Source organism: Myxocyprinus asiaticus, chromosome 41 (genome assembly GCF_019703515.2).
Source record: "Myxocyprinus asiaticus isolate MX2 ecotype Aquarium Trade chromosome 41, UBuf_Myxa_2, whole genome shotgun sequence".
Taxonomy (NCBI): Eukaryota; Metazoa; Chordata; class Actinopteri; order Cypriniformes; family Catostomidae; genus Myxocyprinus; species Myxocyprinus asiaticus.
Window position 1 is genome coordinate 14573860 of NC_059384.1, and position 144179 is coordinate 14718038.

General features: G+C 38.7%; 1 protein-coding gene and 1 pseudogene across 1 annotated transcript; one reads left to right on the forward strand and one right to left on the reverse strand.

Annotated features, from left to right (window-relative positions):
* Positions 1 to 7885: 7885 nt before the first annotated feature.
* On the forward strand, positions 7886 to 94774 carry LOC127432077 (zinc finger homeobox protein 4-like). The gene is made up of 10 exons (XM_051682869.1): positions 7886 to 8269; positions 24410 to 27015; positions 28165 to 28667; positions 50403 to 50634; positions 73065 to 73181; positions 83457 to 83590; positions 84161 to 84361; positions 84590 to 84710; positions 84857 to 90058; positions 90491 to 94774. The coding sequence occupies exons 2-10, from the start codon at positions 24456 to 24458 to the stop codon at positions 91939 to 91941; spliced, it is 10521 nt and encodes a 3506-aa protein (XP_051538829.1). The 5' UTR covers positions 7886 to 8269; positions 24410 to 24455; the 3' UTR covers positions 91942 to 94774.
* A 17201-nt stretch (positions 94775 to 111975) lies between these two features.
* On the reverse strand, positions 111976 to 112914 carry LOC127431704 (peroxisome biogenesis factor 2-like; annotated as a pseudogene).
* Between the last annotated feature and the right edge of the window lie 31265 nt (positions 112915 to 144179).

Below are 144179 nucleotides of genomic sequence, written 5' to 3' on the forward strand. Positions count from 1 at the left end.
GCTCGCTGGATGTTTTTTGTTTTTGGCACCATTCGGAGTAAACTTTGTGTATTCTAGAGACTGTTGTGTGTGAAAATCCCAGGAGATCAGCAGTTACAGAAATACTCAAACCAGCCCATCTGGCACCAACAATCATGCAACTGTCCAAATCACTGTGATCAAATTTTTTCCCCTTTCTAATGGTTGATGTGAACATTAACTGAAGCTCCTGATCCATATCTGCATGATTTTATGCACTGCACTGCTGCCACACGTTTAGCTGATTAGACAAACGCATGGATTATTGTTGGTGCCAGATGGGCTGGTTTGAGTATTTCTGTAACTGCTGATCTCCTGGGATTTTCACACACAACAGTCTCTAGAATTCACTCCGAATGGTGCCAAAAACAAAACACATCAAGCGAGTGGCAGTTCTGTGGACGGAAACGCATTGTTGATGAGAGAGGTCAACAGAGAATGGCCAGACTCGAACTGACAAAATCTACGGTAACTCAGATAACCGCTCTGTACAACTGTGTTGAGAAGAATATCATCTCAGAATGCTATTCTGAGATGTGGGTTGGCGCTGTTTTAGCGGCTCGAGGGGGACCTACACAATATTAGACAGGTAGTTTTAATGTTGTGGCTGATCGGTGTATGTACATTTTTTTTTTTTTATAACTCTGACTATATTATAGATATTTTCTCCTTTCACTGACCTGTTGTGATTTTTGACTTTGGGATTGAATCATCAGTCTCGCTTTTGCATAGTATTTTGCTTTTTATTTTAGGCATATTTTAGTTACCGTTTCCATGGGAATTCAGAAAATTGTGGTCAAAGAGTTCCTTGTTGTGGATACAGCTTCACCATTTAGCAGCTCATGCGTAATGTGTCCTGACATTGTTTTTGACTGAGTGCATTTAATTGAGGGTGTCATATGGGTGTTACACAACAAGGATAAACATTGGATTTAAATGTGCATGCCTCTGACTATTCAAATGAGTCAGTGTTTAGACAGATTAGTTTATTTGTTGGCTAATTGGAATGTAATTCACTTAAGTATGTTTTGTTTATTGGATTAATAATGCAAATTTACTCTAAACATTCAACACACACACACACACATACTTTCACTTGTCTCTCCAGAGCATGTACCATATACATACATATGCATTTATGAATTCACAAATATGAATAATTGTTTTATGTGATTTTACATGTTAATTATTTTGTGTTTACATGTTAATTATTTATGTTGTGCTTTCTGACTTTTGTCATCACGATTTGTATTTCATTTTATAATACAAGGATTAAAAATAGCTTTATATCACATTCATTCACCAATATATACAGTAACTGATAAAACTGTAGAAAAGGCAGTAGGATTTAATAGTGATATTTTATTTACACCTGTAATCCCAATAATATATATATATATATATATATATATATATATATATATATATATATATATATATATTTTTTTTTTTCTGGTGATGAAACAAATAGACAAAATTCAAGCCGCTTGACCAAGTTAGCTGTGTTATCATCCAGTTTGGCTGATGGGTTTAGAATCTGTCATGTTGCCATGGTTTTGCTCTCTTGCCTTTTTCTATACTGACCAATGATAACCAGGTAATCAGCTAAATAGAATGCACCACTGTGTATGGGGGAGAGGGCAGATGCAGAAGAAAACATCTTGCCATGTTAAAGACTCATTTGGACTGGGAAAGCTGGAAATGTAATTATCTAGCACACAAAAAGACAAATAATTGAATAAAGTTCATAAGAAGAAAAGCACAGTTTCTTCTCTGGTTTAGAGCATTAGCCATAACCCAGTGAAATATACAATCTCCTGAACAGGGGCGATGGCTCTAACTGATATGTGTTCTGAATGATTCTGGTTTAGTGTGTTTAAGTGCAGACTGCTCAGTAGGTGCTCTGGTCTCGAGGGCTTAAACCCTGTCATATCGAGGGTGGCTTTTCAGAAGTAACATTAATCACAAACAGCAGGGCCACTTGTATTTCTTCAAATTAATTAGCTCATTATTGATCATTTTATTGATTAGATAATTAGTATTTGGCTATAATGATTTTGCATGTAAAACAATAACAATTATAGTTTTAAAAATATTATAATAACATAGTAATTATAGTACAATATAATAGTAATAATAATAATTAACTAAATTGTTGCTATTATCATCATTGTTATTATTATTATTATTATTATTATTATTATTATTATTATATTTATATAATAATAATAATAATCATATAATAAACGCATTAAAGCTCTTTTGTGTCCATCCTATCAAAAGAACAAAGAATGCAGGTGCATCCTTAAATTACATCTAAAGCGTGCCTTACATAACGCTCTTTTTACACCCCAAAATTAGCCTACCAAAACTCTTTACCTCGTATTCAAATAATATGGTAATATCCATTAAACAATGTAGGTGGCTGTACATTAATGGGCTCAGTGGATGGAAATCTGTGGCTAACGCTATAGGATAGATGGCCGGAGATGCAACTCCTGCCCGTTTGTCTATTAAAGAGGGATCAACAATGAAAACCTCCGCACCACGAGGAGCAAAGAGCCAAGTGGGAGGGGGCAGTGGGGGTGAATGGACTCAAAGAGAGGACCAAGTGTGTTTCTGAGAGTGTAGTTTAGTGTATATTTCTCGATGAGATCGACCAGCCAACTGAAGTCACTTTTCAACTAGCCATTTTCCCCTCTCAAACGTCTCGCTAAATAGTGCACAGTCACTCTCATTGATTTTCTTTATCAAATGAACAGAATGGCACCGCGTGCCTGGCCGCCTCCTTCATCCTTGATCCCGGGACCCATCAGCTAGGAGCTCATGTGAATTTACCACTTTTTAACAATCCCTACTACACAAACATCAGAATGAATACAGTGGTGCCCGTCATTAAAAATCTGGAGTTTCAGCGTAGTACGTCAACAACCATGTCATGATGCAATGTTGTGATTTGCCTTATTTTTTTGTCTTTAAAGTAAGCCTTGTTTTTATTTTGAATGCACAAGCTTTTTAGTAGGCTAGCTAAGTTTTGCTGCTAGTGTGCATTTTATACTATAATTTTGCACCAGGAAGTGCTTTTGATAATACATGTAATTTAATCGCTTATTTCTCGCTGCTGTCTGCCACTTCATTCTGTTTCTCATGAAAGGTGAAAGCCGTGCTGATACCGGTCTCATGTTGTATATGGATTTTCATTTATATAATCGATCGAAACGTCCCAATACATTGATCGAAAGTCCACAGTTTTACAAACAAGCATTTGTGAATCTCGATTTTACGTTGAAAGTGATTTCACCGTGACGCTGTTTACTGGTCTTTTGGCAAAACGATAAAGAAAAGGGAATGAAATATTAACAATGAACGCGCAAAGCATTGTGCTCCCCAGTTCTTATTCTGTTAGAAAATACGTTCTAATTGTTGAAATCTTTCTGGATTGCCATCTGAAGATGATTGCGGTATATGAAATTAAAGTTAGATAAATCGTATTGAGGGAGGCAGCACCCAATCCCCAACTTATTTCCCATTTTCTGTTCCAGCATCACCGCGCGCCGCTCTTTTCAATGACAATGTGCCAAATCTAGGCATTTTCAAGAGTTTCCATATGCTATAAGCGGAGCATCAGAGAGACAGAGGACACTGGGATGCCCTTTTATACCAAAGGTAGAAGCTTTTATTTGATTTCCAGCTGGGTTTATAATCAAGAGGTTAGAATGCAGGGTACAGATGATAAAAAAATATATAAAATGGTGTTTATTATTTAATACATGTATTAAATAATTTGAATGCACATGTAATGTGTCGCTTTATTTTAACTGCATTTTTAAAGACAAAAGAAACCTGATCGGATTTCAATTTATGGTAGATTTTAAGCAGTTTCTTTTTCTTGTTTTGTGAGATTTTTTATTTTTTATTTTTATTATTATTCCACCGTGGGACAGCTATGGAACAAATTGGGTTTGAAATGTATTTGTCGCACAGTTCTTTGTGATAAATCAATCGGGATATTTGGCATTTGAAATATTTATAAACATATAATATCTCGTTATATGGATGATAGCTTTGTGGCTACTTTGTTGTTGTTTACTCAATCAGCGTGTGATTGATTTTATGAATACTTTTCAATGGACGTTATTTATCAAATAATCTCATTTAAAGTGATTTTTATAGCTGATCAGTTGTGTTTTCAATGCGTGTGCATGAGAGTGTTTGGCTGTATTTTCATTATATAGAGATTGGATTTTACTGTTTTCCAGAAAAAGTGAAAACTTTCAAAGTTTTTCTTTATGCGTGTGTGAGAGATGACATTTTTGTTGTTGTTGTTGTTGTTGTTGTTGTGTTTTGTGTTGAAGTGGAGCTTAGATGACTGGTGGTGAAGTATTTTTGGACTGTGTTTTGTGCGGCTATAAAGGGTCAGTTACTGTCAAAACGTGACCTCTCAGACCCCAGAGGGCGCCAGGCGGTTTGGCCAAAGCTTTCGTTTCTGGGGCAGGACAGTCATTCACTCATTCAACTCGCTCAAACAGCCGAAAAAGAAACGTATACCCTCTAGTCATTGTTTGACATAATACGTTTTATAAAGACAGTTATAAGAAATCACAGGTCACGAATTGTACGATGCTTGCTTTATTGACATTCCACTGAAATCAATATTCATGCGGTTTTTGATACGTCCCATAGACAACACTTCAAAATGTCATAACAGCACTTGATATTGTTTGTATATCCGTATTGCTGAAAGTGAGGTAATTACACTGAAATAAGATAGAGAAAAAACAAAACAAATAATCACCAATGATACATGCTTATCATCGTACACGTTGGGTTTTAGGATAAAATACAAGACATTTTTTTTTCTTTCAAAAACACATGGCAAGAAAGTGTTCAGTTTTAATTAATTTAGAATTAAATGATATGTAAATAAGACACCAGAGAAAGAGAGAAAGAACAGCAGAAAGTATGAAGGTGGAGACGAGCAGATCTGAAAATGCTAGAGACTAAGAGAAGCACTTTCAGCTTTGTAGCTCCGGCTTTTACATTTTTACAGTGCAAAACAGTTCAAACGAGAGCAAAACTCTGCTGTATCTACGTTAATGTGGCATACAAATGCATCCGTCAAAGTATATACTTGCAGAAGAAGTGAGACCTTTAAATCAATAGTGTTAAAGTCCTCCGCGGTGCAGCAGCAGAAATACAGTCATCGGTGACAAATCTGTGAATCAACCTTTACTCCGGCGCATTTGCTTTGCGTTTATATATGAAGGTAAAATCTGAAGCTCGCCGTGTCCTGCTGCACGCTCGTCTGGTTATTTCTTCTGTTCACTCGTTCATACTGCCGAAACACCACTTGGGTCTCTGGCAGGCACGAGTCCACCGAGGACTAGAAACAGTGGACCAGGGTTGAAGAAGTAACGCCTCTGTTGACCACCTCTCGCCCATCCTCAGAGTTACTTTATCCAAGACATCCCAATCCAGGGGCTTTTGTTTTATTGCAAACACAGCTCTGGTATAGCATCCTTATCGTGCGATCCGGAAACAGAGCCTCGTTCAATTCAACCCCTTCGATTTTTTTCATATAGAAGAGACGATCTCCTGATTTTCTTGTCTGGTCTTCTTCTTTCAATGGCGACATCTTAGGAAACAGCACCAAACTAGCAGGTCAATCGGATTATTTGCATGAGGGTTTGAATATTAACTAAATGCTCGATGAGTGCAATTTAAAGGTGTACATTTAAAAGCCATCTGTTACTTTTTTTTTTTTTTTTTGGTTTTTAGATGTATATATACAGTGGGGTACTCTGGGCTTTAATTCCGAGGCCCATTTACTGTCTTGACATTCATGCCCAAATTGTGAAGCCTGTTTATCCTGCGAGTCATTATTTCATTTAAATTTACACTAGTATAAAATTGGTGTATGCTACACAAAATGTAATGTTACAGAATATAGGTGTCATCAGTTATATCTCTTGTAAAAGCAAAACTATGTTCGCAAGCTGTACGTTCTTTTACAAATGCAACGAAATAATAAATACATAACAGTGAGAGGTTTTGTGCCTAAAATCTGCTCAACTATTTTACATTTTTAATGTGTCACGGGGATTAGAGTTTTATTAGGCGACACCTGAACTCCTGTTTTTCTCATGTTGTGGCTTTACGTCAACTGAAAGACTAGCAATCGGGTTGTTTAGTCACGAAATTAAAATTTTTATAACATAATTTTGTTAAATAGTATTTGATATTTACACTATAGAATATTCACTACACTGCTTACGGATGTTATTGTAATAACGCTGTCAAAATACTTATTTTAATTGTTTCAGATCTGTACATTTTATACATAGATGCATCTGTGCAGATTGCTTATTTCTATCTCTCAAGAACGTCTTTTCTCAAGGAAATTTTAAAGTATGATATTAAGGCCAACTGCATCAAAAACAGAATCAAACTGATGTTGTCCTGTAATAACAGCAGCATAACGTCCTTAAAATCTAATCATAAAAAAAATCGCATATTTTATTTTATAGGAATAAACAGCTTTGATCACAAGTATGACTATTTGAAAATAAAGTTTAAAAATAATTATATATATATATATATATATATATATATATATATATATATATATATATATATATATATATATATATTTAAAAAATAATAATAAAAAAATCTTATTGTCCCTCCAAATGTTCCAGGCCTGTAACAGGACGTCTTGCCCTCCGAAAAAGATTTTCCTCCTATTAGATCATTTTAAGAATCTGGCCCGTACAGCCCTTCGGCTCTCCAAGTTGAAACAGCGCGTCATTTGCAATGTGGAGACTGTTGATCACCTCACTAATTACGCCTCTCTCTTTCTGCCTCGCGCGCTCTCTCTCTCCCTCCCTCACGCACTCACTCCCCCTGTCTCTCCCTCTCTCTCTCTCTCTCTCTCTCTCTCTCTCTCTCTCTCTCTCTCTCATTCCCAGAGTGCATATCGAGAATAGACACACAAAGACATGCGCACTCAACTTAATCAGCCATTTTTTTTAAACAGGGCTAAAACGATAATAATTAGCAGAATAAAGACATATCGGATTTTCATTTCCTTTCCTCTTTCCCTTACCCCTCCACAACCGAAACTGCTAGGCAGTCGTCGACACATCTTTTACACAACCGGACCCAAAGGATCGACTCATACTCTTTCCCCACTATAGTATTTACGTTTTCTTTTTCCCAATAAAGTTGGAGGATTATTGTAAAAAAAAAATTTTTTTTCTTTTTATACTTTTTTGTTACCTACTTTCGCAATCATTGGATGTGATTTTCTTCAAAAACGCAAATATCGAGAGAACGAGCGGAGGGAACTGCGAGGAAAGAAAGTAAGTTTTTTTTTCTTCAACTTTTATTGAGTAGGCTAGTTGGATTAAGGTCGAGTATTGATTTTCTTTCGCGACTAGACCTGCCGAATCTGCGATATTCCACTCTCGGATAACGGCTTTATGTGATATCATTTCGGCAAATGGCAGCGTAAATATTTTCCTCTCAGTTTGTAAAAGAGTCGTTTTGCTGGATAGCCGCGAACTGTCAGGCGATACACCGTAACAGGCGTATCCCCTTTAAAGCCTTATTCTCATCTTTTGGAAGTAACCCGTCCTAGACGTGAAGTTCCGATCATTTCTACGGAGTTATTCGCTGATACTGAGGAAAAGTGGTCAGATTTTTACGTTCGCAGCTGTTGGACTCGCCTTTTCACAGCAAACGCTTAACAGCAGGGTTTCTTACATTTGACCAAGTAGCCTATATTATAACTAAAACAAGAAACCATTCATTAAATAATAACCAAGGTTCAATAATGTAATGTATTCGATAAGGTAAACACATCCTTTAAGAAACGAGAAGGGTATGCTACATTTTATACGCGACGTCGGCGACTATAGAGAGCACCTCGCTCGGGACCGGTGTGTTTTAGTGATGTATCTTAAAATATACACGAGAAGGCGTACAGTCCACCTCATTTAACTAAAAGATGCGTCCTCGTTCATTTTACGGTTACCTGCAACGTGTACGAGTCTCTCCACGCTGCGGCTCGGATGATAACGATAGGAGGGACTGAACTGTAAAAGCAGCCGAGGGTCTCTTCTGCCATATCCCGGGCTCCTTCATGTCTGTGGCTGACGTAAAAACACGGAATAAAAAGGACCGAGACGATTCATATTTTCATCAAAAAACCAATTCCACGTTCAAACTACTTCTGTCTTCTGTCTTGCCCGTAAGTTGCCTTCTCTTCTCCCTTCGTTCCCTTTACATTTTTTCCCCCTGAGTGAATTGTCTCCGAGTTTATAGTAGGATACTGTGGGATGTCGGTTGATTCTTAAAGTTCAGAGTTTTCTTTTTTTGTGAAACGGTAACATTGGCATCGAAGAGCGTGGCATGTGTGGTGAGCGCTTGGCTTTTGGGTTGATGGTGAGTGTGAGACAGAGTCTTGGCTCCGATTGGAACGCGACAGTGACAAGGGCATCGATCGCTTCTATTGAGAGCACAGAAAAAACACTGGCAGTGGGGAGGCAGAGCACAGAGCCGCGGTGTGTATCGCAGTGTGTCTGCGCTCTCAGCTCTCTATTCCAACAAAATCAACAGATTTCTCTCCCTGGATCACCATATTTGTAGGATTTCAGTTTATTTTTGGGCTTACTCTTTACTGTTGACATAATGCGCCCTTGTTTTTAAAATGAGCTGCTTTTGATTTTTTTCTTCATTAGACAATGTGGATTTGTTCGCTTTTTGTAGTAATGCGATCCTTTGTGGATACCTGGATTTGTTTGCAAATTGGAATAGGACTGGGCATCTGTGCAGCTTTTCTCTTTAAGGACGACGATTTTGTGCAAATATTACATATAGGCTATATATATATATATATATATATATATATATATATATATATATATATATATATGTTTCCACTGTATTTTTATTATTATTAGTTTATGTACCTTGCATGTAAACAAAGGTGCTGCTTTCTGTATTTTCATATTAAACTCAAAATTTTCTAATCAAATTATTTGTATTTTCATTAGTGCATAAATGGTCGTGTGTTGTGTTATGTGGCAACAACAGTTATCTGCAAGAATCATATTTTAAGAATAAATACAAATTTAAGGATAAGATCTACAGTCATAGAGAAAAACAACAGACTAAGGATGATAAAATGTGGTACGTTGCATTTAGTAATATGCTCATTTAAATGCAGTCTAAACTTGTGTTTTTATGCAACGCATTTTTTCATGATCTATTAAGTGTTATGCTCTGTTTTAATATCAGAGTGTTATTCATTTGTTTAGTCTTTTTGAATCCACATAATTTCATAGTACAGATTGATTCTAGGCGGCTTGGAATATTGTGAAGCCAACGAGAGAAGCCCTTAATAACTCTTGAGACTCAGACATGTTCTGCAGTAAGATTGGCTGAGGCTTCTCCTAGGGTCGACAATGTGTCATTTCCATGAAGCCAAATTGCCCACTGCCTTTATGATATTAATGTGCAAATCAATATTTCAGGGATTAAATTTCCCTTCTTCATTTTTTATGGTTTCTACCTCAATAAGTCTCAAGTCTAATAGTAGAGGCTGGATGATTTAAAATCCGCCTCTGTGGAGTGGCTAGCTGCAAGCCTATCACAGCGTTTTGCTGATCACTACTGAAACTTCTATGGCAATGCGCAGGGGTTGACTGCCATTGCTTTGTGACATTAATGCACCCAATTTGGCTAAAAGGCTGAGAGATGACTGCGTGTTTGGTTGAATGCTAATACGTAGTTATCCCAGTATTAATAGTTGTAAAAGAGAAGCCCCATTCAAATACACATACATACACTCACACACACACATTGGTAATCCGATGTTTGCATACACACACGCACAGACACACACATAATATATGCACATATTTTGACAGCGTCCATCATTAAAAATCCAAAGACAACCATCACTGCTCAGTTTCACCTCAAAAGACTGCAATAGAACATCTTATTCCTGAAAGGCCTTGTTCAGGGGCAGACAAGGAAATACAGTTTCTATTTTAGAATGTGGCGATATAAACCATTTAGAGCACCAAGAGCTTCAATCCACAGGAGCATGGCTTGTTATTACGTTGCAGTCATGGAAATGTATTGTTGGTCAGCAAAACTGAAAAGGAGTAGGGATGGTTTTTCTGTTTTCTTTAACCCTGACATTATCATAGTCCTCCATGCTGTCTTCTGTCTATCATTAGGTGTTTGTTCTTTTATTCATCTCACACCATCTGGACTACGATTTGCAGAGTGGCTTGAATTTCATATGTGAAAGAAATTGTTTTCCATTTGGTCTCATCTTAAACCCTTGAACAGACCAATTTAATTTCGCCTGCACAGAATAAAATAATGTACATGGTGCAGGACAAAGGCCTTTTTAATCTGTCTGCGACTGTATGATTTCCTTTAAGATTCCCTGTCTATTATGATTTCAAAAGCTCAAGGGTCGTTGGGGTGTGATATTGTCAATCTTTAAAAAAAATAAAAAAAATTCTTGTTTAAGGTTTGTTGTACTCAGAATTTTGAATCTTACCACAAGAATGATTTATTTTAACACAAAAAGTCAGCACTGCCTGCTAGCATGTTGCGAAACAGATTATTATGCTCCAAGTTGCTAGTGCTTTTTGTGGTTTCCCAAGCACATTAAGTGTTTAATAACCTCCCGTGCATGTGTTTGAGTGTACTCATGATTGCTATCGACAGCATTGAGAAAATTGTCACATTGTTCTAAGAGGAACTTAGGAATTTTGTTGTGGTCCCAATTGAATTTGGTTCGGAGGATGCAGTACTGGCCCAGGTCCGTAGAGCAGTGGGTGGAAAACTGAGAAGTTAGGAGCTGGCTTAATGTATTAAGGGGGGCCTTTTTGTGTCAGCCCTGAGGCATTTCTGAGGCAGCAAGAGCCTCCCCCTGCTTAGAGGCTTTTTGAAGGGTTAAACACTTGGATGGGGTTCAAGCTCCACCGTACCAAGGGAAAGTGCATTTGAATATGTACAAGTTTCATGTAATTAGGACTTAATTTTATTAACATATGCAAATTGTTAGCTCAGAGGTTTGTTCAGCTGGTAGACATCAGCTGAGCACAAACGGCTCATTGTTCCTGGGGCAAATAATGGATTTGAGTCGGATGGTGGAAGCGCATAACCAGCTATCTAATTTAAGTCGTACCATGGCAAAATTTCATTAGTAGCCATGGAGATGGGTTTAATTGTGCTGACTAATGGCCCTGACTATGGTGGTGGCCCCCAACACAGAAAAAAATCATGCCGATTTGCTTAATCTGCCTCACAATAACACTTGTTTAGACACGTTTCCCTTATGTGGGAATTTGCATATGCAAAACTGGGGTCTTCCTGATCTCGTTCGTCATGTCGGGCTGTCAAACATGCAGAAAGACAACGAAAGGGAAAGCAAAGGCTGTTGCTGATTTTACCGCAGAATAGACAGCATTATTCAGACTGACAACATTCTTTCATAATTTGTTTCTGATTAATAGACCATACTGAGGCTTTTTCTTTTCAGGCTTTTAGCAATGAGAAGGTCAGGTCAGAGAAGAGTTTCCACAGCAACTAAAGATCTGTTCTTTTCCCTTTGGCTAATTAAATCACATTCTTATAGGCTCTCCACTTTTTTTTTTTTTTTTTTTTTGTGGAAAGCAGAAGAGGAAAAAAAAAAAGAATACTGTCTCAGATAATCTCTAGTTTCCTTCAGCTATAGATGGGGAAAGCCTTGTGCAGTGCTAGTTCTCCTGCAGTAATCCTGTTTTTTGACAGAAATGTAAACTGATATAATTGCTTTTCAGGAAAGGGAATGCAGGGTTTGTACAAGTGTAAAAAGCATTGGAAAAGGATTAGCATTTTTTTGCATAATGCACAGCGGCTTTGAATGGGGTACTGAATGGTTGACTGAGTGACTTAGATGAAAGCGAGATGGAAACGGTGCCTTCTCTCCCTTTATTTCTAGGCCTGGTTGTCCCTAAAGATGTTTGTCGATGACTTGAGACAACAGGCACAGGCTTCATATTCCTGAAGCCTCCCAAGATGCCTGCAGATTTTGTCATCATGTGAAGTAATATGTATGATAATGGTCTCTCTCTCAACTGGTAAATTGCAGCCCCTATGCTTTATTCAGCGGCATTCAGGCACAATAGGAGAGCTAGGGAGTGAATTCTGCTAAGATGGGATGCTTTTTTTCCCTCAATTTAACCAGAAAAAGGTCTTGATTTTATATATACAGTGTGTGTGTGTGTATATATATATATATATATATATATATATATATATATATATATATATATATATATATATATATATATAATATTCTTTTGTTGTTTCTAGCAAAACATTTAAACTAGAATTTTTGTGTGTTTGTAAAAAATTAAACACTAAATACAGCAATCATATATTATGGATGAGATGTTTTGGAGGATGGTCTGACTCTTTTTAGTTTTTGTTTTGGGGCCGATATGACTTTTATAGAGATTATAACTATCTTAGCGTATGCAAATGTTTAAGGAAACTGAATTGTAGCTGGGATAAATGCTCACAGGTTATCATGAACAAAATTCTTCTTTTCTTTTCTGTGTCTTTTTCTAACGGTTCCAAGGGTGAAAAGGAAGTGTAGCTGTGAGTCAATTGTGAAAGGTGGCAATGTCACTATTTTTAAGTCCGTCGCTAAAGAAAAGGATACAGCCTGGATGACGGTTCATGTCTGTGCATTTCAAAAAGGACTCACAGTCTGACAAGTCATGCTTTAGTGTCTGGTTGGATCAAGCGTGTACTGACAAGTTCAACCAGATGTTGATGTGGGCCCGGTTGCCATGTGAAACTTGTATGCAGTGGATTGTCCATTACACCCCCCGTCCACCCCCACCGGCCCTTTGAGATGTGCTCCCTTCACTCCCCAGCTTGGATGTAGTTAAAAAGTCTCTTCCTTTGTAAGGATGCGAGTTACACATGATTCCCCCGGTGTGTGAGAACACATGACTGATGAGGACACGGACATTTCAAACAATCGTAAGGGTTGTTATGGGAAGTACTTGTTATCATGAGGAAATTTAATTTTTGTCCTCATTGAGAACTTTCATTTTTGTGCGTGATTATCTAAATGTTTTTGTTGCTCTTGGTCCTCTGCCAGTCAGGATTACATTACTTTTACTGTCAGCTTGTGTCTCATCGGAGAAAGGGATTTTCCCCCTTCTTATTCTCAGGCCTTCTTTGGTTTTGTGACGCCTTCTCTACAGGATATTAAAAAGGGCAACAAAAAAAAAGAAAAAAAGAAAATGGAAATCCAACTAAAGCAACCTTTATGCATTTGTTTGAAAAATGCAGTGATGTTTGGAAATCAACAGGATGGACTGCATGTGTTAAAACATCGGTCTGGTGTTGTGTACAAAATATCAGAGAATCTCTTTTTTTAACCAACAACTCAGGATGAAGAAAAGGAGCAGGACATCATTATTATGCAAACGCAGCTGTGTTCATTTAATCTGGCAGAATTGTATACCCGCTCTTGGGTCAGCGAGTATGGCGGGCATGTTTTAATGAAGCAGGCTTTGCGATCCAAGCAAAACTTGTGTTGTGATATTTTTGGGTACATGTTTAGTCACAATGCTGCTAAAGATCATAAGTCGTAAGATCGGTCCCTGTTAAATAATATTTTTCAGCCATGTCTGTGTGTTTACATGCAAAGGGCATGTAAAAATTCATCTTTTACTGGAGTTTTGAGGAAAAATATTTTCATTTACGACACACATTTGACATTAAGTCTGTCTTTTAAACCTCCAGGAAGCTGAGATTTTCATACCGTGAGATAATCTCACGTGAAGAATTGTTTCTCTATAGATTACAGCATCGCTGAAGTAACAGTTGCTTAAAGTACCCAGGGTTACTTCCTCCTTCACAAATGATCATACCAAGATTTAAAAAGGTAGGGTTTCAGAAGTGCCTGCTCTTGTGAAGTGCCTTGCTTCATGGATGTTATAGTCCAAGTACAGTTATACCTTCTCATCTCTTAAGAGCGAGCAACCGTCGACCTCAACAATGGCATTTTCTTCCTGTTTCTCCCCCTATGTGATTGAAATAAAACCCTATACTGTAGATGCTCCATTCAGACAGATGTACACTCAGAGAAATAATACACACTCTTGTTGCCAATCTCAGCTGGATAACAAGCCCATTATTAGTTGTCAAGAGAGGGATGAGACCATAATTGAATATGTATGACCGGTAGTGCCTTATGTAAACAGATAAATGAGAGCTTGCCCTCATGAATATTCATGCACTCATCTGATCCTGTCATGGTGATATTAACATGGCTGTTCCACCTGTGTGTGTGTGTGCGTGTGTGTGTGTGTCTATGTGAAGAAAATAGCAGTTTTCCAGACATGACACTGACCCTCTGTTTGTGTTAGTCTAGAGGCTGAGCAAAGCTGCAACAGTCCCCAGAGAAGTATTTGGTTAATTCTAGACTTCTCATATCCTGTCTCGCTCTGGTCTGGCATCTTCATTGGAATCATCTTTAATTATTTGCTTTAAAGGGGGTTAGACTTTCCATCAGTGCAGATGAGCGGCTGGGACTGAAGGCTGGTTTTGTGTGGGTGCTCAAGGTCCTGGTGTGGGTCGTCTTCTCTTTAGTTTTAATGATGTGTAGAAGGAGAGATTAAATTTGTGGCCCGCAGAACTCGCGTCAATGAATCGTGGCCATAAAATGAAAAGAACAAGGTATTGCATTGAACTGAGAAAGTAAAAGTGGAGGGGACAAGAGATAACTGTTGTTCACATTTGTATAGTCAAATTTCAACAGAATTTTTGGCTTTTGAAAAAAAAAAAAAAAAATGTATTTGTCCTCTTTAGAAATGTATTTTAGTTTTTGGAGACATGAGGGTGCTCAGCTTGCCATACCCTTAACAATTTAAGTTATGGGTAATCAAAAAAAGTATTGAGAGCATAATAAAAAAGACCAATAGAAACGATATGGGAAAAAAACAAAAAAACATTAAGGACAATTGAGGTACTTTGGGTTTTTTCATATAAAATCAAATCAGAGGCCTTTGCAAAGACCAAGTGATGCATGCATTCGGTGCAATGGAGAGCTGTTAAATCTGACGAAGGATGGAGAGACAGGCTTTAAGTTTATTTTGAAAAAGCAAAGATTATTTTCCATTTAATGCCAGAGTCTGTGAGGTTTGTTGAAACAAATGTATATGTGCCATTTCATGCACTTGCATCTGGGCTTTGCATTTCAAAACACTCCCATACCACAGCTTTATGCTTATTACTGCATGGCATTTGATAGCAAAACAAATCATTCTTTCAGCTGACTATTACCATTCAGAGCTGTAGGTATAATGTGTTTTCTTTGCTTTAATTAGTTGGCAGTTATGCTGATCTAGAGCTTGTTTTCTCTTCTAGGTTGTCATTGACCTTAAAATACCCCCAGTGTCTTTTTTAAGCCTAAGCAATCTGAAAAGCATAACACAATGTGGCCTTCCCAACTGCAGTGAACTGATAATGTTATAGCCGGGCCAAAATTTATGCTTTCAAATGGCACAAGTGGCAATAACCACAGACTCTTTTAATGTTTCTTTTCAATAGTCCTGCTTACAGATACTTTTCGGTCTCTTGCCCTTTTCATCTTAGAAGAAATCATTTTTGGCTCTCTTATATCATGCAATTAAATTAATGATTTTTGAGTTAAAAAAAGGATTATTAATTTTAGTATGAGAATCATTTTGTCTGGTGATTGCAGGGAGCGCTGCCAGATTGCCAGATTCGTTAAAATTAACTTTGAAAATTGAATCGGTAGTTTGCTTGACATTTCGTTTATTTGATAATGGAATTTTGCAGCCCTAATTTCGACTCATTCTTATTACATCTGACAGTTGTTTGTTTGGAGTGAAATCCAATTAAAGTATACACTTTTCAAGCGGAATACTCTGGTTCCTTTCTTAAAGAAATAATGACCCCATGATGGCACTGAAAACAAATGTTTTTTTGTGGTCAGAGAGGGATAAACTCACAACAGCTGTCAGAACAGAGTTTGTTTAAAAAGCAAATGCCTTTGGTCTAAAGTTCATTTGGAGAGCTCTCTAATTAAATATAGGCTCAAACCTTAAGTTAATTAGTAATTCTCTGGCTCTAGAAATTAGGTATATCTGAAGCAGAGATCTCTTGCACTGCCATATAAGGACATTAGTTCTGCATGGAAGAACTTTAGTTAGCAGTAATTCATGCTTTAATAGATTGTTTGACATGTTTTGTGAAATTCCTGCATGAAGAACACTTAGGTTAGCACATAGCTAACGGCACTGGAATGCATGCAGGGATACCTGGCCTGTGATTATGTTTATAATACTAGATAATTACAGGACCGGGAAGCTGGATCCATCGTCTTTACTGAGCAGCTTGAACTTTAAACTTTTATTGTTCCTCAGGAAAGAAATGACAGCACTGAAAGGTCAAGATCTGCAAACAAAAAACGTGCCCTTGTTGGAAATGTCGTCTGCTTACCACTCCTGGCCTACACGGTTGAGTGTCAAAATGTTCATCAGGTTAAAGTTAGTTAAGCATAGAAATATAACACCTGTCCAACAGGCTTAACAGGGTATATTTTTAGGTAGGTTGTTAAACAGTGAATTCATAGGGTCTCTGTAATGGTCCCCATCTTGGCTAAATAGGCTACGTTCATACAGGCATTGTTTACAAATATGGCAAACAAACAAATCATGGGGGGGGTGGCAGCTCAGCGAGTAAAGATGCTGACTACCACCCCTGGAGTCGCGAGTTCAAGTGACTCCAGCCAGGTCTCCTATGCAACCAAATTGGCCCGATTTCTAGGAAGGGTAGAGTCACATGGGGTAACCTCCTCGTGGTCGCTATAATGTGGTTCTCATTCTCTGTGGGGCGCGTGGTGAGTTGTGCGTGGATGCTGTGGAGAATAGCGTGAAGCCTTCACACACGCTATGTCTCCGCGGTAATGCGCTCAACAAGCCACGTGATAAAATGCGCAGATTGGCGGTCTCAGATGCGGAGGCAACTGATATTCATCCTCCGCCACCCGGATTGAGGCGAGTCATTACGTCACCACGAGGACTTAGAGCCTATTGGGAATTGGGCATGCCAAAATTGGGGAGAAAAACAAAGAAGAAGAAAAAGCATGTGATTGGTTCATTTGAAGCATGTATATGTTAGTGCCTCTCCAGAATTTACGTCTTACACGTTTTTAATTTCGCTTAATTTTTTTGTATTGTATCGGAAGTGAGCAGTGCCGAACAGATGTGCGTAAAACTACAATTTATGTAACTGGTAAGCACTTTCATATTGTATGTATTGTACTCCACAAGAACATGTTTGACCAGTAGATTAATATTTATTTAGCACAGGGAAATCAAGGATTAGTCAGTCATCATTTTAACTCTAATCCTGCTCGGCAAAAACTAGACAAAGAGGGTGATTACTTAACACGGACTGGCAAAGCTACAATTAGATTCTCTGCTTTCTTGTTGAGAACGGAAAATAACTCAGAGACACACACAAAGGGAAAGAGCTCCGTACTTTCCCCCCTCCTGCGAAAAAAGCAGAAAGCAAACATATTCATCACTCACGATTTTGTGGACAGCAGAAAGATCACGAGATGAATACACGTCAAACCAGTGAATCAGAGAAAACAACTCTAATTTTAGTCAGTGTATCCTTTGAGAAATGTGCTTTTTGGGTTTGTTTCTGCACATTTCTTGTGAGTCTGTTTACTCATTTTCTATGTCAATGTGTGCATGTTTTCATTTGTTTGTGTGTCATTAGTACAGTGTGTGAGAAACAACACATCTGCATAACTAATTAAGCCATAAGACTCACGAGGGGAATTTGCAAAGTTGTAGTATAATGCACTTATTTGCATTTGGCTTATTTCTCTTTGCAAAATACACAGCAAAGATGGCTGATGTGTCTCAGGTGGGCAGGCATGCACTGTTTTCATTACGCCCTCTATGTGACACTCTCTAACCCGATCTGAGTTCAAATACAGTTAACTGGTGAGGTTAACTTTGAAAAGCTTCCCATTGGGTGCAGATCAGCAGCATGAGAGAGGTGGAATTAAAGGGATGATCTGCCATCATGTGGACATGGGCACCAGAAAGAAAAGATGTGAAACCAGATGTGGGGTGAAAAAAAGGCTAAAGAGGAAGACTAGTGGGGAACCTGCCAGCATACGTTCCCTTTTCCCCTCCTTCTCTTTTTCACTGTTGAAAAAGAATGTTAATGATTTTTTGGTCCCTGGCACCCCCCCCCCCCCTCATTGTTTGTTGCGAGGACCTTTTCTTTCAAACTTAATTACCTTCTCCCCTTTTTGGTGACTTGGTCTGAAAGTTTGCACAGTGTCAGGAGAGGTCGTCACACATTCTTTTTATGGTACTTTTCGTTAATCCTGGGTGTGCAGGCATTTCTCTCCGTGCTGGGATGGTAGAGGAGGGTAATGGAAGAGGCTCCGCACGATCCGCAGGAAGCTTAAAGCTGGTTAATGCTGTATAATAGTCTGGACATAGACTGGCTTTTGTTTGTGCGGTTCATTTCGAATCAGGCGTAATTAACTCCAGAGTGTTTCCAGATTGCCAGCGAAGAGAAATTGCAGCCTTCTCTGCTTTGAATTGAGAAAAGACATTAGCTATGTAGATTATGTTTCCCTTTGATACTGGCCGTCCTGTTAAAAGTTTTCAAATGGGAGAGGGAGTCGTATAAACCTAGTCAAGGCCGAGGCATAGCAAACTTTTTTTTTTTTCTCCTTAAGCTAAATCATAGTAACTTCTCTCCAGGAATTCTGAGTGTAAAGCTAGAGTCATATGATACTTTTTTGGCTCTTAAAGATTTGTGAGTTTAACAGTTTTCTTTATTATTTTTTTTAATTTGTTTTTGTGCTTGGAATTGTGCTTGGAATTGTGTTATTTCCAGGTAATTTGTTAAACAAGATTCCACAGCTAAATGGATGTCGTTTTGCTGATGTGGATTTGCCACACCCGACAGTAATGATATGGTGTGTATTGAAAATTAGGCTTTTAAATGTGGTTATGGCACAGGGGAGAACTCCTGCCTCTACTGTTACACCTCTGGGCATTGACAGGGTCTGGAAAAGCCTTTGTGAAAAAAGGGTCATGCAAAAACCCTTTTTTTCAACTCCCCTTTTCTCTCCCCTTTTTTTTTTTGGACTTAAACAAGAAAGAATTAGGCTTCCTGGTGTCCTAGGAGGCCAGAGAAGCTCTTGATGTTTGGATAATACCATTTTGATTGATTTTTCATCAGTTCTTTCTGCATGGCAACAAATAAACAAGTATAATTAGACTTGTGAAGGCCCATTCACAGCTTTGTTAGGATTATATATATGTGCAGTTTGCATGCTGTGACTCTCCTTTGTCTTTCCCTAACTCACTCTGACATTTTGATCAAAGATTTGGTGTTGAGAAAAGTTCCGTCGGAGACTGGGGAGACCTTTGTTAAACTGGATATAATTTGGAGATGTTGCACCTATTTTTCCTTTTATTTTTCCTCTCGTTTTCAAATTACACTAGAATACACTGCACACATTTGCCTGCTAACGTTTAACATTTGTCTACATCTAAAAAAAAAGGCAAAGACAAAAAAAAAAGAAAACTATTTAGGGAAGAAAGGGTGAGTGAAATTCTTTTTCTAAGGGGGTGGGTGGGTTGGATCAGGGGGAAGTCTCCCGACTCTTTTCCCAAGAACTCGGCACTCTGGCAAACCTAGCATTCTTACTCCATTATTCCTTTCTCTTGATCAGATCACATTCTTTTTAATCACTTCACAGGCAGCGTCTTCACAGAGCACCGAGAGAGAAGCTGAGACAGACTTAATTAAAAAACAGAGGTAGAAACACTGTTTGCCATCTTTTTCTTCTAATGGGAACAGGAGCCATTTCCATGCAATGAGATCTGTCCTCATTGTTTTGAGAGAGCGCTCTGCTGGTTCCAAGAAAAAGATGTTAGTATTTGTTTTTTCTTCTTCTTCTTCTTCTTTCTGTAGCCTTTGCTTTGTAGACCAAAAAGAAGGGAGAAAGTAAGACAAGAGAGAAAAGCTTTTTAACAGTTAAGTTACAGCACATTGGAGCAATCATAGAATGTTTTATAGAATTGGTGTACATTGCTCAAAAAGGTGTTAATGGGAAAAAAGCAGTCAAAAGAGCATAGAGCCCCCTTTTAAGGAAAGGTATGTACTTAAGACTAGCTTATTTCTTCTATAGAGAAAAGAGAGTATGTTAACTATTGAGATTGTGTTTTTGGTGGCTTTGAAGAGATGCCTGCTCGTTATTCTTTGAAAGGATGGCCGATGATGTAAAACAGTCATTCTTGTGGGTTTGTCAGACATCTTGAGCGCTTGAAGATGTCTAGATAATACACGGTGACTCGACTTAGTAAACAGTGATTTTTCGAGAAGAAATTGATGGGCACACTTAAGTTGCCAGGCTTCACCGCTGATTGTCAATGAAGCGTCGTTTGATGCAGAATATCAATATGAAAGCCGGAGGTGCGCTCAGCATCCCCTGATACTTGCCTCATATCAAAACAAGCATAGCTCAGAGCTGTTTAGCTCTTTTGTGCCTTGCTTCATAATTCAGAGCCATGTAATGATTCACATGCATAGCCAAAAAATGTAGAGACAGGCAAATCCAGAGGAGGGCTCTCACAGCACTTCAACTGTCAAGAAATGCACAATTCATTTCAAACTGTGAATTTTATGTCCGGGCCCACATTAAGTGATGCTGTGTTTTACGGATCCCAAGCATAGCAGCAAATACACATTCTTAGGCACAAAATATTTGCATAAATTCAATTTTAAAAGAGGTTTCTGCCACTTGAAACCGACAGTATAATTACATCTTCCATATTGTATTTGATACGTTTTAAAGGCTGAATCCTGACAGAAACAAATTACAGACAGCCGCTGACAAGGTAGACACATGAGGGGTAGTGTGTGTGTTTATGAAGGTTACTTGTTTTATGATGTGCCGTAGGTTTTGTGTTAACTTCGCTGGAATGTTGTGTGTGCCTCGCACACTCACCAAGCGCCCACAGGCCCTGGAGGCACAGCTGCTGGCTCTGTTGTGTGCCTTGTGATCTTAAACCAGGAGATGCAGAAATTATCACAGGAGAACATTGTAATCTAGCCCTAACTTCCCTGCCAAACGTGTGTTTTTGGAGACGCACATTCCTCTCGCCTTGCATAAATGACCCCCCTGCCCTACTTTCCACTACGCACACACCTTTTCATTTTTGTATGTGTTGTGTGAAGCTAATGGTAATAGGTGCTAATGTTGCATTAATTACCAAGCAGATTTGCTCTTGGGGCAGTTAGGATTTCATGTCTTTATTTTCACAGAAGTTCATTGTGCAAATAACCCCCAGCTCCTTGTTCATCACAAAATTTCATTTTTATGTTGATTAATTGGATAGTGTATCTGTATTTTGTAGTAGAAGTGAATTTTATTTTTTGTATTGTTTTTATCACTGTTTTTCCATAGCAGACATGCTTTAGCTGTTTTGCTGCAAGATTACACTTGATTTGAGTATAGAAAAAACATAATTTTATATAATTCCCTTGTGTAGTATCCATAGGTCCTCCCCTGGAGGATTTCAGAAGTGTCGACATATTTTTCCTTTTAACTCTAGCACATAAACTCTATGTCGATACTTCAAATGTTGCATGTCGCATGACAGAATTTATCCCAGTCGTTAGTCTGTGTTAATCATGACGACATGGTATACGTCCTTGAAAGCCAATTTATTGTATGTGAAGCATTACTCGCACTGTTATGGATTGATCTTAACGGCATACCTGCACAGATCCAATCCTGCAAACACGTCTGCGTCATGACACTTACAGGAGTGCCAACACAAATATCTCATATCATGCACCTGTCATCAACAAGTGCATGGAGAACAAATGAATGGCCATTCTTTGCGATTAATTTAATCACGGTAGCCATCCGTTTATTTATTAAAGTTGCTTTTCCACACCATTCAAAATAATAGACGGTAGTCATGGAATTAGCCCACAATACAAAAAACATATTATTTCTATGCACAAAGATGTTTTAAATTAGAAAATAAATACACAATACTAAGAGAAAAGCATCAGTGTGCTTTTTTGGAACACTATAATATTTTGTTTCTCACACACTGTACTAATGACACACAAATTCTATAAAGTATTGTTTAGCTTACTTTTGAAGAAAAAAAATGCAGGCAAAAATCCATGTATTAAATTAAATAAATTACCAAACGAATAAAGCCTTAAATAAAAAAAAATTAATTACCAAATGAAAAAATAATATTGTTAGGCCTATATAATTGCCTTGTCTTTACACAAAATTAAATTAGCCTTATCCTGTTTTGTAGACGAAAAAAGTTGGTTGAATGACATTCTCAGAATGTTCTACACTTTTTTCAAGACTATAAACTATCAGAACTATTTGTCCAGTGCTGAGTTCACTTTCAGAAAATTAGCTTTTGAACATTTTAAAACTTTTTATATTTTAAATCTAACCCTCTTTACCTCGGATCGCATTTGCTGAGCTTCTTCAGAAAATGTAAATTGCATTTTATGATGCTAAAATTAATTTTAGATGACAGTCAAGTTCAGTTGGTCGTTAAAAGTTGCTGGAGAAATATGCGGGACATTATGCAGTTGAGATGGCAATGCTTTAGATTTGATGTTTGTTCAAAATAGCCTATTGAATATCAGGAATGTATCATATGTAAACCCTGACATTACACTGCATCAATTTTTCTTTAATAGCTGCGCACACAGCATATACAAATCGATGGGTGGTCATAATACAAAGACAGAAAGTTTCACCCACTACTTGGTGCAGGTTGCCAGCTTGAACAGGGCCATTCGGGTCGGAACCGGTGGCAACCTGCAATAGGCGCAACATCAAGACCAATATTACAGTCCTATCAGAAGGACAACAGCTCCCTTTTGATTGCAATTCCTCGTCTTCTGATTGCATTTATTTGTAAAATTAAAATGACAGTAAGCTGGCTAATTTCAATGAATTGTCTCAATACTCTCCCCATTTACCAAGACTTTGGGGAAAACATTTTTTTGGGACATTTGGGAGGCGAAAGGTACACAATTAGCGATGTACACACATTTCTGTATGGAAACAGCTTAAGGGCAGATTTATTTTGCGATAACCCAAAACTTATGCAACAAAGTGTTTTTTAAGCATGACATCATCACGCACAGCATTTGTATCTGTAAAAGGCCATTTGAATGGAAACAGGCAGAAGACGGCAGATTTCACAAATATTTTTTTTTTTTACACATTTTCACTTTGTCAGTAACAAAACAGCACGAAAAGTGGATGGAAACTAGGTTATTGTTGGTCTTTAGCTTTTCAAATCTCAACCTGTTTTGCACACACTGCTATCACCCTGTAATGCTGGAAATTTTGGTGCAGCTAGGTTTCTGGTTAGTTTCTTACAACATGCTGTCCAGGCCTCAGTCGCCGACTCTGAGGATGGTAGATGGATTTTAACATCCAGGCCAATGTGTTGGGTCTGGGACCCTGGAATCCTCATTGCCAGCATGGGGAATAAATTGTCTGTGATCCCATAAGGGCCAAGAAAAAATATGATTGAAGGGTTTTCATCAGCAAGGTGTGCATATGATTTGTGAAATCCAGTAGAGACCCTGATTGAGGCAGTGATGGTTGGGAGATGGGCAGCCATCCAGGATAGATAACATCGCTATGGTATTTCAAATGATTTGCTTTATATGCTAGGATTTTTTGTGAGCTGCCAAGGAAGAAAAATTGAGAAAAAAAGAAAGGAAAAAAAAAATTAAATAAATTGTAAGATGGCTCTCCTGGGGTGACAGGGCTGGGTGTGCTAAATATTCATTTGAATTTGGAGTGATTGTCAGACAGGCCAATGAGTGGGTTTGAATTTGGATGGCTACTTAATCAGGGCTTGTTAGATACCTGCTGGGGGATCTCTCATAGGGGAAGAAAACTTGCATTTAAAAGTGTCTATTATTTTAGTATATTTCCCAAATGTGTTTTCTATGAAATATGTATGTAAAAGTTTTTTACACTTTAAAGCTCTTGTTTAGCTCAGTTACATCAATCGTGTCTGTCTGTGCATTTAAATCCTACAGCTGGGTGTAAGTTCACTTGTAGATAGATCTCAGCTGTTCAATTTTTAGATCATTCATGTGTAATTGCAGTGCAGGAATGCTTTCTGTATCATCAAGGATAGCACAAGCTGAAGATCAAGTACACCATCATCATACACACTCTAATATGTCTTTGCTCTCTTTTGTTTTTTTATTTATGCAGGTCCCTGACAGGCTGGATGAAATGAGATCCCCATGTAGCGAATACTATGGAAACCTGTGACTCCCCTTCTCTCTCAAGGCAGGAAAATGGGCAGCATATATCAAAACTACATGAGACGACACATCTTCATAATGAGGTGCCAGAGAAAGTCCCTGGGATGGAGCCTTACAAGGAAAACAGCCCAACGGACGACAACCTGAGGACGGAGGAGAGCCGGCGAGAGATTACATTGGGACTGAGCACAGAGAATGCAGTAGGCGCTGCCACTAAAGAAATCCCCTGCAACGAATGTGCCACTTCCTTCTCAAGTTTACAAAAATACATGGAGCACCACTGCCCGAACGCTCGCCTTCCTCTTCTGAAGGATGAGAACGAGAGTGAGGTCAGCGACCTCGAGGACAGCGATGTCGAGAACCTGACAGGAGAGATAGTTTACCAGCCTGATGGCTCAGCTTTTATTCTTGAGGACTCCAAAGAAGGTGGTCAGAATGCCCAGTCGGAGGTCAAAAGCCTCTTTTCCCCAGCTCTGTTTTCAAACTCCCAAACTGCTGCTGGGGACAAGACTGAGCAGCCTGCCACAGTCCCCATGTCCTTTTGTCCACAAGTGATCAATACCTTTCACATTGCTTCATCCCTCGGGAAACCATTTACAGCCGATCAGGCTTTCCCAAATACCTCAGCATTAGCAGGAGATGGTCCTGTGTTGCACAGTTTCCGTGTCTACGATCTCCGACACAAGAGTGATAAAGACTATCTTACCATTGATGGCTCAGCCAAAAACTCATGTGTGTCCAAAGATGTTCCAAACAATGTGGACTTGTCTAAATTTGATGGGTGCATTAGTGATGGGAAAAGAAAACCTATTCTGATGTGTTTCTTGTGCAAGTTGTCTTTTGGTTATAGTAGGTCATTTGTAACCCATGCTGTGCATGATCATCGGATGACCCTCAATGAGCAGGAGCAGAAGCTCCTTAGTAATAAATATGTCTCTGCCATCATACAGGGCATTGGTAAAGACAAAGAACCTCTTATAAGCTTTTTGGAACCAAAAAAAAACAATTCTGTGTTACCCCACTTTTCTACTGCAAACTTCATGGGCCCTGATCCAGGCATTCACAGCCTGTGGAACACCTTTCACATGGAAAATGGTGATTCCCTGCAGGCTGGTTTTGCCTTCCTGAAAGGAAGTGCCAGTTTGGCATCTTCTGTAGACCAGTTGCCCAGGAGTGCCCAGATGCCAAAGGCTGAATTGAACCTTGGGGGCGTGGCCATCTCGGCACTTAAGTCCCCCATCAGCTCCACTTCTCTCCAGCACTCGTCGCCCGGTTCTGGGTGCAGGGATCATGAGAGCAACTGTGAACGGCAGAGGGACATTAGCACTTTGCATGCAAATGGCGAGCTCCCCATCAAAAGTGAGCCCAGAGATGTAACTGATGCTGAGGAGGATGAAGACATGTATTCAAATGAGCTTGATGATGATGGTGTTGGCGAACTGGGGGATAGTACCAATAGCAAAGATTTCCTTCTCTTAAACCAAAGCATTTCTCCTTTATCGTCCAGTGTGCTAAAATTTACTGAAAGGAGTACTACTTCCTCTGTGACTGTTGCCAATGACCTAGAGAAGACAAAGCAAGCTGATGCCATATTGGACTACAGCAATGACTCTACAAGTGGAGCCAGCAAAGATGGCTGTGACTCCAATGGCGGCAGAGATGGCACACCGCCATCTCTTCCTCTTGACCTAATTCGGCGAGATGATGAGAGCCCAGGCCCACTGCACCAGCATGCTGCCATGCCCGGCACCCCTGGCACCCCTGGCCCAGGTGAGGGCTCTCCTGGAAGTGGGATCGAATGCCCCAAATGCGACACTGTTTTAGGTTCCTCTCGTTCACTCGGTGGTCACATGACCATGATGCACTCAAGGAACTCCTGCAAGACGCTGAAATGCCCCAAATGCAATTGGCACTACAAGTACCAGCAGACCCTGGATGCCCACATGAAGGAGAAACACCCAGAGTCTGGAGGCTCTTGTGTTTATTGTTGCACAGGTCAGCCTCACCCTCGACTAGCTCGGGGCGAGAGCTACACATGCGGCTACAAACCTTTCCGCTGTGAGGTGTGCAACTACTCAACAACTACCAAAGGCAACCTTAGCATACACATGCAGTCAGACAAGCACCTCAACAATGTGCAGACACTGCAGAATGGAGGAACGGAAGCCATCTATAATCACGCCGCTCCTGTCTCGAACGCCAGCCTGAGTGGATGTGGCACGCCCTCGCCCTCGCCCTCCAAGCCAAAACAGAAGCCCACGTGGCGATGCGAGGTCTGCGACTATGAGACCAGCGTAGCACGCAACTTGCGCATTCACATGACGAGCGAGAAACACATGCACAACATGATGCTTCTGCAGCAGAACATGAAGCAGATCCAGCACAACCTGCATATGGGTTTGGCGCCAGCCGAGGCAGAGCTCTACCAGTACTACCTGGCCCAGAACATCGGCCTCACAGGGATGAAACTGGAGAACCCATCAGACCCACAGATGATGATCAACCCATTCCAGCTTGACCCTAGCACTGCCGCAGCTCTGGCTTCTGGTCACAGTGAGTAGTTTTCCGTTGGATATGCTTGTCAATCACTTTCTTTTGTTCTCTCTCTCACTGGCTCGCATTTGATCACTTCTGCCAATATTATATCATGTTCTAAACCTGTTCTTTGATTTTAAAAAATATTATGAGCTGCCATGCGAGAATTATTCTTAATATCTCTTTCCTAATTTTCTTAAATCACCTTAATCCTTCGCTCCATCTAGAAAAAAAAAAAAAAAACCCTAATCTAAACATGGACTGTAAAGAGCAGATTACCTGTAGACTCTGTATTAGAACAATGCCCCAACACACAACACTAGCAGCAGAAAATTTACTCTCTCACTATGTTGGCTCAGACCAAGTACAGCCTCTCTGCATCTGTTTCTGAAAACTGATACCCTTGTGCATTACACTCATGGATATTTACCTCCATGCTAAATATAGGCTGACACATATACATTAGCTTGTCAAGAAATATTGTTTCCAGAAAAAACATAGCCTTTCATCCAACAGGCAGCTAAACTCAGAACTCTGTCTGACAAAATGCTATATTTTTACCTTGTCTTTATCTTGTGTAATTATTAAATTCAAAGCTTTTTACTAGTGGGTTGAGGGTATGGAAAATGATCTTGCTCACTTGTAAAAGTACGGAGATCAAAGCACTAAATTACAATTAGATATAAGATGATCTGTTTTTATTATTTAGATTTTTTACACTACTATTGAGGCAGGATCTTTTTATATCGATCAGTTTTCACATCTTTAAAGAAAGAACAAAAAATGTGCCTGAGTACAAACTCAGGAATGCCTGGTAGGAGTAATTAAAGCTATCTGATGAGGAAGTTTAGAATTTGAAAGGGATGATTGTAATTGATCCTGATTCAATCCTATTATAGCTTTTTATAGTTAAGGCTTTATAAAAGCCATACTCCTTACTGGGGCTTTATTTTATCAAATCCTTTTGTATGGATGCCTTACACCAGTCTCTCAGCTCTTTTTAAATTTCATTTAATAAAAACCCCTTTTCTCTTTTTCTCCTCCCTGTGACTCTCTGCCCCACCTCTTCCCTTCTCTCTCTCTCTCTCTTTCTCTCTCTCTCTCTCTCTCTCTCTCTCTCTCTCTCTCTCTCTCTCTCTCTCTCTCTCTCTCTCTCTCCCCCTGCAGTAAATAATGAGCTGCCTGCCGAGTTGCGTCTTGCGAGTGGTCAGCTAATGGGTGATGACCTGTCCGTCCTCTCTGCTGGGGAGCTGTCGCCTTGCATCAATGACCCGCTGCTGAAACTCTTCCAGTGTGCGGTGTGCAACAAATTCAGCTCCGACAGCCTGGAGGCCCTGAGCGGGCACGTGGCGGGCGAGCGATCGCTTCCGGAAGAGGAGTGGAGGGCTGTGATGGGAGACGTCTACCAATGCAAGCTGTGCAACTACAACACACAGCTCAAGGCCAATTTCCAACTCCACTGCAAGACCGACAAGCACATGCAGAAGTATCAGCTGGTGGCCCACATCAAGGAAGGTGGCAAAGCCAACCAGTGGCGTCTCAAGTGCATTGCCATCGGCAACCCTGTGCACCTGAAGTGCAATGCCTGCGACTACTACAGCAACAGTGTGGAGAAGCTGAGATCGCATGCGACCAACCAGAGGCACGAAGCTGCTTTGAAAGTCTACAAGGTCAGTAATGCTTTACTTTGTATCAGTCAGTGTCATGACCCACTGTCCAAGTTCTGTATGTTCTCAGCATCACATTTGTATTTAGTTTGTTTTATCTAACATGAATTGCATTCTATGTATTTCTTCACTGTTTAAAAATATAAACTGGATTGACAGACAGCTGAGACGGACAGCAGATTCAGTTACTGTCATCAAAAGAACATAAACAAAGAACATTTGTTTTCCCGCACCTTGTTTTTATTTATTTATTTATTTATTTATTTTTATATAATGTCAGATGGGGCATTAGGGCAGCTGTAAATTTGATTTGCCCTTCCATGCTCTCCCTTTTTCCAGTTTTCCTCCCTCTCTTTCCTGTAAATATTCTACTGACAGGAATATGCCAGTCAGCCTGTTTACATGATGCCTTTCAGAAATCAAACTCAACTGAATTTATGTCTGAAATATCAATATTTTTTAACAGTGAAGTTGCCTGGTGTTGTAGTGGTTCACTGAATTTTCACCTCCTAGAAAAGCTGCTCCGTCATCCTGCAAACAACAACAAACATCAATTGAACAGTTGAAAAATGCTGAACATGTACTGTGCATGTTTTATGGGTGTTTGTCCACATGTGTGTGTAAGAATGATGTGTGCCATGATTATTTTTAAATCACCCTACGTTTTAGTAGTTTTGTAATGCACACAAGTGATGTTTTGATGTTCCAGACATTCTTATATTTTGATTTGTGGGTCATATTTTGCTTTCCAGGCCTGGGGCAGATAACTGATCCACAGTGGTGGTGGTGGTTGAACAGAGGCCACTGCAGCCTCATCCTGTTCTTAAGTGCATTTGGGTGTTGACTTACTGGACTGGTGTGATTGCCTGAAACAATAATACTAACATCCTGAAATCATAGACCAGCATCACATCCCAGACACATTAGTGGACTCCTCTGGATAAACTGTATTAACTTAATGAGGATCTATTGACCAGCATTAGTCACTTTTGACTTATATGTGCTCGTAAGCCGAACTCGGCTGTGTATTTAGAAAAGTGAATTTAGCAGCTGACAATGGCGAGACTGCATACAAATTTGGCAGCCCTGTAATGATAGCAATAATAAAACAATTCATTACTTTGACCCAAATGAACGTATGATCGTTCCAAGAGGCTTTTTTTACAAGGAAAGAACAACTATTTCACACAGTGGACTACACTAAAAAGATTAGAATAGAACCAAAATACTTAAAAAGGCCGTTGAGAATAATAAATGATCAATTTCTCTTTCTTAAAGGAAAGAGACTTTGAACAGCTCCATTTTATTAATGTATTCAGACAGTGTTAGAAATACGGAGCAAGTAACCAAACAACAAAGAGCAAATCCTCCAATGGGTGAAGTCAGCATGAGGCAAATGAAGGGCTAAAAGAATCGCATGTGGTATTTGGAGGCCTGGCATTAAAGACACAGTCCATGGGAATGTTTTGAAATCCTTAGCAGTTTAGAAAGGGGTGGGGGGTCAGGGGGCTCGGATAATTCTCTAAGCAAATAAAGAAGGCTCCATGGCAACAAAGAGCATTTTGAATCATGTCAAAAGGCAACTAGATTGAAGATTAGAAGAAGAGAAAGCCCTAGCATGATTTTAGCAAGTCTGGCCCTTACGCATTTGTTTGATCACTTGCATGTATGAATGTGTCATTGCATGATTGATTATTGAAATTATTGCATCTGTTTGACCTGTAAACTGATCTGAAATGTTAGATTGAAGTTTACCTTAATTTTTAGATTACATTATGTTCCTAAACTGAGGTACATCTTTTTAATGCTTTTACTTGTCCTCAGTTATTTTCTAGAACAGCAGGTGGCTTTTATGGAATATTTAGGATTTAAAATGGTGTTGATCTTTCAGGTTTATTCATGGCATATCCTGAACCAGCATGACAGTTGTCTCCATTTGAAGTTTGGAAGTGAATGATCTTGCCAAAAAGAGAGAAAGAGAGAGACATTTAATCTAATGACAAGCTGTTGTTTGTAGGGCTTTTTATGTGAACTGCCCTTAAGTTATCAAGGTAAAAAAGAGGAGTCAAGGTAAAAAATATTAGCATTCAAATGGACAGAGTTTTATTAGCTCACACTTCAAAAAGCGTCAACAGGTGATGCCGCTCAATTTTGATGGAGAAAAAGGGGCGTTCATTTGACACAAAGGGGGTGAGGGAGTTCGGTCTGGCTCTCTCATCTCCTCGCACCCCACCTTTACCCAGGGAGAGAGGAAAATCTGTTCTACAGATGCGGTTTCTAATGCTTTTGGCAGGAATCAGGCCATTTCACTCGTGTATATTTGGTAGTAAATGTTGGGGGGAAAAAAGAAAAAAGGTTTCTTTATTTGACCAGAAAAACACCTCGTCTTTTATGCTTAAAGGTGAAAGGGTAGCACTAAAGAACAAAGAATTGATGACCTTTCCAGATGAGTCCGGAACATAAGTATCTTTATGGCTAAAAATGATTGAGGAGACAAACAAAAAGGATATTCAATATTTTTATTGCAGATCTGTACCTATGATTTTCGAAAGGAAATTAAGATTACAGGTTTTCCAGACTTTAAGAAATGACCTAAATTACATTTGCTGTGCAATGTTTCTTCTTCTGAAAGAGTATGGTGAGTAAATGTAAAAAAGCTTCACATTAGAGGCCGAGGACGTGGCTTCGACGGTTTTAAAGCTCCCAAGCCAACACCTAAAACAGCCTTGGATTTTCTTTTCACCATATGAAGTAACTCTGCTATTAAAATAAATACAATGGACATACTTGGCTTCTTATAGTGTTTGGCTTTTGGTTATAGTAATGATGCATTGTCATGATACAATTATCATTAATAAACACTCAAATAAACGCAGATGTAGCCGAGTGTAAATCTGTCAAGGCCTTTCGAAGGCGGCGTAACGCTTGATTAAGAAATGGTGAGAAATGTCTGTTTCTCTAAAGAGCTGATTTGCAGTGGGCACTCGGGTCATTTGAAGCCAAGAATGTTCATGGTCAGTGTGTTAGAAAGCATGTAAGGGGAAATGCAAATACCAGCTCGCACCTGTTCACCAGGTGCTCCTCACATGGCTCCTCTTCTCTCTCCTATTCTCTCTCTCACTCACCATCTGTTTGTATATTCCCTTCTCTCTCTATACTTCCTCTCTCTGGAGGCTTGTGTGCAGAACACAGGGATGTCCAGTGTGTATCCCCCAGTTGCGAGTCAGAAGCTATGAATTGCTTAATTACAACCAGGGGTGTAAAGTAACGAATTACAAATACTCACGTTACTGTAATTAAGTGGTTTTTCCCAGGAATTCTGCTTTTTTTAAGTAGTTTTAAAATGATATACTTTTACTTGAGTACATTTTAAGTGCTGTAACTGTACTTTCAATGCGCTATTTTCCAACCGTCTGTGTTCACTACTTCCCTTTCCTGATTTTATTTTTATCTATCAACACGATTGGCTAAGGAGAGTCTCTTGACTCTCGTCAAATCAAATCACACATAAAAAACTTGAATGGCAGCTGCAGATCCGGCGGCAACTGTTACGGATGTGGAGGAATCCTCAAGCACAGTTCAACACCTGAACATCTCGGCCGCACCTGAAAGGGCTTTTCGCAGTGAAAAAGGCCAGTTGCTTGACTGTGTCATGTGAGTTTAACTTGCTCAAGCCAGATATCAGCAATTTTAAGAAACATATCGAGGTTTAGCTATCTATCACTGAGATTAATGGGTTGATGTGAGAGATTAAGGCAAAGTTATCAATAGGGCTAGGCGATAAAACAGTCTTGATGTTTATCTGAAAAAAAAAAGAAAAAAAAAGAAGAGCTGCCACGATATCAATGATCAACTTTTGAGTAATTTTCTATACTTAGCCTATGTTCTGCATCTAGAACAGGGGTGTTCATTACATCGATTGCGATAGCAAGACAACCACTAGTTGATCTCGATAAAATATAAAAGACTGACTTTTTATTTCCTGACGTCTGTAGCTGCGTGCTGTTTTTATTGACAGGTGGCTAATGGTTGTGCGCTTTACATGCGCTTAAATGGCCAAATACACTTCATAATTTTGCCAATGCCTGTCTTGGTGAGGCATTAATGTAAACGCAGTCTGTTTGGTCTAAAGTGAACGTAAACAGTGGGACAAAAAGCGTATTTGTGTCAAAATGTCGGACTTGAAGTGTGCACGTAACCGAATTGAGCACTATCTAGTAGGCTTTATATGTCATATAAAGATTATTAATCAAACAACAATAACAAGGAAACAAGAAAACCACTCACTACTTTTGGCTGAATAACTTGAGTAGCTTTAAAAGTATTCATGTAATAGAATAAAACAGTGACATTTTTAATAATAATATTTCTTAATAATAATGTTAGTTTTATTTTTTTATAATATCGACCCCTGTTGTAGAGAGAGTGTTAATGATGATGCAATCATTTACAATTATACTTAGCCTTTATCAAGTTTTTTCTAATGATTGATAGAAAAGTATCAACCTTTGTAGAGCAATACTTCAGGCAGAAAATTCCACCAGTCACAAACTTCAGAAAATTGTGCATCATGCATTAGAATGAAAACACAACTATTGCTGGGCTTAAAAGATACAAGAACTAAATGTGGAACATTGTATCTCAAAAAGAGGACAGTGTGGCCCCCCATGTGCTACTTAAAGAAATAGTCCACTCAAACATTTTGGCGCCCATTCACTTGCATTGTATGGACCAAAAGAGCTGAGATATTCTTCTAAAAATCTATTTCTGCTGAAGAAAGAAAGTCATACACATCCGGGATGGTATAAGGGTGACTAAATGATGAGAGAATTTTCATTTTTGTGTGAATTATTCCTTTAAAGCCCAATGTGGCCCCTGTACCAAACAACTGCTCTACCGCCTCTATTGTGCGGGACATGACGTGCCAAGTGACCCTGCTTTTTAGTGTTTTTTTTTTTTTTTTTTTGCATTCCTTGCATTGTTTTGAACATGTTTTATGCGCAACAATAACTCTCTTAGTCGCCATTAAGGGAAATTTAGACCTTACACATAAACTGATTTTAATGTAATTGTTTCAAACATTATGATTTTGAAAATAACCTTTCCATCTTTTCATTTCTGAAATCATGTCACCCTTTTATTTATTATTTTAAATCAGATTCATGTAGTGTTTACATTTTTCATAGATAAGTGATGTATTTTAAAAGTTGTCAATCATAAACACCTATAAAATACCTATATTTTTTATTCTTTCTGGCAAACAGCCATAGAAGGGAATTACGGTATGTGTGCTACATTTTTAAATTGCAGCATCGAGTTTTTATTATAAAGGGGCATAGCTTTCGCAACTCAGTACTCAATACTCACTACTCATGAGTACTTTTAAATGAGCTACTTTTTTACTCTTATTTGAGTAGTTTTTAGGACAGGTACTTTTACTCTACTCAAACGACATTTTTTAAGAAATAACAGTACTTTTATTATTAATAATACTACAGTATTATTTTTCAGTACTCTTTCCACCCCTAATTACAACAGCCTGGCCCCTATCAGAGCATTTGTCATCAGTCAAGCAGAATTTTCTGTCTGTCGTGAGTCCAAGACACTATTTCCATATTTGTATTTTCCTCCTCCTTTTCCCTTTTCTCCCCGCCACATGGACATAATGCACCACTCTCTGGTGGAGGTAGGCGGGGAGATGGAGCCGCGGCAACGGGCTTTCTATGGCCTTGTCCCCAGGGAGAGGCAGATAGCCCATCTCATTATCCATGATATGGATGGCAACACCATTGGTCGGGGCAGGGAAATGAGAGGGGAAATTAAAAGAGGGGAGCAGAGAAAGGAGGGAGGAGGAGAGAATGTGAGAGAGAGGAGACTGGAATTTCAGATTTATTAACAAGACTTTTTTCCCCAGCCGTTTTTTTCCCCTCTGTTTGTATGTATATACTCCTCCCCCCCCCCCCCCCCCCAACTCTTCTCAGTCCGTCTTTCAAAACCAAGATGGCTGCTGGTTGATGGGCATATTATTATGTCGGCGGTTATAGCACATTCATTACTGAAGGTCAGGCTAACTCCTCCTCATTTGAAAATCAAATGTCCCATATATATGCAGCTCAAATTATTGTCTGTCATTTCACCCAATCTTATGGTAAAATGGACAGGAGATTGAGTTGATGGTATTTGCATAAAAAGCAATTGTGGTATAGAAGAACAGGGAGGATTGATTTTGCACGCAAATTTCCTATAGCATCATCATCATCATCATTGTTGTCAGTGAGCACAAAATATTTATTTTATTTTGAGGCTTTTTGCCAATTCTTATTAATACAGTAGAGATTGAGGTGGAAAAGATTGAGATACAAACCTGTATCTCCCAAATTAGCACCATGATCCACTAGGCCACAACAACACCCTCCATGAAGTGCCTTAAAATATGTAGTTTTGATAGTTTTGGATTGTTTTTTTACAGCTGGTCAATAGTAATTTTTGACTAACATAAACATCCATAATGTTTTTTAAATAATTTAGCTTTTAGTATCTTCAAAATTAAACACTACACTGCATAGCAGGCATCCAAACATTGGAGAAAGTGGGATAGGAAGACCAAAAGAAAGAGGAAAAGCAGGCATTGCCTGGTCTAAGCTGTTTGTCAAAAAGAGTGGGACTGCCGCATTGCTGAAGGACTTTGCTCGGGTCCAAACAGCATTATATCAGCCCTCACTTTACAAACGCAAACAAAACCACAGCCTCACAAATGCGTCAGTTTATCCACTTATTCTTTGCAGGCATAAAAGTATGTCAGCACTCTCTCAGCCTGCCGCTCTGACCCAAGAGAGGGGCCAGATTATTCAGATGCTCTCGTCTTTCACCTGCACGCGGATTACAATGGGAATCTTTCAGGGGAGGGAGGAGGGGGAGGGGTATAATTAAAGCATACAGACAGATGAGTGTGAGTGCAAACACAAAACCAAGGCTTCAGCTAGGCCCTGCTGTCATTAATCCTCATAGATATTAATAGGTATATCTCCCATCATGCCCTCCCCACTTGTAAGCAGATGGTCATCTCTACACCGGCCCTGCAGAACTAACGTTTGCTGATCGACAACTTGTTAAAATGTGGCAACCCAGACAGCCCTCTCTGTTTGGTTCTCTCCTGCTTTTTTTCTTGCTGTTTTCTTTCTCTCTCTCTTTTTGTCTGTTTTGTGAGATGGGTGGGGGGCCGCCATACGAGGATGCTCTGATATTAATAACCAGATGTGATCTTCCTGTTGGCCCTGGGTCAGAGAGGCCAGCCAGGTCAGCCCATTTGTCCGTGTGCAGGCACTGTGAAGTCTATTGAGGTTGACAGGTATGGGAACCATAGCAGGGGAAACAAGACTTACGGAGCCCCAAAAGGGAGCGTGGCACTCCCAGGAACAAAGAGTGGCAGGAGTTTGTCATTTTTTACCCCTTTCTTTTCTCTTTCTTTTTTCTTCCCTTTTTTCACTACCCCCCCCCCCCCCCATCCGTCCATTTTCTCATGGGATTTGGGCCCAGCTTAACAAAGGATGACTCACAGTTCTCTGATAAGGCCAGCCGTGGAAGGACTTGAATTGCAATAATATGATATTCTTGGTGAAATAGCTGGCTGAGGGTAATTAACTTTGCTTTGACTCTTCAGATACAGATGGAGGGCAAACATATGACTTTGCCTGGAAAGCATTATTGGACAATAAATGTATGATTGTACATCACACGTTCCCTCGAGATTTCTTTTTCAGTGCTAACCTTTAATTTTCCAGTTATTTTCTTTAAGAATATGCGTGCAGCCAACGATCATGCATTAAAAAAAGGATCCTAAAGATTATTAGGACAGTCAACAATTAACAGCAAAGAGAGAGTTTGCAGAAAAGACTGGAATTAAGATCAATATTGACCTGTGTCGTTTAATAAGAGCCACGGCCATGAACAGATGCCCGAGTAAAAACAGAGCAGCAGTCATGGGTGGCAGTTTTTGCTCACATTAACAGACCTGAATGCAAGAAAGCATTCCTCAAGTAATTGATTTTAAACATTAGGTGCTCACTGAATAGATAAGTAGAGTGTAATATTCGATTACAGAGCAAAGAACTCCTTTAACCTCCTGTTCTTCCTGGCCAGGATTTCCAACACAATACGATTTACCTCCCCTTAGGTTCAGCAGGATTAGACCATTACTAGTAATCCTTAATGCTTTGAAATAGACCTGATAGAAGTTCCACTCATTTGTTTGGGATTACGGCCATGATTATTATTATTATTATTATTTTTTTTTTTTTCACATTTAGTTGAATTAACCCATTGAATTATAATTGTTATAATTTTTTGAAATGCTTAAAATAATTTTCGTGACATCCAGATGGCCAGTGTTTTTTTTTTTTTAGTACTGTACTATAGAATTATTATTTTTCTACTTTCTTTTTCAAATACTTCCTTCTGTTTCCTCTCACAAGCTCTAAATATCATGCTTTACTGAATGCAGGAATCATAATGGTTCACCCAAAAGTGCAGTGTGTTTGAAAAGAAGGCTGCCTAGGTTTTGTGATTCTCCAGAGGAGAACAAAGGCAAAAATTTCAGTAATCTTCAAAGTAGCCAGTGGTATGTTGAGTGGACAGTGGAATGCAGAATATGGCTAGGGTTTTTCATTGAAAAAAACAAAAACAATGTCTTTCCTTTTTTGGGTTGTAACTGCATAAACTGTGGTTGAAGCATTAGCTGTATCAGTCATATTGACTTACAATACCACAGTTTAGTGTTGTGAACCATGTTGTAAATTGATATGTTTATATGCGTTAGATGTAATATGTATATTTGTGTGTGTGTGTGTGTGTGTGTGTGTGTGTGTCTGTTTTTGTATCTTATGGGAACCAAAGTGGCATTCAACTGATCACAATGTATATTCAGGACATTAATAATGTGAAAAATTACTATTACAATTAAAAAAAAAAATTCATCCACGTGCAGCAATGACAGCTTTGCAGATCCTTGGCATCCTAGCCTTCAGTTTGTCCAGATACTCAGGTGACATTTCACCCCACGCTTCCTGTAGCAGTTGCCATAGATGTGGCTGTCTTGTCGGGCACTTCTCATGCACCTTACAGTCTAGCTGATCCCACAAAAGCTCAATGGGGTTAAGATACATAACAATCTTTTTCAATTATCTGTTGTCCAATGTCTGTGTTTCTTTGTCCACTCCAACCTTTTCTTTTTGTTTTTCTGTTTCAAAAGTGGCTTTTTCTTTGCAATTCTTCCCATAAGGCCTGCACCCCAGAGTCTTCTCTTTACTGTTGTACATGAAACTGGTGTTGAGCAGGTAGAATTCAATGAAGCTGTCAGCTGAGGACATGTGAGGCATCTATTTCTCAAACTAGAGACTCTGATGTACTTATCCTCTTGTTTAGTTGTACATCTGGCCTTCCACATCTCTTTCTGTTCTTGTTAGAGCCAGTTGTCCTTCGTCTTTGAAGACTGTAGTGTACACCTTTGTATGAAATCTTCAGTTTTTTTTTGCAATTTCAAGCATTGTATAGCCTTCATTCGTCAAAACAATGATTGACTGACGAGTTTCTAGAGAAAGCTAGTTCTTTTTTGGCATTTTTGACCTAATATTGACCTTAAGACATGCCAGTCTATTGCATACTGTGGCAACTCAAAAACAAACACAAAGACAATGTTAATCTTCATTTAACGAACCAAATAGCTTTCAACTGTGTTTGATATAATGGCAAGTGATTTTCTAGTACCAAATTAGCAATGTATCATGATCACTCAAGGATAAGGTGTCGCAGTGATGGCTGCTGGAAATGGGGCCTGTCTAGATTTGATCAAAAATGACTTTTTTCAAATAGTGATGGTGCTGTTTTTTTACATCAGTAATGTCCTGACTATACTTTGTGATCAGTTGAATGCCACTTTGGTGAATTAAAGTGGCAATTTCCTTCCAAAACAACAAAATCTGTACATTATTCCAAATGTTTGGCTGCCAGTGTACATAAATACATACATACATTTATGTATGTTGGCACGAGGGGGACCTACACAATATTAGGCAGGTGGTTTTAATGTTGTGGCTGATCGGTGTATATATGTATATATATATATATATATATATATATATATATATATATATATATATATACACACATACACATAGTATATATATATATATATATATATATATATATATATATATATATATATATATATATATACACACACACACCGATCAGCCACCTGCCTAATATTGTGTAGGTCCCCCTTGTGCCAGCAAAACAGCACCAACCTGCATCTCAGAAAAGCATTCTAAGATGATATTTTTCTCACCACAATTGTACAGAGCAGTTATCTGAGTTACTACAGTCTTTGTCAGGTCAAACCAGTCTGGCCATTCTCTGTTGACCTCCCTCATCAACAAGGCATTTCCGTCCACAGAACTGCCACTCACTGGATGTTTTTTTGTTTTGTTTTTGGCACCATTCTGAGTAAATTCTAGAGACTGTTGTGTGTGAAAATCCCAGGAGATCAGCTGTTACAAAAATACTCAAACCAGCCCGTCTGGTACCAACAATCATACCAAAAAATCACTGAGATCAAATTTTTCCCCATTCTGATGGTTGATGTAAACATTAACTGAAGCTCCTGACCTGTATCTGCATGATTTTATGCACTGCACTGCTGCCACACGATTGGCTGATTAGATAATCGCATGGATGATTGTTGGTGCCAGATGGGCTGGTTTGAATATTTCTGTAACTTCTGATCTCCTGGGATTTTCACACACAGCTGTCTCTAGAATTTACTCAGAACGGTGCCAAAAACAAAAAAACATCCAGTGAGCGGAGAATGGCCAAACGGACCAAATCTACGGTAACTCAGATAACCACACTGCACAACTGTGGTAAAAAGAATGTAATCTCAGAATGCTAGATGCGGGTTGGTGCTGTTTTGGCGGCACGAGGGGGACATACAATATTAGGCAGGTGGTTTTAATGTTGTGGCTGATCGGTGTATATATATGTGTGTGTGTGTGTATATATGTATATTTTTAGTGCAAAAGTTTTAGGCACTTGTGAAAAATTTTGCATAGTGAGGATGTCTTCAAAAATAATAGCAATAAATAGTTTTCATTTATCAGTTAACATCATACAAAGTCCAGTAAACATAAAAAAGCTAAATCAATATTTGGTGTGGCCACCTTTGCCTTTAAAACAGCACCAATTCTCCTAGGTACACCTGGACACAGTTTTTCTTAGTTGTTGGCAGATAGGATGTTCCAAACTTCTTGGAGAATTCACTACCGGTCTTCTATCTATTTAGGCTGTCTCAATTGCTTCTGTCTCTTCATGTAATCCCAGACTGACTCGATGTTCAGTGGGGGGCTCTGTGGGGGCCATGCCATCTTTTCTATTCTATTTGCAGAAGGAATGTTTGGGAGTCTAAAATGTATTTTTCCTATTGACACACTAAAGCTGAAGATATAAATAACCATCTAAAGACAAATGTTTTTGTGAAACATCTTAAGTGCGTAAAACTTTTGCACAGTACTGTATATATATATATATATATATATATATATATATATATATATATATATATATATATATATATGTGTGTGTGTGTGTGTGTATGTGTGTGTGTATGTGTGTGTGTGTGTGTGTGTGTTTACTGTATATCCCCGTCTCCTCTTGATGTGTGGATAGGTGGGTGGGTAAGAGAGTTATTTGCTTACACTCTTTTGATAAAGCATAGGTTAAAAGCATTTGCCCCTGCAGACTCGTCTCCTGAAGATTTTCTTTGGGAATATGCAAAGCGGTCGGCTAAGAACTGCTCCCATTGAGGAGTGATAGCAGCAAAGCAAGAGGTAGGGCTCTTTATACATTTTATCTCCATGATCCCTGTGCTCTCTTCTTACCCCCATCCCCCCTCCCTCTTGCCCTTCCTTCTATAATAGGATGCAAATCAGGAACCCTCCTCTATGTTGTTGTGGAAGGGTAGAAGGCAGATGGAACATGAAAGGGTTTAATGTTTAAAAATATCAATAGGGAGAGCACACAGTGGTGAGTAGGGCCTAGATTCTCTCGTATCAGATACACAAGGTGGGATATTGTCTCATCTTTGCATGGGCTTGTTTCAAAGGAAAGATTTCAGCCAGGAGACCATGCATCATAATTAGTTGGAATGCCGCATCCTCGTACTGTACTGGCTGAGGGTCACACGCATGGATCGTCCCTCCCACCTGAGACTGTGAGCTCATAACTCTTTGTTTGCATTGCTGCACATTAAAAACATATTCTGGGATTTGGGGGAAGGGTTTGATCTTAGAGAATATATGAAAAATGGTTTTATATTTTACTTATAGTTTGAATTATTAAATACACATATTAGCTGGTATTATGAAGCTTGAAATGCTCTTTTTTGAGAAAATTTGTGTGCCTATATTTAGTGATTAGATTCTAGACTCTGCCAAGACACTTTACAAAGCATCTCAAACAAGCATCTCAAAGGCATATGACTGTATGATTAATAAAATTGAGTGTTCAAATTTACTGGATTTTTAAGGAGGTTAGGCAGAATTTTTGCCTCAGTCACCATTCACTTTCATTGCTTCTTTCTTTACAATGTAAGTGAATGGTGGCCAACATTATGCCTAAAGGAAGTCACAACCAACATGAGGGTGTTGTTATGAGTTAATGATGTAAGAATTTTCTTTTTTTGGGTGAGCATCCCTTTAAATTGACTAATTGAGAAGCCCAATTTCAGACCACTCCAATACACTCAATAGCGGAAAACCAGATTTTCGTGCAGCATGAAGAAGTTGCAGCCTCTGGTCTTTTTTACTTCCTGCTTGAGACAGACAAAGCTTTGAAGGGTAATGGTGAGTTTAGTGGATTTAATGGTAGAGAAGTGTCCAGGCGACAGATTTTAAATCAACATAATATAAATACACCTCCATTTTCATTGGGAGTTTGCTTTCTTTTAAGGGAATTTAAGGAAAAAGACAAACACTCGTGCTGTCTTGGCAGAGGAGTGAAGATTATGGACTACTACTTAATCTTCCGTATCAACTACAGAGGTGAGAGGTTATATGCAAATGGAATTTTCTGATGCTCCTGCTTCATGTTTCGGGCCAGTTATTCTTTTTAGAGAGACAAGAGAATCTATTATCCCATTACCATTCAGCAGCAAGAGGATGCCAACATCATAGCCATTTGATTTGTTTCAAATGGCTGTGTTTTAAAACCTAGTGAGCTGCCTACCTTGACAGCATTTTGGGCATCAATTTATAGGCATGGTACAACATTTAATCTGGTCTAGGTAGACAGCTCGCTAGGTTTTAAAACATTCAAAACATGATTCAAATGAACACACCTATAATGCCCCCCTAAAAGATTAACAGCTCACAAGGCTCAAAAGGACATTTAAATTAAAAGTTGGAATCTGCCTATAATTCCCAAAATGCTGTCTAGGTAGGCAGCTTACTAGGTTTTAATACATTCTAAACATTTGATTTAAACTTCCAAGCACACTTATTGTGGCCTCCAAAAAGGTATGCTGTTTACAAGATTTAAAAATATTTAAAAAATTCAAATTGAAAGTTGGAATGTGCCTACAATTCCTCCAAACACCCTCTGGATTTTTCTGTTTATCTTTGTGTGATGCAGATAAGTGGAGTTCTTCATTAGAATACACTCCGTCACATTAATAGATGAGCATTATAAAAACAAAGGATTACATGTGCTTGTTGTGCAGTGGAGATGCCATTTAACCCACATAATTCTGCTGTGTTGGTCTGGAGGTTTTTACAGTGCAGTAGGGACCTCTTATTGACCTTTGACACAGTCAGACATGTGATTAGGGAATACCGCTGCATGCCAGTTCCACTTTTTCTGCTTCACACAGAGAGTGGTAACATGACAATTGATGGCGTAGTCTCCTGTGCATTAAAGCCTCTAGTGTCCTAAGGTTCTATTCATTCTCATTAATTTCCTTCTGTCATATAGGAGCATTATTGCAAGTGTAATGATATATTCCAGATCAACAACATTAGCACCACATGGAAATATTTCTCTCTGTGTGTCCCCCTTCATTTGTTTACCATTCGGTAAGAAAAGTGTGAAGCTATAGCATGATTGGCTTCCAACGCACTTAGCACTGTTTACTTCAAGTCGACAGGAATTGGCACTAACAGCAATCGGTGAAATATTGCATTGCAGAACAATCAACATATTAAAATGCTGTTAAAACCCATTTCTCACAGTCAAACACACATACATTGACATGATTACTATGACTGTAAATGTACATGAGAGGGTGAAAAATATTTCCAAAGAGAAACACCCACGCTCACAAAAGTTTTTTTTAAGACTTTCTGCTTACCAGCTGTCAATTTGTAGATTTATTTGTTTTTAGTGGATTTCTGTTTAGACCATGCTTGGCTGGCCAGCATTTACATTAACTATTCCAAAGTCATGGTACTGACCAGCATAACCCTGCATCAACATTTTGACAGCGATTTGAGACCTTCGTATTTGTAATGTTCTTCCTTGTTCTACTGTGACTATGCAGTAAATTGTAGCTCCTCTTCGGAAACAATGTGCTGCACTTGTCCTGGAAAAATGGGCGTGTGTTGCCCCAGACTGGTCCTGCTTGTCCGAGAGCTATTACAGTAAATGAGAGGTTGTGGATGGATGCTGCAATTGTGGTTTTAGTCATTTTGGAGGGACCCCGGGGTGTGTCCCGCTCCCCTTACTGCGGCTCCGCAAGCCACCTCAGACGAGAGAGTCCTGGTGAAAGACACATTGTGCTAATTCACTTACTTTACATGGCATTCATTTGCAAGGATGATGATTATTATTATATGACCTAAGCAGATAACCATATGGCAGAATGTCTTAAGCCATAATTACATATGATGAACCAGACGGAATCGGAGAAAGAAAAAAATAAATAGACGAGGTAATTTGGGGCTCTTTGATGCATTCCTTTGGATTTGTTGAGGTAGGGGAGAAACAAAGTAGAAAGGATATGGTTTTTCAGGCTTGTTTTTTGCCTGTAGCGGACAAGACGGTGGCCTTGTGCAAGATCTCTAAATGGAATGCATGGGGCATACCTCTCACACAAGAATTTCGCTCGGGTTGCCAACTCCTACAGTACCCATGATATAACATTACATTTATGTCTCCGGGCTCAATAGTGCTTACTGGTAACATGTGTTTGGACGGTGTCAGCATTGATGGAATCGTATACCTGGCTGGCCTCCAAGTAAGGCTGGAATGTGTTTAAAATGCTTTGAGGAACAAAACAAGCTTTTGTTTATTTTCGTTTTTGGGGCCCCCGGAGTTACACAGAAACTGGTGCCTCTTTGAGAGCACACAAACAAGAAATCTTCAGATTGAAAAAATAGTACAAATTAGTATAGTATAGCTTTCCATTTGCCACACATTATTATTAAAATGTGGTGGTGAAAGCTTTCAGAGCAAGTTGAATTTTTTATTGCTAATGACAACAGTAAAAATGGTTGCATGGAATGCCCTAATTTAGGGACAGGATATTTGTCACTGTCCTTCTTTTTAACCCTTCCTTTTTTTGTCTCAAGAAGTCTTGTCATTCTACAAGAACAGAGTGAATAAACAGCCAGCCCTTATCCTTATTCTGAATTCCACTAATGAGTCTGTTTTGTCACTGCAGGCAGTACAAATGAAAGCAGGCTCCTACTGCCAACAGCAGACGGGCAGAGGGGAAGGAAAGGAGAGGTGTTTTGTAATCATTGAAGTCAGCATAAATAAATAAGTCTCGTCAGGTTGGGGAAAAAAACACTCCCTGGGAATTGGGGCCTAGTTTGACAGGTGAAGGGGAGTCCCCGGTGCTTTGATTTGCATTGTTTTGGCAGCATGGTATGATGGCGTCTTTGCTTTAGAGTTGGCTGGCTCATGCCTGATTAGGTCCTGAGAGCCCAGAGAGAGCAGGAGGTGGGTGTTCCTCCTCAGACCCCTGTGCCCGGGGTTCCCATTCATCTGGATGTGCACTTCGGCATGCCAAGGGCCACCTGGGGACAACAAGTTAGCTAAAATGATTGGACCCCTTGGGGTTTTGACTCTTGGTTGTTTGCCAAATGCTAATCTAGAACAATTATCCATCAAAGGCAAGAGCACTCTGCTATATTGTCATAGATAGTTTCTTTGCCATCCACACCAACAGCACTTGGAGCGATGTCATAGATTTTGCTCTATGCTTGACAGAAACACTGCAAAATTTATCCTCCAGCTTTCTACTAAACCAAGTCGAAGTGAGAAAAACCAAAGTCTTGTTCTTTTATTTATTTATTTTTATAATAAATAGGCCTTCTTTTCCTTGCTAGCAGCTTGCTGACTTTTGGTAGGCGGAATCTGCTCCATGATGCCACAAACATTTTGAACTTTGCAGGTAGTATATAACTGCTTTGCGAGTCTGGCAGAACTAAAAATGGTAAACTTAAACCTCATAAATCAGAAACCCCAGGTTCGAGCCTCTGAACAGCTTGCACCGGTGCCACAGAGGTATATAAAAGAAGGAAGAAAAATACACAATTTCAGTATAGGTCTTAAACAAACAAAGCAGGAATGCTGATAGTGAATAAATTAATATTTTTTGAAGCTATGCACAGTTTCTCTGCCTGATGCTTTAAACGTTAGACATGACTGTATTTTATTAGGACCATGAAAATGGATACTCAGCCATGATTCAGAATAATTTAAGATGTGCGGTCAGCCCCGTTCACATGCAACACAAATCTATTTCATATTTGTATGAACGTAGTAGTAATGGAGTCTGCTAAAACGTGATAAAACTCAAAATATGCATAAATGTGATTTAAGGATGGGAATGCAACTTCAACAATAGCTAGTCAATAGCCCTCAAGCAAAAGCTTGTTTATTAGCAATAGTTATTCATCCTAATAATGTTTAGTCATCCTCCAGAAAAACAAATTATATTGCAGTTTTCTTAGAAAAAATCTTAATAGAGCTGGGCTGGAATGTTCTGTGTACTACTTTGCTAACACTAAAACTACTTAAAATGAATTTATGATTCAAAGGTTGCACAGACATCAGGAAAACTGAGAGAATTCAGGAATGAGTTCTTGGCAATAATTGAGTTGAAAAATAAATCAAGTTTTAGAAAAGTCAACAAAGATTCTGCATTTTGAGCATATTGTCTACTTGGATTCTGTTTAATTTATGGCCTGTACTTTTACATGCAGCAGTTGTCCAAGAGCTGCAGGTCTTTGAGAGGTTTATATGCCAATTCCACAGGGTTTGAGTCTGTTTAGGACACAGGGAGGGAGTTCTTACAAGTAACCCCTCATGTCTTCGGAGTACTTCCTTTTCGAAAGAAACAAAGATAGCTGTAATTAATGACCCTGAATCTGTGCCAAAAAGGCTTTCCTCTGACAACTTCAACTTAATTAAAGCTTAAGACATTTCAATGGCCACAGAGAGCCCCTTATGGAGCCTGGTCCTGCAGACTCGTGAGAAAATTCTGCAGAGTTTATGAAAGAAAAGATGTGTGTTACCACTGGTGCCATGACTCTAATCCCTGACAGTCCAAGAATCTATTTAGTCAAAAGGGTTTCCTTTTTAGCTGGCTCACACCTGCAGGCATGCTGGTACTTTCTTCAGGCTTGGAGAAGGCCAGTTTTTGTGTTTTAGCAGAAGATCAGATAATGGAGGCCTCGCTCAAGCTTTTGTTTTTGCACATTGTTCATTAGTCTGGGAGTACTGTAGGCACACTTGATATGCTTGGCTTGCCTGGGGAATGGGGAAGGGGCTGTTTGTAGGATGGGGGGGAGGGGGGCGGGGCTTTGTGTGTATGTGTGTGTTAGTCGGATAGGAAGCCTAGCAGATCTATATGGCCTTGCATGGCGCACCGCTGCACAATTTTAATGCAAAACTTTAGCCCAAATTAAAGTGTATAATTTTAAGGCAGGGCTGAATGCTGGAGCCCTGCTGTTTGAAACACATTAGAGCTGAATAGAACAATGTGCAAAGCTGGACAGTTCGGATTTTGCCTACAAAGAACTATTTTAAATACTCGCTCTAGCCTTCTGTGTCCAGCCTCCGCTTGGAGTCTCTTGTCAGAATTAACAAGCTTAGGAAGCCCCACCAGCTTTCAGTGCGTGTGTGTGTGTGTGTGTGTGTGTGTGTGTGTGTGTGTATTTGTATGCGACTGTCCCTAAAAAGACCAGTCCTGTTTGGCAGAGAGGGAAGGAGGCTGTTCACCTCATTCATACCAGCTGACCCACTGGAAACCAAAACACCAAGAGAAATAAAGCTTTTAGGTGCAGTTTAGTAGCTGTAAATAGTGAAGGAATTAGCATTAGAAAGTAGCCAGGATTTCCTCTTAGGCTTCATGAAAAGATTAACACACCTGTTTGTGTGTGTGTGTGTGTGTGTGTGTGTGTGTGTGTGTGTGTGTGTGTGTGTGTGTGTGTGTGCATGCACCATTTATATGCACCAATATCGTGCAGAGTAATATACAGCAGTATTTACTTAAAGGTGCACTCAGTAACTTTTGTCTGTGTTGTCTTGGACTTACACTTACTCCTAGCAGCTTGGATGCAGCATCATTTAAAATCAGTAGTCTTCAGTTTCAGATGCCATTGTAGAAATGTATTCACAGTCAGCCATGATTACTTGAATCAGTGAATGAAAGTGTCAAATAACAGGACGGTTACTGAGATTAAGTGAGTAGTATTCGGCTGGTCGTGATTCTAGCATGGCAGCCCTCATGTGCTGACCCTCTCCATGTAGAATAAAACAGCTTTTAAAAGATTATTGATATGACTGGAGTCTTCATTTTAATGTGAGTGGTCATGATTTCCTACATATTTTGCAAAATTACTTAATTATTTTATTTGTCAATGACCCATATTTTTCTTACGGGTCATTGACAAATAAGGTTGTCTAAGGTGTTAAAAATAAGAAATATTAAAGAAATATAAATCCAGTTAAGAACACGTGTCAAGTTCTCAGAAATGTAATCTTTGTCTAATTTGGTTTCATACATTTCTGAAAAAGCTTTATAGCATGTTTTACAAAAATATTTTAAACTTTCAAATTGTCATGCGGTGTAACCATCAAGTAAAAAGTATAATAATACTTTCTTTGCACCTTGAATACATGAGAGTATAAACTTAATCATTAATTTCCAAAAGGTTTTCAGACAAATTTTTCAAGGTAAATGTTTTTTTAAAGTAAAAATATTATGCATTTTTGACTCAAAAATATCAAGTTTTCTCAGGGTTACACCACGTGACTTGAACAAAATGTGCTTTTTCATAAAAATATCAAAATAAATATCAGATGTTTTTCAAAACTTCGTGCTCAGTCTTGAGGGTCTAAAGGTGTCCACTCTGTTTTATGGTTTTTATGGTCAACATAAACAACAAAAATGGCTACCTACATGTTGGTTACACCACGTCTTTGATTTGGTGGACAAAACCATTTTAAATATGAATTATATTTTTAAACACAATTGTTTCACTGCTTATTTTTTAAAGAAATAATAATAAAAGATTATTTTGCACTAGTAATGCCAACATCATTTTTACTGATTTTTTTTCATACATTTCAGCTTTTAATGAGACTCTGGACACCATATGACCATATTTTTCATTTTTAAACCCCAGAAAAAAATATCAGTACTTTAAAATCAGAAATTGAAAATTTGCTCATCATAGAAGAGGTGTATTCAAGTAAATGGTTTGATTGAATTGCATTTTTTATGTATTTTTAATTTAATAGATCTGGACAAAAAAAGTTTTTTTTCTAGATCGCTCGCCCACTGTCACAGACATGCATTTTTTCTATTCCAATAACTGAACTAGTAAAGGAAGTCTGGGCTGTTTCTATGAAGGATGCAGTGGTGTAGAAAAGTTGTTCTACACACAAAAGCGTTTTATGGGTGAAACTCTGAAAACTGTTTGAGTTAAAATCATGTACACGTTGTAACTGTACACTTCTCATACCTTACATTCTTTTCTCTTTTTTTTTTTTTTTTTTTTTTTTTTAAGAAAACAAAATATTTCTTTGTAATGTTCTCTTGGCACACTCTCATTTTTGAAAGTGTGCGAAACTTTTGAAAACTTCCATTACCTTCAGTGGCATAAGTTTCATGTGAACACTAGGAAGGACAAATCAAACTCGGACATACCACTTTTCGCAGTGGAGAGAGAACTCACACTCAAGGTTGCCAGATTGCATGACTAAAGCGTCACCCTGACAGAATATATCCAAACTGTCAAGATCTGATTGGGGGATTTCACCTATTGAAATCTGGCAACTTTACACATGTCGAAATCTAATTCTGACTGGCAAATCGCCGTTATTTAAACTCTGTTATTTATCAAATGTAGAAAACGTAATATTTTACTTGCATGATTAGTTCTAAGTTATACATGATACAATTAATCTAAAGGGGATGGTAAGGGGGGATGGTGGTTTTGCAAGAGGAATGCTTTTTTGTATTTCTTGCAACAAGGGGGATGCCATCCCCTCGCATCCCCCCTCAACTCAAACCCTGTTTTTAACTGATTCACTGAAATGAATCAAACTTAACTCTAACTCAAGAGTTAACTTAACTTTTGCTAATGAAGTTGAAATCAATGACACTATTAAAACATCTCTGTCTAAACTCTCTCATAGTCATGAAACAAGGAGGGATCCTTTGGATATTTGCAGTGTTGTCAGTATAATCTTTGCAAATATATTATGATATTTTTATTCAGTATATAGCCATGCCATAGTGTGCACGCAACTCATCATTGTAATCGGCCTTTTAAACATTAGCAACATGGTGGAAGTAAAACCATTGTGCTTCCTTTAGTCACTGAAACACACACACACACACACACACACACACACACACACACACAGGGGGGGCCTGGGGAACAGGAGTCTTTGTGTCAGTAGAGAAACTGAAATAGAGAGAAGCCACGTGGGGGTTTAGCTTCCACTCATGCCTGCTAATACGTCACAGGCCTTCATATCCCTCTCTATACACACACAAACCAGCATGTGTGTATTTAGACTACATAAACATGAATATGTGTGTGTAAGTTCATGTTTAAGTTGTTTCACAGTACTCCATAGGTTTTTATGAGTGGGATGGAGGCAGATTTGCTTCTCTCCTACTGAATGAAGCCACAGACCTGTGGTAGTTTTATTGCCAGGGCCTTGTAGATTTGTTTTCTTATCTTTATCGCTGCACAGATAGTAAATTATCCCCATCAGATCCCATCTTCTTTCATCCCCTTATCTCTTTCTAAAGTTGCACAGTCCAGACTTAAAGTTAAGCTAGACTTTTTGTCGTGGTAAATTACTCCTATGTCATGGATTACGTGATGCCAGGCAGAGACACGTTGGCTTGTATCCCCCTTTGCACCTCTCTCTCACACTCTGTCTGTTTTTCTTCGTTGGGCAGCCCCTATAAAGCACCCAGCTTTGACAATCTCTCTTTGTTATCAGTATTTATGATTAGGACAAAGCTGGGAGGAATGCATTTCATGTGGGGAGATTATTACTGGGGAAAGGAAGTATCTGTTTCATGTAGGTGCTGTCTCAGGCCGTGAAACAAACGACGGCTGTAATTTCATGTGAAGCGTATAGCCCCTAATGACTTTTTCCCCTTTCTCTTTCTTTCTCTCTCCCTTTCCATCTGTGCTTTCACATCCTTCCCTCCTGCAGCACTTGCAAAAACAAGAGAGTGCGTGTAACTCAGAGTCCTGCTACTACTACTGTGCGTTGTGTGACTACTCCAGCCGAGCCAAGCTGAACTTACTGCAGCACCTCCGATCAGTCAAGCACCAGCAGAGCGAAGGGCTCCGCAAGCTGCAGCTTCACCAGCAGGGCCTTCCTCCTGACGAAGACAACCTTGCCGATATTTTCTTCATCAAGGACTGCCCTCCAAATGAATCTGGTGAGTGTACCATTTACCCTTCTCCCATACCTCCTCCTCCTCATCTTCCTCCCTCCCTCAAACCTCAGTCCGCACAGCTGTCTGCCACCCATTTCAAAACCCAGAGTACATCTTTTCCCAATGTAAAACATGCCAGCTGCCTAATCTCCCTAAAATGAACATGTTGTTCCCGTTAAGGGCCTTCTTTTTATATCAGTACCACGCTCGGCCCTGTACGCAGTGACATCTTTAGCAAGCTTGCAGAAGGTTATGAAACTCTACCTTGGGAGGATCTCAGAGTGAAATTCTTCCCCCTGGAGTGAGCTTTAATTTCCTTTCTCATGACCAAAGCAATTTGGCTTTCATTTAAAAATTTTGGAGCTGCCAGGAGCTAATAAGTGTAACAGGACTGTAAAACATTCGGAGATTAATAGTTTTATTTGAGAGGGACCTGTAATTTAAAACATAAGACCAAGTCAGCGTCTATTATATAATAATATCTGTGTTAATGCTGCACAACTAAATGAACGCTTAACTTGTTTTTGCTTTACCTGACCTGGCCGAGGGAAACGACTAACACGTTTTGAATGGCATTCCAAAGCTGAATTAATCTCTGTTCCCCAAAGTGTCCTGTTTATATATGAAGTCCAGAACCAGATGGGATTAAATGGAGAACCATATGTGAAACTCCAGCTCCAAAACTACACATATTGGAAATAAACGAGTGTGTTTTACATTTGGCATTAATTATATCTGGATCAAAGGTGCTTCGGAGTCTGGGTGCACCAAAAGGCCCAGTTAGATAAATCATTATTTTGCATTCAGAAAGACAGACTAACTCTCTTTCACATGTGCACACTCACACACACACACACACACACACACACACACACACACACGTTGGTGCGGCTATCCTTATGAGGACTCTCCATAGACATAATGATTTTTATACTGTACGAACTATAGATTCTATCCCCTAACCCTACCCCTAAACCTAACCCTCACATAAAACTTTCTGCATTTTTACATTTTCAAAAAAACTTAATTTAGTATGTTTTTTAAGCGATTTAAATTATGGGGACACTAGAAATGTCCTCATAAACCACATTTATAGCATAATACCCTTGTAATTACCAGTTTGTAACCTAAAAAAGTCCTCATAAACCACCCAAACCCGCCCACACACACACACACACACACACACACTCTCACACTCTCCCCAAATCCCTACCCATTACCTTGTGCTTTGTCTTTGCAAGTGAATGTGCTGTAATATTGTTACCAATAAATGTACAAAAAAGTCTTTAGTATGCCATAAAGTAAATTTTCAAGGGAAAGCATCAAGTGTTACTTGAAGCCTTCTCCAAAGATTTCTAGCCACTTCTAAACAGCTTATCATGTCTATTTCTTTATGTCATACTTTTAATTGTTCAAGTGTGATTCGAAAGCGAATTTCTCAACTTCCCACCTTCCCCTCCTAGTGTTCTCCAGCTATAGCTCATGCCTTTTATATTTACCCCAGTCCTTCAAAATGGCACTAACATATATAAACTAACAGACTCATTCAGAATTTATGCCTAGCATTAAACAACCATACTTTTTTCATGTTTTTACAAGAGTCAGACCTCAGACAGAGCAAAGGAGGGGATGGACTGCAGACAGTACATTACAGAAGAGATAAACTTGTTGGCATTGTTTTGGTGCTCAATAAGGACTCTATAGCAGCTGTCCCCACTCGTGTGAAGCTAATGTTTTGATTAAACAAAACTACCCTTAGTTCAGTTGAGTCGTAACTAGCTTTAATAGGTCTAAGCCTTGAGAAAAGTGCGTGGAGGTGGAGGAGGGGGGCAGGCAGTTGGGAGGTAGCGTTGAACTTTTTTACAGCTCCAGATCTTAGTAGGAGAGAGAATTTTCAGGTAATTTAACCCCATAATCCCAATGTTTGAAGTGCATTCAAACTGGCCCAACACCAGCAAGGTTAAGGAAATGGATAACTGGCACCAGATAAATCGTAGCTTATTTTGGTTAATTGTTCCAACTGGCAATGCATGTGTAAGCAGTAAATAAATGTAAAAAAAAAATAAAATACAAATGCCAAACAGAGGATGGGAGGGAAGGATAAATTAGCGAAGTCTGTGGGAGTCTCCCCCACACCCCCTGTGACATAGTGCCCACTGTGTTCTCAGGACCGGGCCTGGTGCCTGTGTGTGTATGTGATGGTAATAATTTGTGTCTCTGCTCCACAGAAAGGTCCTAGAGTAAGCAACATTTCAGCCCTCACTGAATTACAGCTATATGTTAAAGGGGTTGGTAGGTTTTCATGGGTATATCTCCTTAGTTTAGCATTTTCTGGTCATTAGTCAGTTTCATGAAGAGAGAGAGAAGAAAAAAAGAGATTTATTTAACTGCTGACCTCTATCTTTCTTTTAAAACCAGCTCCATGGCAACTTGCCAAATAATTATAGAACCATTTGGGAATAAAGGTTAGAATGCCATTGACTTCATGCACATGTGAATGGATTTTGTTAAACAATTTTGATGCCATTTTTAAGGCGTAATTAAAGGGGTTTTTGTGGCGCTTGTGGTGGTTAAATAAAAGAGAAATGCATTAGTGGCAAAAGCCACACTCAGCAAACTACAGCCATGCACAGAGCCACGCCATAGCACGAGGGCCATATATCTGACCGCTTATTGTTTAATTAGAGTACAAAAGCACACAAGAGTTTGCGCTGCAAAATTTGACATTGTTATTTGTTGATAAAGACAAAGCATGCAATTATTGTGCTGCTTATATTGCTGCTGTTTCTTGAAAACAACATTTATGTTAAAAATAGCGGAAAACACCTACGTTTTTGTGTCCCTCCCTGCAGTTTAGGTTTAAAATGAAATGCATACATCTGCGACACATGAAGTCAAATAGTTCAGTCTACACACAATCCAGACAAACTAACATTTTCCGACTGCTGCTGGTGTGCAATAATGAATTTGACCTCTACATCCCAACACGCTAAATTAGCCAAATGAGACCAACTATATCAAAGCTCTCCCAGTCAGCCCCAGTGCAGTCCAGTAATATTCCCTCCTAAAGAGACTATTTGAGCCAATCCTCCCTGAGAATCAGACTGCCAAGTCTACCAGGGCGACCGTAATTCCCTGTGCTCGGGACCCAGAAGGCTCGTCATTTACACAAGGTAAACATCGTGAAGCTGAGAATTTGGAAAGGCAGTGGGGTTGTGTGGTTAAGCATGTTTTTGAAGTGGCGCCCCTCATTTGTAAATCACAGTAAATCTAAGCCACTATGTATGTGGCTCTAGCAAACTAACATTTTACACAGATGTGCGATACGTAAAAACGTGTAAAACAAAACACAATAAGCTGAATGGTTTGTCGTGATAGGCTGTTTTTTGTTAACTTCTAAATAATATTTTGCAATGGTTATAGCTATATCACTATTATTAATTCTGAAAGAATTATAGCCTGTGCTTTTCTCATAAAGCTGAATCGATATCTTAAGTAAGGCTATTTGTTTTAATATTTTATCTATCATGCTTTATGACTGTGACCTCTGTTGTGTTATATTTCTATAAAAATATTTAATGCACATTGATATTGTTGATAAAAAGGTTAAATAACAGTAACAATGCCTTTGTGTGTGTGTTTGTGTTTTGTTCCTCCTTAAAGAAAAAGAGAAAAGAAAAAAGGACTGTAATTGTGTGCGTGTGGAGTGGGACCTATTTCCCTGTCTTATAGTTTGGCCTGTAAAATGCCTGATGGGCTTGTTGATGCATAAAGGGCTTTTTTGCATCCTGGGGTTGCTTCTCCATTTTGTCATGGCTCTAGGAGAGGAGATGGGATCTTATGGAGGTAATTATTTCTGAGAGTCTCCCCTGCCACACTTACCACCCTCCCTTCACATGTATTAAAACTAGGCAAAAAGAGGAGACCTTTGTCTGGCTGGGGCTTAAACAAAAGGCTTAGCTGACTTTGGAGATGAACAAGACTTTAAATGCTGCAGCCGTATGAGAGCTGAGAGAGCCTTGTATGTCTGCCTCTTTTGTTTCTTCTGAGTGATAATGCTTCAGGACGTTTGCAACCAGGGCCAAATTACTACCAATGCAGTGCAAACCATTTTCATGGCAGCTGTAGGCCAACAATATGGACGTACACTAATGGACGTGCTCTCTGTATTTTTTTGTTTTTGTTTTTGTGAGAGTGCATGTGTTAGTGTGCGTATTTGTAAGATGGTCAGAAAAAAAAAAGAATAACACATTTTGTTTTAGCCTGATGCAAACAAATGAACGAAGAGGACTGCATACTTTTGTCCGGTTACACTACGAATGCAGTTCTCAAAGCGGCTCATTGTTTTCCCTGTGGTCGTGTTCTCATCCGCCTGCATTTCAGTGCCATGAGACGATACTTTATTGGTTTACTTTTTTTCATTTTGAGGGCACACAAGCAATTATAACAGTTACTTTTCAAGATAGCCTCCCTAGACAGTGTTTCAAGAGTTTGTGGCCATAATTTGTAGCCATTACATAAACTGAAATGGGAAAGCAGTGAAGTGAAAGATATGACATACAGCCAAATCGGTCTCATCATTCTGTTAGCCATGGGTGATGTACTATTGCAAGGCCATCCATTTTCCTTTGATTCCTTACACAAAGCATGAGGCACAGAGGCATCCACATTCCACTGTGATTAGATGGAGACGGGCCTGGCTGCAGGAATACAAGCCTGGAGTCTTTTTTTCACAATCTTTTTTCCTGCAATCATACCTGAGGTATGATTGAAAAATAACTTCAAACAAATCAGGCTGAAAAATGGCAGTAGTTGCTTGGATCCAGTTCGGATCTTTTATCTGATCATTTTATCCTGCAAAATTATCAGTGACATTCGTGGAAATGGTCAAAAAGTCAAATATATATTGCAAATATATTTTGTTAATAACTGTATTTTTCAAAATCATTTGTACAATAAGCAATGCAATGCTATCAACAACTCGTGATCTCAAAGAAACCAAGGCTCACTTCTTCACGGAAAATAGGCTATACCCCATGAAACTGAATACTCTTCACACTAGTGATGTCCGCCAATAGAGGCTTTTTGTTGATGGACGTAAATTGTCTCAGGAGATCCATAGCCCGACTGAGAGTTTATATTGCTATATCATTAAATGGAGACAATACTCAATGCTTGAATAATTTTTTTCTCATAACATGCATATGCATGTAATTATTTTTGCAAAGAGTAGTGATTTTACCAGAAAAGCTCAAAACCATTTTTCACATGGCAGGAACTCAAGATTGAGTCATTTCTGAATAATTCTGTCCAATGCTATCATAATTATTCTGCGGTTTCTGTGTGCAAGAAAGTCCAAAATTATTTTCGAAAATAGCCAGTTAGCCAGTTAGTGTTTTTGAAAAGATTGTTTTAGGACTGTTATCCTCAGTTGTTTTTCTTTCAACAAGATCCTCCTTTGGAAAGGAGTGATACAAACGCTAAATTGTTACCTCATGTTTTCACAGACTGTTGTGGCCAGTGACAGTTAAAATTAACAAAAATTGCAATGATTATTTGCATTAACATACCTGACTTTAAAACAGTTACAACACACAGCCAAGGGATGTTTTCTTTGCATAGTAATGTGTATTAATTTGTTCCATAGGGACTTATTTATTTATTCTCTGTGGCTTTGTAGATGTCAGGTAGTAAGCATGGCAGAATGTGATACCTTTAGAAAATTGTGACAGTCTCGATTTACATACACTTGAAAAAGCAGGTCCTCTTTTGTTCTTAGCGAACAATAATAAATCCCGCATAGTTAGCAGGCGACTAAAAGGAACTTGTTTTAATAAGTGTACAGTACACATGACTGGTAAAGGTGTAGGCTAACAGTGTAAGGAGACTTGATCTGGTCTTAATTCAAAAAGTGATAGAAAAATTTTTCTGCAGCTCCCTCATTGTGTGGTGACTCTACTGACACTAACCCTGGGAGATAGTACAATGCTCTCTGTCACAGGGCATTAAGGGAAACAAGACATTGTCACAGCTTGGAGGATGTCACAAAGACAGGCAGCATAGAGCTCTGATAAAACAGCAATTAACTAATTGCCTCAAGCAGTACAACAGCAGACTAGTGTTATTATTAATGTGTGATAATATGGGTGGATCTCTGATCACACACATACATTTCCACTGGGTTACACTTGTGATGAGACTGCAAAAGTGTGACGTGTGTGGGTTCATGTCCAACACCCTTGTCATTAGCTATCATCTCTGGGAGAGTGCTGGGCCCTGAATCCCTTCACTTCTGATTAGGGCACTGGCCATTGATGACTGGGCCATCCAGGTGTCAGGGTAAAGTTAGTGACCCTGTCCTCCCCAGTGCATCTTGCCTGCAAGTAATTAGTCTTGACTCCAACCATCACCCCTCCAACCATCATGTCTTCTCCCTCCCTCTGTATCTGCCTTCCCCCTCCCCCGCTCTTGTTCTCTCTCTCTCTTTCTCTCTTTCACTCCTCTGACCTTGCGTCCTCTCTCTCATTTATTTGAGATGAAATCCTATGTGTGTGGGATGTGTGCATTCATATTTATTACATATTACACATACACATACATATGTAAACATATACATATTCATGTCTGAGACCACATTGACATGATTTTTCAAGTCAAATTAAAATCTAGGAATAAACAGTATTTTATATATATATATATATATATATATATATATATATATATATATATATATATATATATATATATATATAACAATGTAATTTTTAATTGTGCAAGAGCTTTTAACCACACTGTCTACTTCTATATTCACCTGTGTAAAACGGGTGAATATAGAAGCAGACTGTGAGGTTTACTGATTCAACTGATTCATTTTCACATCTTTGGATCCATTTAGGATCTCTCAGTTTTAGCGTATGTAGTGCATGGGTGGCTTCTCTCAGATAATATGTTTATCTTATTCTTTCTCTCTTCTGCCCCCTCTCTCTTTTTCTCAGATAGAGATTGTTTTTTCCCCTTTCCTTTTGCCCATCCTCCTCATCCATCACAACCAAGTATGGAATTGATAGCTGGTATTGATTATCCATAGCTGTGCCTAATCATGGCTAACCGTAGGAAGCTTTGCAGATGTAGCCAATGTCGGGCCAGGACCAGTGATAATGCAGCTGGGAATTTAGAATTAATACTGTCATCATGTTCTATTACAGCGACTGACCACTGCCTGCTCTATTTCTACTGTTTGCTAGACAGCATCCAATCTGGACAAAATGGTAGCTTTACCAAATACAAAAATATCTGAATGTAGATTACACAGAGAGTTAACAACAACATGAAACAGCATTCAGAATGCATTCCACTTCTGTATTGTCACATATTTCAGAGTGAAACATGTGGCGCATTATTGTAAATCAGTGATATTATTTGTTAATATAATTTGTTTCCTGCCCATGCATCCTTGGTTATGTCAGCAGAAGAGAAAAAGGTATTTCAGATGTGTAGAAAGTAATTACATTTTGATTAAAGATTATTTCTTTCTTTAGAATAACATGCACTTATAAATTTGTGCACAAAATGGACAAAAAAACAAACAAGTAAATAGGGTCAGTTTTGATTTCATGATATTTGTTACTATTTTTAATACTATAGGTACATTAAAACAACTCTATTTCAATCCAAAGGAAAATGCTCTCACCCCCCCCCCCCTTTTCCCTGTCTGCTTCCTGCACTGATGAGTAACTCTCTTTAATAGGCTGCCATTATGCTGGCAGATTGGGAAGTTGGCTGGGAAGTGCTCCTAGCTATTGCTGCATTTGAACCCTGGTAATATATGCAAATTAAAAGGAGTCGGGCCCCGGGATTGGTCCATGTTTTAAATAAAACACAAATCTGATCAAGGCAATCTGCAGATGGGGTGTTATCAGAGGAAGCTGGGAGCAGTGGCTGATGATTCCTCGCCTGTATCTCTCTTTTCCATCATACTGCACTGCATTAAAGAGACATGATTCATCAAGCACAGACAGTAGTATTTTATGAAATTTCGCTTTCCAGGGCAAAGCCTTTTTTCCTTAATCAGAAGACAGTGGGCTTGCTTAAGTAGAGTGCTCCACTCCACGGTCATGCCGGATTTTCATTTAATTTGTTTGTGTGTGTGTGTGTGTGTGGGGGGGGGGGCATCTAGGGCATGTGTGTGTGTTCCATTATGTTTTATGGTGCATAAAATTAATATAAACTATGTGCACCTGTCAGTAACCATATCAGGGAAGTTAACTTTTAAATAGAGGGGCTTTACTCTTTGCAGATATTATTTATGATGGGAATTTAATGTTTTAAAAAGACTCTTAGGAGACTTGCAAAACCGACAATAGCTATTGTAAGTACTGTCATTGAGGCGAAGGTCTGTTGATTGTTCCGTGGCTATGTCTAGGAGTGCAAAAGAGGCTCTGTGATATTTGCGTAATGCATAGGCCAAAAAAAAAAACAAAAAAAAACAACATTATTTCGAGCTTTTATAGCTTTTCAGGCCCCACAATTACAACCAAGGATACCTGAAACAAGGGTCCCCTCCAGGGCTCAGCCATTCCTTTGTGTGCAAGCGCAGAGGTTAAAACGGCAGAAAAATGTGGGTATTTTTCTTTCATTAGCTGCTGCTAAGAAATATCTTCTTTTGTGGACACCCACTCACAAACCAATTAACTCGGTTTGAATAATTCATAATTCAGGGGCAACTCTGGTCCAGAATGGAACAAACTGATAATAAGCCAGATCCCAATGTACGGCAAAGTAGGACAGCATAGACACCTAGACAGAAACCTTCGGTATGCATGAAGAAGCAGTGTCAGAGAAGGTCATTTTCATGTCTTTCTCTCTCTCTCATTGTCACGTGCTTTTATTTCTGATAATGCCACATACCGTTCACACTGATACTCTCCACTATAAAACACCTCATGCCTCTGTCAGCTCACTTTCCCATGACATGTTCCTGAACACAGCACAATACAGTCACTTCATCAGGGCTTCTTCTCCACCACCAAGGCTTACAGCTACAGTGCTGCTCTAACAATCACACCATTCTTCCCAGAAACCATTTACTTATGACTTAATTAGTCATAATTTTGAATGAACAACGAGTCGTCTGCTGCGGTCAGGTGATCGGAGCAAGAGGAGATGAGAAAACAAATGGATTGATGTGGTGTGAGTCCGCCTGACATTCATGTGTGAGAGAATCATCAAAAAGCTGAAGCTTGTAATCCATTCCTGTTGATAAAAAATAAAACAGTATCTTTCTGCCCCTCTGGCCATGTACCATAGACATGTCATTTTGCTTCAAGAAGCAAGCTGCCTTAAAGACCCCATGAAATCACTGTTTTCCTGTGTTGATGTATTTCCTATTAAAATGGGAAGTTTGAGCTGGATATATTGAAAGGCTCGTCCTTTTTTTAAATAGACAATAGCCTTTAGCTTATGTCGTAGCTGTGAACAATGATTTGCTATTTGCTAGTTGGGTTTCAGGTCGTATTAAGAGGAGGGACATTCTCATTATAGAACATTTGATTGGACAAAAATGTGTCGTGCAGGAGTCATCAGTATATTTGCCTGTTTTCTCTTCCAAAAGAAAATAATTTTAATTTTAAATGCATATATCTGCAAAAGTTGAATGGCTTCAAAGCTTATAGACATGGACTAAAAGCCATAAAACAGCAATTTTGATTTAATTGGGTCTTTAAAAGATATTGGCCATCTTTCTCATTTCCTCCATGTTTTTTCCCCATTCCTTCTCTCCCTTGGCCCCACCCTTCTGGAAAAACTATTAAGGCGTTGTCTTGAGCTTGTAAGATCATGGCCAAGCAGAGGGGAAATATTCCATCTAAGCGGCACAGTGTCTTCAAGTGCTGCAATTAGGAGTGTCAGCATGCGGCCACAGTCCTGTCTGACTGCGAGGGGGTCATCAGGCCCATGTGACTGAACAGACACAGCTAGATCCAAGTAGCCCTGCCCTCCCTGATATGGCAACGATGCTCTGTTTGATAAAGGAAAACAGACGATTCGTGCAGAAACTCCTGTGAGAAGAGAGCCAATGAGACACTCTCGTGGGTCAAGTGCTGCATTTGCATTTTGATGGGATGTTATTGAGTAATTAATGCACTAGTCAGAATGTATTACCCCAGGAGTGAATTGAAAGGTTCATTACCAAATCGCCCTCACTCCAGGAATAGGTATTTCTCCAGGCGTTTGCCTCTGACGTGTTTTTCTTCTACCTCACTCGCTCTCTCTCTCTCTCTCTCTCTCTCTCTCTCTCTCTCTCTCTCACACTCTCTGTTTCATAGTGGCAGGCTATAGAGGTGAATAGTGGCTCTTAATAAGGGCATTCACTTTGGAGAGCGCTCTTCATAGTAAATGTACACATCAGGGTCTTGCCTCCTTGTCACTTTAATTGCTTCTGGAGGTTCTTAACAAGCCAATCTTCATCAGCCTAGGCCATGTTATGAATAATTTGGGGCTTCAGAGGAATTCATGCTTAATAAAAGCATCCCAATTTATAAAAATGGAGTGCATTGTTTACAAAGTGCTCACCGAGAGCTCTCCACTCTCAGATTATCCATTAGAGTAACATGAAAACAGAGAGGTGGTCATTCAGACTTGCCGAATATATACAACCCAATGTATAATATAATATTACTATTATATACTATGATATGCATATTGCGTATTACAACTAAACACTTACTTCAAGTGTATTCTACAGCTGAACGTACATTGCAGCTGTATACATATTACAGCCGGATGTATACGTACACCTAGTGTGTATGTGTACCCGAGCCGATTTGACACCATTACTGACTCTATAGTACACCTCTAATTTCTCTGTAGCCTCACTTATTTGCCCCCCTTTCTCAACCCAGCAGGGTACAGAGGAAAATGTTAGTGTGCAATGAGATTAAAGGCTGAAATCAGGGCCTTGTGAGCAGTCATCAATTCCCAAGAACATACTTTCATCTTCCATTCTTCAACCCTAATGCTAACTGTTTCATGTCACAACATTGTTGTTGCTTTTATCATCCTATAATAACTCTCCAACGAAAAAGAGAGAGAGATAGGGAGAAAAAGAGGCTAAGAGAGGCCTGTTCTTTCTCTGCCATCACTGAAAATTTACACAAGGCCCTTTACTGTCACTGAAACAGTTATTTTTATATTAGCAGTCTTGTCGTTGACCTGGGCCTAAATAGATATATCCCACCCACCCATTTATAGTCATTGTTCTGTTTTCCATAATGAAATCAAGCATTGAATCCTGCCTCACATGTTATTTAGAGGCTAATGGCCGCAGCGACTACAAGCGCGGTGACTCTGCGAGCCGAGTGCCGCCCTGCCTTGCGTTAATCTGTGCTGGGGACAAAATGGTGACTGGGTAGGAGCTGACAGGCTTGTAAATTCCTGTCTTCCACTCAGCTGGTTTGTCCGTCAGCAGGGCATCAACAGCACCAAACCGCAACACATCTCGCGGCCCATCAGCAGGTCTCACACGCCAGTGAATCCGAGCCTTTTGTTCCCACTTGGGCTTATAGGAATGAGGAGGTAGACCATGGAAAAGCAGAGCAATTTTCTGCTATTTAAGCTTGGAGAGATGGCGCTCCTTGGGAAGTGTGTGTGTGTGTGTGTGTGTGTGTGTGTGTGTGTGTGTGTGTGTGTGTGTGTGTGTAAAAGGCGTTTGGAGAGGAAGGGAGTTTGTATGGAGTCACTGGATTCGATTTTTAGATTTAGGCATGCATGCAATTGGAGGTGAGATAATCAGCATTTTGAAATTGAAACCTGTTGGCTACACGATAATGTCCCTTATCCCAACACCACACACACACAAGTTTCATAATACTCAAACCACTCAAACAAAAATCAAAGAAATTTTCCTAACCACCATGCATCAAGTTTCAGAGCAACAAGTATACAAGGTAAAATGTGCATTGGCAACAGTTGCTTTTAACTGGGTGGTGTACTATTGGGATTGTCCCTGTTCCACAATTCAAAGTTATGGATCTTGAGCCAAGAGTAGGATAGGAAATAGTGAGTCCTTTAGTAGGGAGCAAGGTGAGAGAGGCAGAGGAGGAATAGGGTTTTTGGCTGACTCACAGATGTTTGTTTAATTGCCTCAAAAACAATGGCTTAGCTTTGTTAATTACCTTTAAAAACAAGAGGAATAGAAGAACATATGCAGTGGCATTCCCTGTAGCCATGTCAACAAAGCCACTAAGAGCGGCTCTTATGAAGTATATCATGTAGTATTATTTTAATTAATGTGTATTATTGTAATTTTGCTTTTACTTGCTTTTTTTCCCCAATTACCCTAGGTTATAAACTGTTATGTGTGCTCATTATTAATCTAATTTATTTGCTCATCAAGCAAGCCATGTGACGCTTCACTTCCTGCCTCCAATGACAATTGCAAACAGTAGCCTCCTTTTAAAGGTATAATCACCTATCTCTTCTAATTAGGGGAAGAATGTGCACTAGATACAAAGGGCTCTGTTAGGATGCTGCCCCGAGCAAGCTATAACTCCCATGCCTCACCGCAGCCTGATCTGGAATCAGCTTTTGAGAGGCAGTATCTGACATTAGATTAAAGGAGGTTATTTGTGGTGGAGGAGTTGCTCAGGTTACATTCCTTAAAGGGAAGTGGCTGGACGGCTGGCACCCTGTCTTCATTTCACAAGACTGGTAAAGTGAGCAAGGCCCTCTCGTATTATTCATCGGGGCAGACTGATCGAAGCTCAGCTCGATAGCACTAAACCAGCTCATGCTCCAAAGATTTGTTTTACAAAACCTTGAAAACTGCTCTGAACATCCATACATTGATTTTTGTTGCCGGGGATCTCCGGGGCTTTCATGTAGAGGCAGGATCCATGCAGGGATGAGGAGAGGGCTTCCCCCTTCGCCAGAGTGTGCCGGGAGAGCTGGGGGGATTCCGTTTCAATAACCCGGCCGAAAAAATTAGAAACACATGAGGCCACTGAAACCACTGCACCATGTTATGTTAAAACCTACTATACACATACTTAAAGGGTTAGTTTACCCTAAAATGAAAATTCTGTAATCATTCACTCACCCTCATATTCCAAATCAGTTTTACTTCTTACATGAAATACAAAAGGAGATATTAGGCAGAATGTTAGCTTCAAGTCACCTTTACTTTTTATTGAATGGAAAAAAAGATGCAATGAAAGTGAATGGTGACTGAGGCAAGCATTCTTTATATATATATATATATATATATATATATATAATAAATATGCCTTTAAGCACCTCTTTATGCATTTATATAACTAAATATAGTATATAAAATCATAATTATTTAATCAGCCGCCAACTTGTGACATAAGGAGAGAAAAAGAAAAACATAAAGGTTTCCAAAACGGAATTGTCTAGTGCACCTGCATTTTGACAAATGTAGAGCTTATACGCCACTATTCCACTTCCTGTTATTATTCTAAGAAGATCTGTTACTCTTTCCCTCACTTTCTCATTCTCGCTTTCTTTTTGTGTATTTCTGTCTCATTCTCCCTCTCCACCACCAATACTAATGCCTGTCCTTTTGATGTGATAAGGAAGTGTTAAAGTGAGGCCTAATTGCATATCATGGGACTGGCTGGTTAAGGCATTGTTCATATTGTAAGAAGGGCGGGTGAGAGCGAGACCGTGTGTAAAGGGAGGGGTCCACACCTGTGTGTGTGTGTGTACATCTCTGGCTGGCAGCTGCCAGCGTGCGTGCCACCTGCCATACATCTCTCCATTAGCATAATCACTCTCTTGCAAATGGCAATAATAGTGTCATGCACCCCTGTGTAATTGCCGCTGTCATAATATGTGCCTGACGATTGTGTTTCCTGACTTGACATGGAAGGAACAGAGATCTCCAGTGCCACATTCACACTGAAGTGCCTTTGATCTGAGACCCAGGGACAGGGTGGAGCACAGACATCACTCGAAAGCATTTCCGTCACTGTGTCAAATGCAAATCAGAGGATTGCATGCCATTATCGCTTAATGCAATGTATAGCTGCTTTTCGTTAATATCACAGAAAGTTATGGGTTGTGATCACAGGCGTTATTAGAACTGCCAACATGCATGTGTTGGATTTTTGCTGTTAGAAATAAATGCTTCTCTATTTGTACTCTGCTTCATGTGGCATGTAAGTGTTATGTTTCCCTGTGGCTTATGCTTAGCATGACACTCTGATCTGAATACGTGGTTGCTCTATTCCAAACAAAACTGGCTAATAAAGAAGGCAGAAGAAAATAAGCAGTTCTTTAAGGAGAGAAGATGATGATAAATTGCAGGCTTTTCCTACTCTGATGTTTTACATAATTAGCCCACTCACATTTTCCTTTAAGGGACAGCTAAGGCAAGCAAATGAATAGCTAATGATCGCAGTGGCCAGGGGCAGTGAAGTCCAAGCATGAGTGACAGCCGCTGTAGCCATTATGACGAGCTCAGGGCCCTAATTGGGCCAGGATCTGTAGAAGGAAGAAAATGGAAGAATCGAGAAGGGATGTGGGAGGGGGGTGTGGGTAAAATGCGCAAACAGAAGACAAGCCGAACAGGAATTCTAATGTATTGCATGCACGGCTTGCTGACACCTCATTGCACCTAACATCACTATATTTTGCAAGGGTGGCAAAAATTATACATTTACTAGGATGGCGCATGTATTTATTTTTCTCTTTCTAGACATGGTGCGGGTTGTGGTTAGCCACCCTATTGTTTGATGTATGGCAACGAAATCAGGCAGTTGGCAGAAGTGTGCCTGGCTCTTCGTGTTTGCGTTTTCATGATAACAATGGACGGAGTTACAGATTTCAACATGTTTTTATGTTTAATTACTTTCATGTCTCTGCTTAGCATTTTATGCATTGACATTCAAGGACGGTGGTCTTTAATGGTCACTTCTGCAAAGGTGGATAATAAATTCTGAGCAATCCCTCCCCTAATCGTTCAGAGCAGGAGGAAAACAAACAGCCTTTTTAAAGCATCTGTGTCTTAAACTGTCATTGATTAAATGTTAACTGATATACTCCAGTTGGCAATCTTGTTAGAGCTTCCAGTAGCCAAGATAGACAGTTTAGAGTCCTGGCTGATCAATATTACAGATAAAGATTTCATCCATCAATGAGCTCCCAAAACAAAAGGTGTCTGTTACCTGATTAGGCCGGCCAGAAACTCTCTCCCCCTCTGGACTGCCGACACAGCACATGGAGTTCCATTCGATCGGATACAAACATGGAGCCCATGTAATTACAGCGCCAAACAGTTCCGCAGATAACATGCCTTTGACTTAGCTCCGGATAAAGGTTAATCTCCCTCTGTCTGTCTGGTGAGATGGGTCTGGGCTTTATATATTTATTTAAATCATCCACTAAGGCCAGGGCTAGGGGCTGTTAGCATGGTGCCTGGGAGGAAAGAGTTAGAACCTCCTGCATACCAATGCCAGCGCAAATGACCAAATCGATGGCAGAATGGCCACTGCTGTTTAAGAGTATCAATAAATGTTCCCTTATTTTCTCCTCAATGGATAAGTGTTGTAGTTAAAAGTCCAACAGATGTCTTAATTGAAAGTTAATTTTAAATCAATGAAGGGATTCATTTAAATATTGATCATGCTCTTTTGACTAAAATTGTAACAATACAGCCCCAACCCTGCATAATTCCCCCATCATTCCTCTTAGCCTCTTTTTGAAACAACTTTGTTAAAATTCAATCAATAAGCTACGATTAGTATGTTGTGAAACAGCCATTGACACTTCCCATAGGCCCATTGTGTATATTTCATTGTCTTTTCTGGCACAGATACAGTATGTCCTTAATTAAAAAGCACACTTGTAGAGTTTTAATGGTAGTACATCACCATAAAACCAAACAATAGCTGTGACATGGCTCTCTAATTCAAAAACACATAGAAACGGTTCCTTTCATAGGTGAAGGTTCGAAACTATTAAAGAGACAAAGCACATGCTTACTGGCCCCAAATGCAGAGCATCTGCCGTACTTCTGATTTTCTTTCTATCATACAAATGAGGGAAAGAACAACACATGTTGGAAGAGACAGAGAGAACAGGGAACATTGTCAGAGGCCTCTGTCTATCAGGGTAATCTTATTTATTTAAAGCATATGTCTGCTGGTACTCCTTTGTCAGGGTCTATTAGGGGGCAGTGCAGCCCATATGACATTGTTTAGCGAGTAATGAAATGGACATTTTTTGCATGTTTTTATAGAGTTGGAAGAGAGTCGACAGGCTCATTCATTTCCCTCAGTGAATGCCATCTCCCAGCCATTGCAAGAGAATGCCCCACTTCTTTTCTCCTTGAGCTACACAGCTATTGTCAACCCTGTTTCCATTAAGAGATTTGACCAAGATTTTGACCAAGCAGTCTAATTACATGTGGCCACTGCGATTTTTTTTGTTCCCTTCATTTTCTTTTCTCTCCTGAAAAATCGTAACAATTTGCAGGATGACACATCTCCCTGCTGGCCAATCGGAGGAGTGGTCTAGTTTTGATCAAACCACATCTATTGTTATGGGGTCTACCAACCACTAAATGACCTCCACTGTTTTGATTAATCATAGCAATGTGTTAATGGAAATTATTATATAGTCTTTTTCATTCAACATTTTTTCCCCTTTTTCGTTTCTTCCTTTCTCCATTCTCTCTTCTCAAAGTATGGTGCAGCTTTGTATATATATCTAAAGAATTTGCATGTATGCCAGACCACAATTTCAGTTGTCTCGTCATGATTGCGGTCAGGTTTGGCCGAGGCCTTCTTGGTTTTCCAGAGTACACCTGCATAGGGGTGACAGATAGGTCTTATTTGTCTGATATAGTTGAGCAAGAAAATAGATCTAGAGCTGGTTACTTCATTAGGTTCTCTCATTGATTGAACCTCCTGCTGAAGTGATGCTGCTGCCTCCTCTGATAACTGCTGGTAATAGAACAAAATGAATTCTTATCACAGAGATTGGAAAGGCCATTAACCCTGGCCCCCAGTGCTTTTCAAACGTCACAGACAGGAAGCCGTGTGGTGTGCAGGAGAGAAAAAAACCCCACTATGCTCCATCTGAGCCGAGGTCATGTTGGCGGCCGTGTGTGAAATTTCCAGCACTTTTGGCTCCCGTGTAGATGAAACGGCTACCCCGGGCAGATGTTTATAATCATGTGTTGAATTAATTTTGGATGGAGAATAATAAAAAAGGAGGGTTGTGGGGAAAAGAGAAGGGGAGAGGGAGAAAGAGGGAAGAAGATGGAGATATGAGGAAAGGGGGAGAACAAAACAAGCAGGAATCTGTTTATAGTGTATTCATTTCAAATACTAAAGTAAGCCTGGCAGTGGTTTCTCCTCATGCCCTAATATTCTCTGGATGCCGCAGGTGATCCGAATGGCATGGACGCAAAAAGGATTTTTTTGTGTACGATGCGGGTGTTTGGGATTTGTCTGCAGAAACCTTTGCAGATGCATTCTTTAAAAGATTTAAAGCTAGTTATTTGAAACCATTAATATCCCTCATGCGGGTGGGTGCAGATACAGAAGTCTGCAAAAACTAAGTGGTACAATTTCTGTTGGTGCAGCAAAAGGAAAAGCTTTAATCTTCATCATGTTTATTTATTTGATGAAGGTGATTAATGGTCATGAGTGCATTATACATCCTGAGTACATCACGAAGGAGATGGAAGCATAAGAATACAACAAAGCAAACTGACAACAACAAAGAAGATTTTCTCGAGTGCTGCTGATATATACATTTTCTCCGTTTTCCTGAAGTAGGTAGAAATGTACTTGCCTTAGTAAAAAGCCATCAGATGTGACGATATTAAATAACGAGATAAATTGAACCTACTTGTGGTTGCAGAGAAAAATGTAATATGCTTTTACTACAAAGTAAAATCCTTTTGTCCTGATCTGAAAGGAATAAAGAAGTATTTGGTCAAAAAAAAAAAAAAAAAGTACATAAAAATATGTGCTGCATTAGTAGCAAACAATTGCCAAAGGACTGTCATTATCCATGGTATGAGACTGTCCTTAATGTTTTTCTAGGTGGGCTGTTTACAATTAAATTAAAAATTAATATTAAAAAATGCCAAAAATTTTCTCTCTCTCTCTCTCTCTCTCTCTCTCTCTCTCTCTCTCTCTATCTCTCTCTCTCTCTCTCTCTTTAAAAAAAAAAGTACATAAAAATATGTGCTGCATTAGTAGCAAACAATTGCCAAAGGACTGTCATTATCCATGGTATGAGACTGTCCTTAATGTTTTTTCTAGGTGGGCTGTTTACAATTAAATTAAAAATTAATATTAAAAAATGCCAAATATTTCTCTCTCTCTCTCTCTCTTTCAAAAAAAAAAAAAAGGCTTTATTCTTGGAATCAGGATTTGAAAATATTAGAAAACATTTTTTTTTCACCTATAAACCTTTATTCTTAGAACACTGTGTTTTAGGCTAATACGCAAGATACTTGGACATTCACAGCAATCCCTGTAGCATTTGAATATGTCTGAATGTGCATAATAGCTTTCCTCTGTCTTAGCTCTTCTCCCAGCAGCAGCGGCATGAAGGGAAACGGGCCCACTCTCTGCATGGATGTTTAGTATTTTAGACATGGTACATTAACGGCATCTGGTTAAGATCTAAATGCTTGTTAAATACACTGAAATTTGGAAAAAGAGGGAGCAGGAGAGGGGAGGAAAAAGGTTTGGGTAGGGGGACGGTGGATCAACAAGTCAGTAAAGCTTATTATCCTGAAAGTATTACAACTGGCCCTTAACAAAGTAGTACAGGGTTTCGAGTTTCAAAGATTCCTTTAAAATGGAGCAGCCCAAATGAAAACCATGGGAGTAAAGAATGTGACATCATGAAAACCTCAGAGCCAACCTGTGGTGTGTGGGGAAATTAGTGTTCCTTACACCTCAACAAGAGGAGACAGTCCAGAAATTATAATAACAACCAGATTGCATTTTTGCAAACGCTGAGATCAGAAGAAATTTAAGAAATAACAATCATAAAAATAACAATCAAACTTATAATTATGTATGTTTTCATTTCTTTTTTAATAACCCTGCCATAATAGGTCATAGCTTAGCTTCCTTAACAAGATTCTTTGTTATTTCTTGTTGAGAAGCATAAATAAACAGTAAGTCTATAGTGGAGGTGGGGGACACATTCTAATGAGCACAATCATTTTTGGTGTATCCATGGCTGTGTGTGGTGGGTGTCTCTTTTACTAGCCAAATAATGACTAGACTGAGGTGTTATAGTACCCGAGAGGAGAGAAAGGGATAGCTTGCCCTCCACCACCGTCATTACACTCTCTATATCAGACAGGCCTGGTGCCTTAATGAAAAGAAAGTGTGTGCCATCACATTCATACATGTCCACAAACAATACTCCTAACAGAGCAGCTCAAGATTGGGTAATTTGTTGTAGTTATGGTAGTTGTGTTTGGGATCTGTGTGCATTTTGATGAGGCCAAAACACACCATTGCTATAATTGTGACGCCTCCTTGACCCTGATCTTTCCACATCAGAGCAGGTCTCACGGGACTCTCAGACTGGTGAACAGAGAGCTGTCGGAGATAGGTGGTTGATGTGTTTGCGGGTTTGCTTGAAAGTAATGGCAAGGGCAGTAAAAGTTGTCTGTGCTCTGCTGTTTGCGATTAAGTTTGATGGGCAGAGAGTCTGCAGACCCCCCCCACCACTCCTCCGTCCCAAATGCTGCTGACACGCTGCCTCTGTAAAGCATTCAGATTACTCAAACTGTTGCCAGGGTCAGGCGCAGGGCAGACACTGCTATGATGTATAGGAAAGCATGTCTGGGAGTTTCTCTCGTGCTTGAAATGCATACCAGAGAAACTGCTGAACACTCTACTAAAAGACAAGGGAGAGAGAAGAACAGTGGAAGGAAAGAGAAAAAAAAAGCAGTCTGATGAGACCCAGATGACAGCAACCCATCCTTTTTCCCCTTATTCCTTCTGTTACTACCTTCATAATTCGCCCTTTTCTTTTTCATGACACTCCATGTTTTATTAATGCATTCCACGATCGCCTTAAAAATGTGATGCCCCCTCGAGGTAGAGACACTCGCTAGCACTTTGACACTTCATTTCCCAGCTAGGGGGACTGGGCCAGTAAATCTAGGCAACTGAAAAGAGCGCCTCAAGCTGAGGACGAATGTTAGAGAAGAGGGGTGTGGGGATGAAGGGGGAGTAGCCACACACTTGCCCCGTACCCTTAGGGTGTGACATTGTGCTATGGTGTTTGTGTATGTATGTGTGTGTGTCTCCTTTATTAACCGGCCTGAAATCTGGTCATGATCACAGACTTCCAGCTGGTACCGCACCCTCCCCATCCAGAGTCACACGTATTCTCATCTGCCTACAGAAGCTAAGAACTCTCTCTCTCTCTCTCTCTCTCTCTCTCTCTTTCTCTCTCTCTGACACTGGCTTAAGCTCAAACTCAACCTCCGTTCAGAACCCCTTTGCCCCCAAACACCCTTTCCTTTCCCCCACATACACCACTCACCCTTTCTCACCCACAGCCCTGCCTGGACTGCCTCTCTGACTCATATGACAGAAGGGAGGTGAGGCACAGAGAGCAGGAGACATATTGTTGTGATCCTGGAGTATATGAATGTGGTTAGTTTTAAGCAATGTCCTGAAATGTGACATGCTGTAATATGAAACTATTTTAAACAACATTTTTCTAGTTCTGTAATTATTATACATGCAGTTTTTATAACCCCATATTAATTGGTAAACTACATGGATTATTTGTGCTTTTAAAAATTCATTTGTCACTGTGCAGGACTATTTAAAATGAACAAGTCAATGCAAAAAGGTAATTAAAATGGTGAGATAGACAGATAGATAGATAGATCTATATCTATAGATATCTATAGGTATAGATATAGATCTGTCTATCTATCTATCTGTCTATATTTCCGAATAACCATAAAAAATGTATTGTGTACACACACATACATATGGACACATATACAGAGACAGTGTCTTTGTTGCAGGACATATTAGAGCACACCGTCACTGCATGTATGCCAAAATAAAAAAAATTGCAGCCGGCTGCCAGCAGTGACAGGAGATATTTCATCCTGTTGTCAGAATAGTATTAATAAAACATCAGGACTAGAGTGCAGCACAATTTTTTCCTTTCAATCACTCCCAGAATCTGCCATGAAAATTTCATGCTGTATATAATTTCTACTTAATGTATTGCACTTAAAACATCGGTGACAGTGCTGTGTGGGGAGTTTTAAAGGGTTAATTATATCATATATCTGCAGAGTCGGGGACCCTTTGCTTACCAAACAATGACTTGAGTGATTGTATGCAAATGTGCTGGTGACCTTTTCGCCTCCCCATGGTCAATTTATATGGTTATTAAGGTTTTATAAAAATGGATGTGTGCAGCACTTTGAATGCCTTTTTCCTGTGTCTTGTTGCCCTAATTTATTTCATTTCTCGCAGGGTCTTCCAAAATATGTTTATTTCTTTTCCTCACTCTCTCTTTCGCTCACCCTCCATCTCTCTTTCTTCCCCCTGTTGTGTGCTGTGTGATGGAAGCTGCATAGGGTGGAGGGGGAGAGACAGGAGTGGTTATCTGGCATTACTCAGCCTGCTTAAAATTCATTAAAATGTGACATCAGCGTAGTGAGAGACAAATGCTCTCTGGATGAAAGGGAACAGTAGGCCTTTCAGGGATTAGAGACACACGGCCTCGACCTATCACCTAACAGCATAAACAGATTAATCCACTGGCATTGCTGCAAAGATACACAGAATTATTAAACAAGGGGGGACGGTGGGGGTGGTTGAGCCTACAGAAACATTTCTATGTAATCTGCCCAGCACTGACAATCTGGAGAGGTGTGTGATGTGGACTCCAGAATACAATTCATATTTCAGAATGCCCTATGGTTAATACAGCCAGACAGACCCCCTTACACCAATCAGAAACCCATAGTCATGTGATATATTGTTTGTTTGTAAACATGCACACCATTTTTAGTTGTTTTACTTGGTTAAAGCTGAAGTGTGTAATTTTTGAAATATTAAAATACCTTTTCCTATCCAGTCTTAATGTACAGAAACAATTGTAAATCATTCGTAGGTTGGTTTCCAAAACATCGTGGCGCTTTCAAAACATTGCTCGGTTTGTTTGAGCGCCCTACCAGTCCAAAACCGCAATATTTCCTTAACCAATGGCATGAGTTTGGGGCGGTGTGTTTTAACATTTGGTGTTGTTAGAGGCACATCAATTACACACTTCACCTTTAAAGTGTTGAGGTGCTGGTCATTTGTGGCATGGGTTGGGTTCAGAGACAATTCAAATGGAGTCGCTGTAACCTCTAGTGGGTAATCGAGTGCCCTTCCTATGTTCAATTGTAGAAGAACCAGGTGAAGAGAGCGAAGAATCCCCACGAGCCTCCTCACTGGCCACGGCCGAGGACAAAGACTCAAGCAAGAGGGACGCCATAGAGAGCAAGACGACAGAGAAGGACACCAGTAAGACCTTTAATTTTGGTCTTTTTTCCTGGTACCCTGCCTTCTACTTCTCTTAGTCACTGGCCCTCTCAGTAACACACAGATATACACTGCTCCTACCTGCTTTGCTGCTATGCACACCCTCAGATCTCTTCCATCGCCAATGGTAGGGCTTTTCCTGCTAATAATGGCTGCATGTGTGGGTTGCATGTGAATGCTATCAGTTGCCTCCCAATGACCCATTTTAATCATAGCCATCTGATGGCAGAGATGTGGATAAGGCAAAGAATATTCTGCAGTGACCAGTGAGATTATTTTTTAATCAAATCAGTTTGCATGCTTGTAATTTTTAAGCGCCTTTCATTAATCTTTGCTGTTCTTGTGATTCCTCTGATGACATATTAATTTTCTGTAAGCATAGGATTTGATCGCACTCTTATACTACCTCTTTTTTTGTCTTTTCACCCTTGTAACCCTTAAAGGGATAGTTCAACCAAAAATTTTAATTCTATCATCATTCACTCACAGTCTTTCTTCCATGGAGCAAAACAAAAAAGGCCTCATATCCCTTTTGTGTTTCCCCTAGAAAAATGGAAAGTAAGACAGGTTTGGAACAACATGAGGGTGGGTAAAAAATGACAGAATTAGCATGTTTGAGTGAACTATCCCTTTAAAGTTTCTTTCCTTTGCTCTAGTGTGATTTAAGCAACACACCACCTCAGTGCTCATTGTCCTCAGTGGAGAATAACTGCAAATCTGCATGCATACACATGTGACTGGTAACACATTATCAAGGGCAACAGTCCTTACAAAATAGCATTATGTTGAGATCAGGAAACAGACCCTTGAGTTAGTATCTGGGCATCACTACCTAAGGCCCTGTTATATTTGATTTGCCAAATAAGAATTCATATTTGCTTTTTTATGTATGAGATGGAAATATATGGTTGAAATGAATATTACATTAGACGACTTTTCATGCACACCATACCTAGCTACATAATGTTGGGTTCAATGGAGCAGAGGAAATGCTGAAACAGGACAGAGCCTATTAGTTTAGCCAGTCGTTCATCTTTTATCCATATAGTCGTGGCAGGCTTGTCTGAGGCAGCTCATACTCAATGCATTTACATGGCCTATTACATGCAGCATCATTTAACGCTGTGGTCAGGGTGCAGATCTCACTTCTTAAACCTTAATGCGAATATTAATGTTAACTTTTGCAATGGGATAATTTTATTTTCTTGTTTGTAAGGCTGCAACATTTAAAGGGATAGTTCACCCAAAATTGAATATTCTGTTGTCATTTACTCATCCTCAAGTTTTTCCAAACCTGTATGACTTACTTTCTTCCGTGGAACACAAAAGGAGGCAGGGATGAAAAAAGATGCAATGAAAGTGAATGGTGACTGAGACTAACACATGACCTAACATCTCCTTTTGTGTTCCACGGAAGAAAAAAGGCATACGAGTTTGGAACAACAGGAATATGAGTAAGAAGATGGATGAGCTATACCATTAAACTGAGATTATATCCATCCCCAAATGGCTGTTGTTTTGTAATCCATTACTTTGAGGTGATGAAACAGTCAAAAGGTATAGCAAATGGATTTTAGGGGTTGCTCTGTTGAACCCATATGTTAAATGTTTTTTATTATTATTATTTTCATCTAAAACCTAAATCCTTAATATGGGTTGGAATAGAAAACACCAGTCTCCTGCACATTAAAGATTATGCATGACGATATTATAATATTCAGCAGTTCATCTTCACAGGCAAGATCTTTCAAAACAGCTCATTTTACCCTTCATCCTCATTTACTTTTTCATTTTAATCAAGTGTCACTGTGGATTAATTATAATCCAAATGGCATTTTCCATGCAAATGTCCTAATCTGGATAAAGTCCAGATTACTTTGTGCTCTGTTTAGATGTTACATGGAAGCATGTCAGTGTGTTGGCTTTAGGGTAAAGAGATAATTCCGAAAACACTCGCAAAGATGAAAATTAGCTGTCATTATTGCTAAGAACATTGTCTGCATACCTGCCATAAATTAGCAAGGAAAATAGTCATTGTTCACAATGCCCAATTTTCAAATAAGTTTAAAATAATGCAACTGAATTAAATAAAATGCAAGGCAGATCAAATTCTGCATATTTAAAGTTAGCATTTGCATTTGAAAAATTATTTGCATGTTTCCAGCTCTGAAATGAGCATTTATTCAATTGCTGTCTTTCTAGATATTAGATTAAAATAAATTAAAAGTATTTGCATATTTCATTGAAAGCCTAGAGCCATGAATTCTGACTTAATTCAGAGAGTCCTGTAGGATTTGCCAAATATGACATCCATCGGTTTACGCCTCGTCTGATGTGCGATGGCAAAGCTGATGGACTCGGATGCATTTTGTAAGAGCAGGGAGAAAACAGGGCTCCACTGTGCAAGATGAGAATTCACAGTATGGTATTCAAATGTTATCTGTTGAACTGTAGGTCACACTAATGCGTAACCTTAACCTCGTGTCCTTGTAAATCACTAAAGTGTTCCAGGGTCCTGCTCTATTTATTGCCCTGTCACCTCGGCCAGACTGGCTGGACTGAAGACCAGTAAATTGAATTGAAATTTATGACGCCTTTATCAAGCAAGTTCTGTGTAATTGTGATTTGCAGGCTAAAGAAATGTTGAAATAAAATAGCTTGTCGTATAAGAACACATTAATGTTTTACAGAGTAGTATCTTGCAGTTTTTTCAAACAGAAACCATCAGCTACCACTGTTTTTATTCATGTAAAATTTTGGTTGTGTTAGATGACGCTTCAAGACATGAAATGGAGAAAAGCAAGCGTTGAAAATGAACAGGACTCAAAATGGCCTCTCTCTGTGCGAGGAAGATCAGATAGATCACATTAGTGACATATCTGTTGTTTTTCCTTTGGAGAAACAGTTTGCTTGAGCTTTCAAAGGTGTTTCAAGAAGCCTTGTATAGGTTGCATGATTTAAAAATCCCATTTACAGTTGTAAATAAAGATGGGTGGCCAGTCTGCAGCTCTGGTCCCTGTAATGCAAACAGCATTACTGTCATAAATCACCATTTGATTTATATTATCAAGCAATGTCCTGCTTCTCAAAGACATTTGTCATTTGGATGGGAAAGGGGGGCTGTGGTGTCACAATTATTTTCTCTATTGCTTCATTGCACTGTGTGTGTGTGTGTGTGTGTGTGTGTGTGTGTGTGTCTGAAGACAAAGAAAAAGGGCAGTCTCATTTAGTGTGAGGTTCAGACTATACAAAGAGCATAGCCATTGGGTCCTCACACAATTCTTCAGGCAGATAAATACTTTTGTATGCAGGTATTATCAAATTTTATAATAAATATATATACTAAAACCATCATTAGAAGATTTGGAAAATGGAGCATGTGTTTGGAGATAATAAACTATGCAAAGGCTCTTCTCACAATTTATATTAATTTTCTATGACAGTGGTGTGTCCATCTATAATGCACTATAAATCTTTATTAAAACAGTGTGTTGATTAGGAAAATAATTCATAAAGATGGGACCTCATGTAGTGCAGATTAGCCCCCAGATTATACATTTACTTTCAATATGATCGCAATCAATGGAAGGGCCTCATTGCATTGTGAAATGTATTTGCACCCAGTTGTCGCCTTCTCACCCGGGAAATTATTTAGTTGCAGATTGACTGGAAGATGGTGAAAATTGAAAGTTAAAATTAGAAATCCTTGTAATAAACAGATGGGGGAGAAAAAAAGGTCAGATGATGCGGCAATGAGATTGGGGAGCCTCGCAGGTTTTCTGTTTGTCATGAAATACATGTGACATTCCCCCCAACGCAGCAGGGAAATCAAGGCCAGGAGAGAAAAAAAGATTATCTAGATATTTGAGACTGCAGACCATACTCTGATGTTCTTGGAAATTTGTATTGTGCCCTTGTGGTCCCCCCCAGGCTAATATGCCAGGCTAATATGTCAGGCTCCTGAGAGGTAAAACCACAATAAAATAAGCTGAATACCTTGTAATGCAAAGAATTAAAATGCATGCAACAGATATTGAAATATATTTTAAACAAATAAAGAGCAGACTAATATACCGTTTATTTCAACATCTTTTTTTCACAATATATTTTCAATGCCTGCTTTGCTTCATAAGCTTTGATTCATATGAGTAATACACACATTAATCTTAGAGTGACCAGATTAGAGCGAAGAACATCAAGCGCAGTTTCTTTGTGCAATGCATATGCAGCGGGTGGATAAATTGCATTGACTGAGGAGGCTGGGACACTGTCTGTATCTGAGGATACAAGGGTAATGAAAGATTTATCACTCTGTGCAGCATACTCTAAATACAACTGGGGGCTGATTTGCTGAATTGAGTTCAGCTGAAATGGAAATAACATGGCAACCCCCTCTAATACAGAGTGTGAGGCATAGATATTCAGGGGGATGCTGGAGAAGGTGATTTTGCTGTCTATACTCCCAAATGAACAGCATAATGGTACTGTGACCTGACATTGCAATAACAATGAATTTGAACCTCTATTTATTTGCAAATATCTTCATACCAGAAATTGCTGTGTGATTATAGATTTTTCTTGGGTCCTCTAGTATTCATGATTAAAATCAGTACATGCATTTTATGTGTATTGCATTTCAATTTTAAGTTTACTTTGATTCATGCTATTATTTTGAGAATTTTTGAAAGAATTTGTTAAGTATAATCTTTTGCTAAATAAACTTTTCACAACACGCAAGTCCCCCCATTAACCCTTTGTCAGATCTGCATTCTTTTTTCTTTTTTTTTTCTTTTTTTTTATGAACATATTTTATTGATTCCAAGACAGACAAAAATCAACTTAACCACAAAATTATGCATTAGGAATCAACTTATAACCCTGCAAAATCTTAAATTGCATCAGATGGATCCTTGCATCTCTAGATGCAGACCTGATGCTTTTTAGGGTCCTAGCCCACTCTCCCTCCTCCAATATCAAGTTTAAATCTTTCTCCCATAATCTCTTGAGAGAAGACAAAGCTCCATCCCCCAGACTCTGAATTAACAGGGAGTAATACACAGAAGCTTCATGACCTTTCCCATAAGCAGTAATCACCATTTCCAAAGTATTTGCCGCTTTAGGGGGGTGTACACCACTCCCAAAAACAGTACAGAGCAGGTGGCACAGCTGTAAAAACCTAAAGAACTGGGATCTAGGAATCTTAAAATGTTGAACCAAATTATCAAAAGATCTCAGTACTCCACTCTCATATAGGTCACCGAGTGTAGTAACCCCCCTCCCAATCCACTCTGACCAACTGAAAGGGGACTTATTCATATGTAATTTAGGGTTCAGCCATATGCTTGAGGCAACATTTAAATAAATGTCCGAATTAAACACTCTGGACACTTTAGTCCAAACCACGTACAAATGTGAATTAACTTCTCCGGGTAGTTTGATCGAAAGGCTTTGCCATGGCGAAATAGGGGCAAGAACTTCTTGTTCAATGAGAAACCAGGGAGGGGCTCTCTCAGGTGGAAGCGATCAATGAGCCAAATGTCTGAGCCTGAATACATAATAATAATAAAACAAAATCTTGGGTAGGCCTAACCCACCTTTGTCAATCGGCCTATGTAACTTATTGAAATTTAACCTGGCACGCTTACCATTCCAAATGAAGGACTTTGCTATGCTATCAAATTACTTGAAATAAGATAGGGGGACATCTATAGGGAGAGATTGTAACAGGTAGTTGAATTTTGAAATACAATTAATTTTAATTACATTAACCTTCCCAATCATCAATAAGTATAATGAAGCCCATCTGTCTACATCATTCGAAAACCTTTTTATTAAGGGATCAAAATTGACTCTGAATAAATCAGACAAATTTGCTGGGAATAAAATTCCCAAATACTTAATGCCCTGTTTGGGCCACTGGAAGGCGCCTAGCTGGAAGGCCGTTAATGGACAGTACGCAGTCAAAGCCAAAGCTTCGGATTTAGACCAACTGACTTTGTATCCTGAGAAAAGGAATTAATAATTCTGTGGAGGCAAGGCATAGATCTAGTGGGGTCGGAGACGAATAATAAAATATCATCTGCGTAAAGCAGAAGCTTATGCGCCACACCTCCCGCAATAACCCCTGCAAGACAGAACAATAATGGGGAAAGAGGGCAACCCTGACGAGTGCCCCTATTCAGAGTAAAATAATTTTAAATGAATCCATTTGTTTGTACCGCTGCTACAGGGTGTTAATAAAGTAACTTAATCCAAACAATAAATGTACTCCCGAACCCATACATTTCCAAAATCTTAAAAAGATAATCCCATTCTACCATATCAAATGCCTTTTCGGCGTCAAGTGAGATGGCAGCGACCGGAGACTGATCATTCGCTACTGACCACATGATATTGATGAGAAGCCTGATGTTATCAGAAGAGCTGCGGCCCCGAATAAACCCTACCTGATCTATATGTATAAGAGATGTCATAACCTTACTTAATCGGTTAGCCAAAATTTTGACAAAATTTTTATGTCTAGTTGGATCAGGGAGATTGGACGGTAACTTTTACACTCACTTGGATCTTTGTCCTTTTTAAGAGTCAGACTGATCCAGGCTTGTGTCATTGTTGGAGGAAGCTTTCCATTCTTCAATGATTCCATATAAACTTCTAACAAAAGTGGAGCCAGTTCTGTAGCATAGGATCTAAAAAATTCTGCGGCAAAACCATCTGGCCCCGGAGCATTGCCAGTAGGTAGGGACTTAATTACCACATCAAGCTCCTCCAAGGTTATCTCAGAATCAAGAGCATTTTTTTGCTCAGTCTTCAATTTAGGAAGATCTAATGGTTCCACAAAGTTTCTAATATCTTCATCAGTAGATGAAGACATGGAACTATAAAGATCAAGATAGAATTCTTTAAAGGCATTATTAATATCAATTAATAAAAAAATTTCACCACCAGCAGATTTCACTGAGGGAATGGTAGAAAAAAACTCTCTCTGCTTTATATATCTAGCCAAAAGCTTCCCTGCTTTGTCCCCCAACTCAAAGTATGACTGTCTTGCCCTGAATAACCAAAACTCCACTTTCTGTGACAAAATAGTATTATATCTATATTTCAATCGGGTCAATTCTCTGAGGCCATCAGATGACATACGGCGCTTCAGCTCTGCCTCTGCACTTTTAATATTTCCTTCCAACTCCACGAGTTCTCGTACTTTGGATTTTTTGATGAATGAGGCATACTGTATGATCCGACCCCTAAGAACTGCCTTAAGTGCCTCCCAAGCCATGCACACAGAGGATACTGAGGACCAGTTGGTCTCCATATAAACACTGATTTCAGTCTTCAACATTTGTTGAAAATCAGGATTTTGCAAAAGGTATACATTAAGGCACCAACTATATGATTTATTTTTCTCTATATGTGGCAACACTTTAAATTCACCATGGCATGATCCGAGACTAAAATGTTTCCAATTGAGCAATCAACAACAGATGAAATGAGGGATTTGGATATCAAAAAAAAAAAATCTATTCAAAAATAAATCTTATGAACTGATGAAAAAAATGTATAGTCTCTACCAGATGGGTTCAAAAGTCTCCAAATATCTGTAAGACCAAGATTTTTACACATCCTGTGAAGTGTCAATGTTGCTCTAGGGGGCTTGCACACATTTGCTTCATTATGATCAAGGACTGAGTCCATCAAAAGATTAAAGTCTCCTCCCAAAATTATATCATGAGGGGTGCCAGTGGCTTGCAACATCCCTTCAAGGTCTATAAAAATGCCCTGATCATCAGCGTTAGGTGTGTAAATATTAGCCAAAATCAGACTTTGCCCCTGAATTTCTGCTAAAACAAAAATGACTCTTCCTAATTTATCATTAAACTGTTTGAGAAATTTGAATTGTAAATGTTTATTTACCAATATAATGACTCCTTTCTATAATGACCCTTGCTCTTACTTGAGCCAACACTAAAGAAAACATGTCCACCCCATATCTTCCCAAATTTTTCAGCTTCCTGCGGGGAAATATGCATTTCTTAAAGAAAGACTATATCATATTTCTTACGTTTAAGAAAATAAATAACCTTCCTTCTTTTTATGGGGTGCCCCAACCCATTCACATTCCACGTGGAGAGAGATAGTACACTCATATTAACATTTGACATTTTGATGTAATAGAAAAAATTAATTGTGTGCCAAAAACAAAATTATGAAGACCACATTTCAACATTAATGCAACAGTAAAACCCCAAACTTCCCCCCGAACAAAACAAACAGAAAAAAGAAAAATGTGCGCATTAACCCCGTGCATGACAGCGCCAACCGGCGTCAATCCCTTTAAACTCAAAGAGTCCATGTACGCCTACGAGAGCCCCCGCGACAACTTTGCCATCGTATTGCTCAATTTTGCCTCACAAATTTGTAAGGCAAAATTAAATAACATCAAATATTTTGTAAAACAAACCCCAGCCAATAGGCAGAATAAACACAAAGAACGTGTAGACTCATTCACAGAACTGTCTCGAAGGTGTGTTCCTTCACAAAACAAATTCCAGCCGATATAAAGCCGTTCAGTTTCCTCGGTCAGACAAACTAATCTTCACTGAGCCAGCTGATGAGTGCAGCAGATAACATAATCATTCCAATGTCCAACGAAAATACTCCACAAATCATACTCCAGCCAACAGGAGGCATAAGCACAAGGAACTGACAGATTCATACATAACTGTCCCGAAGTAATGTTATTTAACAAAACAAGCTCCAACCGCTAGGTGGAACCAGCACAAAAGGAAACGAAACATGCATCCCGGTTCCTCGGATGGTCAAGAGTCAATTCACTTGGAGGCCGCATAAAAATATATCCCATGATTTACACAGTCTGCCAACTTTATAAAAGACATCCTTTGTGTGGGCATGTAGATATTTTGCGGTCATCCGTTCTTTGTAAAAGTGATCTTCTGTCAATGCAAAAGTTTCTTTAAGGAAAAGTGTTAATCCACAAAACAAAACAAACTCCAACCACTCGGCGGAGCCAACACAAAGGGAAACAAAAATGGCGCCCAGCTTCCTCCGAAAGCCAGAGTATGTACATTGAGTCAATCCACTCAAAAGAAAAACACCCAGTGGTTACTCACCCATTGTTTCAATAAAAGACATTGCCTGATTGGGACATGTAAATACTTTGCTGCCGTCCTTGGTGTTTATTCTCAGTCCGGCTGGAAACATCAGAGCAAAAGTGATCTTCCGCTGATGTAAGAGTTTCTTGCATTCCCTAAACCGATTGCATTTCTCTCTTGTCAAGTTCGCAAAGTCTGGGAACAAGAAAATATTGTAATTCTTCCAAGAAAGCTTTCCTTTGCTCCTCGCCTGGCGCAAAACGAGATCTTTATCGTATGATCTAAAACATTTGGCCAGAATCGATCGGGGCCTTCCTCCCTCAGCAGATCTGTGAGCTGGGACTCTGTGAGCTCGCTGGATTTCCAGTTTGTGGCCTGTTATGTCAAGCAGACTCGGGAAAAGCTCCTCTAGGAATTTCACCATATCTCTGCCCTCCTCATGCTCAGGAATTCCAACAATTCGAATGTTATTCCTGCGGCTTCTATTCTCAAGATCTTCAAACTTTTCAAGAACACATTCCAAATCAGCTTTGGTCGTGGGCGGATTAGCGGCTAATTCCCTCTCTGATTACTCCAAAAAATCGATTCGTTTTTCAACATCTGTCACTCTTGTGACTAGCTCAGGGAATTTTTTTTCCATTGCCGTAATCGATCGCCGTATTACAGCGAGATCCTCCAAGTCCGCAAGTACCTTCGTCAACATCACCGACATGTTGGACAGTTGACGCTGGATTCCTTCTCCCGCCGCGCCATCCAAATCGAGTCCCGGTCCACAGGCCTGTCTGGGCTTTCATCTTGAACCCGTAAGTGTATTTTAATGTCTCCAGAGCCCAAGGATTTTGACTTCTTTGCCATGTTTACCTCAAACAGTGAATGTGTAACTGGGTGTATCGAATTTCACTGGATTATATCATGAAAATAATTTTAAAAAATGAGCAAAGTGTTCAGAGCTGTGTTTCACACGTCTGCCCTTCGCATGGCATCACCGTACTCGAGCAGATCTGCATTCTTAACAATAAACTCATGTTACCCAAATGTGGCTTCTTATTAAAGTGAGGGCCATTTTACCTCTGTCAGGAGGTTTTCAGCATCAAGAGTCCAGAATAAGCTTGTGACAGAAGATATCCTATTTGTTTATTCACAGGAATTAATACACTGGCTAAGGAAACCCTGGGGACTGCTACAGCAGGGAAGAGATCACTTCAGCAGGAGAAAGAAAATGACACTCCACCCAAGAGGCCTAAATCTGCTGAAGAGAAGACACTGTCCAATGAGCAGGTTAGTTACTTTGATCTGTTTACAAAAATAGGACTTAATAATGAGACTTCTTTGTGTATAAATTAAAAATCTGCTTTAGGTTTTTAAAAAAAATTTTTATTATTATTATTATTTTAAATGTAAGTATACCAATTATAATGATATATTAAATTATATTTATATCCTGAGTGGGAGAGGGCTTTCTAAATAATTTCTGAAAGGGTTACATTAAGACAGGTAATGAGAGGTTTAATTTAAAAGTGCTCTTGTAATACTTGTAATGAGGACTAGGCATAGTCTGAAATGATTCATGTTAACATCAGTTGTAATCTTCTTATTAGAAATTCCAGCCATTCATGTTTTTTTTTTTTTTTTTCATTTTTCTTTATTAAGTTACTTAAAATGAAGACTTCAGTGAATTAGAACAAAATTAGGTTTGATTAACATTTTGGAGTCCTTCTTGTTTTGTTTAGAATTTTGTTGATTTCCCTGAGGGATCATCTTGTAATTTACAGTGCAATCTCTCATATGTAGTGGTTCAGAGCAGTCCTATAAAATATGGTAATATTGTAATAAACTGTGTTCTTTCAGGTGCAGCAGTGCCCGTACTGTAACTACAGTAACAAGGATGCAAACCGTTTACAGCTGCACATTATGTCTCAGCATTCCATGCAGCCTGTCATCAGCTGCCCTCTGTGTCAGGATGTCCTCAGCAACAAGATTCATTTGCAGCTGCATCTCACTCACCTCCACAGTGTGGCTCCAGACTGTGTGGAGAAGTTGCTTATGACAGTATGTGCAGCATACATGTACCATAACAAAATTGGAGATAAAAACAATATTCTTGAAAAATATATTTTGAAAGGACCTGCATCTGTACATGATTTCAAGCTGGATTTCAAGCTTAGCATTTTGAATAAATCTATTATTTTATTAATTGTTTATGTGTTTATACTTATTTTTTTTCTCTCTTAGGTTTGTTTTAATCTGTTATGGAACTGATATAACATTGTTTCATAGGTTGCAGGACCAGATGTTGCAGTGCCCAATAATTCCTTGCTACCTGTATCATTACAAGACAAAGTCCCATCTTTGATGGATTCTTCAGCTGTTATCCCAGATGGATCTGGAAAACACATGGGTAAGCACATTATGCAGCCACAATGTCACCTGAAATGTATGAACCGCATTACAGAGAATTTATCAGAAAAGGCATAACAAAAATCTTTTATAATGAAAATTCTTTAGAAGAATTCTGAACTCTCTTCTCTTTCTGAATTTCAACAGGAAACAGCTTGATGGATTTGAAAAGCAGTACAGGCCAAGACAACAGTGAGGTTGAACTTACCAATGAGGAACTCAAGCCACCAAAGGAGGCTGCTGAGGCACCTGATTGGAAGAAAGCCAGTGGGCAAGACAGGAAGAGCCCAGACTCCCTGCAGGAGCATATTACCGATCTGCAGAAGCACCAGCAGCTGTCAGTTTCTGTTCGTCATGTCTACAAATACCGCTGTAACCATTGCAGCCTGGCTTTCAAGACAGTGCAGAAGCTTGAGATGCATTCCCAGTACCACGCCATTCGTGCAGCCACTATGTGCAGCCTGTGCCAGCGCAGCTTCAGGACATTCCTTGCCCTTCGAAAGCATCTGGAGACTGGTCACCCTGAGCTGAGTGAGGCTGAAGTGCAACAGCTCTGTGGGAACCTGCCTCTCAATGGTGACATTGCTGAGAATGAGATGAGGGCTCTGGAAGAGGCACAAGCTTTTGAGCATGAACTAGACAAAGATGAGGAGCTTTACCAAGAAGGGAAGGTCAGTCCCACTGGAAGTGACAGCAGCTCCTTGGTTGATGACATGGGCTCAGAGCCAAAGCGCACATTGCCCTTTAGGAAAGGTCCAAATTTCACCATGGAAAAATTTTTAGACCCTTCGCGTCCATACAAATGCACAGTCTGCAAGGAGTCCTTCACCCAAAAGAACATTCTCCTTGTTCACTATAATTCTGTTTCGCATTTGCATAAGCTAAAGAAAGTTATCCAAGAGGCCTCAAGTCCAGTTCCCCAGGAGACCAGCAGCAATGTTGACAACAAACCATTCAAATGCAATATATGTAACGTCGCTTATAGCCAAAGCTCAACCCTGGAGATTCACATGAGGTCTGTACTTCATCAGACAAAAGCCAGAACCACAAAAATGGAGACTAGCACCAGTTCTGCAGGTGGTAGCAGTGGAAGTACTTCAGCCAAAAGCCCTGTTCTGGGAAACACAGATTCTGCAAGCGCACCAGTATCCTCTAACAAAGAAAGCACTGTAGATGCCAAAGAGGTTACCATGAAACAAACTACTGATCACATCTCTGTGCAGCCCACACTCCCACCTGCCCAGTCACCAGCACAGCTTCAGATGCAGCTGCAACATGAGCTCCAGCAGCAAGCTGCGTTCTTTCAGCCACAGTTTCTGAACCCAGCATTTTTCCCCCACTTCTCAATGACACCAGAAGCCCTGCTGCAGTTTCAGCAGCCCCAGTTCCTCTTCCCATTCTACATCCCTGAATTTAACATAAGCCCTGAGCTTGCACTGCATTCAGCTGCATTTGGCATGCCTGGCATGACAGGATCATTCCTTGAAGATCTCAAGCAGCAGATGCAGCAGCAACATCAGCTGGGCCAACAACAACAGCTTCAGCTCTCTCAGCAGCAGGTCTCCCAGTCTCAGATGCAGCAACAGCAGCAAAAGGTGCAGCTGCAGAGCCACAAGCTTAAAACTGAGTCTAACCACAATGCTTTGTCTGAGATTCAGATGTCCAGAGAAGCTGAAGAGCACCTAGGGAAGCAGGAGAGCAAAGCAAAGCAGGATATAGCTAATGATACTGACAATGCAAAAGATACTAAAGATTCCAGAAAGCCAAAATTTTCAGAACCTTTCATTCCTCCACCACGCATCATCTCAGGAGCTAGAGGTAATGCTGCTAAAGTGCTACTAGAGAACTTTGGCTTTGAACTGGTCATTCAGTACAATGAGAATAGACAGAAAAGCCAGAAAAAGAACAGGGAGGAAGAGTTGACTGACAAACTGGAGTGTGGGCTGTGTGGAAAGTTTTTCTCCAACATGCTGATTCTCAAAAGTCATCAGGAACATGTGCATGGGCAGTTCTTTCCATATGTGGAACTAGAGAAGTTTGCACAGCAGTACAGAGAGGCATACGACAAGTTGTACCCCATAAACCCAGCATCTCCAGAAACTCCACCTCCACCACCACCTCCTCCTCCCCCTCCTGCTCCAGTGACTGCTCTCCCTACCCCTACCTCTGTGGGGAAATCGCAGACACCATCTCCAGCACCTCTGCAGGCCCCTCAGCCACCACCACCTCCCCCTCCACCACCACCACCTCCACCACCCACAGCACCTCCTCAAGTGCAGCTCCCTGTTTCTCTCGACTTGCCAATTTTCCCACCACTGATGATGCAATCAGTGCAGCACCCTGGGCTACCCCCACAGCTTGCACTGCAGCTTCCAACAATGGACTCTTTATCTTCTGACCTCACACAGTTATGTCAACAACAACTGGGACTGGATCCAAACTTCCTGCGGCAGTCTCAGTTCAAGCGTCCTCGCACTAGAATCACAGATGATCAACTAAAAATCCTCCGTGCTCACTTTGACATCAACAATTCTCCCAACGAAGAGCAGATTCAAGAAATGGCAGACAAATCTGGCCTTCCACAGAAAGTCATAAAGCACTGGTTCCGCAATACACTCTTCAAAGAGCGTCAAAGAAGCAAAGACTCCCCTTACAATTTCAACATTCCACCTTTGACCACACTGGAAGATATCAGACTTGAATCCCAAATGAACATGCTGGAGTACTACAGAACTGATGCTACAGCTAACAAACGGTCATCGAGGACACGCTTCACAGACTATCAACTACGAGTACTCCAAGACTTCTTTGATACCAATGCTTATCCTAAAGATGATGAAATCGAGCAGCTCTCCACTGTTCTCAACCTGCCAACACGAGTGATTGTGGTGTGGTTCCAAAATGCCCGTCAGAAGGCGCGAAAAAGTTATGAGAACCAAGCAGATATGAAAGACAGTGAAAAGAAAGAACTGACAAATGAACGATACATTAGGACCAGCAACATGCAGTACCAATGTAAGAAATGCAGTGTAATTTTCCCTCGAATTTTTGATCTCATTACTCACCAAAAGAAGCAATGCTACAAAGATGAGGATGATGAAGGTGGAGATGAAATCCACTCTGAGGATTTAGCAGAAAACAGTGAGCAGAGTTTAGGGAGGCCAGCAGAGACAGCAAAACACCCTCCTGTAACGGCAAGCAGCTCTGGCTCCAGCTCTCCCTTAATGCCTTCCCCTCGACCTGATGTAGGGAAAACCTCACCCAATCCCGAACTCCTCCATGATAAACCCAAATTGGGAGAAATTGCCCCATTGCAAACAGCTAAGTGCTTAACTGATGTGAAATCTTCCAACGCCTCAACCCCACAACCTCCCACACCAAAAGTATCTCAAACACAAATGTCAAGACCCCATTCCCAGCCCCAGTCTACAGCTGTCCCTTCAACTCCTCTCTCTATTGCATTGTCTTCTCTTAACAATAGCCTTCCACCGCAGATGTTACAGTACCACTGTGATCAGTGCAAAATTGCTTTCCCAACAGTAGAGCTGTGGCAGGAGCACCAGCACATGCATTTTCTGGCTGCCCAAAACCAATTTCTGCACTCACAGTTTTTAGAAAGGCCACTGGATATGCCCTATATGATCTTTGACCCAAATAACCCTCTTATGACTGGTCAACTCCTGTCTGGAGCCCTGTCACAAATGCCAACTCTAAGCAACCCTGGCCTTGCCTCTGCTGTTAGCTCTAACTCTATGAAACGTAAATTAGATGAAAAAGATGATGGGTCTCATGAAAAAGATGGTCTTAACAGTGGTGAAGATCAGCACAGAGATAAACGTCTTAGGACTACTATTACTCCAGAGCAACTTGAGGTCCTCTACGATAAATACTTACTTGATTCAAACCCAACACGAAAAATGTTAGATCACATTGCTCGTGAAGTTGGTCTGAAGAAAAGAGTTGTTCAAGTCTGGTTTCAGAACACCCGAGCCAGAGAGAGGAAAGGACAATTTAGAGCAGTTGGGCCATCCCAGACTCACAAAAAGTGCCCCTTCTGCAGGGCATTGTTCAAGGCAAAGTCAGCTCTTGATAGCCACATTCGTTCAAGGCACTGGCATGAGGCTAAACAGGCAGGCTTTAGTTTGCCCCCAAGTCCAATGATGCCTCAAGATGATGGAGGTCAAAGCCCTCATAAGTACAATTTCTCTGACTATCTAAATATGCCCACAAAGACTGAGACAAATGAAAGTGAGCCTCCAACAGCATCCTCCACTCCAGTTAAACCTTTTGAGATGCCACTTAAAAACTTATTGAACTTATCATCCTTAAAAGCAGAAAACAGTGATGAGTTTGAGGGGTTTAACATGAGTTCCGTAGAGGCCTCTTTTGATGCCAACAAAATTGACTTTGATGAGACCTCCTCAATTAACACAGCTGTAAGTGACGCTACAACTGGAGATGAGATTAATAATGAGGTTGAGAATCTCACAATTAATGGGAGTGAGAAAATGGTTGAGAGCAAAATGAACCAAGCACAAACTTCTGAGACAAATGAGGATAGATTTCCTTTCAACATGGTTAGCCCAGCGCTAAGTTTCTCTGGCAAAGATAGTGATTACTTCAATTACAGAGATGATGAATTAGATGATAATGCAGACAGGAGCGAGACTTCGAGTTTGGCTGATCCTAGTTCACCCAGTCCATTTGGAGGTGCCAATCCCTTCAAGTCAAAGGCTGGTGTAGATAGATATGGCCATAAGCGTTTTAGAACCCAAATGAGCAACCTGCAGCTGAAAGTCCTCAAAGCTTGCTTCAGTGACTACCGCACACCTACTATGCAAGAGTGTGAAATGCTGGGCAATGAAATAGGACTCCCAAAACGTGTTGTGCAGGTTTGGTTCCAGAATGCCCGTGCAAAAGAGAAGAAATTTAAAATAAACATTGGAAAGCCATTCATGATAAGCCAAGGTTCACCAGATGGGCCAAGGCCTGAGTGTATATTATGTGGAGTGAAGTATACAGCCAGACTTTCAATTCGTGATCATATCTTCTCAAAGCAGCACATTGCAAAAGTGCAGGAAACCCTGGGCAACCAGGTCGATCGAGAAAAAGACTATCTTGCACCTACCACTGTCCGCCAACTTATGGCTCAACAAGAACTTGACCGTTTGAAGAAGGCAACCGATGTACTCAACTTGCCAGCCCAGCAGCAACCTGCAGTGGATAGTAATGCACTTCATGGCCTTAGCCTGCCAACTGCCTACCCAGGAATATCTGGTCTACCACCAGTGCTTCTTCCTGGTGTCAATGGGCCATCCTCCCTTCCAGGTTTCCCACCAAATACACCTGGTGAGTTAGTATGACATAAACACAGAGTGTAGTACCTTTATGAACAATTTATGCATTAAATGCACTTGGTGCTACTGCCCATATGCGTCCTTCTGCTGTTGAGAGGACTTGTGACATTCACTGATACATTCGAAATTCGAGTCGTAAAGACATGTAATGCATGCATTCACTGCAACAGTGTGGAACACTTTACTTTGAGAACAATTGCTTTCATGCGGAACACATTACTTTGAGAACAATTGCTTTCATGCTTGTGGTTTTTTTATTATTGTATCTTTTCTTATGTTTGTTTCCTTTTTAAATAATGTGCTTGTAAATGTTTTGATCCATAACAGTATATCTTAGGGAGAGCCCCAAAAATAATTTCTTGCAAAGTTTAGGAGTGATTCTGTGGTCAAATATTTCAATATTATCTAAACCACTGTATTTCAGCTTTAGCATCTCCTGGTGCTGGCATGCTTGGGTTCCCTACTCCAGCCACCCCTTCTCCTGCCATGTCTCTCAGCAGTACCCCAACCAAGACTCTTCTTCAGACACCTCCTCCTCCTCCTCCACTCCCCACACTTCCTCTTCCTCTCACTCCTTTGGCAGCAAATCAGACTGAGCAGCACATAAAAGAATCTGAGAAAGACAAGAAGTTAGAGAAGCCTAAGGTCAACAAAGAAGCCAACACTGCCCGCCCTGAGACCCCAATTGTGAAAAAAAGGGAAAAGCCTTCGCCGCCACTCTCGATGATAGGAAAATTGGGAAGTGAGGCTCCAATGGACCCAGCACAACTGCAAGCACTTCAGAATGCCATCGCCGTTGACCCAGGCTCCTTCTTAGGGGGACAGTTCTTGCCTTATTTCATCCCTGGCTTTGCATCTTGCTTCTCACCCCAACTTCCTGGTGGAGTGCAAGGGGGTTATTTTCCTCCTCTCTGTGGAATGGAGAACCTGTTCCCCTATGGCCCTGCTATGCCTCAGGCTATCGCAGGGCTTTCTCCTACTGCCTTGCTGCAGCAGTACCAACAGTACCAGCAGTCCCTCCAGGATTCCTTACAGAAACAGCAGCAGCAGAAAACGCCCCCTACGAAGTCACAGAGCGCACAGAGCAGCTCTCTCAAACCAAAAGAGGCTACCGAAACTAAGGATGATAAAGGCTCTTCAATAGAAAGCACAAATGAAGAACCCCCAACAAATACCAAAAGTTCAGGCTTTCCAGATGCGTTTATCGTTCCGTCCATCAAACATGAATTTATATGCAGAAAGTGCCAGATGATTTTCGCTGATGAAGACTCAGCAGCTCGTCATCAGAAGTCCTTCTGTTACTTTGGTCACCCTTTTATCGATCCGCAAGAGACAGTGCTTCGTAAGGCAGTAAGCAAGTATAATTGTGTAGCCTGCAAAGTGTCTGTCAGTGGGAACGAAGCACTTGGCCAACACCTTCAGTCGAGCTTGCACAAAGAGAAAACAATCAAACAAGCAATGAGAAATGCCAAAGAGCATGCTAGATTATTACCTCACTCAGTCTGCTCCCCTTGTCCTAACACCACATCTACCTCGCAGTCTGCAGCTTCTTCTAATAACACCTTGCCTCATCTCTCTCACTTGTCCATGAAGTCCTGGCCAAATATTATTTTCCAGGCATCAGCCAGGAAAGCTGCTTCCTACCCATCTGCTTCTCCTCCTCTCCTTTCCTTGCCTTCAACGGTTACCTCAACTTCGTGCAGCACCTCAGGGGTTCAAACCTCACTACCCACCGAAAGTTGTTCAGACGAGTCTGACAGTGAGTTAAGCCAGAAACTGGATGACTTAGATAACACATTGGAAGTCAAGGCTAAGGCAGCATCCGGCATAGATGGCAATTTCAGTAGTATCAGAATGGATATGTTCAGTGTGTAGAAGTGAAAAATGGATCCCTTGCTTAAAATAATAAAAAAAAGACTTTTAACCGCAGTTCCAAAGTTTCTCTAACCCAAAAAATTACAGTACCAAAAGATTGACTCAGGATTGTTTTTCCCATATTGATATGCTGGCAAGATATTGATTGATTTTTGTTATGGACAGAACTATTGCAGATGCTTGACTGAGCTTATATTGTATACAAAAAACATGGAATAGGAAAACTTTCACAAGTTCTTTTGGAGCTTGATTCAAGCCAAAAATTCTCACGATAGCAAATTGCACCTCAGCTGGATTGATTTCCAAATGCTAGCATGTACTGTATGGGATAATGATCCAGAACTTTCAAAGAGAATTTCTCTTAGTTTAGTTAGGTGTAATTCAGTAGCTTTAAATTCTCAGGTCAGAACATAACATTTCTCATTTGTTGAAACAGCAAAGAAGCCTGCTTATAAATGGCTTTTACCAAAACATGTCAAGCTTTATTGGAGGCATTTCCTTGATGTGTGTAGTGTACCAAGAGACAATATAACTGTTACAGGACAACTCGCATATCCTTTTAGTTTGCCCTACAAAAAGAGTATGGTATTACCACTGAGGGAATTTAGAATGGTGAAGTAATGTGTATGCCCCTGTGTTTGCCAGTTTGTATTTCCACAAGCTGATATTATATACAACACCCTTTTTTTCTTGTAGAATATACTAATAATCTGTGCCAACTCTTACCTTACCTTTCTTTTACCTCTCATCACACCCTTTTCTGAAGAGGTAATAATTCTAGTTTTGATAGTCTCTTGAAGATTATGTGAATAGGACATTTTTCATTTGTGAATTGCTATACTGTTACGGTACTTGCTTGTGTCTGGACTATAGTGCACTTATTTTATTTCTTTTTCTTTTTGTTTTTTTGTTATTTGAGGTAGGCCATGTCTTAATTTAATAGATAACAGTTTCCAGTGTGTGTTTGTCTGTCTGTTTGTCTGTCTGTTTGTTTTAAAATATTATTTGTGTCTAGTTGAGCAGCAGTTTAGTCCACATTTGTTAGACGTTTGACACCTAACAATCCAGTGACATATAACAATTGGTGCATCCATGAAAGTAGTACTGTACACTTGAAACTGTAAAAGTGCAAGTTTGACAGAATATGGTATGAACATTTGCTTCAATTAAACAAGAAAGCTGCTTAAAAAAAGGGGAGGGTGGGGGGTGGATGTCAGAACATTTGTTTTTATAAAAATGAAAATATTTTTTCCTGTACATGTAGGACTGAACACAGTGTTACCACTATACACTGCCATATAGTGGATAGGCTGTTTCTTCCATTCTACTCTGGGCACTTCTGTTAATGTCATGAAAATAGACAATTTTCCATCATATTTAGTGATACGTGGGTTACAAAGTATTATCACCTTTAAGCTGCTACTGTGTAATGTTTTTGTCTTTGTTTTGTTTGATTTTTTTTATTTTATTTTTTATCGCTTGCCATACATTTTCAGCTTCCTGCTTGACAGAATACTGATTCATGAATCATATTGCTTTACTGTTTTGTTTTTTTTTTTTTTTTTTTTTTTGCTGTGTAACTTAAAGAATGTGAACGCTGTCAAGGGTGTTGAATTTTTACGAATCACTTTCTGTTTTGATACGGTTGGACAATGTGATTCATTCCAAAGTAACAGAAGGCTTAATGTATGAAAGTAAAAGGCTTGTGAACAAAGAAAGCTAAGCTGTTGTACATATTCGTAGTTGGCTGTGCATGGTACAAATTTATTAATATGAAGAAATGCAAAAATGTATTGCTTTTGGTATTCCTATTCTGAGATGAACAAGTAGCATGTAATGCAACTGTTTGACAGGTTAAATCAAATCATGCTTAAAAATTGTTTCAAACGATGAAATTAAGTAACATTTCACTTTACTTTTAATTGCTGTACAGGTGATTTTCTTTTTTGTTAAAGGTAAAATGTCACCGTTTTTAATTCTCCTTTTTTTGTGGACTTTTTAATGTTCTTATTTGGATTTTTAATATTTTAACGCTTATTTTAATCCTGAAGACACTTTTTGATTGTGTTTCACAAGAGACATCTTGGCCTCCTAAGGTACAATCCTGCCTCTGTCCAAAACATGAGCGACTGTCCTGATTCCAAAGGCTTTTAGAACTTGGCTTTTGCCTTTCCCTGAATGTGGAACAGCATTTCAAGACTGAACTGTCAGCTAGCACCATGCGCTAAGGTGTTAGCCTGGACCAGAATGCTTCCCACACAAAGGACTGGTAAAGCAAAAAAAAAAAAAAAAAAAAAAAAAAAAAAAAAAGGATGGTCCAATAATGTAATTGTACATAAATGTTGCAACTGCACAGCAGCCAAAAAACCTTTCTACGGATGGACAGTGTCAAGCATGGGAGGACAACCTTCTAAAGGTTGAAATTAGGATTGTTCTTCTGGATATCAAAGGGATGATCAAGGCGTAATCATATTCTACACAATACGTACTTTCAACGCCTGGGTAACATACTGTAGGAAATGCACCCCAAGGTTTTAATAAAAAAAAAGATGCCCCTATGGCTAAAACTTTAAATAAACTAAACCAAAAATGTTATTGATGTTTTATATATAGAGAGTAGTCTCATTAGTTTTTGTTACTGTAATGTTTGAGGTTTCAGCTGTACCGTATTACGGTATTAACATGGTTTTGAAACTTTTTTATTTTGTCACAGACCTGTTGTCATAGTTGAAATGACGTTTATTGTAGATGGTATTTGAACAACTTCTTCTGGAAATAGTTCATCAAGTATGTTTGTTGCTTATTGTTGTGATACATTAAAAACTGTATCTGCAAACCATTTCTGGGTCTGGTATCACTGTCTTTTTGTTTCTCTACTGTTTCGCTAACATCCATCGAAACTTGCTCTACACTGATAAGCCACAACATTAAAACCACCTGCCTAATATTGTGTAGATCCCCCTCATACTGCCAAAACAGCCCAACCCGCATTTCAGAATAGCATTCTGAGATGCTATTTTTCTCACCACAAATGTACAGAGCGGTTTTCTGAGTTACCGTAGACTTTGTCAGTTCGAACCAGTCTGGCAATTTTCTGTTGACCTCTCTTATCAACAAGGCATTTCTGTCCACAGAACTGCCGCTCACTGGTTGTTTTTTGTTTTTGGCACCATTCGGAGTGAATTCTAGAGACTGTTGTGTGTGAAAATCCCAGGAGATCAGCAGTTACAGAAATACTCAAACCAGCCCATCTGGCACCAACAATCATGCCATGGTCTAAATCACTGAGATCAGATTTTTTCCTATTCTGATGGTTGATGTGAACATTACTGAAGCTCCTGACCCATATCTTCATGATTTTATGCACTGCACTGCTGCCACACAATTGGCTGATTAGATAATCACATGGATGATTGTTGGTGCCAGATGGGCTGGTTTGAGTATTTCTGTAACTGCTAATCTCCTGGGATTTTCATGCAAAACAGTCTCTAGAATTTACTCAGAATGGTGCCAAAAACAAACAAACAAAAAAAAAAAAAAACATCCAGTGAGTGGCATTTCTGTGGACGGAAATGGCCAGACTGGTTCAAACTGACAAAGTCTACGGTAACTCAGATAACCGCTCTGTACAATTGTGGTGAGAAAAATGGCATCTTAGAATGCTATTCTGAGATGCGGGTTGGCACTGTTTTGGCGGCACGAGGGGGACCTACACAATATTAGGCAGGTGGTTTTAATGTTGTGGCTGATCGGTGTATATTAGAAGCATCAGTATCTTTACATAATGTTGTATTTAAAATATAAATATCACAAGTTAAAGACGTAAAGCAAGAAGTACCACTTCACGTTTTACATCTTTAGTCTATTCTTTACACTGAGCTCATACTGCCAGTTAGGTAGAGGTGATATTATCCCTAAATCCATACTGAGAAGAACATTTTTAATTTCACATGGTATGCCTTTAAATGTTATTTGCTTGTAATCTGTCTTTATCCAGATGCAATGGATTATCTCTAGAAGTGTCAATCCTTCTGCAGGTATTTGTCTAAGCTTCTCCCCTGGAAGAGATAATGCATATATAATGGATTATTCGTAGATCTAACAAGCAAATCATCTAACCATGAGAGTTTTTGAAGTTAACTGCTATTCTGCAGCGAAACAAAAGGACTTCAGGTACGTTTGTTTTAATCCCTAGTCATTTTTAATCAAACTCGCACACAAAGCAAAAGAGATAATTTCAGTAAACTGAATGTTGTATATAAAGTTACATTTTATTTAAAACAAACCAGACAATCTTTAACTGTACTTATTTTCTACAGCCACATTTAGATTAGCAAGATTTTTGGAATATTATCTTTCATCCAAGAGTACCCTCTTCACAGACCAACTTCAGGCCAACCTTTCCCATTCCTGTGACTAGAAAGGAGTTTAGCTAAGCCAAGGAGTTTAGCCCAGTTTGGACAAAGCTAATACCTTTGATCAGAGTCTGGAATCAAAATATCTTTACTCAGCACATCCAAATCATTATTTGCATATTTGTTCAATTATTTTTATTCTAACAGATGTTTCTCACAAATCTGTTTTGCAACCCAGTGTTAAGGGATCTGAGGACACTTGGATATTATTCCTGTTATTTTTACTGTATCTTACTACTCCACAGTGTAAGAGGTCACAGCATTTTGTGATTGGATAGGGTCGGGATTGGGGAGTAATGGAATACATGTAACGGGATTACGTATTTAAAATACAAAATATAAGTAACTGTATTCCACTACAGTTACAGTTTAAATCATTGGTAATTAGAATACAGTTACATTCAAAAAGTATTTTGATTACTGAAGAGATTACTTTGCATTTTATTGTCATTTGTTTCATTTAATGTTTAGTCCTTTCAGATGGAAAACATTTATACATATAAATGATGCGATCCAAAGTGCATTTGAACAGCGGTGAAATACTTTCTTATGATGTTACATTCATACGAGCAGACAGAGAAGTAAGATTGGAGCAGAAGAAACAGAAATAAACTTTGTGTAAATTGTCAGCTTTACGCTAAGCTAAAATGCTTTTTCTAGCCATTTTACATGCACTTTACCAGGCACGATCATATTATTTTTTATCAAGAAAATTCATGTTGGATCATAATTTCTTTTTTCTAGTAAGACCTTTGATATTAGGACAAAAATCGTATTCAATTTGATTGATCTTGTTTTAGAAACAACACTGCATAAGATATTTAGGTTTTTCAGAGAATGTATTTTTAACATGTGTATTATGTCCTACTGTACTGGCAGAGTTTTTATAGTCAAAACAAGTGAAAAGAATCTACCAGTGCTGAAGAAGTAATCCAAAGTATTTAGAATACAGCATGTATTCTGTAATCTGTAGTGGAATACTTTTCAAAAGTAACCCTTCCAACCCTGGATAGGGTTTGACCTTGAGGCATTTCATTTCTGCCCTCTCCCCACACCTTTTCTCTAATTTTCCACAGTTGTTTGATGACATTTAAGACACAGGGACTTATCCCAGTAGCTCTGTGTGTATCCTGTGTCATGTGATCTTGGCAGATTGTTCTATTGTTTAGCTCTGTGAGAGGACATCTGATGTTAATCCACAGACTTGCACTAAACAATCCACAGTCAGCCAGAGTTTACCCGACCACTCTTGGATATTTTGACAACTGTCCTTGTAAATTGTATTCATAACACATCATCATCATCATATGGGCTTCTAAAATGATTTACTCATATAAGTTTCTTCTGTGGAATATAAACACAACTATAGTAAGCAGAATGTTAACCTCAGTCACCATTTGTACTTTCATGGTACAGTATGGGGAGGGGGGGGGGGGGGGAGAAAGCGACTGAGGCTAACATTCTGCGTAACATCTCCTTTTGTGTTCCACAGTGGAAGGAAAGCCATACGAGTTCGGAACAACATGAGGGTGAGAGAATGATGACGTAATTTTCATTTTTGGGTGAACTATACTTGTAATAGTCAGGAATATGGCTGGAATACTGAACATTTTTAATTATTTCAATGTTTATCTGCCATTGAAATACTTGGAAATTCAAAAATCAAAGCAGCCAAACAGATCCTAATGGGATGCTTGTCATAGTCAGTACTTACACAGTCAAAAAGATGATGCTCAGCTTATGTGTCATATGCTAATGTTTATTGACACATTTACGGTTGATGTTTTCTCAAACCATTTGCCAGGTCTGGGGACAGTAAACTGGATGAAAAGTGATTAGATCTTTGTCTCTCTTGCCACTGAAATCTCAAGTGTAGAATACTAATTCCTGTATTTGGTTTCTGCATTCAGGTCTGTCATTTTTAACAGATTCAGCTATAATTAAATTCTGCACATGCGAATGTATCATTCCTTCATGATCCTTATACATTAGATATAGTAGCTGTTTTCTGTTTTTTTTTTTCTTTTTTTTTTTTGCTATGACTGCCGTTTTAACACTTCACAATGTCAGTTTTGAGAAAACAATGTCAGCAACAATTAGCATCAATTTCTATAGAAATACTATACATGCCAAAAAATAGGCAAAGCACACATTCATATTTATATGAATTATATTTTTAAATGATGTGAATTCCCAGTATTTATTTTATTTATTCCTATCCATGTTCTTGGCAGTTTCTTTCTTACCAAGGCAACTTACAGCTCTATTTTTTTATTTTTTTTAAATGACAGTCTCTCGGATGATAAAAAAAAAAATAATTCCACATTCAGTCTTTTTCCCTACTCTTGTTCATGTGTTTGTTTGCCTGCTTGCTTGTTTGTGTTTGTGGATTTCTATTTTCTGTCTTTCTTTAATCTTCCCTCTTTCTTTTTAATCTCTTTCTCTCCTGCTCTCACCACTGATCATAAGAGCTATTTTAGAGTCTGTTCTTTGATTCATAAACTCTGTTCCAAACACCTGCGCTTCATTTACCATGCTGCACCTGAGCGATCCCACCAGATGTTTGTGCATTCACACTTTCGACCAAATTGCTAATAATTTATGCTGCTCTGACATTAGAGGACTTTTATTAATAGAACAACTCAGTATTTGTGACACTGGTTTAGATCAGTTCCCTAATTGCTTTTTTTATTATTTTTTTTTTTTATTTTTTTTTATCATCATTAGTCTTTATTACTGGCTAGGTGTATTTTCAGTCGACTCAGGCAGCTGTCAGGTGTGTTAAACTCAAAATACATACTTTCAAATAAAAGTTGGATGTGACTGCCAAAAACATCTGTGTAACTAAAATCACTACAGAACTAAAAGTTAACCTTAAAAGGATAATACAGCCAGAAATGAAATTTATGTCATCATTTACTCACCCTACAAACCCATATGACTTTGGATATGATATGGTACTGTACGAAATGGATCACATTATTCTGTGAAAATCTTGATGTTCACTCATGGCCTGAGTTATTATGCTTGTGAGATGTCCCAATACTATTTTACCCCTCTCTCCCCAATACTTCCTGTCGCTCTACATTGTCCTATCCCATAATGGCTGGCTGCTAACATTGCCAGTATCCATGTAGGTGATGTTCTCAACAAACTAAAATATATAAGAAATGGGACAGTAAGGAGACCTGGGAGATATCTAAATAAGCCAGAGAGCTACACCTCTGAAACAAATGCTTGCAAAAAAGATGCTGTTTTGAACCCGCTGGGACTTCCCAGGCAGATTGTTCTGTTGTGTTTCCCGATATGCTCAGAAAACCACACCTCTCAGATGGCTTGAGATGAAGTTTGGGAGACACTATTGCTTAAGACAGATAAAACTAGTTGTATGTTACCATCCCTCACAGAGAAATGTCTTATTTCCTTCTCCCAAACAAAACAATATTTCTCTGCTGATGTTCAATGCATTTTAGTTGAGGCCATACATCTAAAGAAACCTTGAAGCATTGACAACATTTGAAGAGCAGCGCTCAGTTTTGTAGATTTCACATTACGAAAGAAAAGTTTTATTTATTTATTTATTTTTATATTTTTTTTGCTAGCGACAGATTTTTGTAAAGATCAGTTTCTGTTATAGAACCGCCTGTTTTGTGCTCCAGCCTACGTTTATTTTGTTCCTCAAAGTAGAACTCTTTTTTTTTTTTTTAGGAGCTCTTCAGATTGCTGAATAGGAAAATGGCTTTTATAACTTTCAGCTTTAATGTTTGTAAAATCAACAAATAGTTATGGGTATTTCAGCTGTGTGGGGAGTGCATTCTTTCAACGTGCTGAAATAGCAGATGCTTCGAATAAGGTCTATTGGAATTAAACAAAATCTGTGCAGTATACATAGACAATCTTTAAGATGCAAAAGCAAATGTCTAACGTAAATATGTACCAGAGATGAGTATTTGCTAGTTTTATTTTGTTACATTGCTTGTGATGTTTTTGTGTTTATGTATGATGTCACTATGATTTAGACAGACAGATCAAAGTTCAAATATACTATAAAAATACCGCTATGTATGAATACACATTTGGGATTTATCCAAACATAAGTCTGTGATGGACCGGCCACCTATCCAGTGTGTTTCCCTGCCTTCTGCATGAGACAGCTGGGATAGGCTCCAGCACTGCCTGCGACCCTGCATAGGACAAGCGGCTATAGAAGATGGATGGTAAATGTGATTTCCAAAACTTTGTAAAGAAATTATAAAATAAGCAAGAAAAAAGTAAGCATTTGTTGATTTGAAAATTACAGTTCTTGAGAAAAGTTACATTCTTTCATCATTTACTCACCATCACGTCGTTCCAAACTCGTTTGACTTTCTTCAGTGGAACATGTTAGGCAGAATGTTAGGGACTGGCAGCTTCTGTCACATTTCACTTTCATGGCATGTTTTTTTCCATTCAAAGAAAGTGAATGGTGACTGAGGCTGTCATTTCCTTGTATGTTCTGCAGAAGAAAGAAAGTCATACAGGTTTGGAACAACATGACAGTGAGTGAATGATGACAGAATTTTCATTTTTGGGTAAACTATCCCTTTAATTTCACCATTTTCTGATATTTATAACATTTTTAAGTCTGTCTTTAATTGAAGGGGACTGTAAAAGTAACCTTTTGAAAGTCTCTTTAGTCAAAAAGTGTCTGCTAAGGGCATTGGTGTAAATATTAATGTAAAATAGTTTGGATTTGCTTTTTTTCTTAATGTGTACTCAAAGGAAGTAATGCCAAAATCTAAATCCATCTTTTAATTTACTTCCAACGTATGTACCACTGGGACTGCCATGAACTAAGGTTGACACTCTGCACAATTCAATATTTGTATTTAATTGTTTCTTACACTGGAAACAACACTATGGCAACCACAGTAAACATGTCATCTTTCATAACACTTTAAATACATTTTTAAAAGTATTTAAGCAGAGGCCTGAATTGTAATGAGTGCTTGGTCATTTTCGGAAATAGAGCTAATATTGCGAATGCATGAGCTAAAGGTGAACAGGGGTCCTGGTCTAACTCCTCTGTCGTCCTGCCCCCAAACTCCCAGACTTAAGGTTTAAATGGATAGTTCACCCAAAAATTAAAATTCTGTCTGCCTCATGCCGTTCCAAACCCATATAATTATTCCATGGAACACATAAGGAAACATTTAGCAGAATGTCCAAGATGGTCTTCTCTATATAATGAAAGTGAACCAGGAACAGCTGTGGTCACCATTAATTTTCTTTGTAGGAAAAAGAGCAACAGTGACTTTCTGTGAAATAACTCAATTTGTGTTTCATTCAAGCAAGAAAATCAGACAGGTTTGGAACAACATGAGGGTGAGTAAATGGTTCAGAAGTTCAGTAAAAAAAGGCTACAGAATAAAAACTTTAATTGATTAACGAGTATTAAATGTAAAATATACAGTAATTTTTTTAAAATATATTTTAAAATACAATACAGTAGTTTAAAATGTAAAAATGACATTTTTTAGATGTAAAAAACATTGTTTTTCTTTATAATTAATGGTAAAAATTTACATTGTTTAACAAGAGAGTACATGCACTTTTTACAGTAAATTATTGTTAAAATTACAGTAAAAAACAATAATCGGGCGTACCCACAATTCCCTGCATGATCCATCATATTTCAATATATTTTATGGGAATAGTTCTGTTACTTCTTATTTTTAATATCAGTTACATACACTGGGGTGTTCTGTGTTATATTTGATGTAGTTTAGTTAATGTTTACGGAATTATTTAAATTTCACATGTGTTACTCTGATGGTGTTTAGTGTTTGTATGAGTGACACTGAGCACTGTCTCTACATGTTCATTGATCATTGCTCCTGGAAGAGCCTCTATTGATGAACTTCATGTCATCATGTGCTCTTCTGTAATTTTTATGGTGATTAACAATACATTATAAAGTAAAAAGCAGATTTACAGTTTCAGAAGGTTAAAATGAAGTTTATGACTTTTTTAATTTTTTTTAGTTTTTTTTTTTACTGTACATGTAACTTTTTTTGTTTTTTAAACAACAGGATTTGTTTTTGCATTTACAGTGTATGCATTAATGGGTTACACTAGTGAGTTTATTTTAGCATAGCCTTTATGCATTATTATAGTATACAAAATGTGTCATTGTCATTACTTGTTTTTCGAGGAATAACTGAAATAATTAAAAGATGTTTAGGTAGCCAACATCCCATCTCTCAGTCTTCCTAAATTCACAAAACATCTCTGTGTTATGCATATTCAGACTCTGAAATGAATTTCAGAGCCCACATGCATGTAACTGACTTCTTCTGGTGCAATGTTATTCATTTATTCATTGCGGAGATGTTGAACAAGAGGCCAACCATTGTGTTCTAGGAGAGCTGTTGTGTGTTTTGGCAGCACATGTCTGACAGAGCTTAGTCCTGCCTGTATATTTACAAAGAGCACAGCCAGATGTAAACTACAAACCAGTGCATCACACACACGTATCTGTGCTACACAAAAGGCCTTCTGATTTCCAAACATGGGACTTGGATTACAAACATTTTCCTCTCTAAACTGTTTACAGCTCAAAGGAGCTTCTCAGATCTGTGAGATGGGGCGATCACAGGGCGCTTTGAATGATCAGGTCTGTTGAAATCAAGTGATGTCATTAGTTGTTTGGACCTTTTGTCACCTTTTGTTTTTAGATTTCTCATGCATAAATGCAGGTAGTATTTCAATATGTTTTTGCCATTGTATGCATTTTTTTTTACAGCCATTATTACAGTCAACCTTAATTTACTCTCAAATGCATACCTCGGGTCTTTAGTGACCCAGGACCTCATTTCACCCACACCTCTTTAGTATTCCTCAATCTTTCTCTTATAAATAGTGTAACACACACACACACACACACACACACACACACATGTTGGTGTGGCTATTCTAATGAGGACTCTCCATAGACATAATGATTTTTATACTGTACGAACTATAGATTCTATCCCCTAACCCTACCCCTAAACCTAAACCTCACAAAAAACGTTCTGCATTTTTACATTTTCAATAAAACATAATTTTGTATGTTTTTTAAGCAATCTGAATTATGGGGACACTAGAAATGTCCTCATAAACCACATTTATAGCATAATACCCTTGTAATTACCAGTTTGTAAACTTAAGAAAATGTCATCGTACACCACCCAAACCTGTACACACACACACACACACACACATACTTTGTTACTTACAAAAGAAATGAGTACTATATTCATACAAATAAATACTATATCACTTTGATTTTATGTGCAACAATGGTTAATTTTCAGTATTCTGTATGTGTACACATACATATTATACATGCTTTTTCTTACTCAAGGTGGCGCTGTTGTTTCAGTGATTGACTTGATTTACAGTTGACATTGCTATTTGTTGAAGAAACAATGTGTAAGTAAACTATAGCAAGTACAACACATGAACAGTATGAAATGACTATTGTCATTTAGGTATACTACTGAAATTATGAAAGTTGTGCATCTATTTAGACTTAAGAAGTGCCTGAGAAAATATTTATGTGTATCTTATGTGTTATGTATTAGAAATGCCCTAACATTGAATTGTTTCAAGAAATCTTTAAAAACTCATCTTTTTAAATTTGTTTTTATTGATAAGAAGATTGCTCTCTATTAACTTCTCTTTTGTTATTTTTACATTTATATATTTCTATGCTCTGGTGTGTGTGTTTTTTTTTTTTTTTTACTCTGTACTGTAGCGCTTTGGGTATGGGAAAAAGCGCATTACAAATAAAATGTATTATTATTATTATTATTATTATTATTATTATGTGTACCTCAATATGTGTTTGACAGCCAGTTGCTTCTCATGAAATTTCAGAGTGAAAGTAATTAATCCTGTTCTAGATTTCTGCTGATTTGTTGAATTATCTCTTTGACATATGAAAAATAAAACATCAAAATATAAATGTATTCTATTATTTTCAAATTGTTTTGAAAATATTTTGAAAAATTGACATTATCTGGGCATTTTGTAAATCCATTTGTGATAGCTATGTGTGCTGGGTCTCTAAAGACCGGAATATATAAGTGTTTTGTGAAATTCCCATGCATTTAAGGATTAAAGGGAAAGTCAAGTAATTTTTATTTGTATAGCGCTTTTCATGACACACACCGTTTCAAAGCAGCTTTACAGAAAATCATGCATTAACAGAAAATGAAACTGTAATATCTATACAGTCTCAGAGTCATCATTGTATAGTTTGATTAAATTTGGTTGTAAATTGTGTATAAAAAATGAAATAATGAAATAATAATTTTATTTAGAACCCCAGTGAGCAACCCGAAGGTGACTGTGGCAAGAAACACAAAACTCCATAAGATGTTGGTTAATAGAGAAAAATAACCTTCACCCATAAATGAAAGTTCTGTCATCATTTACACACCATTATGTTGTTCCAAACCCATACGACTTTCTGCCATGGAACACAATATTGGCATTGTAACAGTTATGAAATAGTATGTCTTTGCATAATTACTTTAGTTACTCATGAATCTAGAGTTTGCTGAGAATTCCTCATTTTTCTCAGACAATCCACTGAATACATGCCAGCCAATAGGAAAGTTATACGAAGGTTACTTCCTGATCTATGTATGTGCGAGCCAATATAGTGACCTCCTCAGTCCGAACAGAATTAGTAATAGTCCACTGTTTCATTTGAGGTTTCATGGTTATTTTTTGTACTCTTTCTGCTTTCTGTTTTCTTTAGCACCGCAGAGCTGAAGAATAAGGAGTAAAACCAAAGTGCAATTTGATTAAATTTACATTATACATTTTAAATATATGTGGATGTGGAAACTGATAGATGCCCAAAGGTAGATACAGCTAATAACACCTAAGTATTTAGATGCCTTAGACTAGTTCAGGGATCTAAAGATTGTGTAGCCAGCAGGACTGATCTTGAGGGTTCTTTGGAAAATAATGGTATACACTAAGTGAAGACTTGTTTGTGATTCTTTTAGAATTCTTTATTTTATTTTTTTTAGACTGCTGTTTAAAAAAAAAAAAAAAAAAAAAAAAAAAACTAAAATAATAACCAAAATAATAACAGTTTTTTGTACCCGAATACCGAAGGAAGGCAGGAAGACAGTAGTGAAAAAATAAAAAATTATAATGGATGTCAGTAGGCAACAACTTTAATGCCAAATAATGCTCAGAATAAGGGTTAATACTGAATATAAACCAGCAAATTGACACTAAGTAAACAAATGTAGCTACTTCCATACGGCTAGAACACTTAGCATTGCATGTCTGTGTGAAGTAATTCAAGTAATATAATAATAATTATAATAATTATATATATATATATATATATATATATGTGTGTGTGCGTGTGTGTGTGTGTGTGTGTGTGTGTGTGTAGATAGATAGATAGATAGATAGATGATAGTGTTTCAAAAATACTAAAAACATTTATTTAGAAGAAAGCTGTATATAAATAATATTTGCAGGTTTTATTATCATTCATGTGGTAACTTAACATACAAGGCAGATTAATTCACATTCAGTATGAATTAATTAATTTTGCCATTAAGGTTTGGTCCAACTCAAGGACGAAGGAACAGGATTTCTCTGGAGAGAATAGTTTTTTTATTTTTTTATTTCTGCTTAACCAAGACTCCACAATTGTTGCTCAAGTAGCTCTGCTACTGCCATATTCAAATGTCAGGACTTGTCAGGACTATCTGGTGTCAATGAGAGGATATCATGTAATTGTAGTACTCCATCTTGCTCAGCTACTGAGCTGGTGGAGAAGCGTGGTACTTCACCAACACTGCATTACGATTGAATAGGTGAAAACAACCACTAAAATGCCAAATTACCAGATGTGCGACCATCTCATGGTGAAGATGAGTCTTTGTGATGAAGCACCTGGCCCCCCAGAGCTGAAATTCACAAATGGCATCTCACAGTAAAGATGGTGTGGCGTTGTAGACTTGGCTGGGCGGACACCTATAAATCACCAAGGGGTAAAGGGTTTTTAATGCAGCACTCTGCGCTCACTGCCTCCATTTTCTGTCACAGCACGGTAAAAGATGAGAGGCCCAGGGGGAATACCAGCCCCCAAGATGCTCTGAGCAGAGCTGTAGGTCATGCCGTGTGCCTCTCAATGGATAAACACATAAATACATGCAGTGATGCTACACAAGGCATAAACACTGCTGTGAAATAAAAATGTACATGCAATTTTTTTTACATAAGCACTGCAAAAATTATTTTCCTAATCAGTATTTTTGTCTTGCTTTCCAGTAGAAAATATCTAAACAACCCTAAAACAAGATTTACTTGTGAAGAGATTCTCTTGTTTTTAGAGAATGTATCTTGAATTATTGTTTTTATCCCATTGGCATTGTATTTCTTGTTTTAAGCATAAACCTCAATACACTTTGTTAGATTTATGCATAAAAAAAAAAAAAAGATATATTCTATGAAAACAGCAACACAATTTTGCTGCTCAAATCAATTTATCTTGATGTTTAGATATTTTTAATAGAAAAAAGCTGATTAAAAAAAATATATATATATATATATTTTTTTTCTTTTTTACTGTATTAAACGGCCCAAATAATCAACAACAAAACAAACCCAAATTGAAGACTGCCTAATTGAAGATTAAAGTTTGACGAGCCCCCAATTCGTATTACGAACCATCTAGGGGTTGGGACACAACATAAAAGGTGACACAAAGTCAGTAATGTGATTTTCATTTTTTTATTTATTCATTTATTTTGAGGAATTATCACCCTATAATACAGAGGGGAAAATAAGCTTTAATGATGTGCACTGAATGTTTGAAAGATTTAAAACATGTCCATCATTTCATATATACATATTTCTAATTTGTTCATGATGGTGCAGTTCACAAATATTCATGTTGTAAATTAGTGTGTATGACATTTGTTCAAACTGAACATACACAATGCAGATCTCCTAAATGTAGCATCTGTTTTAAACTAAACATAATACAGTTTAAACAGGAAAACAGAACGATGGAAGAATAATTTCGCTTTTCATATGTGTGGTTCAAGCAGTAAGTATGGGCAGAAAGGATCATGCAGGGTTCCAAATTGATGCCGAGCCACAGCTGTTATGAATGCAAAGCAATCAGTTGGGGTATAAAGAGGGCAGCCGGTCCTCATACAAGTGCAGTGTCACCACTCTATTAAGGACAAGACCCTGTTTTGACGACTGAAAGATATCTTAGGGTTGACTTTCATTTTCGTGTATTGACAATGACCTTTGGGGAAAAGAAACACACCTTTTGGTGAATTAAAAAAAGAGTATAGAAAGGTATGTTTTTCATTGGTGAATAGAAGTGCCCTGATTTCCAGCATAAAAATATGTGGAATTTTCTAATATCAAATCACACATGCATAGCTTTGTTTCGCACTGAAACAAGCATTTGAGAAATTTTCTCCTGCTGCATTCTAACATTACATTTTTCGTTCAGTAAACAATAGAAAATATGATTCTAAGACAGCTCGGAGACAGTTCACACAGTCTATATGTACCCCTGTAAAAAGAAGCCATAATGCACATGAAAATCAAGTCCTCCTTTTTCTGATCAGTATTCCATGTTTGGTGGGCATTTGCAAACAGAACAAATTCTGTAGCTGAGGTTAATCTTTGCAGATGTGTCTGGTTCTCAGATTTCCAGCTGAAGTTCACAGTCAGACACTTTTTGCAGTATGGTTTCCATGGAAATGGGGAAACTTATTTTCTTGGCCAGCTGCAGTGAAATTAACATCTGTATTTTGTCATTACCTTTCATGTGATTTGCACATTAGATGTTTTAGCCTTTTTTTTTTTCTTTTTTTTTTCAAGCATGCATCTAGTAAACATTATCATTTGTTCTCCTTGGCTATGTTCTTACTACGTCCTGATTATTGCACAGTATACACTGTATATTATTTATAAAAGTGAAACAGTAGGCATTATTTCACATTGTTGTCAGATGACCTTATGTTGCTAAGTGGTTTAGAGTTTAAACCTTGAAAGTGACGACAGTTATTTTGCATTCTTTAAATTAATTATTGGCAGCCTGAAAAATGCTGTCAACTATCGTGTCTAGAGTTCATTACACTGGAAATGGAAGGTCAAGTCAAACACACTGCAGTGTGACAATCAGAGTTGCACACAATGTACTTTGTATAGTGCACATTTTGGCAAATGTACTAGGTCATCTGGGTATTCTATGTATTCAGAAAATTAGCATACTCTGCACAAGATACATGCAATATATTGCAGAAATATGCAGTATGATAGTATTAACATTTTTATATTTTTTATAATATTTTTAACAATAAGTTTAAGTCAGTTTAAGAAACGGTATTACTAGATATCATCTGGTAGGCAAGGTAATGTTCTCTACTCTACCAGATAAAATTCCCTGTTAAATCCCCTTGACATGAGATGACTGTCATTAGGGCACAAGTTAAACTTTTTTAGATGGCTGCACATTACATTCTTCCATGTGCAAGGTTTCAATCAAACTTGCTATTTGATTATCAAAATTTTCAAAGCACTTTCGATTTGTCTTAAACCGCAGGAAATTCAAGGGAACATCTGGAATTATGTCTGCAGATTATTTGCAATTTTATGTGCAGTAGACATCAATGAGAGGCCTGCTCAGACTTTGGCTGGAACCCACCTCACCTCAGGCTCATTACAGTGCAGACTGGCCCGTAATCCCCCTTAATTCCTCGTTGTCGTTCATTCTCTCTTTAAGCCACTCTAGTCCGGCACAGCCAATGAGTGGAGGGCCTGCAGAGGCACACAGGTATTGGCTTTTCCTCCAAGGCATGCAGTCTGTCTTTGTAGTTCTCCACAGGAGTCGGCAAGGCTATCACTTACCGTGCCAAACTCATTCCCTCCACCTCAGACGTTACCAGCAGATAATGCCAGTGCCAGACTTGCATTCATTAGCATCAGTCCAGAATTGAGAAGCCCTGTGAGACAGAGAGCAGGAGAAGACCTGGCGTAACGCTTGTGCAGGCTTTATGGTGATTCTTCACTGCATTAAGGCAATGATGCATTTTAAAGGTGTCCTGTAATGAGACTTTAGCAGTTTGACATGAGTCGGAAACTGGGTCAAGTATAAAGATATAGATCGCCGTTTGTTCCACAGAAAGCAGTGGGTGTTGATTATATATATATATATATATATATATATATATATATATATATATATATATATATATATATATATTCTTTCATTGATTCCCCACATTCCTGGTTTAGAGTGCAAATGACTTTCCAACAGTGAAGAAACAGAGATAATCAGCCACTGTTGACAAATTTGTCCAGAAGCTTTTACATTTGCTTTTTAACTATGAACTTTAGGTGATCACATTTAGTTAGGAGTGTAGAGTAGATGGCAAATGATGGCGATGGACTGCTTTAAGCATTTTATGCCAGATGTTGTATTTGTTTTTTAATGACTTTTTGCCTTTTCTTAACTCACACATGGACACACAAACTAGCTCCCATAGACTGTATTTCATTCCAGATTTCTTACATTCAAAGAGTGTGTCTTTCAGTTCACCGTAAGCTATTTAATTAAGCAAAGAATGGCTACAAAGGGTAAGTACTAGTATTACACAGACTAAAATAGAGCGCTTTAATTCTACACCTGTTAATCAGAGCTATCAATGCCTGACATCAAAGGATCAAGAATGCAGATGAGCAGGATCAGTCATCAAAGTGTGAATTCTGCTTTGTCCACTGTAACACCCAGTCCACATGTAACAAGTATGTGATCAATTTGCAAAGTAAATGGTGTCAAACTTTAGATTTAATAGCTGATTAGAGACAGTGCAACCCTGAGTATAAATGAGATTTGGAGAAGACAGAGTGTAAAATGAGGACAATCTCTTATATAAAGGCTAAAAACTATGATGAATTTAACTTTAGGTTAAAATGTTCTATTTTGCCATTTTAAAAACATGTTTAAAGGGATAGTCCCCCCCACCCCCCCACCCCCAAATAAATAAATAAATAAATGACATTCACTTTCGTTGTATGAAAAAAAAAGAAAAAAAAAAAAGAGAAGAAGGCAGACATCATATTTTGTGTTTCGCTGAAGAAAGTCGTATAGGTTTGGAACAATATGAGGGTGAGTAAATTATTGAATTTTCATTTTTGCGTCAAATATCCCTTTAAATAGGTCATATAAATTTAGCCAACACATTAACAACACCAAATATCAAAATAATCTAGGGTCATATGAGTGCTTGCTCTAAATTTCATTAATGTTTTCTTGATCCCACTATATAAATATACTGTACAATAATCTGTTGTATCTGGTAAGATAAAGTGTTTTACGAGACAATAGTTTGAACACATTTGATCCCAAAAGTCATGTTCATTACTGAAATAAACCTACTGTCCTACTTTAAGGGGCCGATGCTGAATGGTTGGACCAGGTCTAGGTGTAAAAAACAACAACAACCATATGATGTGTATATTGTAAATATATACATTTCCAGAATAGTGGCAGTTAATTCCTTTAATCCTCTGAAACAAAACAAAGGTTATAAATATACTATGTTTCATATTAAAACATCTTTTGAAAATTTGTTAACCAAGAGCATACGTAAACTTGGATAGTACTGCATATAGTGAGAGCTACACTTCTTGGTGGTCCTGTGTATTTGACAATACACTTAACATGAATAAAATTGCGTGAGGGCTGATGTGTGCCACGCTCCCAATTGTAAATTTTTTGTCACAGCAAACTTGAGCACAGCACTTACAGAAAAACAAAATACAGCAAAACACTGGACCCATCATGCCCAGAGAACTGACTGACTGCCTTCACAGTGGGCAATTAAGGCAATGTGGTAGGGGGAAAAAATGAAGTGAGAGTTTCCAGCAGGCCTTAGTCCATTTGGGTTTGTTTGGCCTGGGGCATGGCTCACTGGAGAGAGTTAACAGCAGAATAAATACCCATCTTTGCAGTCATTATTAAGCTTAGTGCATAATATGCCCAAAACTTTCATTGGTCCTACTTGGGTTTGTTACAGTTTACTGGAGTTTTAAGAAGGGCCAATGGATTATAAAGAGATGTCTGTCATTCTGCATCCAACCTAACCATCCCCCTGGTGATATCATGGCCTCTCCTTGATCTTGTGCAAATTTCTCACTTCATAAGGGATAAGGGGGAATTGGATTGTGCAGGCAGTTGAGCAAAGGGCTGTTTTGATGTTTATTCAGTTGCTCTGGCTCAATCCACGAATGCATTAAAGTGGACCTCTGATACATAGTTTCGATCAAACTTTAATGAGGATGAATAAATTAGCGAAACAAATGATGTGTGAATTTTACATCAAGCTTGTCTCTAGTCAGTGTTTGTACAAAATTATGCATATTTCATGGCAACAAATACTCTAATTTCAGAAAAAGCACGATCCATATGCTTTCATCAACCAATCGCTGTGATACACTCAAACGTTCAAGTTTAAATACACATACAGAGGGAAAACTTGAGTTCAAGTCAATCAGCAGTCTGTTTGAGGCACAGTCTTCCTCTTGGAACTCAATTTTGATGCAACTCAGTCATCTCTATCTGAAGCCTGACTGGCTTTATTGTCCCTGTTTCTGCACCACATTTAGGGCAAGAGAAGTAGATGTCTGCGATGGTGTGGCTCTTGAGGCAGTAGTAGCAGAAAACGTGGCTGCAGCCGATGGAATGGGGCATTGTGGGTCACTCACCACAGATGACACACACTGTGCAGTAGGTCTCATCCGAACCGTCTTCTCCTTTCAGATCATTCAGAGGAGAGAACAGGGCACAAACACTGGCCTTCAGCTTCCACACATTTATGAGAGGCAGCATGAAGATGAGGAACTCTGTAAAGCCATGCCACAAAAGTTCTCGGTTCTGGTACCGGAAGTTGATGTCCTGTGGGCCTTGGGGTCGGCTGAAGACAGTTTGCACTCCCAGTAACCTTTCTGTAAGAGTAGGAAAGGAGCCTTTCTGGAGGAAAAGTAGGAAGTTGACCAGGCTAGCCACTTTGGTGAGGCCTGAGAAGATGGCCAGTGCTTTGCAGGCTTTGCGCATGTTGGACTCTGCAGGGTGGCAGAGGAACAAGCTATGGGAGTGTTCTTTGATCCAACCAGAGCTTCTGTTGCTGACTCATTGGTCTGTACTTTTGGCCTGGGATCAGAGTGTTCTTGTGCCGGATGTTGAGTAGCGACTGGCCCACAGTGGCATTGTTGGAGTAGATGGTGAACCTCCAAAAGAGAAGCTGGCGAAGGGCCTTCAGTTCTGGTTCCACAGGGGTTAAGAGCCCAGGCTTGAAATGCTGGAAACATTGGGTAAACTGTGACCAAACAAGCTGTTCCAGTGCACCATCCAGTTCAAAAGCATCCAGTTGATTCTCAAAACCTGAGATAAAGGGCTTGGGCTGGCCTTGGCGAAAGGCTTGTCACCCCCAGCTCCAGCTACAAGCAGAAGAAGCGAATGGTTATGCATTTTTGCATTTCAGTTAAAATCACTTTTCACATGTAAAACCCATCCTAAATTCCCTTTTAGCTGTACAGGGCAGAGGCACAGGAGGTCTTATGCTGTTCCCTCTCGAGATTCAGTCAGAGGACAAATCACATCACAGGAGATTATCCCAACAGCACAGGCTTGGAAAAGTGGTAAACATCCGCTATGTGGAACTACTTTACTTTGATGGCTTTTATATGGGATCTAAGAACTGTGACGTTTGGCAATTTATCATGGAATGCGTTTGAATCAGGCCGAGTTTATCGCTTTAAATGCAATGGTTAAAAAATGAGAGCCAGGGGCTGTGGTGACCACCTCTTAGCCATCCGTGTATCAGAGGACTGGATTTGGACAATATCTGCAATAATTTTGCTTATAGAAATCTTGGGAAATGTCTGAAAACCTTTCTTATTTCAGGTCTTCAACTGTGCCTAATGCCTATTTATGACATCATGAAAAAGTGATAAGGAAAAGAATGAAAGTGAAATTGACAATAAAACGCTATGGCATACTGATAAACCATGTGAATGATTACTTTTAAAAAACTGTTGGGGACTGTAATGTATACTTTAAAATCTCAGCTTTAAAGGTTCATACAGTGCAAGTGAATAGTGGCCAAAACTTTGAAGGTCCAAAAAGCACATAATGACAGCAATAATGTCCACATGATCCCAGTGGTTAAATCCATATCTTCAGGACTGATATTATGAGTTTGGGTGAGAAACAGATCAATATTTAAGTCCTTTTTTAATATAAATTCTCCTCCCTGCCCAGTAGGTGGTGAAATGCGCAAAGAAGAAGAATGTGAAAGTGGAGATTTATAGTAAAAAAAGGACTTAAATATTCATCTGTTTTTCACCCACACTACTAATATTGCTTCTGAAGTTTTGGATTTAAACACTGGAGTCATATGGTTTAATTTTATGCTACATTACATGCTTTTTGGACCTTCAAATTTCTGACCACCATTCACTTGCACTGTATGGACCAACAGAGCAGAGATATTCTTCTAAAAATCGTAATTTGTGTTTAACAGAAGAAAGAAAGTCATACACATCTGTGATGGAATGAGGATGAGTAAATGATGAGAGAATTTTCATGTTTGGGTGAACTATCCCTTTAACTTCAGTTTATATGTTTCATACATATGCAGGTCTACTAGCTGAGGAAAAATAGCGACACTCGGCCAGGTGAGACAAATCAAAGCAGCAGAACACTCTGGGGAAACTGCTTTTCCATGTTCTCGTCATAGGCTTTTATTGAGCAGTTTACAAGTTATGAATGAATATGTTTTATTTGAGAACATAATATTGACAGCAACCTATCAATACTAATGTGACTATTGTCAAGGGCTTGTCAATAGTAATGTAATTATGATTTAGAGGATCACACAGATGTTAGCTCGGGCAAGTAACATCTCTTATGGGCCTACTATCAATATCAGGATTACTATTGACATGTTCTCTCAGACTCAAAGTACTTGCCAAATATATAACAACTAGACACTTTTGTCAATGTGTGTTGCCTATAAAAATTAAGCATTTGAATGTACAGGGCTTTAACGGAGGAGTTGAAAATCTATGCTTCTTATGTAATCGGCCAAATTCATAATCAATGGTTAGTGTTTATCAATGGCTCTATTGTTATCAGAAGACCTGGCCTACACAGAGCACTGTGAATCATACACATTCAATGAGCTTTACACGTTTACTATGGGGTTTTCTCATGGATCAGCACTAGAAAAAAAATAGTACTCTGAATTTATCTTTGGTTTTTTTTTTTTCTTGAAAATGTATATACACAGAATATATATATACACAGAGTTGGTAGGGTTACTTTTGAAATGTATTCCACTACAGAATACATGCTGTAAAATGTAATTTGTAATGTATTTCATTAGATTACTCAAGGTCAGTAATATATTCTAAATACTTTGGATTACTTCTTCAGCACTGGTATATTTTTTCACTTGTTTTGACTATAAAAACTCTGCCAGTACAGTAAGACAAAATACACATGTTAAAAATACATTCTCTGAAAAACCTAAATATCTTATGCAGTGTTTCTAAAATAAGATAAATCAAACTGATTTTGTTTTAAGGATTTTTAGATATTTTTACAGGAAAACAATACATAAATTATTATCAAGAATATGATTTTTCTGCTAATATCAAAGGTCTTACTAGAAAAAAGAAATTATGATCCAACATGAATTTTCTTGATAAAAAATAATATGATCGTGCCTGGTAAAGTGCATGTAAAATGGCTAGAAATAGGATTTTAGCTTAGCGTAAAGCTTACAATTTACACAAGATATATTTCTATTTCTTCTGCTCCAAACTTACTTCAAACTTCTCTGTCTGCTCGTATGAATGTAACACTTCATAAGAAAGTGTTTCACCGCTGTTCAAATGCACTTTGGATCGCATCATTTATATGTATAAATTTTTCCATCTGAAAGTACTAAATATAAAATGAAACAAATGACAATAAAATGCAAAGTAATCTTTTCAGTAATCAAAATACTTTTTGAATGTAACTGTATGATTTAAATTGTAACTGTAGTGGAATACAGTTACTTATATTTTGTATTTTAAATACGTAATCCTGTTACATGTATTCCGTTACTCCCCAACACTGTATACATATATATATATATATATGTATACACCGATCAGCCACAACATTAAAACCACCTGCCTAATATTGTGTAGGTCCCCCTCGTAGTGCCAAAACAGCACCAACCTGCATCTCAAAATAGCATTCTGAGATGATATTCTTCTCACCACATTTGTACCGAGCGGTTATCTGAGTTACCGTAGACTTTGTCTGTTCGAACCAGTCTGGCCATTCTCTGTTGACCTCTCTCATCAACAAAGCACTTCCGTCCACAGAACTGCCACTCACTGGATGTTTTTTGTTTTTGGCATTTGGAGTAAATTCTAGAGACTGTTGTGTGTGAAAATCCCAGGAGATCAGCAGTTACAGAAATACTCAAACCAGCCCGTCTGGCACCAACAATCATCCATGTGATTATCTAGTCAGCCAATCGTGTGGCAGCAGTGCAGTGCATAAAATCAGGCAGATACGGTTCAGGAGCATCATTTAATGTTCACATCAACCATTAGAATGGGGAAAAAATGTGATCTCAGTGATTTGGACCGGGGCATGATTGTCGTTGCCAGACGGGCTGGTTTGAGTATTTCTGTAACTGCTGATCTCCTGGGATTTTCACACACATAAGTCTCCAGAGTTTAATTCGAATGGTGCCAAAAACAAAAAAACATCCAGTGAGCGGCAGTTCTGTGGATGGAAACGCCTTGTTGATGAGAGAGGTCAACAGAGAATGGCCAGACTAGTTCAAACTGACAAAGTCTATGATAACTCAGATAACCACTCTGTACAATTGTGGCAAGAAGAATAGCATGTCAGAATGCTATTCTCAGATGCGGGTTGGCTTTGTTTTGGTGGCACAAGGGGGACCTACACAATATTAGGCAGGTGGTTTTAATGTTGTGGCTGTTCGTGTGTGTGTGTAAATATATATATATATATATACAGTTGAAGTCAGAAGTTTATATACACTTAGGCTGAAGTCATTAAAAATCTTGAGAAATGTCTGAAAACCTTTCTTATTTCAGGTCTTCAACTGTGCCTAATGCCTATTTATGACATCACAAAAACGTGATAAAGAAAAGAATGAAAGTGAAATAGACAATAAAACGCTATGGCATATTGATAAACCAAGTGAATGATTACTTTTAAAAAAACTGTTGGGGACTGAAATGTATACTTTCTTAGTGCAGTCAAACGCTCAACCTTTAAGGGATAGTTCATCCAAACATGAAAATTCTCTCATCATTTACTCATCCTCCTGCCATTCCAGATGTGTATGACTTTCTTTATTCTGCTGAAGACAAACAAAGATTTTTAGAAGAAAATCTTAGCTTTAAAGGTTCATACAATGCAAGTGAATGGTGGCCAGAACTTTGAAAGTCCACAAAGCACATAATGACAGCATTAACGTAATCCACATGATCCCAGTGGTTAAATCCATATCTTCAGGAGTGATATTATGAGTTTGGGTGAGAAACAGGTACATTTTTAAGTCCTTTTTTACTATAAATTCTCCTCCCTGCCCAGTAGGTGGCGATATGTACAAAGAATGCGGATAGCCAAAAATAAAAGAAGAAGAATGTGAAAGTGGAGATTTATAGTAAAAAAAGGACTTAAATATTCATCTGTTTTTCACCCACACTACTAATATTGCTTCTGAAGTTTTGGATTTAAACACTGGAGTCATATGGTTTACTTTTATGCTACCTTTATATGCTTTTCTTTCTGTAACTGCTGATCTCCTGGGATTTTCAAACACAAGTCTCTAGAGTTTACTCAGAATGGTGCCAAAAACAAAAAACATCCAGTGAGCGGCAGTTCTGTGGATGGAAACACCTCGTTGATGAGAGAGGTCAACAGAGAATGGCCAGACTGGTTCAAACTGACAAAGACTACGATAACTCAGATAACAACTCTGTACAATTGTGGTGAGAAGAATAGGTTGGCTTTGTTTTGGCGGCACGAGGGGGACCTACACAATATTAGGCAGATGGTTTTAATGTTGTGGCTGATCATGTGTGTGTATATATATATATATATATATATACACATACAAACAGTACTGTGCATAAGTTTTAAGCACTTGTGAAAAATTTTGCATAGTTGCATTCTTCAAAAATAGTGCCATAATTAGTTTTCATTTTTCAATTAACATCATCCAAAGTCTAGTAAACATAAAAAAAGCTAAATCAGTATTTGGTGTGACCAACTTTGCCTTCAAAACAGCACCAATTCTGCTAGGGACACCTGGACACAGTTTTTCTTGGTTGTTGGCAGATAGAATGTTCCAAGGTTCTTGGAGAATTCGCCACAGTTCTTCTATATATTTAGGCTGTCTCAACATGTAATCCCAGACTGACTCGATGTTCAGTGGGGGTCTCTGTGGGGCCATTCCATCTGTTGCAGGGCTACATGTTCTGCTATTCTATTCTATTCTATTTGCAGAGGAATTTTTGGGAGTCTAAAACGTATATTACCTATTGACACACTACAGCTAAAGATGTAAATAACCATCTTAAGACAAATGTTTTTGTTAAACATCTTATGTGCCTAAGACTTTTGCACAGTACTGTATATATATATATATATATATATATATATATATATATATATATATATATATATATATATATATACATACAGTATATATAACAGTTGAAGTCAGAAATTTATATACACTTAGGATGAAGTCATTAAAACTCATTTTTAACCACTCCACAGATTTAATATTAGCAAATTAAAGTTTTGGCAAGTCGTTTATGACATTTATTTTGTGCATTACATGAGACAGATTGTTTCACTTTTAATAGGCTATATCACAATTCCAGTGGGTCAGAAGTTTGCATACACTAAGTTCACTGTGCCTTTAAGCAGCTTGGAAAATTACAGAAAATATAAAGCCTTTAGACAATTAGCCAATTAGCTTCTGACAGGAGATGTACTGAACTGGTGTACCTGTGGATGTATTTTAAGGCCTATCTTCAAACTCAGTGCTTCTATGCTTGACATCATGGGAAAATCAAAAGAAATCAGCCAAGACCTCAGAAAAAATCTGTGGGTCTCCACAAGTTTGGTTCATCCTTGGGAGCAATTTCCAAATGCCTGAAGGTACCACGTTCATCTGTACAAACAATAGTACGCAAGTATAAACACCATGGGACCACGCAGGCACCGCTCAGTAAGGAGACACATTCTGTCTCCTAGAGATGAACATCATTTGGTGCGAAATGTGCAAATAAATCCCAGAACAACAGCAAAGGACCTTGTGAAGATGCTGGAGGAAACAGGTAGACAAGTATCTATATCCACAGTAAAACGAGTCCAATATCGACATAACCTGAAAGGCTGCTCAGCAAGGAAGAAGCCAATGCTCCAAAACTGCCTTAAAAAAGCCAGACTACAGTTTGCAAGTGCACATGGGGACAAAGATCTTACTTTCTGAAGAAATTTCCTGAAACAAAAATTTAACTTTTTGGCCATAATGACCATCATTATGTTTGGAGGAAAAAGGGTGAGGCTTGCAAGCTGAAGATCACCATCCAAACCGTGAAGCATGGGGGTGGCAGCATCATGTTGTTGGGGTGCTTTGTTGCAGGAGGGACTGGTGCACTTCACAAACTAAATGGCATCATGAGGAAGGAAAATTATGTGGATATATTGAAGTAACATCTCAAGACATCAGCCAGGAAGTTAAAGCTAGGTCACAAATGGGTCTTCCAAATGGACAATGACCCCAAGCATACCTCCAAAGTTGTGGCAAAATGGCTTAAGGACAACAAAGTGAAGGTATTGAAGTGGCCATCACAAAGCCCTGACCTTAATCTGATAGAAAATTTGTGGGCAGAATTGAAAATGCATGTGCGAGCAAGGAGGCCTATAAACCTGACTCAGTTACACCAGTTCTGTCTGGAGGAATGGGCCAAAATTCCAGCAACTTATTGTGAGAAGCTTGTGGAAGGCTACCCAAAACCTTTGACCCAAGTTAAACAATTTAAAGGCAATGCTACCAAATACTAAGAAATTGTATGTAAACTTCTGACCCACTGGGAATGTGATGAAAGAAATAAAAGCTGAATTAATCATTCTCTATACTATTATTTCACATTTTTAAAATAAAGTAGTGATCCTAACTGACTCAAGACAGGGAATGTTTTCTATGATTAAATGTCAGGAATTGTGAAAAACTGAGTATAAATGTATTTGGCAAAGGTGTATGCAAACTTCTGACTTCAATTGTATATACATACACACACACACACACACACACTCACACATTATATACAGTGTATATATATATATATATATATATATATATATATATATATATATATATATATATATATATATATATATTTAAAAATGAGGGTATATTTGTAAACAAATTTTATGGTGACACTTTAAAATAATGTATAATTCAACTAACACACTTAAATTAACATTCTATTTACTAGCAGTCATATCACCCTGCAGCTCTTGCCTGATTGCCCACTAAAGCTAAGCAGGGTTGAGCCTGGATGGAAGACCTCCTGGGGAAAACTAAGGTTGCTGCTGAAGAGGTATTAGGGAGGCCAGCAGGGGGTGCTCACCCTGTGGTCTGTGTGGGTCCTAATGCTCCAGTATAGTGACGGGGACACTATAATGTAAAAAGGCATGTTTCGGATGAGACCGAGGTTAAACCGAGGTCCTGACTCTCTGTGGTCATTAAAAATCTAAGGGCACTTCTCGTAAAAAGTAGGGGTGTACCCCGGTATCCTGGCCAAATTCTCCCATTGGCCCTTATCTATCATGGCCTCCTAATAATCCCTATTCCTGAATTGGCTACATCACTTTACTCTCCTCTTCATCAATAGCTGGTGTGGGTGAGCGTACTGGCGCACTATGGCTGCCGTCGCATCATCCAGGTGGATACTGCACACTGGTGGTGGTGGAGGAGATTCCCAAAGGAGCGCTTTGAGTGCATAGAAAAGTGCTATATAAATGTAAGGAATTATTAAATGCACTAACATGAATAATAGTATATTGATAAATTAACATTGACAGAGTTTAATAAATGCAGAAAAAAAAGCTTGTTTATTGTTAGTTCATGATATTCAATGCATTAACTCATGTTAACGTATATATATCCTACGTTACCATTTCAACATAACATTTGTTATTATGTTAAATCAACCCTACTGCAAAAAAATATTATGCATTTTCAAGGAAATTTAGCCCATCTTCGTCTGCAAAATGTATAGGGAACACACATATAAGGTTATATCAGCCAAGTTAAGGTCCTGACAAGCAGCATTAAATGATAAATGCCTGACACCAGCACGGGCTATAAAACATGTTCTCCTGAGGCAGCCCACTGGAGGCTTAGGCCTGCAGTCCTGCAACTGATAAGCTGGGTCAGAGAGTCACCTTGGGCTTAAGCATTGCAAGGCAGTAGGCCATGGAATTCCTGCAGCCAGTGGACAATTTAGAATCCAGAGATTTTTAGGAAGCCGATGCTTTCTTGACCTTGCTTTTGACCATGCTGCCAGCCTTTGGACATTTGGGGAAAGTGCGAGAATCTAGCCCTTTATATTTTATCTTTACCTAAAAGCTATCTTTCATAGCCTACCAAAGACATATTTGAAAGCAAAGATACTGTTTTATAATACAGTATACAGTATACAGTATACAATTCAAAAGTCCATATTGAAATATTAGATCTGGGATTCAAAATCTGGAAATAAACCAATTTCTTTTATGATTTGGAAAGATTTGGAACAAACAATTACATATTTCCTTGTTTCCATTAAAGATACTCTCTGAAACATTCTCAGATAATTCTGGGATAGCATGGATCATCAGGTTTGGCACAAACCTGTGGAGTCCATGTCAGCTCAAGTGTATGCCGTCTTTAAAGCAAAAGCAGGACATAAAAATACTAAGAAACTCATGTTGATTTTACAATTCAACAACAATTAAAATTATGCTGATAATATAACTTGTTATAAAAAAAAAATATTAATACAAAAAGTGGATTTAGATTTTTGAATCCCATTGTTTAATGTCAAATATTTTCATGTCTTTTATTAAAAAAATAAAAAAATAAAAATAAATCATGTACTGTAGGTGGCCAGAGGGATCCCCCCCCCCCCCCACCTTAGCTTAACATTTTAAATGTGCCTAAAGCCAGTTGAAACTTTGCATTTCCAGTGGCAGATGAGGTGTCACTCAGTAAAATTAAAACCCTGTCTTAAACCTGAAGTCTAATGCTTTCTCTATAATCATTTGTGTAATTCAAGTTGCATAGCCCCAATGCCATTTTCAGTTGTTAGAAGAATAAGTCAGTCTCCTTGTTGTGCATTCAACTTTTAACTCAGTCCCAGAAGTATCTATTTTATTATGAAAATTGATGGGGATGTCAGTTTCTGAATCTTAAAGGTGATGTCATCCTGAAATGGGATTACAGGACTGCAAAAATACCCGTCCTGTGACTGTTCTAATTGTTCTACGGCTGTATCATAAAATATGAATGACTGCAAAAGCACTCGGGGTTCAAGGTCTGGCCTAATGTCTCATCAGACTGCCCCATTTCCCTAATTGCAAGTGATTCGCAAGAGCAACAACCTTACAAAACTTTATATCCAAGAAACATCTTTTAAAGCAAGTCTGACACAAAGCTATGCCCTGCTAAATCTTGTTTGCACAAAATGTAAATTATTTAAAATAATTAATTGATTTTGTGAGTATTAAGGTGGACGATTTAAAGTATTGAGTACAGAGATAGGTTAAAAAAAAAAAAAGGAAAAAAGAAACCAGCTTAAAAACTCATGAAACATTTAAAGGCTGAGGCAGCAGGGACTGAAGAGAACAGTTAATAAATGAGAACACTTTTAAGATGTATATTTCGGTTTTCAGGACAGTCAGGTTTTGCTGTGTCCACATAAAACACTTCAGTTTTAATACATTTGTTTAGCAATTTTTTATCACCTTTATAAAATGAAGCATTTGGATTAAAAATCATTTAATAACTGTTCTTGTCTCATTTTTATTTGATAAAGCACATATAGCAAACTCACCAGTATTTCTTGAAAGCACATCTTAAAACACTGCCCTGAGTTAAAATCATGTTTTTTTTTCAATAATTGCTTTTCCTCTCCCCCTCATTCAGATTTGGCACAGAATAGTCATTTAATGTAATATTAAAAGGCTCCCTGTTTATATGGATGCAACAACTTGGTAAACATTTTATCCACAAATGGGATAAAGACTCAAGCTCAGTTCAAACCCACGGCATGCGACACTGCCACAATGCGACACTGCCACAAATCTATAGACGCCCTTTTGACCTGGGCTGGGATCATACTGCAGTCTGACTTTAACTCTATTCATTATGTTAAGTGTGCTATTGGCCACTTAGAGCTCAATCAAATCCACAGGAATCAGATGTCCTAATTCTGCATGATGACGGCATGATCATTTAAAAACTTAAAGTTGACCATAGTAACCATAGTTTCTGCCTATAAATACATTAGTTATAACAGTTATTTACTTACTACTATAATTCCTGATAAATTATAATTGGGATCTATTTCAAACAGTGTAAGAAGCCATTGGAATATTTCAGACATTTTGTTTATTTTTATTTTATATATTTATTTTATTTCTTTATATAAATTTTTGGAACAGCGGTAGATAATATCAAGGTACACAGTTTGACTGTAGTAACTATAAACTATAATCTCTCAATCAGCTAAAAAGTGAAAGTATGATGTTATCAGATTTAAATAATCAGGGCATAAACAGAACCATTTGTTGTCAGGATAAAAAAATAGCGAATGTTTAAAACAAATTTTATATATATATATATATATATATATATATTGCCTTTCAAAAGTTTGGGGTCACTTACTCATTCTTCTTTATTATATTTTCTTAAATAAATTCATATGTTGGCACAATTATATTTTTGTCTACAAACTAATTTCAAACATTTAAGCATACGCCTTCAGATCAAAAGGTTTTTAAGATCATGAGGAACATTTCAGTCAAGTGACCCCAAACTTTTCAACGGCAGTGTATATAATAAAATAAAATATACAGAATCTGTAATCTGTTGAAACACTTCTACATATCAGTTTTGTCAGCTGAAGCTTTACTGCCTCTCCCAGCACCCTATTGATATGAACAAGTATTTATTCTGTAAAGAATGTAGTTCTAATCGCGATCCTAATAAATAAAAATGAAAAACTCAGAATAATGCAACAGAGCTCTTGAAATCTGATAGAGAGTGCATGGATCTGATATAAAGACTGACTCGACAGGAAGCAATGTCTTGAGCTGCATTCATCTATAGACAACATACAGATGTTTTTTTTATTGTTTATCACAATGTCTGGATTTTTTAGATTTTGGTATAGCAGCCGATATATTTGGTATAATTACCCATGATCAGTCTACGGTTGGGACAGAAGAGCGAATCTTCCTTCGTTTCCGGGTTATCTCGTTAACTCCTCCTCAAAGCAGTAGAGCCAATTGCAAATTGCATTTTCCCCTGCGCCTTAGATTACATGCATCCAATAGTATTGTGTGGCTTTAATATCTGATTTTTGCGAGGCAAACATGAATGGAGAACTGCTTGTGGGGGAGGAGTCACTTCACGCAACCCAACCCTCATGCGCTTGCGTCTGAGAAATTACTGTCCAATTAAAATGGGTAGCGTTTGTCCGGCAGCAAGTTTTAACCAATCGTTTCAAGCAGAGGGCGGGCTCTAAAGAGCAGCAGGTATTCCGCTGGAAAGGAGGCAGTTTGTGTTCAGTGTGTTGGTAACGTAGACAGGAAAAAAAGGTCATAGAAATGCACATTTAAATGCCATAGTGACACAGTTTACATAATACAAGTAAAACAGTTGCTTGTAGTTTTTACTGAAAAAAGTGGTCAATGATGAACCCGCGTCCAGAACCTGCTTTGGGTCTGTTCACACCGAACATGTTTTTGCGTTCGTCAACACTGTTTTTCAATTATTTTTTTATGTAACATACGTCTTCGACCCTTGCGGTAAATCTCGAGGTACCTGTGTTCTGTTCAATTCGTGGCGATGCGCCTAGCCAAAATAGTTTCTGGCCTAGCTTAGTTTTCGTCTACCCTTCGTTTTGTAATGGAACATCAGTTGGGCAAATATTTATTTATTTATTTATTTATTTTTAACAGAAATTAATATTTTCTAAGTCATGCAGTACAGCAATTAATACACCATATTTTGGCTATATTTGTGTTTCCATGCGTCCTCATAAAGTAATCATCAAGTTTTATGTTGAAGTCACCACTTCTAATATGTTCTTAATGTCCTGTTAAAAGATACTGTAAAAGAGCTTTTTTCAAAGGTTCAGGCTTGTTTTGTGGCAAGAGAAGTTACATTTTTAAAGTGGCAATGCTTTACACATCCTGATACCTAGTTTCGTTCTTGCAAATTTGGCTGAAACTCTCAGTTCAAACAAGAGAAAAGCAAATGAAATTCAAATAGCTATCATTTCATATGAAAATTTAATGTTGGAGGTTTTTAGTTTCTCATGATCCAAATCCTCATACATTTGTTAATTAAACCAGGGCTTCAAGGAAAGAGAGGAACTTGAACAGTCTATTCAGCTGAAATTGTGCACACTTTATCGATTGTTGATCACACTTTTCATGAGCTATTTCTTAAAGATGTTGTTTACCTATTTCTACAAAGGACTGACCATTGTGTACAGGACTCGCGCTGTCTTGTGCCCTTTTCAGAATCCTCAAGGTTCCGGTTTTCATGAAGCCTTCATTCCAAACCTCCTTTGACGTTTATTGATTCGCATATTGGAAGAATATTGTGTTTGAAACTGTTTGGTGTATACCTGATAAAGACTATAGATTCAACAATGATTTGAACAGTAGTTTACGTCATTTTGCCCATGTTATTCCTTTGTGTCTGGAACAAATATGGACATGGCCATCTCCCAAAAGTTAAATGTTTTTTTTAAAAAGAGTTTCTTACTTCACATGAAGGTTACTCATAATTTCTGCAATAATAGGGACAACGTGGTCTGTAACTCTTTAGGCGAACATTCACATTACCTTCCTTCATATGCACTAACTGCTATTTAGCATGTGCAGCGCTAATAGATATTTTAATAATTTATCAGTATGTATTGTAAATAATTCACCTCCCTTTATGGCCATTGGTGTCATTGAACCTAACCTAGTTTAAAGTCATTCTCCCAGACAGAGGTAGGATTGATAATTTAGGTTAAATATAGGGTGATAAGTTATAGCCTTAGCCTGCTATGTCTCATACAACAACAGTTCTGAGCATTTGGCTAATATTTAGACTAATGTCAACATTAGCTGTTATCACTGCAAATGACCTCTAAAATGCAAAGGAAAACAACAAAACGGTTCACGTTACTCAGTTTAATGTGGAGTTCATTAGCAAAGCCACACAGTATCGATGCTGGGGTTGTGTATGAATTCCATTTCTATTCCCCCGATGTTTTCAACAATCAGCAGAATTAGAGTGAAGAATGCATCTCTGCTGTCCCAGAGGCATATTATGCTGTTGTCCCTTGACTGCAGTATTGTTCTAATGTACATAATTGCCAATTGAAAAGATTCAGAGCATTAAAAACTGCTTATTTGCTTCTCATAATGTAAAAAATGCTTGAAACCTGGTAATATGAGCACCAAAATGCACTGATTGAATGGTTGCAATGCATAACCAGATTTATTAACCCATTTTGCAGGATTGGAATTATTTAAAAGGAATGGGATTTTAAAGTATGACTGCCTATTGTGTGGTGTCTACTAGTGGTGTGGGTTTTTTAAAACTTTAATAGTTTCATATCAGATTTATCCATATGACCCCTTTTAATTACTTGAAGTTATAGCCATGTTTTTGTGTTTTATCAGTGTGCAACATATATGGGCTTAACCAACCCCAGCAACCTTGTGATAAGTTTAGCTCATGGCCAACAGGTATCCTACACCCAACCTGGAGCAGATGTTCCAAAGCTTATATCAAAGCTCAGGTTAAAGTGTTCATTTAGACAGATTGGATTTAGTGTGGAGGAGTTTGAGATGTTGCCTTTTGATTTTGGCAGGATTTGGGCCATCACTGAACATGCCTGGAGGAGGACAGCAGCTGTCTGTGAAGCCTCCTCACAAAAGTGATCCATCGCACTCAACTCATGCTTGGCCTGGATGTGAGTCATATGCCTATATTCCTCTACCTCATTCCCCCACCCACCCACTCACTCACTCACTCACTCACACACACACACACACACACACTCACACACTCTCCATTTTCTCCCTCACCCCAAAGTCATGGGACGGTCTCTCATTCATTTTTCAAAACTCATTTTCCGCCCTTGAGCTCAGGATTTTTAATTCTGGCTTCACCTTGACTGGTGGCCTTTGGGCATGAGGAATCAACGGAGCCGGGCTTTGATCCAGCACGGCAGCGTGGGACTCATTTTCAGCCCTGCCACACTGATGCGACCCAGTGGGTTCCACTTGACCTCGTGGCTCCTTGGGGTCCCTCCGGCCGTAGCCGATGAGACCCGGCTGCGTCCTCCCCTCCATCCTGAACACCTCCAATACCACTTTCTAATCAAACTGCTCTCCTTTCCTCAGCCCTTCCTTTGATCTGCATAATATGCCTCCTCCTCTTCTTCATCTCCCGTCTCAGTTGATCACATCATGTCTGAATGCAGAACATTGCCAAGGTGTTGTTAGTCTCGCATAGCCAGACTTTTGACTTTGGCATAAAGTCTGGGCCATATTGCAACTTATCCTGACCAAGAACCATCCACTTAGACAAGAAGAAACCATCTGACTGAAATGTAAAGCAACCAGCAATAGGTTGTTTTGTTTTTATGTGGCATTTAGCAAAGTGTAATATTTTAAATCAATAATGGACTGAAATGGAAATACTTAAGTTATGCTTCGCCAGTCTCCGTGAATAGTTGTAAAGATCATACAGATAAAATGGTGGGAAATGTGTTTAGACTTTGTGATCAGAATTTCAACTGTCCAAAGTTAATATGTACTGATTATTTTACAGACAGAAAGCAAAGAGGAATATGCTGTTCTCCTCATGGATATTTTGTTTGATTGCTACTAAGAGCCTTAAAAAAAAACTTGTTAAAAACTTTGGCAAACTTTGGCAAATCCAGTGAATAGTTTCTCCTCACAAGTACACATAATATTAACTGGGTACCTTTTAAACAAAATTTTGTTTTTTGGTGGCCTTGACTGTGTTCTTGTTGGGCAGTCTGATTGAAAATTATGATTTTCACAATTGCTTTCCATTTTTATGTGCAAAATACATCAGACAGAACTGTAGGTGTTGTAGAAGGTAGTTACACTCACTGAGCACTTTATTATTACCGGTACACCTACTTATTCATGCAATTATCTAATCAGGCAATCATGTTGCAGCAGTTAATGCATAAAATCATGCAGATATTTCTGTAACTGCTGATCTTATGGGAATTTCACACACAACAGTCTTAAGAGTTTACTCAGTATGGTGCCAAAAAAAAAAAAAAATCCAGTGAGCGGCAGTTCTGCAGACATAAATGCCTTGTTGATGAGAGAGGTCAACAGAGTATGGCCAGACTGGTTTGAACTGACAGAAAGGCTACGGTAACTTGGATAAACACTCTGTACAATTGTAGTGAGCAGAATAGCATCTCAGAATGCACAACACGTTGAATCTTGAGGCAGATGGGCTACAACAGCAGAAGATCACGTCGGGCACTTTAGTAGGACCATAGTGTTCCTCATAAAGTGCTCAGTGAGTGTATGTACAGCAGCCCAAGTGAAGTGTTTTCATTGCCAGATACTCTTCTACTCTATTGTGCTTTTGCTGTGTGTAGAGTGGGGATTGATTCTTGACTGGTTTGCGCAGTCTCATATGAACGTGCCCATGCCGAGAGCCTGCTGCTGTAACTTTAGCCACAACAGCACTCAAGTTGGCCTCTGTACCAACCGTGCCCATGGGGTGGCATGGGTTGTAATGAGCGTGTGCACCTCAACACTACCCCATATACCCCCATTGTGGTGTTAGAGGATAATAATGCCCTGCTTTCTTTTTCAGTGTGTTTTGCTGGATGATAAACACAGGGGAGGAAGCACTAGTAGAAGGGCTCAGACTGGGAGAGGTGGGTTTGTGAAATCACAGCACAGAATAAGGTGCTACAGCATGGTGTGTGCACTAATTGAACCTCCTCCAGGCAAAGCTCCCATTAGCTGCAATGAACCTGAGCCCTTCAAGCAGCATAGACAGGAGTGATGACTGGCTGCTTGGGAAGGGTCGTCTAGGTCACTATCAGAGGTTATGTTAATTCTGTTGTTAATGACTTCCCTTTGAGTGATAATTGATCAGCTTCATTACCATATATGTCTGTAATGCTATATCACTGGAGTAAAGCTCTCGGTAATGAATGCTCCATTTGATTTTTGAAATAATGAACTAATTAGACTAATTAAAATCAATAGAAGTGCCAATACAAGGTTAGGCATCAGGCTGCGGTCTCTATCTGTGCTCTGCCCGAGTCACCAGCTCAGTTTAAAAGAGCCTAATGCTGATTTATGAGCTCTTGACGGTCATTAGTTAGAAGAAATTGTGCTGAGGAACCAAGACAGCATTATTCAAGCACAGGATACTAAGTGCATTGTAAGGTCAGCAATAAGGGCTAACTTACATATGTAGTTGAATGCCCTTGTAAACCTTTGTTAATATATCAGGTCAGAATGGTGTTGGATGCTACCACCTATCTTGAATGCACCTTCAATGCAGTAACACTGTTTCCTGAAGGGAAGCTCTGTTCTCTGCTAAAAAAAAAAAAAAATGGGTAACACTTCACAATAAGGTTGTATTTGTTAACAAGTTGTACAGTAAATGTTAACATTAGGTAGTGCATTACAAACAAACACAAACTAAAATTAAATCAATGTTCTATTTAGAAATCAACATTTACCAAGATTATTAAATGTTGAAAAATTATTGTTCATTGTACATTCATGATACCTAATACATTTACCAAATGTTAACAAATACAAACGTATTGAAGTGCGACCTATAGCAGGAGGATTAGCTTAATTTCCAAGCCCTTCTATATTCTGTGCAGACGTAATCACAACGCTACATTGAATGACATTCAAATAACAGCATATTATAGAGGTGTTCTTTGATTTTATCGAGACAACAATGTTGGCAATTATTGAAGACCTTCCTGAAACAAGGTCACAAACAATATGTTGTGATTGCATCAGATAGACAGACGTATTGCTCTTTCATTAGTTATCTGTTTTCCTCTGTGCTCTGCATGGGATTTAAGTTTTATTGGCTCACGCCACTCTTTGATGCCATATTTAGGGCAGATACATCCTCTGCACCCCACCCCATCTTAAAACCCTAGCAAGAAGGGAGAGAATTATGTCAAATCCTGCCTATTTCTGATAGAGGCCGGCAGAACAAGACCAACGCATATTGGAAGGCCACTGCTGACCTAAATTCTTGCATTAATCTAAGATGTCAGTGGTGCAACCTTGATGGTCCATTTTCAGCCAGTCAGCCAGGATATTTTTCTTTCAGTCGCTGCTGCTTTGGGCGGTGGTCTGAGCTCTGATGCCTTTTCCCACTCCTTGTTACATTTCAGCCCTTATTTCAACCATATTAATGTTCAAAATGGTCCTGAAAAGTAATTTGTGTGATGCGACATCCCTGTTTCGCCCGGTTATATATCAGTACAGGCTTACTGGGCTTGTGTCGTGTTGCTTTTTTTCTCTGCAGGGTAGTTGACCATTACTTTAATAGTTTTTTTTCTCCACACAGCCTTTAATGATTGAGTAGTGTTTGTGCCAGCTTTTGCCATTCCTCTAACAAATTAGTTTACTGTGGTCATAACCTTCAAAAAGCTCATTACCATTAATTGCATGGCTTTTCATAAAGGCTGAGAGCTGCATTGACGAATCGCAAACAGGACCGTTCTCAGGATACTCAGGTCTGCTTCTAAATTAGAATCACCACTTCCCCTACATTTCTTAATCAGCTAATGTTTTTTTTTATTCTCTTTATTAATTTCAACATTATCTGATTGATCTGAATAACTGAAATTCACAAATTTATATGTAGTCTCTATGCTTCATGTTTTAAGGAAATAGCCTTTGATGCACACAGTATGTTGCCTAAATGACATCTGTGATGTGCTTTATGCCTTTTGGACCTTCGAATAAGATGACTTGAGTGTGAAAAGACTATTGCATGTCTTTTATTTGATTCACGTTTAGTAAGAGACCATGGTTGCAGTCTTTTGAGCATTTAAGCTGCAATATTTTCTCTCGTTTTCCACATTGTTGTATTTACCTGCAGTTGCTATCATTGGTACATTTGATGTGAATAAGAGTATTAATTGTTTGTAGCAGTACAGGTATTGATTCTGAAAGAAACTGCAATGTGTTCTGGGTCAAAGGTAAAGTTAATTATTGAACCCAACCTCTAAATATGGTATGAACTCCATCCCTTTGTTTTCATTGGATGTAACACCTGGACTGTGGCATTTAATATAATTGTTACTCTGTTAAATATATCTTAAAGTTACAGCTATGTACAGGAAGAACAATAATGCCACAGAAAAGGGTTTTTGATAAGGACCTTTTTAATCAAACTGTGCTTTTATGTGTAATTAAAAAAAGAACACTATTGAAGAGCAGCTCCATGCACCAGCTTTTCAGAGCAACCGATATAGCATCAATTCCTCCCAGGGCTCAAAGAGATAGGATGTATGGAATTTAATTTCAGTTATTTTCTCTTCACATTGGCCAGTGAGATTTTCTGTCTGAGTTGTAGCACATAATGGGGGGCTCTCGTGCTTCCTGATCACCCTTCCGTTAAGTCTTTTAAGCAAGTGCTTCATGCCTCGCTCCTCCAGCCGGCTTTTATTGTTTATTGTCTTGTAGTTTAATTCCCCTCAGTGCATGCCGGTGTGGCCGCCCCATCCTACTTTGCTAAACAATAATATCAAGCGTGCACCTTCAATGAGCGAGCTGTCCTGCGTCTCTCTGCTTAATTAGCCTCTCAGCCTCGCACACAGTGATACAAAAATATGATGACACACACACACACACAGAGCTTACCTAATTTTCCCCTCAGTTTCCATTTTGTTGTTAGCATTAATCTACTTAGGGGCAATTGCAAAGTGCACTGAGCAAAGCTAGTTTCACCTTAATCTTTTTCCCTTATGAAATTGAATAGTGGAGAAATCCTTAACACGGTTGAGGTAAATTCGTTCTTTTGTGGTGCTGCTGTATAACTGGTAATTCCTTCTGTGTTTTTTCTAAAGTGCACAAGATCCATCAGTGTTCCTTCTTGTTTGCTGGTTTGTGCATTAAAGGAATCTGGGCTGACCTAAAAAGCCAAGCATTAGAGCAAAATAATAGCAAAGAGTTTTATCTCTGGATCATGCATAAAATATTACCCTGCCTTTTAATGGCTGTATCTTGACCCTCTATTTTAAGTATTCTGCCAAAAAAACAAAAACAACAACTGTGTCCATGTTTTCTCCCCTAATGCACTTGATGGGAAGAGTGGTGTTGTCATCTGAAAGTCGCTGAAAGGCATCGCTCTCGTAGCCATGCTTTTGAGTAAGACCATTAAAATTATGATTTCTTTCTCATGTGGAACACAAAAGGAGATGTTAGGCAGAATGTTAGCCACAGTCACCATTCACTTTTATTATTATATGGACAAAAGATGCAATGAAAGTGAATGGTGTTCCACAGCAGAAAGAAAGTCATAAGGGTTTGAAAGGATATATGGAGTAAATGATGACAGAATTGTAATTTTGGGTGAACTATAACTTTAAGATGAGAAAGAGAGAAGGTAGGTCCGCTGGTCAACTCATTTTGAGATTTTTCCATACCTTTCATGCCCTGGTACTTGTGGATATATTTGCACGGCTAACAGCAGAAAGGACTGCTTCATGTTATATTTTAGGTGTGACAATGACAAAGAAACATGGGGTAATGTGAAAAAAAAAAAAAAAAAAGTGGAGTGGAGTTTAGTTGTTTATGGTTGCCAAGCAATGTTGCAACTTGCTGCATTAATGTATAGTAGGTCACATAAATTATGTGGTCATAGGTGTGCATATATTGTCTGTTTATAAAAGGACTTTGATTGTGGCTAATCCAATCATAATTTTGAGTTGGTACTGTCTGTTTTATAATATTAGTTTTACAGTTTTGAGTCTTATTGTTTTAAACTCAAGTATTACAAAATTTATAGCTGTTTTTATTATGATTTTTATTATATTGTTTATAATTTTAAGTGAAATTAGATGAAGTTCCTTTCCATAAGTAAAGTATTTAATTATCCAAAAACTATCATTACCACATGGTTATTAAATATATAAAGCATTTTTATGTTGAATTTCCATCAAAAATAACTATATCATTATCTACATTTATGATGATAAAGAATTAGTCATACTGTAATTTTGGTCATACCGCCGACCCCTACTATACAGTATTTGTTCTTAAAGGGTTTATTACATTTGCTCAGAGCTGACAGTATTTGTCCCTAGGTTTATATTTTCCTCTTTTCAATTAAAGTAGAGAGTATGCTGGGTACTTGTTGGGTGAACGGTCTAAATCAAAGGGTGATTCCTCTGTAAACCACAAATCAAAGGCTGGCATACTCTAGATTTAGAGACAGAGATACCGACTCGGGAGTCTAAATCAAAAGGTACCATTCAAAGCCACCCTGTGTCTTCATGGCAGCAGTTATGTCAATATTTTGATCAAAATCAAATTATGTATGACCAATATTATTATCCTAATTACATTTTATGAAATGTTTTGCTAACACTTTCTATGAAGCCCATATTTATAATGCATTGTATAGACATTATAAATGCATTATAATTAATTCGTAAAGTCTCATATAATATGTTGTAACATCTCATAAATAATTGTTACCACAATTAATACATTATAATACTTACCTATTCATAGATATACCTTAGAATATAATGCATTATAACATTACCAACATAAAATTTTATCTGTGGAAGTTATAATGTATTTTATCAAGAGCTGTCAGAATTAACACATTAACACATACATTTTTCTTAATGCCGATTAATGCATTGACTGTTTAAACAGCATAAACACTGGTGAGAAGGGCGGAACCTTTGTAATGTGTCCACCCCGAGTCATTACACTGATGGACATGCCACAGTGCCAGAGCCCTTCTACCAATGTGAGCTTACAAGCTTAGCATAAAACAGCATAACGCAGCGGTCCCATAAACATTCTATGGGCAGTACTGCCGTAACACGCTGCTTGACCGTTGCACTCTCTCCTATGATAGAGCCGCGAAGGTTGTTATCTCAGTTTTTAAAAGAAACTCTGACAGCGCTTCCTTGTCAGTGATAAAATGGTGGAGAAAGGAGCTCTTAGCACTATTTCATGTACAAAACAAGCCCAGATGGGACTTGTGGTAGAAATCAAGTATTTATCAGCCTTTGTAAGTGTGTGTGATTGCAAGTCCTTTTCATGGTGAGTTCAAAGCGGTGTGCGATGCTGGCATTGACGCTCTGACGCGAATCATGAACACAGCTTCACGATTGCTGTAACAAAGTGGATAGACACAGTCTACCGGCAGATTAATGTTTTGGAGGATGAGAGTTTAAGGGATTTATTAATTGCAATGAATATGCAAACTGTGTGGAGACTAGTTCTTTCAATTAGTCAAACTCCCACTTAGACTTTGGGAAATGTTAAATGTTGCTTGAATTGGTGCTATGTTAGTGCATTTCTATCGTTATAATGTATTGTGAAAGGCTTTGTTTGGAACATGTTAATAAAGCATTGTAATGCTACATATTGTTTTGTTTTCTTTCCTAAAATGGAATTAAATTAATTTTGACAAGAAAAGAAGTATATACACCGATCAGCCACAACATTAAAACCACCTGCCTAATATTGTGTAGGTCCCCCTCGTGCCGCCAAAACAGTGCCAACCCGCATCTCAGAATAGCATTCTGAGATGATATTCTTCTCACCACAATTGTACAGAGGGGTTATCTGAGTTACCATAGGATTTGTCCTATGTCCTATAGTCTGGCCATTCTCTGTTGACCTCTCTCATCCCTCACTGGATGTTTTTAGTTTTTGGCACCATTCCGAGTAAATTGTAGAGACGGTTCTGTGTGACAATCCCAGGAGATCAACAGTTACAGAAATACTCAAACCAGCCCATCTGGCACCAACAATCATGCCTGGGTCGAAATTACTGAGATCACACATTTTCCCCATTCTGAAGGTTTTTATGAACATTAACTGAAGCTCCTGACCCATATCTACATGATGGTTTTGTATTGCACTGCTGCCACCTGATTGGCTGATTAGATAATCACGTGAATATGTAGGTGGCAGGTGTTCCTAACAAAATGAGCAGTGTATGGAATTACATGAAAGTAAGTAAATGATGACAGAAATTTCATTTTTGGGTAAACAAACCCTTTAACTTCTCGCAAATCATTGTTTGCATCACATATGTAATGTTAAATTTCCACCAATTCACAACACCCCAGAGAAAGTTGAGTGGGAAAACACATTGCTTTCAAAATTACAAATTTACAGGATATATTTCACACCATGAAAATGCAAAAAGGAACACTTGACACTTTCAATTTGGAAAGGCAAATGGTTTTCTTTCCCTTTTCACTTTCATGTGAGATTTTCCACAGTTCTTCTTCATACAGCTTTTGAAATTGTCCTTGTGTTACACTTCCGCTTTGGCTGCCATTACCATTTATGAGGAAAGTTTACAGAACTTTCACTAGTAACTAAAGCAGTTTCTTCGTTAGCTGAGGCAGCACTGTTCACCTGAGGGCTGGGGAAGCTCGTGGGTAAATAAATGATTTCACAAGGGCATGTGTTGCCAGGGGGTGAATGGGCAGCTGCTTTCTACATTGTACAGTTTTTTACTCAAAGCTAGCCCCAGGAAGATAAATTAGATATGAAGCATATATATATAGTAATATATATTTCTAATGCTATAACTGTGGCATCATTTCATGTAAATATGAAATGTAGGCAACATTCTGCCACCAGCATCAACATTAAAAGGAACAGATTGAAATTATCCTCAGGGGTGGTATCATGAGGTGGGTGATGGAATTTTATCGGTTTTCTTTTTTTCCTTATTTGTTTTATCTACAAATTTATTTATATATTTAAGTGTCACGACAATAACCAAAAATAGGAAAAACTGATTTGTTAATGTTAATCTCTCTCTCTCTCTCTCTCTCCCCCCTTTCTCCATGGCTTCTCATCATTTTTAAATTTTTCATAATATCCAGCTGAGGTTTCTCACCCTCATGTTGTTCCAAACCTGTATGACTTTCTTTCTTCTATGGAACACAAAAGGAGATGTTAGGCAGAACGACAGGCCTAGTCACCATTCACTTTAATTGTATAGAAAGAATATGCAATGAAAGTGAATGGTGATCTAGACCAGCTTTCAGTCCTTTTGTGTTCCACAGAAGAAGAAAATCATAAGTGTTTGGAACAACATGAGGGTGAGTAAATGATTACATAATTTACATTTCAGGGTGAACAATCCTTTTAACATGATTTATACATGTTATCTGCATTCCGTCTGTTCTATTCGTTTTTGTGGGGGTTTTACTTTGTGTGTGTGTGTTTTGTTTTTGTTTGTTTTTTTGGTCCCTTTTTGGCAAGAAATAAAGTATCATTGCTTCTGAAAGAGTGAAATTTCACTTTTCAGAAAGCTTGCTTTGGGGGTGGACACAATTTTTTTCTTCTATTGACTTTTTCCAGGTTCTCGTCTTGTCCGCTTATTAGCGAAGCAAACAAATCAATATACTACACTGTGGCTGGAGTGCAGACATGAGAGCTCCGGCCTACTGTCACTAACAATCCAGCCAATCATCTGCCTCACTCTCAGACCTCCTGCTTGCCCATATATGCATTCCAGAAAGCAAGATCCAATACAGTTGTTTTCTGCTCATTACCTACATAAACTAATGGAAAAATAGATTTTGCTTTTGAAAGTTTGGAAAACAAATTGTGTATTTTCTATATAGGGTTTATCAAAATGTGTGTTAGAACATAGTGCTATATTGTAATAAATCAAGCTGTTTTGGTAAGAACAGAATGAAAGGGAATTTAACTTCTCAAACTGGATATTTCCCATTTTTAAATGCATATAAAGAAATTGTCTTTTTGGTTTGCTGTCATTTTATTTAATGTCTGGCAGTAAGCAACAGATTCTATAGCTGTAAATTGCTGTCACTCTCAAGGAGGGGAACATCCCTCCTCATGCCCCCCTTCCTCCATCAAACCCCCCATCAGTCCTCCCCAGCTGGAGGGTTTTGACATCTGCTGGATTGGGATACGGGAGAGCAGCTGTCAGCAGCGGGGCAGCCCCTTTCAGTGTCAGTTGGCAGGATGGCGTGGTGCCAGCTTGTGCCATCTGTGCGACTGACATTTCTTTCTAATTAACAGAAGGGTTAATTGTTCTGGCAGGCTCAAATGCAGTGTCTAACATTACCCAAGGGAAATGTGTACAAGTGAGTGAGTGGGGAAGGTGCCGGGGAATGCTTGGTTAACGTCGCCTGCTATACCACCGTCACACTCCGGTAAACAGTCACCGATTGGTTATCCTAGCCAGGCACAAGCAATTGGGCCAAGGTGTTTTCTCCTCCCCCCCCACCCCCGCCATTTCTGATGAATTATGCCATGCCTCTGTAATGATGTAGAAAAAATTTTGTTTAGAGAGGCAAAGACCACTGCCTAGGGGCAATTGGGAGGGAACAATTTGCATGTTATTACTGCATATTCATAACTAATTGTGTTAGGCTTTGCTAATAGAGCAGAATGACGGCTTGAAAAATTGAGAAGCTGTTTTTATAGCCAACAAAACACACCACCATTTCTCTGCCTGGTCTACAATGCTGGGTGCTGAATGATCATTAAAACACTTAGATACTAAATATAGCAGGTTGTTCCATTTGTCAGCCTGACATGATATAATCTGTTTAGGGCTTTAATTTTATCTTAGTGCATGGAAGCCATTTTTTATGGCACTTACAATGGCATGTTATAACACATTAATGTTCAGAAATTGCATTTCAACATAAAACTACAGCATATTAAACATTAACATATGTGGAAAGTTCTGCATGTTAATTACAACACAGTTGTTCAATACCGCAGATGATCCTTGCAGATGGAAAAAAAAGAAAGAATGTAAAATAGGGAACAAACCCGAATAATTACACATTTGTTCGCAAAAATACTGTTAGGTTATCTCAGACCATGTGCTTGATGTGCTTTTGTTTGTCTTGGGCAAAAGATGTTGTCTAGGGCAAATTTGTCTGTCTGTGTATTCTGTTTGACATGTGTTTTTGATTCGATAAGTGTAAGCATATGCATGTCATGATGAATGATTAATCGCATATCATTTTGGCATCAGAGGCGGCTTGTACGCTGATGTACTGACATGTTAAAGGGGGTTCTACGTGGCACGAACACGCGCTAGCATGCACACGCGCCCCTGCACATACACACACAGGGTTGTACAGAAGGGCTAAATGGATGCCCTCTGGGTTTTAGAGTCTGAGAGTGGCAATTTGCACGCCTCCCTTGGCCCCTGTGCATTGACTGGCTGTCAGGGGTGTGCGCAGAGAGGAATCTGGGCCCCGAAGAAAAGAGACAGGAGCCTTTTACCCAGCATGGGAGAGCCCGGAACAATCCGCCAGTGGAACAGGCTGCTTTTTGAAAATGTCTCGGAGAGGAAATGGGACTCAAATTGACTGCTGTTAGTTACCTTTCAAAAACCTCTCTATTCACAGAGCTTTCATTTTCATCTCACACTTCACAAGTTTTTTCCATGAATGTCAGATGACTGATATTTGGCAAGCAGCGTTAGATAAAGTGCTCAAATCTGTGACGTAACTGTGAGTAATTGAAACAAATCAGCCCTGTACTAGAAATTTGTTAAAAATTAGACATGTTCTCCTGATTAGTCCACTTTGATTGTTTTGTAATGCTTATACAGTGGGGCCCTAAAGTCTGAGATCATTAGTGAAAATGCCTTTATTTGGCATTTTTCTAGCTTAATTCAAAATTTACATTACAAATGATATTAGCAGCTTATCAAGTTGAATTTAAAAATGAATATGAATTTCATAATTTACTATTTAGTAAGTCCCCTTTTAGCTTAAATGACAGCATGCACATGAGTCGGCATGGACTTCACAAGTTTGTGCAAAACCTGATGATCTATGTTATCTCAGCATGATATGAAAATGTTCCAAAGAGAATCCTGTGTGCTTCAATGGAAGCAAGGAAATATGACCTTCTTTACAGTAAAAAGGAGTTGCCGTGATCCATGTAAAAAAAATTGGTTAACATTTGATTTGTGATCTAGAAATAACGCAGAATCTTAAAGGTACACTCAGTAATTTGTTCCTCATTAAAAAAGTTTAACTCCTAAAGACATGAATTGTAGTTTTGCAATATATGTAGGAAATCATGACCACTCACATTACAACGAAGACTCCAGTCATACCAGTAACTTTATAAAAGCTGTTTTATTCTACATGGAGAGGGTCCACACATGGGGGCTGCCATGTTAGAATCACATGACCAGCCAAATATTACTCGCTTAATCTCAGTAACCGTCCTTTTATTTGACACTTTCACTCATTGATTAAAGTAATCATGGCTGACTGTGAATACTAAATTTCTACAATGGCATCTGAAACTGAAAACTATTGATTTAAAATGATGCTGCATCCAAGCTGCTAGGTGTCAGTGTAAGTCCAAGGTGACACAAAGACAAAAATTTCCGATGGGAGAAAGGTGCCTCTGGTTGTTCCTTGCCGGGTACTCAGCCTTACAGGCTCCATATGGTTAGGATTAGGGTGGGGGTGGGCTTAGGGCATCTGCTGCCTCCCAGGAACAAACTGAGACACAAAAGTTACTGAGTGCACCGTTAAATAATAATAATAATAATAATAATAATAATAATAATAATAATAATAATAAATGATTTGCTAAAAGAATGCTAAAACATTGTTTATTTCCAAATTAATATTTTTACATTTAATTTTTACAATTTCAATTTGGTCAATTTGGAAAAAGACTTTTCAACCCTTTATGTTTCATGAGTTTATGTCCTCTCTGTCCATACTTTATAAACTCATCTAGAAAAGGAAGTTCAGTCAACAGTTTTGAGTCTTGCATCCCTTTCCACTTATACTTTATGATTCCTCACTGATTTCCATTTTCTCCGTGATGTAGAGCATCTTGCATATACCCCTTCTATTTTGTACCTGATTCCTCAGTCGTTCCAGACATCAGTTCATCTTCTCCTGCTTTTGACTGCATGAGACAACATTCAGGGGAAAAGAACGTTTCGTGTGTGTCTGTATGTTAGTTTTCTATAAAGCCAGCATTTACATATCCAAATATAAGCGTGAGGCAGATGAGTTTTTGCAGCAGCAACATTGAGAAGCAATATTTATAGGATGTGGCTGGGATATCAGCCGAGAGGTGGTTGATAGCATGGCGCTTGACAGCTGTCGCTAGCAGCTTGGAAGAGCTCGTCAGGAAGCTCGCACTGCCTGCCCGCTCTGTCAGAGAAGTTTAGAGTGTCGTGCTGAGCTGGAGAGATTCAGGGAGCTGAGCTCAGTGTGAAGGAAGTGCACAGACTCCTGAAGCCTCCATCTCATGCACTGTCAGTGTCACATCAAGAACGTGCTCTGCTGCTCGGCCCCTCTGGATCGCCTGTCCAAAATCTGCCAAAACTCAGCCTCTACTTCCCCTTTCCTTATTGCTGCTGATAAGTGTCAAGCTGGTTAGGGCCTAACTGTTTCCTGTTGAGCTCTGCATGTATTTGTGGAGTGGGTGCAACTATATGACTTGATTTATTGTTTTTGATAGTGTTTTGGATGGAGGCAACAGCACAGTGTAGTCATGCTTGTTCCAGGTACTTTAATCAGTTCTTTGAAATCCATAAAGCCACATCGTGTCTGTGATTATGCCCAGTTATAGCATTCTTTTCCATCATTTGATCATAATTTGATGAATTACTGGTGCCATGATCAATTGAAAACTTGTCTTTGAAAGACAGTTCTGTTTACCGCCTACTTTCTGTGTGCGGTGATAGCGTAACTTTAAGTGCACCAATCAAATAGCATTTGGTTTTGTTTATCTACATAGAAAGGAAGCCTGAAAATACAATGACTTAATTCAAATATGCATGGTGCAGCATGGATTTCTGGATTACTAACCGCTAGCCTCTGGATGGCTAGCGGTTAGTAAATTCGACACTGGTTTTTGCGCTGAAATATCCCATGCATAAGTGTCGTTTAGTGAATGCATCCCTCAGATGACAAAGTCTCCATTATTTCTACTAAAATTAATGACCACAGAGACACCAGTCACGTATGTTGTTTTCGTGGGGCATTTGTGCTCTGTGTGTGGTTAAACCTCGATTCTGTGGCACTCCAGGTGTGTTGTTGAATGCCCACCCCCTGGTGAGTGACAGTGTGACAATAATGATGCAGGCAGGATTGGAGTGAGACACATGGGCCACACAGAATTAACAGCGTAAAGAATGCCCTACTCACTACATAGTAATTATGGAGCTCACCGGGGGGTTCTGAGGAGAAAAGAAAGAGAAAGAAAGGGGGGAAAACTATACAAACTATACAATGCAGATTGGGAGATTCATTAAGACTTTCTCATTAGAGCCCCATTACCTTTGAAACTCTAACAAAGCCACAGAGGTGCCATTAGGAGCAGAATAGTGTCTGGAACAATTTTAGTCAGCTTTTCACAAGAACAACTAATGGCTTCTTATAAATGTCTCACGCAAATTGCGAGCATCTTTTCAAAGAGTGCATGTTGTTTCTACAGCTTGAATGCGTTGCTGCCGAGTATATTTTAACCATAGTTGCTAATTTTACTCCTTTTCGTGGGCAAAAATGAATGTACTATGCATATTTCCATTGTACATGTTTTTATAAGTGAAATCTGGGGTTGCATTATGGGCAATTTAGGTCTCAAAGCATATTTGAGATTTAGAAAGGGCTGCAAGTTGCACTTAATATTCTCCGTAGCCTCTCATTCACAGTCCAAAGCCAGAAGACCTTATGAAGGCTCAGGTGGAAGATCTGAAGGAACAGCTCAAGGCCAAGAGCAGGATTATTCAAAGTCTGAAAGAGGAAATTAAGACTCCTTTGTTCCAGAGTGCACAAAGGAAGAATGAGGTACAGAGACGGCGAAATCCCTTTCCCCCATTCGCTTTGAATTGAAACAACTTTTAGATGCCTTAGAATTTTAACAGTATTGCTTGCTGATTGGCTCTAAGCCTTACATGTGTTGTGTATTAGATGGTGCTTTCGTTCTGTGACAAGAGGCAAATATTGTGAACCTCGAATGCTAGAAATGGCATGTCAACTGAGGCTCCATATGAGACATCACCAATTAAAAACCACAGCTGTTTTTATTGTCTGTGACTTAGGCCTTTACAGTTGGATGGTTGTGGTAAATCTAAACATAAATAATGTGTTTCTTGTTTTTTTTTCCAACAGAGCTAACAATATCAAGCATACATATTACAGATTATATTCTTAGATGAAAAATTATTTTGATTATGACTTAAAATGCCATTTTGGTAATTCAAACAAAAGCTCATTATATGTTTCATAGATTGTGGCCAGTGGCTCCCAGAGGAACACAGGTGCTTAAACTCTGCCTGCCTTCTTACCTTTCTCCTCTTCATCATCAAGACTACTCCAATCCAGAAGAAGAGTCTAATGCCCGTCTGCCCCATCCTTTGTAATCAAGCAAATGGCAGGTACTATGATCTCACTGTTCTGAGGATGAACAAGCACTGACAGACGTCTGCTGATTTTAATATTTCTGTTTGATGTAAAATATATATGTGTGGGTCAGAGAAGGGGTTGACAGGTGCAGCAAGTAGTGGGAAGATTAAAAAAGAGATAGATGAACAGGAAATTCTAAGTTAAGCATTTGACCAGTGCTATACACATCTGAAAGAGGTACTGTAATACACTTTCTGAACAGGCGAATGTGTAAAAGCAAATATAGCCATCATCCCTATAACCTTATGCTATATTACTTTGCTACATTAATTTGCAGCACATCTAAAAAATTAGTTTTTTAATGAAAAACTCACAGCAGGGTCACTGATTGGCGATGAACATGCAGTGAATAGAGCTCCTTACAATACACACTATTTTGTGCCCAGTACTTAAAAAAAAAATCCTTTATTTCCGGTGCAGAGCCAGAGATTGAAATGGTGTTATACTCAATAAACCGGTATGATGAGAAGTGAATTAGCCTATCAGGACAATGATATTGTCAGTTCAGTGTGTGAATGGGTTGTAAGTACTGTAGCTTTTACAGATGAATCCCAGCAGTTGTCTGCTGAGCAGGAAGAAAAGGGTTTATGATATAGGCATCACCTGCAGGGATATATCAACGGGATATTAAGGAGCCTTTTTACCTCTAATTCTAGTCCAGCCCAGCACCTCTGTCATATAATCTTTAATTGAGGATGGATTTATCGCTGTGTTTCCAAAAGCAGAGAGATAAACATACTGATATGGCCTCTGGACGGTAATAAGGGCCTCACGAGTGGGCATGGAGGGAATTATGGTTATGCAACTTCCTGTGACCTCATGAGTCAGAATTCTCAGCACAGCGCTCGTTGAGCAACATAGACATGAATGATGCACTTTGAACAAGCAGATCGAAATGATCATCACGTCTTTCTCTCGCATATGGTCAGATTTCGACTCAGGTAGTTCGAGGTACACTGCAAAAATAAATAAATAAATAAAATGTAAACATTCTTAACCTCCTGATACCCGAGCGTGGCTGCTGTGTGCATTTTCCATTTCCCCTTTTGATTTGTAACAAGTAGCACCTAATAAACAAGCAAAAAATTAAAATAAAAAAAATTCCAGAGCAAATTTCTTTTTTCTAAAATTGATGTCCACATATGTGGACAGCAGGACTAAGTTGTAATTTTTTAATAATACCAAGCTATCGAAAATCTATTTTTTTTTTCATCAAATTGTTTATTATGTTTCCAGGAGTGTAAGTTATTCATGTTTTTGAGACGTTACAGATATTACATCAGAAATTAGCATAATTAATTCTGATTCAAAGTAATGGCCATCATTGTCCAATCACTGCCAACCATGTTAAAATAAAATTAGACATTATATATTCTGAATCTACAGTATGTACTGATTACCACTGTCCCATGTCTGCCAAACATGTTGAGTTGTCCAAACATCATCTGCAGCCTGAAACTGAACTTTTGGTCATATTTTAGGAGTGAATGTACTTGTCTGCATAGGAGAGCTATAGGATGCTCACCATATATTCATCTTCATATAAAGCCTCTGAATGCAAAATTTTTCAGCTTTTGGATGAACCCATTAATTCTCAATGTGAAAATGCACAGTAAATATAGGAATGCATTTACTAATGTTAATGAATAGAACCGTATTGTACAGTGATAGAAAAATAAAATAAAACAAAATTTATAT

Excerpts from the sequence above, each read along its gene's own strand:
- LOC127432077 (XM_051682869.1), top strand. The coding sequence starts at position 24,456 with ATGGAAACCTGTGACTCCCCTTCTCTCTCAAGGCAGGAAAATGGGCAG. Across the intron at positions 83,591-84,160 it reads AGACACTGTCCAATGAGCAG|GTGCAGCAGTGCCCGTACTG; the intron begins GTTAGTTACTTT and ends GTGTTCTTTCAG. Across the intron at positions 90,059-90,490 it reads TTTCCCACCAAATACACCTG|CTTTAGCATCTCCTGGTGCT; the intron begins GTGAGTTAGTAT and ends ACTGTATTTCAG.